Source organism: Vipera ursinii, assembly GCF_947247035.1.
Source record: "Vipera ursinii genome assembly, chromosome: 2".
NCBI lineage: Eukaryota > Metazoa > Chordata > Lepidosauria > Squamata > Viperidae > Vipera > Vipera ursinii.
Genome location: NC_139513.1, coordinates 55,236,477 through 55,358,624, shown reverse-complemented (window position 1 = coordinate 55,358,624; position 122,148 = coordinate 55,236,477). Strand labels below are relative to the sequence as shown.

The 122,148-nt window shown below is 40.7% G+C and overlaps 5 protein-coding genes and 1 long non-coding RNA gene across 10 annotated transcripts; 3 read left to right on the top strand and 3 right to left on the bottom strand.

Annotated features, from left to right (window-relative positions):
• The first annotated feature begins 632 nt into the window (after window positions 1-632).
• Window positions 633-13,364, top strand: HMCES (5-hydroxymethylcytosine binding, ES cell specific). Of its 4 annotated transcripts, none has more exons than XM_083351350.1 (7): window positions 633-842; window positions 2,293-2,503; window positions 6,585-6,728; window positions 8,436-8,555; window positions 10,080-10,246; window positions 10,721-10,913; window positions 11,818-13,364. In XM_083351350.1, the coding sequence occupies exons 2-7, from the start codon at window positions 2,321-2,323 to the stop codon at window positions 12,025-12,027; spliced, it is 1,017 nt and encodes a 338-aa protein (XP_083207476.1). In that variant the 5' UTR covers window positions 633-842; window positions 2,293-2,320; the 3' UTR covers window positions 12,028-13,364. The 4 variants fall into 4 exon arrangements, with proteins under 4 accessions (XP_083207476.1, XP_083207474.1, XP_083207475.1 ...); XM_083351348.1 differs by having other exon boundaries at window positions 653-853; XM_083351349.1 differs by having other exon boundaries at window positions 659-892.
• A 2,340-nt stretch (window positions 13,365-15,704) lies between these two features.
• Window positions 15,705-19,438, top strand: LOC310633727 (histone H2A type 2-B-like). Its single transcript, XM_083351593.1, has 2 exons — window positions 15,705-15,733; window positions 15,937-19,438. Exon 2 carries the CDS (start codon window positions 16,025-16,027, stop codon window positions 16,403-16,405), a length of 381 nt encoding a protein of 126 aa, XP_083207719.1. The 5' UTR covers window positions 15,705-15,733; window positions 15,937-16,024; the 3' UTR covers window positions 16,406-19,438.
• A 3,180-nt stretch (window positions 19,439-22,618) lies between these two features.
• H1-10 (H1.10 linker histone) lies at window positions 22,619-24,369 on the bottom strand. The gene has a single exon (XM_083355697.1). The coding sequence runs from the start codon at window positions 24,198-24,200 to the stop codon at window positions 23,523-23,525; it is 678 nt and encodes a 225-aa protein (XP_083211823.1). The 5' UTR covers window positions 24,201-24,369; the 3' UTR covers window positions 22,619-23,522.
• Window positions 24,370-29,085: 4,716 nt separating this feature from the next.
• LOC310633490 lies at window positions 29,086-31,309 on the bottom strand. Its single transcript, XR_014491017.1, has 2 exons — window positions 30,247-31,309; window positions 29,086-29,531 (listed from the first exon to the last, which is right to left on the bottom strand). It is a non-coding gene; the product is annotated as an uncharacterized lncRNA (long non-coding RNA).
• A 3,651-nt stretch (window positions 31,310-34,960) lies between these two features.
• Window positions 34,961-62,561, bottom strand: RAB7A (RAB7A, member RAS oncogene family). Of its 2 annotated transcripts, XM_083352224.1 has the most exons (7): window positions 62,422-62,561; window positions 46,612-46,700; window positions 43,858-43,984; window positions 40,641-40,859; window positions 40,173-40,301; window positions 38,916-39,012; window positions 34,961-35,611 (listed from the first exon to the last, which is right to left on the bottom strand). In XM_083352224.1, the coding sequence occupies exons 2-6, from the start codon at window positions 46,662-46,664 to the stop codon at window positions 38,917-38,919; spliced, it is 624 nt and encodes a 207-aa protein (XP_083208350.1). In that variant the 5' UTR covers window positions 46,665-46,700; window positions 62,422-62,561; the 3' UTR covers window positions 34,961-35,611; window position 38,916. The 2 variants fall into 2 exon arrangements, with proteins under 2 accessions (XP_083208350.1, XP_083208349.1); XM_083352223.1 differs by lacking the exon at window positions 34,961-35,611 and having other exon boundaries at window positions 38,071-39,012.
• Window positions 62,562-77,005: 14,444 nt separating this feature from the next.
• RPN1 (ribophorin I) lies at window positions 77,006-90,389 on the top strand. The gene is made up of 10 exons (XM_083354324.1): window positions 77,006-77,323; window positions 80,165-80,229; window positions 80,707-81,013; window positions 82,598-82,807; window positions 85,094-85,286; window positions 86,130-86,229; window positions 86,468-86,606; window positions 86,833-86,952; window positions 88,148-88,393; window positions 89,569-90,389. Exons 1-10 carry the CDS (start codon window positions 77,090-77,092, stop codon window positions 89,749-89,751), a joined length of 1,797 nt encoding a protein of 598 aa, XP_083210450.1. The 5' UTR covers window positions 77,006-77,089; the 3' UTR covers window positions 89,752-90,389.
• The last annotated feature ends 31,759 nt before the right edge of the window (window positions 90,390-122,148 follow it).

Genomic DNA, 122,148 nt, shown 5'->3' with positions numbered 1-122,148 from the left:
CCAACCGGAGTTTTGCAGTCTAGGTTTTATAGTTCCGACACAAAAGTTGCACAGGGAGTTGGGATACTTCTGTAACGCGTCTACGAAGTAGAGAGCAATGACTTTATTAGTAGATTTATGTTTATATGTGATGGTAGAGGACCCAGATTGTTGGGGGCAATAAGCTGACTTTGTAATAATGCCGCTTGGGGGGGCCCAAAAGCCCTAATAAGCAGGCATATACATAGAATGAAGGCTATTGCTAAGCACATTGGTTTGTGCTTAAATTGCAAGCCGCCCTGAGTCTTCGGAGAAGGGCGGGATATAAATGGGATTAAAATAAAAATAAAATAAAAAATAGAAGAATTCTCCTGTCTTGATTTTTGAAGTTACTTCCACCATCGCCACGCACGATCTCCGCCTTATAGATTCAAATTCTGATTTCTAGAATTCAACTGGGGAACTAAATTTTGCTTTTGGAGCCGGAGCGGGGGAGGCAGGCCAGGAGAAAACTCGCCGAGCCCTTCTACCTCGCTTGACATTAAAAAAAAATAAAAGTTTCCGGGATGAAGACCTGGAAGCCGTGCGCACCGCCGTCCGGGAGAACGCGCGGCTTCGCGAGGGGGCGGAGGCCTCGCTGCGCTTCAGAGGCGCGGGGAGGTGGGGTGGAGAAAGGGGGAGAGAAATGGGTTGCCGGCCGCCGAGCGAGTAACTTCCGAGGCGGCGTTTATGAAAAACAAGCTGAGCCACGAACAGGAACCCCCACCCCAGGCCTGAGCGACCGGCCAGAAGCCGAGAGGAGCGGAGCGCTGGAAGGCGGGAAAACCCGAGGGGAGGAGGCGCCTGTGTCCTCATCAAAGGAGGTTCCCCCCTGGTCGGGATTGAATCCGGGAGGCTGAAAGGGGCGAGGGCGGTGGGGATGCGGAAATGATTTCTGACGTGCTAGGGAAGGCTTTTGTTTAGCTAGTCCTGGTGAGCCCCAAATCCCTTCCTCTCAAACCTGGGAATCTCCGGTAGGAAAACGGCCTCGTCCCTTTATTTCTTCAGGGGTCTTCAAACTTGGCCCTTTTATGACTTGTGGACTTCAACTCCCAGAATTCCTCAGCCAGCTTTGCTGGCTGAGGAATTCTGGGAGTTGAAGTCCACAAGTCATAAAAGGGCCAAGTTTGAAGACCCCTGCTTTATTTGCTAGCTTTCTTACAAGGGGCTGCTTAGGCTCCTTTTGGCGCCCGAACCAGGAAGGGAGAAGGAAGGAAAAGCTTGAAGGAGCATCTCTTCCGAAGTTTCTGATGTCTGCCGATGTATTGCCTGCGTAAAGTTCCTCTTTTTTTTCTTTTTTGAAAGAGAGGTGGTTTAACGGGGACAGAGGAGAACCGCGGAGAAGCTGAATTAATGACTTAATTGGGCTTGCCTGTAGAAGTTAAGAGAAAAGGGATCTTTACCAAAATTGGCCCTTTCAGACAAGTCGATTTTTTTTCCCAGGGTGCAGATTAGCAAGAAAGAAAAAAAATTAAGGCCTGTCTGACACTTACGGAGGGTGTTATTTCATCTATTTGTATTGGGGGGAAAAATGCCATGCTGCTTTTACTTGAAAGCTCATTATTCAATTATTAATCACTGGAATTTAGCAAAATCAGGGAAAGTCTAACGAAGCAGCAAGACTAAAGAATTGCAGCATGAAAAGTAGTTTTCTTCCGCAGGGCTTCAGCAAGGGAGAGTGAGATCTTTCACTTTATCAGTCTTGGCCATCTTATAGCTTCATTTTTTTTCCTGCTTTATTAATTTCATTGTAGTTTCTTTCATTGCTGCCAGCTGCCTAGAGTTATTGAAAGTTGGGTGGTATACAAGTTTAGTTAATAATAGTAATAATTAGAAATTTATTTATTTATTTTTTATTTTAATTCCATTTATATCCCGCCCTTCTCCGACGACTCAGGGTGGCTTTACAAACTTAGCAGTAGCCTTCATTCTATGTATATGCCTGCTTATTAGGGCTTTCACACACACCCCAAGCGGCATTATTACAAAGTCAGCTTAATTGCCCCCAACAATCTGGGTCCTAGTGAATTGGTTTCCAGATCAATATGATCAATTTGTGACCTTCCCTGCCGGCTTCCACATTGACTTTCTCCCTATAAGCATCCACCAAGCAAAGTTAATAAGGAGGCCAGCAAGAAGTCAGAAGTTGCTCCCTCTCTCACTGCTCTTTTGCTCAACCATGGCGATTTGGTTGATTGGTCTAGTTAAGTAAATATCTCTGAAATGATGACACAACAGGGTACAGTAGTATATTCCTAAAACACTGTTTTGTAGGCCACTGTTTTGGGTGCACTCTGGAAGAATGTGTGGACGGACAGCTGTTAGTCTGGGAGCAGATCGTATCCGCCGCGCCTGTGCTTATCACAATAATCAAGGAGAAAGAAAGTATCCTGAATGGCAAAATGCTGACAAATACAGCCCTTCGTTCAATAAGAGCCCCCAGTCTAACAGTCCTGTGCTTCTCTCCCAGCAACACTTCGAAAAGGTGAATTTCTTCAATTAACGTACGTAACATAACTTTTTAGGAGCAGGTAATCCTTGATTTACAACCCTTTTGTTTAGTGAGCACTTGAACTTACAATGCCACTGAAAAAAATGACTTACAACCAGTCCTTGTACTTATGACCACTGCAGCATCTCTCTGGTTGTATGATCAAAATTCAGGCACTTGGCAACAGGCATCTTGTTTATGTCAGTTGCAGCATTGAGGGGATCTTAGCATTCTGTTATAGAAGCTAGTTATAAATAATACTACATCTGTGCTCTTCTCACAAAAGCATTGCTTTTTTAAAATATCAAAATTAGATAAACATTTTAACCATGCAGTGGCGTAGCATGGGTTGTCAGCACCCGGGGCAAGGGAAGTAATTTGCGCCCCCTAACACAGTGGGCGGCAACCTGGCGGCTCGGATCGGATTCGCACAGCCAGCACTGCAGTGAGAGAGAGTGAGCCAGGAAGGGGCAGAGAGCTGCGAGTGCGAGCGTGCCCCCCCAGATGTTGCGCCCAGTGCGGCCGGCCCCCCCTGCACCCCCCACGCTACGCCACTGTAACCATGCTTTATTTAGGATATTACTGCCTATCTTACCTTTTCTGAAGTTCTGAGAATAAGGCATGACAGGAATAACTTTCAAAATACCGTTTATTTATTTATTTTTATTTATTTTAATTCCATTTATATCCCGCCCTTCTCCGAAGACTTAGGGCGGCTTACAAGCTTAGCAGTAGCCTTCATTCTATGTATATGCCTGCTTATTAGGGTTTTCACACACATCCCAGTGGCATTATTACAAAGTCAGCTTATTGCCCCCAACAATCTGGGTCCTCATTTTACCTACCTCGAAAGGTTTATTTGCCTCCTATATCACTAAAATACAGAATGTTTATCTTTCAAAATATTGCTGAATCCCGAATACTAATCAGTCCAGTCAATATCACCAATTATCAAGGATGATGGAAGTTGGAATCCATCTATTTGGAGAACCATAGATTATCTTTCTTTATGATAAAATAAGGTCTTATTGTTGCAGTGGAATATAATGTGGGATTATGCTAATTCCAACTGTGCATTCTTTTTGATATAGTGTGTGAATCTAAAAAAAATAGATTTAGTGACATAAAGTGACTTTTGGTTGAATGTTAGGTGGAATAATAATAATAAAAACATAAGGCCAGTTAAACGACCTAGTGAATGCTGAGCTCTCCATTACTGAAGGCATTTGAAAGATCTGGGCCTAAAAATGGTCCAGAAAAGTTTCTACTTCAGGCCTACTTGGCAGTTTTAAATTGTAAAAAAATTCTTTCCAGGTTGTTTAAGAAAATCAGAAGAAAAGATTTCATGTATCTCCCTCATATCGATGAGTTCCAATATATGTGTTGCTTGTGACTATGCCACAATTGGAATTATGCTCATTTACCCTCATTCCTGGATGGGTTCAAGCAGAGATTAGACAGCCAAGTGTTAGTAAAACTTGCAGAAGGTGTTTTTGATTAGGTATATAAGGTTTTCTGGTTTATTGAACAATGCATTCTTCTTGTTAAATAAATCAGTTTTAAAAATTGTGATAATTGTGAAAGTTGACTAAAATATACATTTCAAAAAATTGTTAACTGCACTGTTGTTGTGTAGAAATAATCAACCAGCATCTGCATATTGTACAGATACAAACAGCATCTCAGGTAGTTATTCTACAATGGCATATTAGCCTTATATATCTCTTGACTGGTAGACCTTGAATACGTAAAATTATGTTTGCACCAAAGAAATGTGTGTAGCTTTTTACTGAATTGTTATTTTTAGAGAGTTAGATAAGTGTCCCTTAAAAATAAAGAACTGTCCCTTTAGAAACCACTACTAGTAATCTATAGAGGTGGGTTTTTTTTGTATACATGATCTTTCTAGTATCACGTTTGACTTAATGCCACAGGTTTATTTAAATGAATTCATCATAATATTTTAGGATTTTCCATGGTTTTCAAATATGCATGGTATTGTATTATCTGTTAGATAAACATGTACACATAGATATGAGGGGAGATAATAATATCTAATTTATAATAGTGCTAACTGCTCAAGATTAAAGGTAATACTTAAATAAGACATGTTTTTAACTTTTAATTCAAAACAAAGATGTTTGGTATTTTAAAATACTGAAGTATCAGATCACTGCGCATACACAAATTTGAAACCTCATACGAGCATAACGCTTTTTCAGACTATTTCCTCTTTCATTTTCCTGTGTAAATGTTCAGGATAGCATTCTATAGAAATTTTAGCAGTTCATAAAATCAGAAAGAGAAAAATAAATGAAGTTAGTAAAGATTGCTACAGAGCCATATATTTTTCTCTTCCACTAGGAAAAAAAGCTAATTACTTCTGCTACTTCACTGGCAACTTATGTGTTATGCTGTGCTTCACAAGCTACAACATATAATAAAGAATATTTTATCCTTGGAGAAAACAGATACATACACAGGATTAGCATGCAGAGGGCAAGACAAAAGGGGAATGGGCACGCTTGAGGGGAAATGGATAACTAAATATTGTATGGGTGATTTTAAACATCTGTAATGCTCAGTGGGTTAGGACGCTGCGCTTGTTGATCTGAAGGTCAGCAGTTTGGCGGGTCGAATCCCGAGTGCCGCGTAACAGAGTGAGCGCCTGTTACTCGTCCCAGCTTCTGCCAACCTAGCAGTTCGAAAGCACGTAAAAATGCAAGTAGAAAAATAGGGACCACTACGGTGGGAAGGTAACAGCGTTCTGTGTGCCTTTGGCGTCTAGTCATGCCAGCCACATGACCACGGAGATGTCCTCGGACAAGCGCTGGCTCTTCGGCTTTGAAACGGAGATGAGCACCGGCCCCTAGAGTTGGAAACGATTAGCACACACGTGCGGGGGAACCTTTACCTTTAATGCTGTGATGGTAAAAGCACCAAACTGATCAACAAGACATAATGAATATGGAATTAGAAACAAAGTTGTCAACATTTTCTAATATTTAAACTTATATGTGTATTGTAAGATTTCAGACAGACAAAAATGTTGGGCTTTTAAAAAAAGCTGAATTTAGAACTATTTAGAAGTGATGCACAGGACAGCACTGAAAGTGAATTTGATTAAACAGACAAAAAGAAGAAATGAAACCCGTTGGTCTGTTTCAATTGTTTTAACTGATAAAAGTGCGAGAAATGACTCATATAGGTAGTGGAAGGTATATATAAATGCATTGTTTACTTGCATGATTCTTCTGGCTTGCATTGGCCTTGTCTGGGCTCAAACCAAGCAGATCTAGCCTAATTAGTATTTGGATCACAGAGCCTGGAAATTCCATGTGTGTTTGTTAAACTTGAAAATTGAAACTGCCCCAAAAGCAGTATCAACCCACTTCTATATTGCTGCCAAGAAAACTACACAGAAATGTCTGTGAAATCTCCAGGAATGCAGTTCATCTTGAAGAAGATTTATCTTTTTTTGGTGGGGGGTAGGGTGTTTTGAAATATATGACTCAGTGTGCACTCCAATATACCCCTAAAACTCCTATATAAAATAATTGAGCTTTTCTAATAATACCAACAACGTGGCTTCCTCCTTTCACATTTTTACAAAATTTACATTTTGCCACTCAGTAACTGAGCTGATTAGCTGATTGTTTTTCCCCCCATAAAACTTAGGGCTACTATATCTGGTCTACAAAAATCCAGAAGATCACTGGTTGATAGCAAAGAGTCTTTGATCAACTTATGTGAAGTTCTGAGGCCATCAGACTCCTAACAAAGACAAAATTCAACCCAATTCTCCTCAGCCTGGGCCCGAGAGCTCAAAGAGCCAGGTCTTCAGGCCCCGGCGGAATGATCGGAGGTCGGGGGCAAGAAATATCTTGTTTAAAATCTGATTTTCCCTTTTAAGCAGTTGATTAATTAAGGTTTTTGCTATTTAAAACATATCAGCCTTCACAGTACCAGGAGTGATATGCACACAGGGTTTTGGAACAGAGTGTTTGATTGTAATTTTAATTCTATGTATCTGTGCATGCTTCTTTACAATATTTCCTTTTCTCGTTTATGAAAGAACGCCAGTCCTTCTGAGCGTATCCTTGTAGCCATGCGTTGGGGCCTAGTTCCAGCTTGGTTCAAGGAAGCTGACCCATCTAAAATGCAGTATAACACTTCCAATTGTCGGAGTGATACCATAATGGAGAAATTCTGCTATAAGGTTAGTTGCATAGTCTGTTTGGGGGGGATGTCTTTGTTTCCTTTTAGCCATGACCTCCATGAATTTTGACTTACACATGAAAATTGGAGCTTTGTTTAAAATATGCTACCTATATCAAGATGCCACAAACTCTGCATCTTGTTTTTTTTCTGAAACAGAAAAGCCCAGTTAGTGATAGCATTTCAAAGGCTTGACAGAACAAAATATTGACTTATTTAAGACAGACCTTTGGAACTATAGTAGTATAAATAAGCCCATTAAAAATAACATAAAGGTTGAATATAATTAATTTTTTCTACAATGTTCTTTCCTTTTTTGAAGGATCAGATTATTGCATAACAATTACCGTAAACAGAATCAGGCAATGATATACGTATGATTGAGGAAATAGGTATCCTCCTGGAAAGCTCCTTGTTCTTCTGTATAGCAACAAATAACCTTAATTTTGATCTATAATGACTTGGTAGCTTAACCAGGATTGTGGGAAACTGCTTTTACTTATTTTCTCCAGTTGCATTTTTCTTCCTTTCCCCCCCCCCCCCCAGAACTCAAAGAATTGGAGTAGGGGAATATAAAAACAAGAACTGCTACAATTTAATATAAACAAGCTATAAGTCAAGAGCCCCAATATAAACATTTCCAGTTGGGAACCTCCTGTTCTTCCTTTTAAGAGAAGTCTTACTCTGAAAAGGAAGCTGGTGTTCTGAAGAATTCTGGCTTTGCATTCTGACTGGAATGTGGCCTTCAAGATTTATTAACCACAAATTTGTCTGATGAATAAGGAAAACACCAGTGCTCATGCTGCAGAAAATTCAGAAGCTAGCAAAGATTAGCTAGTTTGAGGGGGGGGGAACCATTCATCATTTCAGCAATCACTCCTATATTTTAAGTGTTTATTTTCACACAACAGTGAAATTACTATATGGAGGTTAAAAAAGTGTAACAATTAAAATTAGAACTTTGCACCAATCTGGATCTGAAGGAGAGATGGCAAGGTGGAGCACAGGTGTGAACTCCTTTAGCCCCTGGTAACACCACTTTAAATCATATATATAGTATTCCTTGGATTGAATACAGCGGTTAAGAAAACACAGGAACTCTGCAGCAATTTTTGACAGATGCTACATAAGTGTTCCTGTGCACTTTGAACCTTCTTTCTCCATTTGAATCCTGATTGCTGCACAGTCCTAATTAAAACAGAGTGAACTCTTGCTCTGAATATGGTTTTATAACCTGCTGTATGAGATAGTGTTATAGTCTGCCAGCAAAAGCCATAAAATGTATGCTTCTAATGCAGACATGTCAAACACAAGGCCCGGGGGCCGGATCCGGCCCGCGAAGTGGTTTCATGTGGCCCGCGAAGCCATCCTGGAAACAGTGAGGGAATGGCCCCCACTGCCTTGGCCCTGGCCCAGAGACCCTCCTCCTGCCAGAGACCCTCAGATCTGTCCCACTCCTGCCCAGGCCCCCATAGGCACCCTTGATGCGAACGATGTAGATCTGGCCACGCCCACCCAGTAGGCCATACTCACTCTAGCCATGCCCACCCAGTAGGCCACACCCACCCTGGCCATACCCACCTGGCCCCCTGAGGGCAACCACAATGCTGATGTGGCCCTCAATGAAATTGAGTTTGACACCCCTGTATGCATTTGAAGTTAGCATTGAATAGATTGCTATTAATCCTGCTCTTCTCTTTTCCCAAAGGTACCTCTCTCAAAAGGCAAACGCTGTGTGGTGTTGGCTGATGGCTACTATGAATGGCGACAACATAATGGACAAAAGCAGCCATATTTCATTTATTTTGCCCAAACTGAGCAGGAAATGGTATAACAGTACTGCAATCTTTATATTTAATGCTGATGTTTCATTGATACTTTTTCAAAAGCTGTCCCCATAAAAGATTATTGCTGCTACTCCTCCTCTCTCTCTATATATATATCTATATATCTATATATCTATATATCTATATATCTATATCTATATCTATCTATCTATCTATCTATCTATCTATCTATCTATATATATATATATATACATACATACATACATCTCAAAAAAAGGGGAACAGAAAATAAGATATCCTACTATTAAATACAGTACATTGTGTTGTTTAAGTGCTCCCTTTATTTTTTTGAGCAATATATATATATATATATCAGAAATGGATACAACTGTGCCTTTATATTTTCTCCTTTTTGTCGTAGCTGCTGCAACTCAGCTTGAGGATGATCATATATTATCCTGCTTGCTTAAAGACTGTTGCATTTAGGAAATGTAGTAGTCCTAAGCATACATTCTACTTTTTGAAATACTTATTTGAGTCCCTGGGCATTTAACAATTCTAAATGTATCATTGGTAAACTGCAATAACCAGCACTTATACATGGATCAGTTTGATATTTCCAGGACAGTTTAAAATAATGAATAAAATGTATTGCTAAAAACATCATGGCATGAATAAAAGTACATGATGTGAGAAACATCTGAAGAACAAATAGGGTTTTTTGCCTAGCATCTAAAAGAAAGTAACACAGACCCAAAGCAAAATGCCCCAGGGAATGGTGGTAATGCAACTGAAATGGAGCCATAGTGGGGCAGTCAAGTGCAATATTGCAGGCTAACTCTGCCTGCTGCTAGGAGCTCAAACCTGACCAGCTCAAGGTTGATTCAGACTCAGATTATTGAGGGCAATATGCTGACTCTAAACTGCTTAGGGAGGGCTGTGAAGCAATATGAAGTGGTATATAAATCTAAGTGTTATTGTTAAAATTACTAACTTTGCTTCAAGACAAGGTGAACTTGGAAACCAGGCTAAACTGTAAACAGCTTATCAAATAAAGTTATTTGAATTGTATTCTGAAATCAGTAATGAAGATAAGTTGCCAACACATGATTTTAGCTTCTAAAATTTGGTAAATTATTTGTGAAGACCTTTTCTTTAAAGATATTCACTTTTTGAGCACTCCTCAAAGACAACCTCACATATGATATTATGTAATAATCTTAAGAAATTATCAGAGCCTGGACTGGCAAACAGATTTTAATTTAGGTAGTTCACAAGCTTAATTTATAAAATGCATTCAGTGCCAGAGGAACCATTTTGTTCTCTAGTGTCAAATTATGAATTATGAGTTAAATTTCAGTTATTGTGATGTAATTATGCAGTAGTAATAGAATCAATAGTAATTGGATGTTCCATGCAATAATAATAGTGCTAGTTAAGATTAGTAAACTGAACTTCATTTACAAGATGAGGATGAGAGATCTAAAGATGTGATGTTTGTCTGTTTAAAAGGCACTCCTGTGCTGTTAAGGTTTTTTTTTAATGTACTGTCTTTTCATTTGCAGTTCACCAAACCAGATATTAAAGATGAGGTCAAAGATTCAAAAGGCAGGAAACTGCTTACCATGGCTGGGATTTTTGACTGCTGGGAGCCCCAGAATGGAGAACCATTGTACAGTTACAGTATCATCACAGTAAATGCATCTGAATGTGTAAGATCCATCCATCACAGGCAAGAGACATGACTAAGGACAGCTTCTCGTAGAACGTACTTTAACATGCAGTAACTTAAAGATAATGCTTCATCAATTGCCACTTATCTATTTTTTTCTGTATTTACCAGATAGTAAATACTTATTTTTAAACATCAAAGTCAGAATATGAAAGCTTATCTGATCTTATAAGATGGAGGAATCTTATATGACTGTATGAAATAGGTATCTATGGTAACATAGCAGTAATATTTAAACTTTGTTCCAAACCTTCTGCATTGTTTAATTCTTGGTCAGTTTAGTCCTTGGAGAAACTTGAGTGAGCTTTTAATGAGAGTGCTGCAATGTCAGACTTTTTTTGGAGTGTGCTGAATTTTATTTTTAGAATCTTGTTCATACTGATACTTGTCTTTTATGTGTTTTATTATTACAGGTTGTGGACTAGTTTGGATGTTCTTTCCATCACTAAAATCTCTGCCTTTCTACTTGTCTAGAATGCCAGCTATTCTGGATGGGGATGAAGCAGTTAGAAAATGGCTGGACTTTACAGAAGTACCCACAGAAGAAGCACTTCACCTTATCCAGCCCACAGAAAACATCGCCTTCCATCCTGTATCAACACTAGTGAACAATTCCAGAAATAATTCATTAGAATGCATTTTACCCATTGAATTGGATCCCAAGAAGGTATGTTTGCATTTCCTTTTCTAGGGTATAGTTTCAACTTCCCAATCTATCTTACAGCCCTGTAATTTTATGGCAGTCTCCCATCCAGATACTAAGCGTGGCTGACCCTGCTTAGCTTCTGAGATTGACTAAGGTGCTGCCACCTGTTTAGGCTAAGCATCTCTTCACAAAAATAAATGTCGCATTGATGTTACTGATTGACTTGGAGAGCATGAAATTCAAAGACGGAGTGCACGTACATCTTCTGCATCTGTATTCTGCTTAGCAGTTCATAAGTTTAAAAAAATTATTTTAAGGTCTTCATCAAAGTTTTCTGGATAACTTGGTGTGTGTGATCTTGATAAGCTGAATTTGCCGTCCTCAGATATAAATTTGTTTTCTTGGGAATCTTTTTTCTTTTCAGTATTGGTAGCCCTCAACTTATAACCATTCATATAGTGCCTGTTCAAAGTGGCATTGAAAAAAGTGACTTATGATTGTTTTTCACATTTATAACCACTATGGCATGTCCCATGGTCATGTGATCAAAATTCGTTTGCTTGGCAACTGGCTCATATTTATGACGGTTGCAGTGTCCCAGGGTCATGTGATCACCTTTTGTGACCTTCTGACAAGCAAAGTCAATGGGGAAGCCAGATTCACTGTACAATTGTGTTACTAACACTGCAGCGATTCATTTAACAATTGTGGCAAGAAAGGTCATAAAATGGGGCAAACCCCAATTAACAGCTGTCTCACTTAGCAATGGAAACTTTGGGCTCAATTGTGGTCATATTTTTCATTTCATCAAGTTGGAATGCTCCACGAAACTGCTAGATTGTAATATCAAGATTCCTTAAATTAGTCTACGGTTTTGTATGAAGTAGTCATCAAAATCTTATTTTTCCTAATTTGTATCTTTCAGAATACCAAGGTTAATGCAAGCAGCACAGTAATGCTGAACTGGTTAAAAAATAAAGGCCACAAGAAAGATGACAAGGATGAAGACAATTTACCAAAGTGGTCCAGCCAGTTCATCCAGACACCACCGTGTAAAAAAACTAGCACGGACTTAATGCATCAGTGGCTCAGAAAAGATGGAGAACCTTCTGCAAAGCAACTGAAAAAGCAGTGATAATTTGGTTATATTACTTATTACCAAGCCTGTTCTTAGCCAAATAAGGTCTTATGTATTGAGTTATTGCAATATTTAAATCTCCCGATTTAATTATATAATACAGGTATAATCTATAGTTTATAAGGCTTCAGATATGCTTCCTTCCTGATCCTGAGTAGATGAGCTTTGCCATTTAACACTTAAGTTTCTTTTGTCTGAAACAAATAGGGTATAGATGTTAAGTGCAGCATTGACTTGACCTTGCCAATTTTGAAAAGGCAATAGCATTCCAAAATATGTAAGAAGTGAAAGATTTAATGTTATTTATTTTTCTCCTCCAAGGACACAAGCAGAGATTTGGTTTGTCATGGTTACCATCACAGTATTTGTTCACTTCACTTCGTGGATTGCTTCATCTTTTGTGGGGAAAAATAGGTCACTGTTAATGCTGGAGATTTGTTGTTGCTGCATAATGAGAAGGATCATTTACTTTATACTGAAACCAGTTCAAATGTTTGCCCTTTTTTAATCTGTTTTGAAAGAAGTGGAATGTCATCTGCAAGCAATATACAAATACAAATTGCTATTGGTTGGGAAGCTATTCCAAAAGGATCTTGTTTCACTATTTTGGATTTACTGCACATTCCAAACCTTTGATAGGATTGTTTAATAAATCCATCAAAGTTATAATGATGATCAGCCCATCACTGTAGCCGGTATTTTGAGTAGGTGGTAAGAGAATAGCAAGGAAAAGAGAAACAACTTTAATCTTGTTTTTGGGAGAGTGAAGATAAGTAGCAGCAGTGTTAGTTGGCTGTATTAATTATAACTGGATATTTAGTTAAAAAAATGCAAGATTGTAAACTAAAGCTTTATAAGGACAAGAGACAAAGATAAAATGTTAGCTGCTTACTATGAGTCATGCTGGACTCAAGGCAAAGTGTTGCGGTTCAGCCTAAGAGATATCAGGACCACTATGATCAAAAGGGACAGCTGGGTGGTTAAAACGGTATTTCAGAAGATAAATCCACCTTTATGCATAAGATCAACTTATTTCACTCACAGAAAGCTGTACAAAACCTGAGTAGGCCTGAAATTCATGCAGATGTATATTCTTCACAAAATCCTGGGATAGAGAGAAGGAAGAGTATTTAGTCCTTTTTTTAAAAAAAGATACTTGTTTACATGATCATTCATTTTATTAGATATGCAGAAAAATAGTTGGGCTCCAATTATTAAAAGTTCCTCTGAAATGCATGAAATATTGTTCACTAGAAATAAGGCAAATTTGGGATATTTTTAAAGGTTTTAATACATAGACAATGTTGGCAGTATAAATAAAGATTTTGTTCAGAGTTAAAGTTCTTTTGATATCGCTAATTTCTTACCTTCTGACCACCGCTTTAGAAATAAAAAAAGCATTTAGCTATCCCATTGTTTGCACGCATTCCTACTAAATACAGTAAAATACAATTTACAGTGAGAGTTACTGTAAAATGTCTCCCTTATTTTGGTATTTATAAAAATGTACATTAATATATATAATCAGAATTCTGGGAATCTATTCAGTGCAGAAAGTATTCCCAATTCTGAAGAGTTTGTACTTCTGCACCAATTCAGGCTGTAACCATTTTGAACATTCTGTAGTTTGTGATATCCCTTGTGCGATATCCCTCCTTGTGCTATATCATTGGGGATGATGCCGGATTAGCTTTCCAATTATTTAAGAATGACTACAATTGGAACTGAAGAAAACAGGAGTATTGCCTGTAATCAGCTTGCTAAGATCTCCTTACTGGATAATGAAAGAAGTTTAGGTCACTGAGGGATGGAATTTTTCCATGGCTTTTGGACGATAGTTATTAGTTCCAAAAACATCCAGAGCTCAAGCTAAAAATGGGCATGATTGTTTCCATGAATGGACATCTCTGGTGGACACCTCCTTTGAAGACTGAGGTGAACCTCTTTGGCCATTGCAAAAGTTTTATGTAATTTATGTGTGTGCAAATTTATAGTTATGGGAGTAGGAAGTAGAGTCTCTTCAATATTAGTTGTATATTATAATTTTACAGTGACTACAGCTGTTGCTGAAATAGCTGCACGGGAAAAAATCTGTACATTACTGAGCAGCTGATTAGATTTCTCCCTGCTTTTTAATAGCCCAGTTTATTGACTTATTCAAAAATTTCTCTTCACTTAAATATGTATAAGCTGCTCCGTATAAAGAAGCATCCAGTAACAATTTTGAATAGCAGTTTGCTATTTTAATTAGTTCCAAAAATTCAAGAGATGAAGGTGATGTACTTAGAGCTCCCTATTTTTCTTAATAGCAATCTTGCTGGGAAGGTTGGGCTGAGAGATACTTGAATATGCTTCACAATTTGTAATAGTAGGACATGGTAGACAAACATGTTAATAAATCACACATTGTCCCTAATGCCCAATCCGGCATGTGAGCAAATATTTTATTACTATTATGATTGGATTCACAGTCAGCCAGGTGGCTAAATCTGTCTATGATGTGAAATTAAAGAATTTTAATCATTAATTTAATAGCATACAGATTTAATCATAGTTTCAATTGTGACCATCCTAGATTAACCCAAATCCAAAAACACCAGGGAATTTCTGGAAGCTTGGCACTCTGACAAATAAGCCATCACTAGACACATGGACATTAACAACATCTACAGACTATGCAAAAGACACACCCAGCCCCAAAAGAAACAAAAAGACCCAACACCTCTCCACCAGCAATCAGCACCCAGATCAGCATAGATTAACTCCAAGGTTAACATCAGACCAACAATCAAGTGAACAATACCTTAATCAAGAAACTGCCAAAGAAGCCAACAGCCCAATCAAAGAATCTCCGAGACCACTCCCACCAACCCTGACAGGCATGTCACTAGACCAGAATATAAACTGACAACAAACCACACTCCTTCCTAAGTACTGATGAGGTTACCTAGTTTGGGCAATGAAACGTCTGCAAATAATAATAATAATAATAATAATTATTATTATTATTATTAATAATAATAATAATAATAATAATAATAATAATAATAATAATAATAATAATAATAATAATAATAATAATAATAATAATAATAAGCAAGCAAGCTCAGAGAGCACCAAGGAACCTTCAGGTCAACTCTGACCTACAAATATTCTCCTTTACTAATACTTAATCCCAGGGCTTTTTTTTTTCTCATAGAACGCTCTGAACGGAGTTCCGGCACCTTTTTTGAATGGAACCTTGTAGGGTAGGGCAAGGTGGGCTGTATGACACGTGTGAGTTCCGGCACCTTTTTCTTTTACAAAAAAAAAGCACTGCTTAATCCAGGGGTCTTCAAACTTGGCCCTTTTATGACTTGTGGACTTCAACTCCCAGAATTCCTCAGCCAGCTGGCTGAGGAATTCTGGGAGTTGAAGTCCACAAGTCATAAAAGGGCCAAGTTTGAAGACCCCTGGCTTAATCCTTTTGCACGAATCCAGGTCTTCAGCTCTGCCGCTGCCCTAGTTCTCAGCCGAGACCGAATATGGAGGACGCGATGCAAATCAGGGATCGGAGAGGCCGCCAATAAGAGCGCAGCTCCGCTCTCTTAGCCGCCAATGAGAAGCCAGGGAGAGGATGTGCTTGGATTTATATCCTTCAGCGTCTGGCGCTTGTTGTCATTGCAGCTGCGGGTATTCGGCGGCCTTGTGGAAGGGACCAGCGGTAAGGGGAGGGGAGGGGAGGGAGGGGGGGTGTCCTAAGGAGAGCTAATTGGAGCTCGTGGGCCGGGTTGTCATTAGATCGGGTTGAGGCCACGGGCGGGAGGAGGGTGGAATGCGCGGCGTCAGCATCCTGCCGCTCTAGTCGCCCCCTCCCCTCCGCCGCTTGGCTTGCTTACGCGGGTGTTATTTCTTCCCGTTATCCAGACGAGGCCGCGTCTGCCTGCCTGCCTGCCTTGCTTTGCATCCTGGTCTCGGCGCCTGGCTCTCTCCGAGCGCCCAGCCTCGCCTCGTTATGTCCGGCCGAGGTAAATCCGGAGGTAAAGCCAGAGCCAAAGCCAAGTCTCGCTCCTCTCGAGCCGGCCTCCAGTTCCCAGTCGGGCGAGTGCATCGGCTGCTGCGGAAAGGCAACTACGCGGAGCGGGTGGGCGCCGGAGCACCTGTTTATTTAGCTGCCGTGCTGGAGTATCTCTCGGCCGAGATCCTGGAACTGGCCGGCAACGCTGCGCGGGACAACAAAAAGACCAGGATCATCCCCCGACACCTGCAGCTGGCCATCCGCAACGACGAGGAGCTCAACAAGCTGCTGGGTGGGGTGACTATCGCCCAGGGTGGGGTTCTGCCCAATATCCAGGCCGTGCTGCTGCCCAAGAAGACCCAGAGCGCCAAGAAATGAGGCCGGTTGCCTGGCTAAAGGAAAGCGCTCGACCGTTTATTTCCTTGTGCCCCACCCACAGGATCTGGTGCAGCGGCCACCTGACATTCCATCCCTCCTTCCTTCCTTCCTTCCTTCCTTCCTTCCTTCCTTCCTTCCTTCCTTCCTTCCTTCCTTCCTTCCTTCCTTCCTTCCTTCCTTCCGTCACTTGGTGCAGCCAGTGCCAGGCAGATTTCTTTACCGCATCGTCTGCCCTAGTGCAGCCAGCATTGACCTGTCCCCACTCGCCCTTTTCTTGCTAATCTGATGCTGGCCCTCTTTCCTCCTTCTCCCCGCTTCACATATCGGTGCTGCTGGTGCTACAACCGCTGGGTTCCTCGTGCGCTTCCTCGCCTGGCCCAGCACTGAGTCCCTGCTCGTTTTCAATTCTGCAGACTGATGTGGGAAGAGCAGTCCTCATTTTTCGTGTCACAGAAAGGGCACGCGCGCTTCGGGCCTGGCTGCCATTTAGCGCCCTGAAAATAGATTTTTTTTCCCCTCTGCCCCTTTTCCCTGGGATGATTGAGCCTAACATATTTATTTCGCTCCCTTAAATCGCTTTGATTTCCTGGAGAAGAGGAGAGGGGGGGGGGAAGGATTAGGCTTCCTTTTTTTTTTTACACTAGAATGGTCGTTGCATTTTTATCCCTGGAGAACTGAAAATATGGGAGTCATGAAGATGGGAAAGTCATGAAGCAGCACAGGCTAACATTGGGAAGGCAAGAAACTGCTTAGGCAATAGGCCTCACTGTGTGACAATGCTGATTTTCTCTCTCTCTGTACCTAAAAGGTGAGAGTATACAGAAGAAGGAGGGTTGGCCATTGCATTGCACCAACACTCAACCTAATCTCTTAAAACTGTTCTGCCCTGGAGATGGTGTTGGATTGATCTCTCTGATGCTGTTGCACATCCCCATTAAATGTGATCGTGAATTTATGGATTAAAAATGTGGGAGGGAAGGAAGTGGCCAGGAAATTATAAATGTGAAAATAACTTTTTGCTGAGAAAGGAATAGCTTCATATGTTCATGTTTCCCATGTGTTTGCTTTATGATGAATTATTGTGTAGTTGTACTGGCACTCCATTCCTGTTTCTTTGTTGTTTTGTTTTTTGTGTTGCAACAAAATCTTAATGAGTAAATCTTGACTGAGAGGCAAAGACTTTCTGAGAATTCCTAGGGTGTGTACACATCTTTGCTTTATAGTCTTCCCATCAACCAGCTCTTGTAACACTATGTTCCAGAGGCAAAAGTGGAATAGGAGTTCCAGCCCATAAGGAAGATTTTCAAACAACGGGGTGGAGGAAAGAATGGGGAAGGGAGATGCTGTTTATCTCTACTTTTGGTATGATATATTCAGATCTGAATGTGCTTAACAGTTCCAGCTTCCAGTTTATCTGGAAACTCCTCCTAAGCAAGAGTCTTTTGACTTAGGTCTATTTTTGCCCTTTTGATGTCACTGGAACGAAAATCAAAGTATTTTAGTATGACTGCTTTTGTGGTTTTCAGCCTCAATGATACACAGTTATTGTTTTCTTGAAACAGTAAGCAGTTTTGTTGTGTTTCCTTTCATTATCAGTTCTCTTGTAATGTCACCTGTAATGATTGAAGTCTAGCATTTGTACTCCAGTTTGCACTTTACACACAAGTGTTTTTTGTTTGGAATTTTGCTTCTAGTGCTTAAAATAGAGTGCAAGTATGGCATCCGTCTAATTGTAATCCTCGGTAGCTTAATGTTTGGAGGTTGGGTTTTTAGGAAAAAAATAATTTATACAAGAGTAAAATATCTAGTTAGTGTTGGTGGTTTACTAAATAGGTGTTTGGATAACGTATGAGCATGGAGGTTGGCCTAGCCTGTCCTGTAATGCCTAGTAGCTGTGGTACAGAGCCAAAAACTTGCTTGCTTAGGTGAAAGGTTTATAGAGCCATGTGCATGCAGCAGTCTCTAGGGCTATTGAGCAAATAGAATCTGTAATCATGTATCTGGTCAGCTGTGTATGTGCAGTTAAGTAGCATGTGTTCGGATCATCTTGTGGGATGTAAATCTGTGGGTGAACTATTGTCTTACTCCGGATTCAGCTAAGGAGATCTAAACCAGTGGAGGCTAAGATACTTTAATAACAGAATAAGGAATATGGTTTGTTCAGTCAGTTGCTGGTGAGTGTACAGTCCCAGTAATGATACTTAAGAAACAAACTTTACCTATCTATGTCTGTCTTGCCTGTCTCCCATTACAGACCTAGGGAAAAAAAGACCTCTTGGATTTAAATAGCTATCTCATTTTTCTGGCACTGGATCAGGCAGGCTCTTGCTGTCTGTGAGAATGAACACTGATTGCATCAAAGGAGGGAAGGAATCCTTGAAATGCAAATAATGGCTGAAAAGTGGAAAACAAGAGTTCCTTTATTTGTGTTTTCTGTCTTTTAAAAATTACTTTCAGAATCAGTATTTTGTGTTATGTCAATTATTGTTTTGTATTAGAAAATGCAAAAGTTGTGAAACTGGAAAGTGCAAAACAAATATTAAACTGATTCAGTCTTGAGTACACATCAACATTGTCTCTCAACACGTTGATTTATCTGCTTGGAATTCTTTGGTTTGTGGAAAGAGAAATGGCTAGGAATACTGTTGGGAGAAAGGAAAGATCAACAGCAGAAATGTGTTGATCATCTTGTCAGAGAGTGCGAGTCCCTTAACTTCATTTTCCAAGCTCTTTTTCATTTGTGGTCCTGTGGAAGGAATGACAAAATATGCATAGTCATAAATACTGTCCCTTACATATTTGTGTGTGACATGATACAAATGTGAAAGTTTAGAGTTTGTGTTAAGATGCTATAACACCTTTTTTGCAGTTAGGAACAGACTACTGTATTAGCTGGAAAAATTGTTATTTGAAAAATTGAAGCTGAATTGTGTGTTGGCATGTAAAATTTTTGTATCACTTTATTAAGTGCTTTAGTTTGCAAGCAGATAAAGTAGGGTGGTTTTCTTTTACCTAGATGCTATTTACACTTAGCTTTATAGAAATTTATTCTTACTTCCCTCTCTTGTGGCTTCTAGTTGCTTTAAGAAAGCCCTTGATTACTTGATTGACTTCTGAACCCTTGATTTACTTAGACAGGGTGTGATGTTGAGTCTCTTACTATCTTATTTCCATAGATGTAAAACTACTTCCATGATCTGTCTTCATCTGTGCAATAATTGTCAATATTATACCCTCAAAACAAGCTATACTAATTTTTATTGTAAATCAACGTTTCTCATGACCTTTATAGTCAGTTATAATAATGCCCTTCTATAGTTTAGATATAAAAGTTCGCTCTTATTTTTACAACTTACCATTATCAAAATAAGATTGTAGCAGCTTCCATGCCTACATGAGCCATGTCTACTGATGGGTCACTGTTGAACTTTTTTCTACTACTGTATGTCCCTCCAGTTGTAGTGGTTGAAACTAGTTTGTTGTTAGGATGAGTACTTTTTAGACTCCAAAATGGTTCTTCCTTCTGGTAAAATAATGGAGCAGCATTGAGTGCAGATGATGGGAGCAGAATGGTGGTTAATCATATGTGATATTGTGTACCCATCTAAGGTACACAATTGCTATTGCTCTTAAGTAGGGTGGAAAATGCTTTCCCCTGCAAGTTGAATGAGAGTAAGACTTAAATTCTATGGTAAACAGAATAGATGATGGCAAGATGAGTGCTGTCATCTTGATAAGGATAAACCCTAGGGAGCTATAGGCAACTTTCTTAGGTAACTACTTTGACTCTGCTGCCATTACTCCCGACCCCACCCCTTCACCCCCGCAAATTATAACACGTACCATGGTATTGCGCTTTCAATCTTTCTGCCCAGACCTCAGAAATAACAGGTCTTAATAACCTTTGTGCCAATCCTGAACTCTAAGTGTTAGCTATGTAATGATGCAATTTCGCAGACAGGGAAGATTTTAATGTATAATATGAATGTAGCCATAAATGAAATAAGTAGCTTATTGTGAAACAGAAATAGTACAATTCCACACCAACCCTTCCCCCAAAGATCAAACTAGTTACTCCTTTCTTAAATCAGGTCTTGAGTTTCAGTACAGGTCATTGCAGCAAGGATAGTTGAAAAGACCTATGAAGTTGTTTTATAGGCTCCTTATTTTCTTGATCCTTTATTGTTTCTTACTGAGTATTATCCTGGGTTTTGTCCAGCACATCCAAAATTATCTAAGGCCTAGCCCACTTTTCTAATATCCTTGGAATTATAAAAATGCTGTCTATTTTTTACCAATTACATATTTTGAATTTTATTTATCCAGATTCCCCTGAGTCGATTCATCAAATGCTTTAGGTTTAGGAGATACTGAGTTACAAGGAATATAATACATGTCCTTTACCAGTATTTGGTAGATGTGAAAGACCCCTAGCATCTTAGATTTTGCATCCAGCCTAGTTTCTGTGGTTTATACTGAATTAAAAAGGGGCGTTAGATGTGGGAGAGGTGGGGAAGACGTTTTGTGTCAATTTAAGAATTAATTTTGCTACAAACAAGTATTAAGTTCCTTTCCTACACATGCACAAGAAATGCCGCTAAAAGGTGAGGGATTGGAGGGGCGAGTAGTTATGACCAGAAATGGCTGCACTGTACTGGTTCTGAAAAACGTTCCTCTTAAAAGGGTTTTCTGAGTTGTACCTCCCTTGAGTACGAAGAACCTTTCAGTTACATTGTCACAATAAACCCGCCTTTCTCAGTTTCTTTGTATTGTTTTCATTCTTCGTTTCTGTTCATTTTGACGTTTGGATCTTTTAAGGCAGGGGTCTTCAAACTCGGCCCTTTTATGACTCATGGACTTCAACTCCCAGAATTCCTCAGCCAGCATGCCTGGCTGAGGAATTCTGGGAGTTGAAGTCCATGAGTCATAAAAGGGCCGAGTTTGAAGACCCCTGTTTTAAGGGAACTGCGTATATTAAGATTACACTAAAGATAAGGCAACCCTCTGCCCTGAAGCCTTCCCCCAAATACGAACGCCTGCAGTAAACGAACACAAAGGCATCTTCAGCAACGAGGGACCGAAGGGAGCGGCGAGAAAAACGGGAGAGCAAATTGCCATAGCCAGAAGCCTCGACTCTTCCCCCTCCCGCCCAGGAGCTACGAATCCGAAGCCTTCCGTCCGACGACGCTACTTCCGCTCGGTAATCGCTCTTCTCCACGGCCCAGTCGGCATCCCCGCGTGCACATGCGCAAGAGCGCCAGATGAGTATCTTCGAAGGCTAGGAATAGAAAACTCGCCAATGGGGGGAGAGCGGGGCTTTATAAAATGCCCGGGTGTGTCCGCTTCGGGGCGGGCGTGAAAGAGGTTATTAATCTTCCTGGAGTTTCCCAGAGGGTTGCTTGTACCTTTATTTTTAATATCGGTCCTAGGCGGCTCTGCTTGCGCCCCATGCCAGGCTATCCCCAGGATGTAAGATCTGTAGAGGAGAAAACCCCCTAGGGCAGGGGTAGGCAACCTTTATGACTCGTGGACTTCAACTCCCAGAATTCCTGGAGCCGGCTCAGGAATTCTGGGAGTTGAAGTCCACGAGTCATAAAAGAGCCGAGGTTGCCTACCCCTGCCCTGGGGGGGAAAGAGACCGGAAAAGGGACCGCATCTTCACCAAATGCCTAGATCAGGGGTAGGCAACCTCGGCTCTTTTATGACTCGTGGACTTCAACTCCCAGAATTCCTGAGCCAGCCAACCTGGCTCAGGAATTCTGGGAGTTGAAGCCCATGAGTCATAAAAGAGCCGAGGTTGCCTACCCCTGGCCTAGATCAGGGGTCTTCAAACTCGGCCCTTTTATGACTCATGGACTTCAACTCTCAGATTTCCTCAGCCAGGCATCAATTCTGGGAGTTGAAGTCCATGAGTCATAAAAGGGCCGAGTTTGAAGACCCCTGGCCTAGATGAGGCAGAAGGGGAGCAAACAGCCACGCCCACCCGGTCAGTTGCATCGATGGGGAAGGCGCCAAAAATCTGCCCCGAGCCCCTCGAATCGTAGCCACCTCGAGACCCCCCCCCCAGTCGCTCCTCGATTTCGGCAATCTGACGCGCGATTCCGACGCCCCATCTCCCATCTTCCCCCCCCCACCCACCCACCCCCCAAAAAAAAAAAAAACAAAAGCGACTGGTCTCGTTTCCATCTTGAATACGAAAACCCCCGAGGAAACCAGAACGTGAGAAAAATGTTTTAAACGGGTTTATTGAACAACAACAAAAAAAAAACAACACGAGGAAATTTTTTTTCCAAAAGGCATTTGAAAGACGAGACGATACAAAACCTTGTAGGCGAAAAGTGAACTGCATTCCCCCTCCTCCTCCCCGCCCCGATTCGACTAGAGACGTATTTCGAACCGGCAGTGATTGCGCAAGTCTCCGAGGTAAAAAAAAATCAGCTACTCTGCTGGTCACTTGGTCCCATGCGAACACACACACACCCACACACACACCCGCCCCGCATGCAGCGCCGCCAGCACTCCTGGCCAGGAACTGTGCGGACGCCCGTGCATCCAACAGGCTGTTGCCATGACACCCCAGCCTTTAAAGAGGGGGCGACCGAGACTGCTGCTAGTTCAGTTTAGGAATCCACCAAGAATCATCCCTTCCCTTGCAGTCACCGAAGGCCGACGACGAGGGGGCCGAACCTCGCCCAGGTGTGGGTGGGTGGGTGGGGGAGTACTTATAACGACATCACGCTACTTTTTGCAGAAGACGAAAGCAGGAAATCAAGCTTCGATGGCAACGCTATTCCAGTCAAAAGGAAAGGGTGGGAGGCGAAGGCATATACACCTTTCCACGATCCACACATAACGCCCCAATGATCTCGATGCGGAGGAGGGGAGGGGGTCGGTGGAGAAAAGCGAAGCGCTATTTTTTACGCGCACCCGCTTTCCGAGGGAAGAAACGATGCAGAAATTGGGCCAAAAAGACCAAAAAAAAACATCAAAGCTGGAAACACGGCTCTGTGCTTTGAGCTAAAGTCAGCGTCGTTTTGGGGTTCAAAAAGTCTTAGGTCGAAAAGACAACAAGAAGCGGCTTCTTCTTCCCTCCCAAGTTTGATGAGGGCAGTCTTATTTATTTCCTGCTCTTGAGCGCCTTGGGCTTCGCCGATTTTTTCACCTTCTTGGCGCTGGGGGAAGCCACGCTTTTCTTGGGGGCTTTCTTCGCCTTCACCTTGTCTTTCTTGGCGGTCCCGCCGCCCGCGCCTTTCTTGTGCGACTTCTTCTCCAGCTTTTTGCTCTTGGCCACGGGCTTCTTCTCCACCTTCCGCGAAGTGGATGCCGATGCCGCCGCCGCCACCGCCTTCTTGTGGGATTTGGCGTGGGAGCCGCCGCCGCCTCCGGCGCCTCCTTCGCTTCCCCCCTCCAGCTTTTTCCGGTTGAGCTTGAAGGAGCCGTTGGCGCCGGTGCCTTTCACTTGGAGCAAAGTGTCGTTTTGCACCAGAGCCTTGATGGAGTATTTGAGATAGGTCCGCCCGTTTTGCTGGTCGAACCAAGCCACTTTCTTGGCTTCGTTGTAGATTTTCGCCAGCGAGGAGCCATTACGCTCGCCCAGTTTGCGGATGGATTCCACCACTAGCTGGCTGTATTTGCCGGGCTGGTTCTTTTTCTTGTTGTTTTTCTTCTTCTTGGATGGCGAGAGCGCCGACACGCCGCCTTTGGCTTTCTTGGCCGCCCCTTTCTTTTCCGGAGCCAGAGGCGCCTCTTCTGCCTCGGTCAGCGGCAAGTCGGCTTCTTCCAGTTCGACAGACATCCTGGAAAACTGCGCCCGGCTTTCGGCCCAAAAGTCTCTCAGAGGCGAGGGCTCGACTAATCCTCGGAGCTCGTTTTGTACAGGGACGATCTCGGTCGCGGGGCGCCGAATCGGCGGAGACGAGAAACCACCCCAGCAACCGAGCACGGTTACCTTCAGCGTCGCCTGAGAAAATCAATCTGCCTGGGCGGGCTTCGCCGCGGCGCTTTATATGCGCCAGGAGCGGACCACGTTGAGAACAACAACAGGGAGCGCAAAGGCAAGCTCCGAATTGTGCTTTTTGTGGCCCCTTCGCCGAGCTCTCTCGCAGGCCTCCGGTGCCCTAGAGACCGGGTGCGGTTGGCATCTGCTACTCCCGACGGTGCCCGATCCGGCTGCCTGGGTGTCAGAGTTTTCCGGACAGGGGAAAGGCTCTTCAGAGGCGATTTTAAAGGCGCACCCTATACTCGGGAAAGACAGAGGATAGGGGCGCCCTGTGTCGAGGGCTCTGCACCTCCTAGAGAGAGCCCCAGCTCTCGGGGAGCCCCTGGATCATATAGGAAAGCGGGGGCCTCGTGTCTCTGTCCAGTCGGGGGGCGCTGACGAAGCTCGGGGGGAGCACTAGCCCCGGGTTAATTTGTTGTAACTAACACACTGGACGCCCTCACGTGGTCGGCTGCAGCAGCACGGAGCCGGTGAGCAGTTTTCAGGGGGTCCCCGCCCGAACTGGAGGGGCCGTGACTCAAGGTGCTGCGGGGTACAGAAAGGGCAGGATGTCGCCCGCCGAGCCACCCCCCCCCCCCAAACGGTAGCGGTCCTCGTCCCGTAACCCGAATGCGGACCTGAGTAGAATCCCTACCCGCATCCAGTTCTAATGGAGGGGTTTCTGGTCTCGAATTCAAACAAACCCAAAAACACAAGATAGGGCAGAGAAAGGGAAGCTGTTAGTAAAAGTTTGAGCTCAAGGCAGTTACACGCAGTTGGTGAAAAGAGCGACGAGCCGGCGGGACTCAGGCAGAAGGTAGCCGCTTTTCGAATAGAATTAGGAGGAAGAGCAAAAGGTCAGCGGGGCCGCAATTATTATTATTATTATTATTATTATTATTATTATTATTATTATTATTATTATTATTATTATTTTGCGCTGACTTTGGGATCGGGACGTATTGATGCCAAGTGTTGTACGTATCGGGATCGGTGGCAGGATGGGCGGCTCCTTTCATACTGGCGGGCTTTAATAATGCTCGAGCTTGGAGCCGGCCAAAAAAAACCAAAACAAAACACACCTTTGGTGGTGGGCATTGTGTGTTCAAACGCAATTTACCCGCTCGTTTTTTTCAAATCGCGGAAACTTTGGGGAAGCAGCGCCGCGCGAGGGAGCATAACTGGGGGTGGGGTGGGGGTTCCTCTCTTCCTCTCCCCACCCTCCTTTCGGCTGAGGGGCGAGGAGAGAAGAAGAATCCTTTAGTCCAGGGGTCTTCAAACTTGGCCCTTTTATGACTTGTGGACTTCAACTCCCAGAATTCCTCAGCCAGCAAAGCTGGCTGAGGAATTCTGGGAGTTGAAGTCCACAAGTCATAAAAGGGCCAAGTTTGAAGACCCCTGCTTTAGTCACTGACGGCATGAAGAGGTGGGCGGGAAAAAAAAAACCTCCGTCGCTTAATGGCGGAGATGCCCGCACACTGGAGCCTGATTTCCAAAGCAGGCACACCTTCCTTTCCCCCGATTTCAGACAAAACAGACTTTCGGACGAGGAAGGGCGTCTCATCTCTTGAGTGCCTCGGGCTACGAGGGCGCCTCGTCCTCCCCCGGGACGACGCCCTCTTTCTTTTGCCTTAGCGACCGGCTTCCGAGCCACGGATTTTGGAGCGCTTTGCGGAAGGCGGGCGCGTGGAATATTTGCTTGGTGTTGTTGTTTTGTGTGTGTGTGTGGTTGTTTGAAATCGGGCCAGGGAACAATCTTCCAACGATTCCCTACGGGAGGCGGTGGGCGGGTTGGTCCTCTCCCTTTAAAGCCGCTGCGGCGAGAGAGAACAGAGTTAAGAACAGGGAGGATGGAGGGGAAACGTTGCTCCGGCGAGAGAAGCAGGATTAAAGTGAAACGCCGCCGCTAAGCCGGAGAAGATTCGTCGCTCCGAGGATTCTTGAGCCTGGTGTTTGTTTGTTTGTTTGTTTGTTTGTTTATTTATTTATTTATTTATTTATTTATTTATTTATTTATTTATTTATTTATTTATATAAACCGCCCTTCTCCCGAGGGACTCGGGGCGGTGTACAGAGTAAGGTAGGCAAACATAATGAACAGTACTGAAAAACAATAAACAAAACAAAACAAACTGGGACCCAATTAGAGCTATCAGGCCAGGCCGGACTGCTGGAATAGGTAAGTCTTCAAGTCGCGCCGGAAGGTGCGGAGGTCGGGGGCCATCCGGATTTCAGTTGGTAAGCAGTTCCAGAGGGCTGGCGCACCCACTGAGAATGCCCTCCCCCTGGGGGCCACCAGCCGACATTCCTTGAGCGGTGGCACCCTGAGGAGGCCCTCTCTGTGGGAGCGCACAGGGCGGTGGGGTGTTGACATTGGCAGAAGGTGCTCCCGTAGGTAGTCCGGACCCATGCCATGTAGGGCCTTGTATGTCATTGTTAGCACCTTGAACTTCACCCGGAAGGCAACCGGAAGCCAGTGCAGCGCAGTGCACTGGTGTTGCTGCAGCTGCTGCCGACGCCTGCATCCCAATGGCCTGGGCCACCCAAAAAGTTGCCACCCCGCGCTTCCTCATCCCTCAGCGTCCCTTAACGATGCTAACGACAACACGGGGCTCGCCGATGAGCGGGGAACAGTCTGCCGCCAACTGCGCCACCGCTCCCGCGTCTTCAACCTTTCGCACCCTCGCAGAGCCTGGATTTAAGAGTGGAGTTTGCGCAGAAAGGAAAAAAAAACTCGTGGTCAGCGGGCATCGCTGCAGCTGTTGGTTTGGTGGATGAAACCGGCAGGTCGTTCACGACTTCGGCGAGCAAGAATTGAGGGCCTGAGTGAGAAGGGAGATTTTTGCCGTTTGCTAGAACGTGCCTTCCGCGCTTGACGTCGCTGGAGATTCGGGTTTTAAACACCGAAGGGGACTCCCCAACGGTGGAGTCAGAATCGCTTGTTTCTAGGAAGGTCAGGGCCTTCAGTGTCAAGATCCTGGGCTTTTCCTACCCGTGGTCTTTGGCTGCCACAAACACTTAGAGCGCGGTGGTGGTTTCTCTCAAACGTTTGCAAAGAAATCAACCTCTCTTCCTCAGCTTGCATCTGACTTAGCCACTAGATCAGCTTTCCAGACTTGGACGTTTGCAGATTCACAGAATTCTGTCGATATGTTTAAACACTCATTTTGAATCTTAATGCTGTAGTTAAAACTTCCTGTTAAAAGGAAGTTGAAACCTTGTTGGATTTGATGACCCAGTGTTAAGCAATTTTGTAAGAGCCATTTTGTACCTGCACCTTTTAGTTATATTAAGAGATTCTTTAGCAATTTTAATATTTTATGGAAGCTTGCTTGGTAACAACCACAATACTTGCAAATCATTCACCCATCTGAATTGAGAGATTAGATTCATGACATCTACATCAGAATACATGAATTCTACTTTGAGGGACTGCAAATGTTTAGTTTATTGCTTCCTGATGCCTACAAATGCTTCCCACAAACCTGATTGTTGTGCCATTGAGAAGCATTGCCAATAGTTTGTTTTACTTAGGAAGAAACAAAACTTATTTTTAATATCTCAATCCCTGGTTTGCTTATTAATCAGGTTGAGCATCCAGGCACCAACCCACCCTTTCCTGGGACAACAGTTTTATGGAAAAGAAGAATCCCAACAGATACTACCTAAAACTGTTTGTAAAGATATTGATGGCCATCATTTGGACCTTAAAGTATCTTTAGAGTGGATTTTAACTCCAGTTGCGCTGATTTTAATATGGTCTATTTTTTAATAAGTTAGGGACTGAATCTATTTCTCCAAACTAGAACAACTGGATGTCATTCAGAATAGTGTACTTGCTCCCATTGGCAGAAACAATTCTTCACAGGTTTGTTTTTGACATCTCAAATACTGAGTATCCATTTGAAAACAGACTTTGGCTTGGAAATTTCCAAACAAATGTTGACAACTCAGCTAAATGGACAACTGGTCTGATCTAGTAAAAAATAACTTCTTAAGCTATACGGCAGTATTGCTTTCAAGAGTTAGGATGAAACAGATGTTAAACTTGTGGGCACTGATTGCACAACATATGTAACCCTCTCAGACCTATTTTACTACTGGCTATGAAATAAAACAGTTATGGTAACTTAACTGGAAAGGAACAATCCTTTGGGTGGTGCTTGACGCACTTTCTCCAGTCTTACTTGTGTGAAATGCATGCTGGAAGAGTATCAGCAAAGTTCCAGTACATGAATTGCCATTTCCCATTGCCAGACAGCAAGCAGTAAGCATGACTTGGGGATGGCAGCCAATCAAAGTTTTGGAAATGTCTTCTGCATGTTCTGTGATGGGCGCTGTTGCCTTTTCAACTGGTCTGAATTTCTTTTTGAGACTGAAAACCAGGAAGGCATGTAGACAACTCAGGTTGACAACAGATGTGATATCACATAAATGCTGTGATTTATGTCCTTGTGTCAAATGTTAGGAGGCTGACATTCGATTACTTCACCATGTGTGCATCCTCATTTTGCCAACATTGTGGTTTACTTTAGATACGTCTGTGGAAACTACTCCACTTGGACAGGTTTTGGGTATTTGCATAACATAAATTCTCTGTTCTGAGTTAATAATTCTTTTCTCCCTTATTCTTGACTGAGCTTTGGTGTACTTTTATTACGTTATTATCTCATTGCAAAAGAGAGACAGAAACCAATAGAAATCTAGAGCAATATATAAAATTAAGAAATATAATAAGTAGGAAAAATATAATTCCATAAAAACGCATTTTAAAATGAATAAATAATAGGATAACAGAGGGACCTTGGAGGTCTTCTAGTTCAACCCCCTACTCAAGCAACAGGACCTATACCATTCAGGACAAATGGATGTTCAGTCTCTTCTTGAAAACCTCCAGTGATGGAGCACCCACAACTTCTCAAGGCAAACTGATTCACTGATTAGGGAATTTCTCTTAAATCTAGGTTGGATCTCTCTTGTCTTGTCCTCAGGTGCTTTAGAGACCCTCCTCTTTTCTAATAGCCCCTCAGATGGTTATCATGTCACCCTTGGTTCTTCTGTTAGACTAGATATACCACTTACTACAACCGTTCATTGTATGGTTTAGCCTCTAGTTCCATGCTCAAAAAATCCAAAGTCCTTCATAAACTGGTGCACCAGTTGCGGCCCTATCTGGACCGGGATGCCCTGTGCACGGTCACTCATGCGCTCGTGACCTCTCGCCTTGACTACTGTAATGCTCTCTACATGGGGCTTCCCTTGAAGACCACTCGGAGGCTCCAGCTGGTACAGAATGCGGCCGCGAGAGTTGTCTTGGGAGTTTCCCGGTACTCCCATGTTACACCTTTGCTCCGCGAGCTGCATTGGCTACCAGTTGTCTTCCGGGTGAGGTTCAAGGTCTTGGTTATGATCTTCAAGTCCTTACATGGCATGGGTCCGGGTTACCTCAGGGACCACCTGCTGCCGGCGTCAACTCCCCTCCGCCCTGTGCGTTCCCACAGAGAGGGCCTCCTCAGGGTGCCTCCGGTCAGAGAATGCCGACTGGTGGCCCCCAGGGGGAGGGCCTTCTCTGTGGGCGCTCCGGCACTTTGGAATCAACTGCCGGTGGAGCTCCGGATGACATCAGACCTCCGAACCTTCCGTTGCGGCCTGAAGTCCCATTTATTCGAATTAGCTGGTCTGGCCTGATGGGGGAATATGGGTTTTTAAAATAGTTGTTTTTATTATTGTATTATTGTTTTTATTTGGGCATTGGTTTAATCCTATTTTAACTTTTGTATCGTAATTATATATGCCCTGTGAACCGCCCTGAGTCCCCAGGGAGAAGGGCGGTATATAAATTAAATAAAACCTAAACCTAAACCTAATATATTCTAAGTTCTTAGTACACACGCTTTAGCACCACAGTATTTATCTTCCTAAAATCATCTTATAATACAACTATTACATCAAAACAGGACAACTATAGCAGGGCTTTTCAACCATTGGCACCTGGCAGGTGGTACACAACCATCCTAGAAAAGTGGTAGGCACAAGCCTGAGCGAGAGATGACTGGAGCTGCAGGGCTGTCAGGGCTCAGTGGAAGAGCCAGGATCAGCGCCAGGCTCCAGCTGGAGCTCAGCGCTGATCATCCCCAGGGTCTTGCGATTTACATTCAGATGCTTGGCAACTGATTCATATTTATGATGGTCACAGTGTCCCAGGGTCATGTGAAGTGACCAAAACCTGCTGCAACCACCCAGCAGACAGGAATAAAAACCAAACACCCCCCACCCCACCCCTGCCGCCAATCCTCAACGCATGCTCACAACAATGAAAACCTCGGACAGGAGGAAGAGCGCCACCAGGCAGGCAGGCAGGCAGGTGTCTTGCTCAGCTGTGGCTTGGGGGGCACTTTTTTCAGTGCCATTGTAACTTTGAACAGTCACTAAGGCAACTGTTGTAAGTCGAGGACTATCTGTACTTCATCACTTTTTTCCTCTTTTTTTTTGGTCATCAAGTTTTTGACACCTTGCTAGGTGACTGGTGGTACTCGGATGTTGCCACATATCCTAAAAGTGGTACAATGGGTGAAAAGGTTGAAAAGCCCTGAACCAAAGGAAAAGTTTACATTATCTCAAATTAAATTGTCAGCAATGAGAAATTGACATCCAGCTCTTTCTAAATATCTGGTCAGATATTCAACAAACATGGAAAATAATCTTTTGGTATTCACATAAGAGACATATTAATCCTGCATGACTCAATTATACATATAATGCAAATTCAGATAGAATATTACTAATTCTTGTCTTGATAAGATAGACGTTCAGCAGCATGGACAGTCCTGTTTCCCACAGATATTAGGTATGTATAGGCAGTCCTCAAATTACGACGGATTGTTTAACAAGTCATAATAGCTTGGGAAAGGGTGCTCTATGACCTGTAAAGCACTTCCAGATGCCATAAAGTGTCATGCCACTGACCCATCCGATCTGGTCACATGATTCACAATCTGGTATTCAGCAACCTGTTTGTATTTACAACCATTTACCAAACACCCTGCAATTGTGATTAAAAAAGAGCTGTGGTGGTGCAGTGGTTAGAATGCAGTATTGCAGGCTAATTCTGCCGACAGCCAGGAGTTTGATCCTGACAGGCTCAAGGTTGACTCAGCCTTCTATCCTTCTGAGGTCAGTAAAATAAGGGCCCAGATTGTTGGGGGCAATATGCTGACTCTGTAAACTGCTTAAGAGAGGGCTGTAGAGCACTGTGAAGCGGTGTATGAATCTAAGTGCTAGTGCTATCACCATTTGCAATTTTCTCTGCTGGCTTCCCCAGAAAGTCAGTAGGGAAGCTGGCAGGGAAGGTTGCAAGCTGCTGCTGTCTGTTGAGAAGAATTCCTCTTGTTTGGGGGTGGGGAGCGAAAAGAGCTGCCTGTGTTCTGGGGGCAGAATATCTCAGCTCCATATGGACTTGAGATTCCTTCCTGTTATCTACATATCAAGTAAAAGCAAAGTGAAAATCTACATTTTTCTCTATACCCTCTCCCCTGGATGCCACAAAAGTGTATATTGTAGAATCTGGGACAATCTATAGATTAGCACAAAGTAGATTAAAAACTCTACCATGGCATATACTGTACTACAACAAAGTTTAATAATAAATAAGCCTGCATAGGCTTGATCTGGAACACCAAAAGATTTTTTTTCAAATTACCATGCTTCCTTGTAAGTATGAAGAATTCTCGTATGAAGTCCCCAAATTTCAAGATAACATACAAAATTTCTTTGCATCATTCTGAACCTACAGACATGGTTTTGCATACAAAGTAAATGCAATAAACATTTTATAACCAGGTTTTAATAACCCAAGTGCCAAGTTGATCTGGCAAGGTTGGTACACTCTGGATTCCTTTAATTAAGCACTGCAGTCCATCAGAACCTCAAACTGCCTGTCTTCTGGAATGAGCCTCCCGCTGAGATCTGAGCACCGCCCCCCCACTAGTGTTTTGAAAGGAGCCTCTTTACTAGGCCTTAGTAAGGATGAGTGAAGCCTCCCTTTAAACTTAGGTTGGTTGGTTTCCACCCAATTTGTTATTCTTTAGCCCTTTTTTGTGTCTTGCTTTTATTGTTTTCATGTTTTAAATCTTTTGAAAACTCACCAGACTCTGGAAATTTGGTGGAATATAAATTTGATAAATAATAATAAAACAGCAGAACCCTACAGTCTGCATATTTTGGTTAGTCAATAAAAACAGGAAGCTGTGACTCATGCAGATTAGGTTGTGATTTTTTTTTTACTTTTGAAACATTTTTTTAATCGAAGCAAAATATTCAGGGTATAGAGTATTCAAGAACCTTTGTTCTTTTGCTGGGCTCTGACTGAATGATAGACTCAGAGTTCTGAATACAAGATGCGCAATTTGAAAGCAGTGAAAAAATGCTATTTTTCCAAATATCCATCTTGTAGTCCTGTAACATTTTCATACTGGGTCCATTAGAAAAGAAAACTACATAAGTAAACAGATTTAACAGTTACTAATCACTTGAGACTTCAAAGAGTAAGAGAACAATTTATCTTCTTGTATTGATTGGTAACGTATTAGGGCAGTAATGTATTGGATCCAAACAACTGTGCTATATTGAGGGCAAGTGGCCTGAAGGCTTTTTGCATAAACTTTAACCCCTATGAATCCAGAGGGAACAGGGCTTATGCAATCACCGAATTTCCTACAGCATAATTTATAGTATTTCCTGCATTCATTTACTGAATAATGGCATGCTGCTAACATTTATGCCATGGATTTTACATACACTGAATCAATAACGCTTATGGGGCAAAACCCTCTTATTGGCTCAGCCACTATTATAGGCTTCTTAAAGCAATGTTAGATGCTGAATGCTGTCTTCTTCCTTCCTGTGCAGCTTAAATTGTTCCAACTTTTAAATCGTTTTTCTCCCAGTTGTGTAGACTCAGCACATTCTATCATAGATGTGAAAAGTATCACCTAGTCCAGGGGTAGGCAACCGTGGCTCTTTTATGACTCGTGGACTTCAAGTCCCAGAATTCCTGAGCCAGCACGTGCTGGCTCAGGAATTCTGGGACTTGAAGTCCACGAGTCATAAAAGAGCCACGGTTGCCTACCCCTGACCTAGTCCAACCCACTATCCAGTATAGGAGCCTATTACTACAGCATCCTTGACAGATGGCTACCCAGCTTCTGCTTATATATTTCCAGCAAAGGAGATACCACTTCTCGAAGGAACTCCATTGTTTTAATAGCTGGTATGATCAGGAAATTTGCCCCAAGGCCCAGCTGAAATCTATTTCCTTATAATTTAAACTCACTGCTTTTTCTCCTGGCTTCTGGAACAACACTGAACATTTCTCTCCACCTGTTAAGTGACAGCTCTTGAGATATTTGAAGACAGCTATCATGTCTCCATGAACCCTTCTGTTGGTTGACCATACATGGCTCCTCCCAACCATTCCTCTTAAGTTTGACCCAGACCCTTTATAATCTCAGCCGCTGTGCTCTGGCCATTCTGAAGGGGATAAACATCCTTCCTAAAATACAGTGCTCAAAACTGCATGCAACGTTTGAAAGCAATCTGATCAAAACAGAATGAGTTCTGTTGATCATGACACTATCTCCTTGTTGAAACAACATAGGAGAGTATTTGCGTTTTTCACATCTTCATAAATTGCTGATTCATGTTCCCCTTGAGACCAAGAGTCTGAAATCCTTTTGTATGTACTGTGGCCCTCTTCCAGTCTATATTCATGCCTTTGACTTTTTTTCCAATCAAATGTAAGACTTTTGCATGTTTCTCAGTTGAAATTCATATGGATTTCTGAAAAAGTTGTGAAGATCTTGTTGAATCCTGGTTTATTTCTCTAAAGCAGGCATGTCAAAGTGCTGGCCCGCGGGCTGGATGCATCACGCCGAATTTGCACCCACCCCATTGCCGGCAATGGGGGAAAAGTCGTGATACATCGTGCGATGTCATGTGACGTTGCAAGTTTGACATTCCTGCTCTAAAGCAGACATGTCAAACTCGCAACGTCACGTGACGTATCGGGACTATTTTGCCATTGCCGGCAATGGGGTGGGTGAGGCTTCCGGATGATGCATCCGGCCTGCGTGCCAGCAGTTTGACACCCCTGCTCTAAAGCATCTGCTCATTCACTCTCCCCCCCTCATCATTTGTATTGTTTGCAAATTCAACTTTTCACATATTTTAAACTCTTCATTTATTAAATTCCCTATAAAAGACACAAATGCTCTGTGCTGAAGAAGGTATGAGAGTTGCTACTGGTGCTATAGTACCAGTGTTTCCTCCTGCCCTAATGTGAAATTTATATACATACACTCATACCCATACATGAAGAATAATTTTACACTGATACTATATTCTACTCTGGAATTTCAGTGGCCTCCTAGAATGACAGATTGTAAGAAGGTGAACAAAACAACTGCCTATGAAAAGAAAAAGCCAAACAAGTTTATGTTTAAGATATATTTGTCACGGCTGCCTATAATTTAAATACAGCTCTAAAAAGATATTAATCAATAGTTTTGAATCATCATATCTCTCTTTAGGGGTTGTCTAGTTTAAAGATAAGTGTTAGATTTTGTAACCCATGCCGAACTCTTCTCTGACAATGCTTCTGATGTGCAACTATGTTTTTTCACATCAATTGAAATCAGGGAATATTCCAAAGTGTAGTAGACTATATTAAAAAAAACCTTAATAGTTTTTGAAAAAGGAAAAACTAAGTTTCCCTTCCCATAAACCTGAAAAATCCTCATTATATTGCAGCCTTTGGAGCCAACAAAATCCTTTGGCTTGCAGTGAAAATAAGGTGGCCTAGTCCTGTCCTACATGAAAACTATGCTAAGGAATAAAAATAACTCGACAATACTTCTCTAATGTGGGTCGTCATCCAGTTCTGTACCTCTAAAAAGCTTGGCATAGAAAATTACAGTTCTGCAAGTTTTCTTTCCAAACATGTATCTTGTCCTGACATTTATAAACTGTGGATAAAAAGCTTTTTTATAAGACAAAACTCTATGTACCAAATGCTCTTCCTCATGAACCGGTTTCCGATCAAAACGTGTTTAGAAGCAAATGATGCATGTGGAAATCACATGAGTATTTGTCAACAGGAAACCAGGGCCCAGACATTGAGACACTGACCCAGTCTTCACAATGAAGTATAACAATGATGGTTGATCACGTACCTAGGAAAACATGCTCCCGTCAGAAACTATGAGCAACAGCAGCAGATTAAGTGTAACATTTCATAAAATACTATCTGAGCTGAGCTAAACTATAGCTATATTCCTATGATTCAGCATAGGAAGAATCATACGTTAAGACAAATGGAATTTATTATTTTGGAAAGAACAACACAAACTAAAGCACTTTCCCCTCTAGATTCCACACTTCAGTTTAGCTCAGCTTAACATGCAGAAAACATGCCAAGGCCATTTGTATTATGTGTCAAATTCTTAATTAGCTACCCATATCATCACAGGTTGGCGTACATAATGTCAAGAACTTTTAGACATTTTAGCCTAAACCTCTAGTTAATTGGGAAAAGGAAAGTAGGGTTTCCAACATCCCATAACAACGTTTTTGGAACAGAATTACATAAATATGAATTGCAAAAATAAAACAACTACAAACCCGTAATACAACTTTTACTTTCAATCAAGTGGCAAGACTAAAGCTTTTTAATATTATGCCATTAAAGTGAAACCCAGGAAAGTGTTTTTGCTCTTCTCAGTCTAGAAGAAGAGATAGTAGAACAAGGAGAAGCAAAGGCACTTGAAGGGCCAACGCCTGCTTCATGATCACCATTATTAGGTACTAGGAGGGGAGTTTGGCAAAGTGGGAGTAAGCAATATTCCAGGAAGTGACTCCTGCACAAACCGACTGCCATCTATCCGAGTCTAAGCCATTCTCAGGACAACACAATCATGGCCTAATGAGATGCTGCCAGGACTGCTGTACTACATTAAGCAATATTCATGATTTATTCAGTTTTGGTTTATCACAATTGCTTAATAACTGCAGCTTATTTGACAAGATAAAGATTCTTCATGGAAGATACGAATTGGATCACTTTACAATTTAACTGGCACAAAAAGGTTGATTATGTTTAAGCAAGGAACATCTATCTAGTGCTCAAGCTGGCTTTGTTCATTTAATGCAATGAATTATTCTGAGTTTCAGAGTAAGCATCAATACTGCGTATCCACCAAATTTAAGAGGCTGATAAAGCAAATAATCTGCCATTCCCATTTCATAAGAGGAAATGTAGTGTCCAATAACATTTATTCAGTACTTTGCTAGAGCACCAAGCTTTTCACTGCCACAAAGCAGAAGCTACTACTATCTAAAGACAAAACAGAGTTAGGATTCCAGACAAAGATCTGAGAAACTAGTACTTTTTATTTTGGTCACTTTGTTAATTTGAAATTATACTTTATAAGCAACATTTCTTTAACCTAATTCCTTTAAGAATTGTTTTTATGTTAGCCACCTCACCATTTTTAGAATTACAATTAGGATCTTCGGATGTTATCTTATGGGTCATCTGAAATATTCCCTATCAATCAAGTCAGCTCTGTCTTGTAAAGTGAAGTCAAATCATATCCATATTAAAAACGTATGGTACAATCTACTGGTATTATACTATTGGAACTGCTTCTTCAGAGGCCATTTTTCTTTAGCTCATGTACGCTCTTATGGAGACCTGCTCTAGAGAATTGTGGCTTCCTCAGTAGGAGATTTTTAAGGAAACTGGAAATCCCAAAAATGGTTGGAAATAGTTTCAAAATCCGAAGATCGGGGTAAATGGCACTTATGATGTCCAATTCTGCTTGAGTGACATACAACAAACTGTACGATTAGAAATGTGGCTTCCATTCTCTCTAGATATCCCTGAAACTGTTAAAAAAAATCCTTGTTACATACACCCGATGTTAGGAACAGATTTTCACTACTACTTTATGAATTGGCCTTTCCCCCCCATCCTTTGCATATTTGCTCTCCAGAACCTATCAACATCTGGAGTAAACCTGGGAGCATGTATGGGGCAAGTCTGAGTCAATGACGTTCTCCGACAGGTTGACTGATATAATTTAATATGACTCAATAGTGAATATAGTCTCTATACATTTCTGTCATATAGTTTTTTTCCCTTTATCACATAAGTTCTTTCTCAAACTCCTCAGTGGAAACCTTATACTTAGCCACTTTTTTTATGGCAGGCCACTAATCATATAATGTGAACACAGGATAAAAACATAAAATTGGCTCTGAAGCGCTAGCTTCCACAAGGAGAAACATGGAAACAGGGAGCAAGAATTTTTGTTCTTGTTAAGTTTATTGGTGTGTTCTTTACAGAAGAGTTCTGGCTACATACTAGAGTGGAGACCTCAAGTTGGGAGGGGCAACACAGAAATGCTCCATTCAAGAAAACTACAAATGCAAGGATAAGTAGAGGGCAGAACAAAATGGCCAGGGTGTCATTAGAGGAAATCCAGACAAGTGACGGGAAGAGGAGGAAGAGGAGAGGACACTTGGCCATTAAGAGTGACTGTCGCTACTACCCAGATGGAGCTGTATCTACAAGAGTCGGATGTTTACTTTTGTAGAGTAACTGTGAAAGGGTTAAAAGGAAACAAAGCAATCATTCTGAAAACTGTATTTAATTTTTGAAGTCCAATAGTCCGGCACGCAAAATCATGCATTTGAAAATTTTTCACTACAAATAAGCCAGATAGTATTTTTCAAGGAGATGAAGCTTTTTGGCTCTTAAATCAATAAAAATGTTTACATAATTCTTGCTTCTACTGTACAGAATACTGTCTCTATTTGGACTTGTGCTGCTAGCACGCTGCATTTCACAAGTGTCCTGTTCATTTCCTAAACAGCTTGTGTTTCAGTACTTAAACATGTAATTCAAGAATTTTACACTAATTTATACATTTAATTGGTTGCATATATTAACATGTACTATAAGATTCTTTTTCCTAAAGAAGCCATTACATAATATGTGGATACTGTAAAAAGATCTGATTAGTTAAAAGTAACAAGCATTAACAGATACATACAAAACTCAACCTAGTGGGACTGAGTGCTGAGCTTGCAATGAACTATGAGTAATCCGCCTTTCCAGTTGCCGCCTTCACAGGGGAAACACAAAACAATTAAAGGGAAATTGTTACAGAGTATCTGTACAGTTTCTTTCCAAGGGACATCTGGATGTAGCTTAAGTTCCAAATGTATAAGAGGTTCCTTTTTAACTAGAGGAGAAAGGTCTGCTACCATAAAAATGTAATGGGATGCAAGGGTACTGATGAACGTGTGGAGGAATGAATGGGTTTACAAGTTGTTCACGGTCAGGGGGCAATTTTGGCCACTGAAAATGGTATCTTTATTTCCCCCAGGACAGGAGAAGGGCCATTTATGGTCGAAGGCCTAAGTGTGATATCTCGGTTTGTGAAGGACTGTGCTTAATCCCTCCAGCCCCACCTCAGCAGCTACAGCTCTCCGCAGAAGCCTTTGCCCGGTCGTTCTTGTCTAGCTTGATAGGTTCCGGAAATTCATTGTAAAGCTCCACTTCAGTTTCCTACCAGGAAAGAGGACAGAGGTCACCAACTACAGTTCAAAATTACTCTGCTCAAGTTGATCAGCTCTTGCTTTGGGAATAGGAGGCATGCAAGCTTAGTTTCATTCCCAAGGCACACTTATGGACATTGACCTCCGAACTGTCCCTAAAAAAGAAACCCCAAGAACAGCACTAAATGAGTACTGGAGGTAGCTCACAGGGCTATTTAAAAAAAATATCCTAAGGACACCAAAGATCCCCCAGAACAGTGATGGCGAACCTTTTAGAGACCGAGTGCCCAAACTGCAACCCAAAACCCACTTATGTATCATCGGGTGCCGGGTGGGCATGGCCTTTTGGGTGGGCGCGGCTGCAGTGGTAGCTGCAGACTGGGTGGGACTAAAAAGTTCAATCAATCAATTCCAACTTTGCGAGAACTTTTTTTTCCCCCAAGAGAAGCTGAAATTGATTAATTGAACTTTTCTATGGGGTACATGGTGGTGGAGGCCTAAAGTGAAAAGGTTTTATAAAACCCAGCTGAAGGCCTAAGACTGGGGCGACGGCATGCACGCCCACAGAGAGGGCTCTGCGTGCCACCTGTGGCACCCGTGCCATAGGTTCGCCACCACGGACCCAGAAGGTTTTTCAAATGGGATGTTAAAATATTGCAAACAATCTTCTTATTTGGAAAAGTAAACTGGAGGACTGCTAATATATAAGAGACACAACAATGGCTGTTATTGTCTATAGCCAGTCATCACTAATCTGATCTTATAAGGCAGACATGTGAAACACAAGGCCTGGGGGCCGAATGCGGCCCGCGAAGTGGTTTCATGCCATCCTGGAAACCATCCTGGAAACAGTGAGGGAACGGCCCCCACTGCCTTGGCCCTGGCTCAGAGACCCTCCTTCCGCCAGAGACCCTCAGATCTGTCCCACTCCTGCCCAGGCCCCCATAGGCACCCTTGATGCGAACGATGTAGAGCTGGCCACGCCCACCCAGCAGGCCATACACACTCCAGCCACGCCCACCCAGCAGGCCACACCCACCCGGGCCACACCCACCCGGCCCCGAGGGCAACCGCAATGCTAATGCGGCCCTCAATGAAATTGAGTTTGACACCCCTGTTATAAGGGGAATATGAATTGACTGCCAATAGAGGGCACTAAGTAGGGCTCACCTGTTTAAGTGCATTTCGTGCAATTGTTTGGAAAGCTTGTTCCACATTAATGGCCTCCTTCGCACTGGTTTCAAAGTAAGGAATGTTGTTTTTGCTGTAGCACCAGGCCTGTGCTCTTTTTGTGGTAACCTGGTAATACAGGAAGGTTATTTTAATTCAGTTAAGTTCATACATTCCTATTAACCAGCAACCCTTTGCTTATTACCAATAACAAAGAACTTCAAATTATTTCCTAAGCTGTAGAGCTCATGAGTGCCGGGAATTTTTTGTACACCCAAAGCTTCTTTCCAAAGGGATGTTATTCTACAGTATTTGCATTCTCAAAAGTAGATATCTTATTCACGCACTTTGGTACAACATTTTGCAAAGATCCAGTCTGAAAATCTTGTTTTAATTCCGCAATCCATCCTTGGGCAGGGGCAGGGGGACTTCTGCTCTGATTCTACTTCAATATGGCATCTCACTTACTTGTCTATTTTCTAAATCAATCTTGTTTCCCAGCACAACGAAAGGAAAGTTCTCTGGATCTCGTGGACTGGCTTGAATGAGAAATTCATCTCGCCAACTATCGAGAGTTTTAAATGTGTTGGGGGCTGTTACATCAAAAACCAGCACACAGCAGTCTGCTCCCCTGTAGAAGGCAACTCCCAAGGACTGAAACCGCTCTTGCCCTGCTGTATCCCATATCTGCGGAGAAGAGAAGAACACAGTAGCTTAGTAGCAGAGCGTCTGTTCAAATCAAAGAGAATCTGATGTTTTAAAATGTGGGAATAGCTTTGCCTCTCGTCTTTGAAACATTTCTTGCCTACCTGGGGAATAAATCTGATTCACAGTCACCCAAAGAGGCCCTATATCAAAGAGGCCGTCAGCTTCTCTCTACAAATGCAGGGGTGGCAAAGGAAGTTGGCTTCAGATCTCCTCCTCTTTCTTATTTATAGAACCAGCGTGAGTGGTTTTAATCCTCTCAGCCCAATTTCTCCATTGCCACAAATAAGGAATGCCAAAGTCAGCCCAGACCTTCTTTTGAGTACTTTGGTTCTGACATAACTTATCTCCTCCCTTGGGATGAACAGCACTTGGAAAATTGGGGTTTCCTTGCTGCTGCTGCTGCTCCCACCATGCCCCTTCCCCACCAGCCCTTGGGGGAACCAGGGGAAAACCAAAGAGGAAACCTCAACCCACCACAGGTCTGGCTAAACTACAGAAAGAGAAAGCAAATAAAAACTTCTGAGAGTCAGAAGCTCAGCTTGGCTCCCCTACCAGGTTCAATTCAAGGTATTGGTTTATCACCTATAAAGCCCTACGTGGCCTGTAAAGCCTGGTTACCTGACTGGGTCACTGTCAATTAAGCAGCGATATGTTATAGGACCCAGGAAACGTGTCTTCCCAGAGGAATTATAGTCCCCTGGAGATCTGGACTACTCCCTCCCCACTTCTGACTTTCTGCAATGTCTGGAGTTCGGTAGTCCTAACAAATTTAAGTAAGTAAGTAAATGCCTACGAGCCAGCTATTCTTCCGGTCCCCGAGCTATGATGGGGGTCGCCCCTTTGGTTGATTGTTGGCTGCTGTCTTTTTCTTCCCCCTTTGACATATTTCAATTTTTATCTGTAAGCTACCCAGACTTGCAATGAAGTCAGACAGACTTGAAATTGAAATAATCAACTAGATTCATTTGCGTCAGCGCTGTAAATAATGAATTCATCAATGAATAAACAATAAACCACAAGAGCAAGGGTAATTTTATTTGCTTTAACTGAGTAGCGGTGAGCAAGTCCATTTTGGGCAACAGAGATCAAGACTTGAAGGAAAAAGGCAAGGCTGGAGAGTCAGACTCATGAACCCGACTCCTTTTCGAGAAAAACCTCACATCAAACTTAAATATTTAAAACAGGCTTCAGTTTCCACCAAAGAAAGCAAACTCAAATTCTCCAGACAGGCCTTATTGAGTCAAGACAGCACAAGATGTTTAAGCTGCATTTCCCCATTGTAAAAGCACAGTGAAAGACAGACAACCCTGATTAATAACTTTTACATATCCGCGTAGGACAGTGGAGATCGTGATGCCAGCCAAATTATAGGGAGTCCCCAACTTACAATCATTCGTTCAGCAAGCATTCAAAATTATAGCAGGGCTGAACGAAGAGACGTACAATTAGCCCCCAAAGTTACAGCCACTGCAGCACCCCTGCAGTCACACGATCAAAATTCAGGTGCTTGGTAGCCTGTCTGCGTTTACAACATTTACAGGGTTCTCCAACTCCCTCCGTCTGTGCCCCTTTTGGCCTTCGGCACTCTGTAACCCCTAGTGCCCTAAGCCAGCCTTCACTTTCTTGCTGCTCCTGCTGTGGGCCGAGCATGGCTCTTTGTGAGGCAGCTGGCCCCGCCATATGAGACTTTCTTCTCAACACACTCCCCCCCCCCCGTGGTTTCCTCACAAAATCTGGGGAAGATGGACCATAGAGCCAATAGTTGCCTCACAAAAGGTCAGGGTGGGAGGCAGGCCTCGTTAGCAGCTGGAGCAAGGTCAGCTGGAGCAGCCAAGCACAGGGCGGTGAGGGAAACTGGGACAGAGCGCTGGCGTGGCTGTGGTTTCCTGGGATGCTGCGTTTTTGGGCTGCGCTGCTGGGTCGGGTTCAGGCAGCTAAAGCTTCACACTGTACTGCACGTCGGGGTGTGTATGCGTGTATGTTCTTGCAGCCCCAGAGCTGTGGCATGCCAAGAAGCCCCAGAGCCTCAGCGTGGCAAAAGCAACCATGCAGTTCTGGGGCTAACTGCCATCCTTGAAGGTAGGCTGCAGGACTATATACAGTATATATATTTGATATATAGCAGGGGTGTCATACTACCGCCCCACAGGCTGGATGTGTCATGCCAAAACCGTGCCGACCCCACTGCCGGCAATGGGAAAAAATATTTATGTATGTATGTATGTATATGTATATGTATATGTGTGTGTGTGTGTGTGTGTGTGTACACACAAACACAGAACCTCAAAAAAATAAAGGGAACACTTAAACAACACAATGTACTGTATTTAATAGGATGTCTTATCTTGTGTTCTTTATTTTTTGAGCAGTATATATATACACACACACATACACACACACACACACACACACACACACAGTATCAACCTTTTAAGAAGGATTTTTAGGAAGAAGTTACTTTTTTATTCATTAAAAACAAAGCCATTGAGTTAAAATTACCGCCATCATTAGAAAGACTTTGCTACCTGAATGTCCTAACCAGGATTGTCTGTACCATTGTTTTTCAAAAGACACAAGGATACATCCGACCTCAGGGGTAGGCTGTAATAGTAGGAGGTCACCATTGAGATGGTCATTCCTGGGTGCTGACCCCTCTGATTTCTCTCAGATGTGTATACTGGGAAAATCTTGTCTCTCAGATCATTTGGGTGGGGAGGGGATGTCCCACAGTAATAAGCAAAGGCATATTTTTGTTCTAGTTTCAAATTTATGAAGTTTGAGTTTCTGAAGACCCCACTATCTTGTTAGATTTTAAAATCACAGCTGAGCTTGCACACCCCTGCAAAATCTGAAAAAAAATGTAAGAAATGTCCTATATAACATTTTAGGCTAATGTAAGTAGAGTTGGCATACATTAATTAATGCAAAACACAAATGGGGTCTTCTATTAAAAAAAATGCTAAAAGCACACTCTTACCTGCATTGTGACTAATCTGTCATCCACCATCACCTCCTTGGTCAGGAAGTCTGCTCCTATTGTAGCTTTGTATTGGTTACTGAATTTCTTGTTAACATACTGATTCATAAGAGACGTCTTTCCCACCCTATGCAAACAGAAGAGAATTCAAGCCAAGGAAACAATAACACAAGCTCAATAATATGCTCAATCCAAGTTTAAATTTGGGGCAGATAAAATGCTAGTTTGCATGCATCTTCTCTTGTTTTTTGATATATAGCAGGGGTGTCAAACTACCGCCCCACGGGCTGGATGTGTCATGCCAAAACTGTGCCGACCCCATTGCCGGCAATGGGGGGGAAAAAGTCGCAATACGTCACAACATGTTACGTGACATCGCGAGTTTGACACCCATGATATATAGGTAGTCCTTGACTTATGACTGGCTACCTAGCAACCATTCAAAGTTACAACCTACCTGAAAAGGGGGACCTGTGACCCAGATCCAAAGTTCCAACATTTGCCCCCACCCCCTCCCCTGGTCATATGAATGCACTTTGGGCTCTTGGCATCAGGGCTGCACTTGTGGCCACCTGCAGCATCCCACAACCACATTTCATGATGGTCTTGTTGAAAACTGGCACTTATTTTCAGTTTTCTGCAAAACAATGCCACAGTGAACAATGGGCTTGCTTAACTAATGCTGCAAAAATGCCATTAAAATGGCGCACTCCATTACTGTCATAACTCGAGTACTCTACTGTATCTTAAATTTCTACAATTAATACATTCAGTTTACTTATATTTATGTTTTGAGTTCAAGTCAACTGATAGTAAGCCTGCAACTGATTCATTTGGAAATTACATATTGAACTAGGGTCAGGGATACATTATCCTGCAGCTGCAGAAAAACTGCAAAAATCTCTGCTCCAAGTAACCGATAGTCTACATCAACATTTTAAAATATACAGATTGGAAGGATGCTTTTAAGTGTTCATTATAACAACATGTTGCTATTTACCATTTCTAGAATACAGTATAAGTAACTGGTCATAACATGTTAAATATTAACTTTAATCAATCAAATCGATTTAAAATTGATTTATGAATCAAGGTTAGTCTATGATCTTTCAGATGTGTTGTATTAATACTGTCACCCACATTGGTCAAAGGGAATTATAAACTCAGCCTATTCAAAGGAACAGAATTATGAATTCTATTACTTAAATTCTGCAGCTACATCTGTTGCTTGCAGGATTTAACATTAAGAGAAGGAATCAAAGGATTAAAAAGCTTTGCCTTCAGTTGCAGCTTTCCTGTAACTGAAACACAGCACTTTGCCAGACACAGATAGTCCCTAACTTACAACCGACCATTTAACGACCTTACAAAATTATGATGGACATGGAAAGAGTGTTTAATAGTCTGTAAAGCACTTATGGCTGTCATAAAGGGTCATGCTAAGTCATCCCCTTGTGATTGCCATCCCATTGTGAATATGCGACCACATTTTGGGTGCTTGGCAATTAGCTCACATTTATGGCAGGTTGCCAAGTGTACCACAATCATGTGGTTGTCATTTGCAATCTTTTCTGCTGGCTTCCTCAGAAGTCAAAATTATCCCACTGTGTTGTCTTTCTGCTAGAGCAGGGGTAGGCAACCTCAGCTCTTTTATGACTCATGGACTTCAACTCCCAGAATTCCTGAGCCAGCTGGCTCAGGAATTCTGGGAGTTGAAGTCCACGAGTCATAAAAGAGCTGAGATTGCCTACCCCTGTGCTAGAGCCAATCTTCACCACATCTCTCTTGGGCTAAGACTGGGGATTCCTAGCCGGAGGAAGAGAGGCATGGCAAAGGTTGATTGACTTAGTCTCTAGGGCAGAAAGGCAAGATCAACCTGTCTGTGGATTCTCCACTCACGCTGGAAAAACCGGCAGGGAAGACTGCAAGCGGAGGAGATGAGAGGATTTGAGGTCTGTTCCTGTCGCTTCCATGCAGAGAGGGGAAATTCCTTGGCGGGCTTCAGCAACGGACCTTATTTAGCAACCATTCAATGTTACAATGGCACTGAAAAAAAGTGACAATTGGTCCTCACACTTATGACTGCCTTAGCATCCCTACAGTCATGTGATCAAAATTTGAGTGCTTGGCAATTGGCGTGTATTTAGGATTGTTGCAGCATTCGGGGGGGTGGGGGGCATGCGATCTCCATTTATGACTTCCCCACCTGGCTTCTAACAAACAACAGTCAGTGGGGAAAGCTGGATTCATTTAATGACCATATGATCACTTAATAACTGGGGTGATTTACTTAACCACCATGGCAAAAAAAAAAGATTGTAAAATCAGGCCTGACTCACTTAGCCACCACACTGAGCAACAGACTTTCTGGTCTCAATTGTGGCTGTAAGTCAAAGACCACATATGTTGTCATTTGATTAAAACTATTGTGCCTTATTATTACGGTGGCTGCTTTAACAATTTATTCAGTACTGCAACCCCTGTTTGGTATTGGTTTGTTACCTTATCATACTACTTTGTATGATAAGGAGTCATAGCATAGTATACATTTTTAAGCTAGATATTTACATGATCCTTGGGCTACGTTCAGTTGTTTTGCTCTTCTTTTTTTGACAACCTTGGTAAGCTGAGAGGTTTTCCATTATTCATTTCATTTCAATTGCAGCAAAATTTGAGTATTTTGTATGCCTTAGTGGAATGTAATTCTCTTTGCTGACTGTTTTTAAGGCAAAATAATATTATACTAGTACTTACCCTGAATCTCCAAGAATGATGACTTTGAGTAATACTTTCTTTCTAGAAGTCATTATTACAGAATTCAGATGAATATTCAAGTGCACTTACTAGACAAAAAGAAATTACAATATAAAAGTCTTACTCTGCAATTCATTTGCTTTTACAGACAAGTCAAAATACAGATAACATATTAATATTTCATATCCTTGCAAATTAGGTACTAGATATTGCTTTCTCAAAACAGATGTAAGGATGGAATCACTTCATTGCAAAAAAAAGCCTCTGCTTGGCTACTGATCAAATATAGAGAGAGAATGCTTAGCTATTCAACTTAAGTGCCCCAGAAAGTATAAAAGCGGGAAAAAAAGATTCCCCAGAAACTTCAGTAATGCTGAATGCTATCAGTCTTAAAAGCATTCCATTTTTTTTTCTTTTTTGGCTTAAACCAGAAAAAATAACCTAAGTTATCTTCTTAAAGTTGTTTATGAAAAATTATTTAAATTTCAGGTTAAGTGTCAGAAATTCCTCTTTGAAAAAATGTTAGTCCTACCAGAGATTCAACTTGGGAGAAAAGTCCACAATTCTTATTTTTTGTTAAGAAATGGTTTCACTCACACAAACTTAATTCCAATATTGGAGAAAGAGTGGAAAACAGAATGCACAGCAAAACTGTACATTAGGCATAGCCCCTGAGGTTACATGAAACATCTGCTCTGCAACTGTCTTAAGTATAATTATGCAATCTACTGCAAACTGAAATTCCAACAAAGTATACAATAGTAGTTTCATTTAAAATGTCCAGCAAGACTATAATTATTTATTAGGCTTGTAAGTTGTGAACACCTATTAGTACCTATATTGTGCTGTTTAAGATTCACAAATGTTGAATGCTAAAGAAAATGCTATTATGGAATGCAAGCTTCTTAACATAGATGTAATGCTACAGGAATTATTGCGTACCAAAAAAAGGGAAGTGCCCAAATTCAAAGGTTGCAGCTAGTTTTAAAAAACGATATCAAGACACAGTTGAATCATGTATTTTTCAGTAAGAAACTACAACAAATAACTTCCAAAATCATACAGTGAAATTTTAATGGAGGGTGCAGAGTTCCATGATTTCCCAAATTCTAGTAAATCAAAAAGCATTTGATCATAGGAAACCAAATTACATTATTTGCATGATGAACATCATCATGCAAATGACACAACTTATCATTTGCATCACAACATTGTTACACAAATGATTAATTTAATTTTAATTTAATAACATTTATATACCGCCCTTCTCCCTGAGGACTCAGGGCGGTTCACAGGGCAGAATAAAATAGCAAATACAAACATTAAAAAGAGATTAAACAATTGCCCTAGATAAAAACAATAGAAGTACAATTCTAAAAACCCCAAGATAAAATTAAAAGACCAAAGATAAAACAACCCCACCGATCCCCATCAGGCTAGGCCAGCTTGTACAAACAAAAATGTCTTGAGATCGCGACGAAAGGAGCGAAGATCGGGCGCCATCCGGAGCTCTACCGGTAGCTGATTCCACAGCTCCGGAGCGCCCACAGAGAAGGATCTCCCCCTGGGGGCCACCAATCGACATTCTCTGATCGGTGGCACCCTGAGGAGGCCCTCTCTGTGGGAACGCACAGGGCGCAGGGAGCTTGATGCCGGCAGCAGATGTTCCCTGAGGTACTCCGGCCCCATGCCATGGAGGGCTTTAAACACCGTTACCAGTACCTTGAATCTCACCCGGAAGACAACTGGCAACCAATGCAGCTCACGGAGCAGAGGTGTAACGTGGGAGTATCGGGAGACTCCCAACACCACTCTCGCGGCTGCATTCTGTACCAGTTGGAGCCTCCGGGTGGTCCTCAAGGGCAGCCCCATGTAGAGAGCGTTGCAGTAGTCCAGACGAGAGGACACGAGCGCATGAGTGACCGTGCACAAATCATCCCGGCTAAGATAGGGCCGCAACTGGCGCACCAGGCGAACCTGGGCGAAGGCCCCCCTAGTCACAGCTCCTATATGGTCTTCCAAGGTGAGCCGTGAATCTAGGAGGACTCCCAAGTTGCGAGCCCTATCTACGGGGGGTAATAGTTCACCCCCCATAGCCAGAGGTGGAATGTCCGAATAAACCCGGGATGAAGGTATGCAAAGCCACTCAGTCTTGTCGGGGTTGAGTTGAAGTCTGTTCCTCCCCATCCAGACCCGAACCGCCTCCAGGCAACGGGACATCACGTTGAGGGCATCACTGGGGTGGTTTGGGGTCGAAAAGAAAAGTTGGGTATCATCAGCGTACTGATGATACCCAACTCCAAAACCACGAATGATCTCACCCAGCGGCTTCATGTAGATGTTGAACAGGAGAGGCGAGAGGACAGACCCCTGAGGAACTCCACAAATGAGAGACCTCGCGGTCGACCTCTGCCCCCCTGCCAACACCGACTGCGAACGTCCCAAGAGATAGGAGGAGAACCACTGTAAAACTGTGCCTCCCACTCCCAGTCCCCTGAGACGCCGCAGCAAGATACCATGGTCGATGGTATCGAAAGCCGCCGAGAGGTCTAATAGGACTAGAACAGAGGAATGCCCCCTGTCCCGAGCCCTCCAGAGATCATTCACCAGCGCGACCAATGCCGTCTCCGTGCTGTGCCCGGGCCTGAAACCCGATTGGTACGGGTCTAGATAATCCGCTTCATCCAGGACCAGAGGGAGCTGATGCGCCACCACACTCTCAACAACCTTCGCAAGAAAGCGAAGGTTGGAGACAGGGCGAAAGTTGTTCAATACAGCTGGGTCCAGGGCAGGCTTCTTGAGGAGAGGCCTCACCACCGCCTCCTTCAAGACGGCGGGGAAGATACCCTCACTCAAAGAAGCCGATATAACTGCCTGGAACCAGCTGCGTGTCCTCTCCCGGGCTGCATAGACCAGCCAGGAAGGGCACGGGTCCAATAAACATGTGGTGGTGCTCAGCCTCCCCATGATCCTGTCCACTTCCTCCGGAGTCACAGAATCAAACTCCTCCCAGGTGATATCGACAAGACCACCCGTGTCCTGATCGTCAGACTCTGCCCAGTCAGAGTCCAGACCGGTCCGAATCCGAGCGATTTTGTCCGACAGATGTTGGTTAAACTCCTCGGCACGACCCTGCAAGGGATCCTCCCTCACCTCCTGATTTAGGAGGGAGCGAGTCACCCTAAACAGGGCGGCCGGGCGATTATCTGCGGACGCAATAAGGGTGGCGAAGTGGTTAGACCTCGCCTCCCTTATTGCAGCGAGATAAGACCTAAATGCGAGATAAGACCTAAATGCAGTACTCAAATACTCCTTCTGTGAGGGACATGGGAGGTCTAGAAACATGAAATATAAATAATAAATGAAATAAAATTGCACTGACATATAGTCCTTTCTAAGAAAATCTGTTGCGCTGAGTAAATCATGGTTTTACTGTACTGCTTATAATTCTAATTTTTTCTTTGGAATTTGGAGCAAACCTTAACCCAATGAAGCAGTTATTAAAAAACAACAACAATCTTAGCTATGCTTGATAAACTAGCCATTATTTTTAAAGACCACGTAGCATGGGATTCATTTCCTCCATATTATCTCCAGTGCTGGGGATTCAATGTGTTAACATTTGCTAGATTGAAATAATTTTCATTTGAATTATGAATAAATCGTTGAAAGCCACAACTCTCATGCACACTTCTTGTTCATGACAGCATTGCTTTCCAAATGCCAACGGAGCTACTCAGTACTAGCAGAGCACAGCTGCAAATATTAACACTTACATGGCTAAGTGATACTATAAACAAAGCAAAATTAATAACACAGCACACCTACAAGGCTTAAGCTTGGTGTGGAAAGCATTTATACATACGCACAGTAAAAAATCTTCGCAATTTTAACACAAATTCATCCAAGAAATTTCAACAGCAAGCAGATATCAATCAGTAAAATAGAAGCATCCATTTAAAACTCTGCAGTTATGCCACCCTTAGCACCTTCAAGGGAAAACTTCCAGGATACAATAGTATAAGGACTGCAAAGACAATTATAAAATGATCTTCAGACAACATCAATAACTTTATGACATCATCTTCCATTAATTAAAAGGCCTTCTGGAAGAACTTTTTCCACATTGCTTCCCAAAGACAAAAAGGGTCTCGAGGGCAGATCTCCCGTGGCAAACTATTTGGCAACAAAGGGACTTGGTTGTTTTCTTCCAGATGTTTCATGACCCAAACTAGGTAACATCATCAGTGCGAGTCATTATGATTTTCAAGGCATCATCATCACTAGCACTGATGGTGTTACCTAGTTTGGGTCATGAAACGTCTGCAAGAAAAGAACCAAGCTCAGAGAGCACCAAGGACTTCTCCTTTCAATCTGAACTACAAATATTCCTGTTTACTGGTAAACAAGAGGACCATTTGTCAGAAAATTATCTCCTAAATCTCTTTCTTCTAATCTGTCAAAGAGTTGGGAACTACTAACATTTTTCACTCCTAAACATTTCATTAGTTTTATAAAACATTATGTAATGCTATCAAGTATGCACTTTCCTATAAATTTTAACACACTTACTTAACTGATAAAAACACCATGAAAAAGTAGATTTTTAAAGATAAAATGAGGACTATCAACCGCACATTTGATACAAAATATGAAATTCGACACATCTATAAAAATTAGCACTCTATGCCAGGAGCCAGTGCATAGTTATTACAAATATAGAGAAATGTCCCAGCATTAATCATTGGTATTTCGTGTCCATATCCTTTTGGAGTTACGGTTTATTTCTGACACAAAAAATGGTATTTCATAGGAGGCTAATTACTCAAAACCAACACCATTGTACTATTTTGAGAAAAAAGGGTACTGTAAAATCAGTGTTTTCCAACTGGTGGCTTTCAGCATGCAGATTTCAATCCTCAAAATACTCAGTCAGAGAACCACAAGTTAAAGTGTTACATATTCCAAATTTGCTCAGGTTGCAAAAGATTGCTGTGGCTATTTTAAGGTATAACTTCATTGTTGACTTATTTCTTCTAAGGCATACCAGTCTATATGTAAGTTCATTTTCCCAACTAAATAACTTTGCCAATGCCTTAGCGTGCAACAGTAAAGTTTTGGAAGACTTTAGATTCCAGTCAGATGATAATGTAGGGGCTGTAATGAACTGTTTGCTATTTTGATAAACACAACTGAGGTAAAGGATTGAATTTTAGTATTTGCCCATGTAAGGCAAGCTTTTCCTGATAATTCTATTTTTTATTGCTGTATTTCTCTTTATTCCCTCAGGTAACCATAGAAACAGTACTTAGCACAAGTCTGCACAATCAGATTACAACAACATGTGTGGGCTCAGAATGCTTAATCACATTCCTTCCTTCATGGAGAAAGCACTTCATAATTTCTTTTCTCCATAAGACCTCACTTTTAATGGTGTGATTTTAAACTCAAAGTTTGCTAGCTCCTCTGGAAGAGATATGACACCAAGCAGCTTTTTTTATTCTGTGGGTTCTGAATGAAGATAGAACAAAGTGGTTTCTTGGATGAGAGTTATGATACCAACTGTACCTTTCTCAAACCGAGCAGTAAGGACATTAACAAGCTTCCTACAGTAATTTAAAATAAGATTTACCTGGGAATATGTTTGGCACGAATGATCAAGATGGTTATTTCCAATTATTCCCAGACTATAAAGAACTTTTAGGAATCATTCTATATAGTTTTCCACAGAAAGCTTAAGCTATCCTTAGTGTAACAATGAACAGTGAATGAGCCTTCCAGTCCAGAAACTTCCATATAATGAAGACCGATCCACTCTCTTAAATGCAGCCACCTTTACTTCTTCAACAAACATTGAGTTTTCTCAAACTATATCCTATCTGTTACTTTTCTTCCAGCATTTGCACACCTTGAAATTGCTCCATTCCCCATTTCTACTTTTGGCTATTTACCACATAACTTGCAATCATGCACTCCATTTTTCCATCAAGCAAAACTCAAGTCTTAATTTTGAGTTCCACACTTGTTACGCCGTGTAATCTAACTTTCCGAGCATGTCATTTGAGTTCTCAGCCAAAAATGGAGCATGACTGACAAAGAACTTTCACATCTCCAAATATTTTATATATTCATAAATATGCTAAATAATCAATGGAATATATTCTTTTATTGTTTATTGGGTAATACAACTATTAAAGCATTATATTTAGTCTGACACATTTACTCCTCTGTCATATACCAAAACTTGGAGACTGCCTAAACAGTCTTGGCAAGGTTTTTCAGAAGTGGTTTGCCATTGCCTCCTTCCTAGGGCTGTGACTATCCCAAGCCCAGCCAGCTAGTGCAGAGGTCCCCAAACTTTTGGGCACCAGGGACCGTCTCCGTGGAGAGAGGTTTTTCAATGGACCAGAGGGGGAGTGGTTGTGTGTGCTGCCTGCATCCCACGGATGGGGCTTTGCTTGTTTGTGCGGACTGGTTGCTGGCATGCCACGGCCTGGTACTGGTCCACGGACTGGGGACCCCATGAGCTAGTGCCTGAAACAGGAGCAGAAGGTGTCTAGCCTTTAACCACTACACCAAACTGGCTCTCATATTATTGCCATACAAATCTCCAAAATACTACTCTCTCATTTTTTTAACTTCGGTTTCATCCCAAGCCATTATTTTTTTTTCAGTCAATTTACTCATGGCACTCCTTAGTTTGCTTCACCCATTTTCAAAACAATTTCTATATACATCAAAATCAATATCTATTTTCTCTGCTTCTTTTAACTGTCCTTGCTTTCTCTAATTAAACCGTTTAATAGCGTAACAGAGTTGGAAGGGATCTTAGAGGTCTTCTAGTCCAACCCTTGCTCAAACAGGAGACCTTATGCCATTTCAGACAAATGGCTGCCCAATCTCTTCTTAAAAACCACCAGTGATGGAGCACCTATTTCTGTTTGCAACTATCATTTTCTCTATACAGATCTATTCCTTTCACCCTTTATATCAATACTTCTTATCCACAGTTTCTTCTGCTTTATCATTCTACCAAACATCCTTGTTCATACTTCTCAGCATAACTCCATGCTTCTCTGTCATATAGTTCTTTTCCCTCTGGTCCAATTAGCTTTCACATATCCTTCCCTCACATCCACTTTTGATTTAATTTAGTTGGATGATTAATCTATCTTTTAATACTTTTCCCATACTAGACTCATACTTGATTTTCTTTTAATTCTTAAGTGTTTAAAACTAAGGAAAAATTCAATAGTAGTGTGAGGAGGAATTAGAGAGACTGGGATCCATTTGTGTCCAGGACATAGCATTCTAATAATGATCCTCTAGCTAGCTTTCAATATCAACTATGGTACCTTTCTATGGGATTAGCTCTTAGAGGAACTGTTTTGTAATGGTTCTGATTTTTGTCCTATTTATACTCACCAAGCCCATGGTACTGGGGAAATGTTTGAATCTACATTGATTTTTAATGTCCTTGGGTTTCTCCCTCACACTGTGCAAAACCTATATGAAATTACTGGAAATATTGATGTACAGTAAATAGATGATACCTAGTTCTACTACTTTTATCTGAATTTGGTCTGAATGAGGAAAAGCAAACTGAAATTAAGTCAAAGAAGATGGAGATGCTGTTGATAAGGAGAAACCAGAATCAGGGATTGAGGCGATCATTCTGAATTGCACACCTGTGGGAAAAAGCAGAGTGCTCCTTATCTCCAATGTAACTGGATTTACTATTAATTCTTATAATTTGTATTTTTATGGCTTTGTTTCCATAATTCAGTGAATCCAGAGACCCAACAACTCTACTTTACCCTAGTCTAATATGTTAAATGAACCCAACATTAAGTTAGGTAAAAGTGTGTCACTTGCTTAATAGGCAGGATTATGTAATTTCTACTTAGTTCTACATTACAGAAATACGGTTCTGAATTAGTCATACTTGTGGAGTCATTGTTCCTGCTATAAATTATATTCTCCCATAAATTTTACAATATTTAGTAATTTTACAGCTTTTCCTTCAAGACTTTTTTTCCAGAAGACTTCAGAGGATTTAACAGAATAATCTTGCCAGGATTTAATTACTTGTCTTCTAACAATTAATAAATAATGAGCAAGCACACTAATAGATTTAAAAAGACATGTTACATTAGACAGTATCCACTAACGGCAATGCTAAGAAAACCAGCTGTATCCTTAGCTATATACAGGGCTTTTTTTCTCATAGAACGCTCAGAACGGAGTTCCGGCACCTTTTTTGGATGGAACCTTGTAGGGTAGGCAAGGCAGGTTGTATGACATGTGTGAGTTCTGGCACCTTTTTCTTTTACAAAAAAAGCACTGGCTATATATTATTGATGTTGACAAAATACGCTTACACAAATGCAGCAACAGTGACATCACCATTGTCAGACAGCTTTAAACACTGCTGCTGCATCAACTTTTCATCTTTATTAAAAAAAAAACAACAACCAGATAAGCAAATAGGTTGTAGCAAGATATACCAGGCTAGATAACTACTGAGAACTATTAAGTTTATGAAATACCTACATGAAAAGCTATACTATTTCAATACAGGTAATCCTCAACTTACAACCATTTGTTAGTGACCATTTGAAATTACAAGGGCACTGATAAAAGTAACTTACAATTGGTCCTCATGCTTACAATTGTAGCAGTGTCCCCATGGTCACCTGATCAAAATCTGGGCGCTTGGCAACCATCATATATTTATGGTGGCTGCAGTGTCGTGGGGTGACCTTCCCAGGTGACTTCCAACAGCAAAATCAATGGGGGAAGCCATATTCACTTAACAACTATGTGATTCACTTAACAACAATGGCATCAAAGGTAAAATTGGATATGACTCACTTAACAACAAACTTGCTTAGCAACAGAAATTCTGATCCCAATTGTGATTGTAAGTTGAGACCTACCTGTACACTATTTGGTTATAAAGCCTACCTTAAGCTTCCAGTACACAAATGTGAGTTATCTAGTATGGCTCCCTGAACCAGCTCTCTCTTTGCTGAGTTTAAACATTTGAAAAACTCATCAGCAATGCTAAACTGAAAAGTAGGGAAATGTCAGCTAAGGGAAAACCTTTTCTGACTGGCGCATTTCAAAAGCGTTGGATTACAACTTTCACAACAGCTAAAAATTACTTCTATAGTTTAGATATCTTAACTGCTGAGCATCAGTCTGCACAATGCGTAAGTCCTCAAATAGTAAATATTCCAGTTCTAAGTAACACTAGCAAGAATTTATGCTCTCTATACATTGCCTATGCTTTTGTTTAAAGCAGGCATGTCAAACCCGCGACGTCATGTGACATCGTGCGATATATCGCAACTTTGTCCCCATCGCCAGCAATGGGGTGGGCGCGGTTTCAGTATGATGCATCAGGCCCATGGGCCGGCAGTTTGACATGCCTGGTTTAAAGGGATGCTTACACTCATTAAATATTAATACTTGGAGAATGGACAAAATGCAATTTGTCTGCATGAAGCAATTTCACCATGCATCTCAAATATCTATGCTGGCAGCAGCTTCATTTTCCACTCCGCTTTTATAACTGAACCAAAAGCTGTGATCAAGAGCAGCTAAGAAAATTGAAGCATAACTGGCATGAATGCCGGCATTATTGCCTCTGTCTAAAATCCACTTCTGTATATCTCACTGCCTACCACAGCTATTTATGGTGTCAACATAAATAGAATCGTATTCCAGAGTGAAGTAAAAAGAATATGTTAATTGGCAGTTTATGCATTCAATTATCTCCCAAACAATTACCACCAGCTTCTTAAGCTTGAATCTTCCATATATTATAAACTGCAATTTCCATTTAGCTAGTATGATCAAATATCACAGATTATAGAAACCTGGAATGACCTAGGTTAGAAAAACGAGAGAAGAACATGAAAAGCAAATGATATAAGCCTAAACTAGGGCTTTCTTTACTGGAATCCTGCAAGATTTCTAAATTAATTCCCTCAAAAGAGAAGGCTAAAATGTCTAAGTATACAAGTGTATCTGAAGTTATAGGATCTGAATGGGGTACAACAGTCTTCAGCTGAACCCTGGCAAGACTGGATGGGTTTGGATTTGGGTCCTTATTTTAATAATGATTTCTAAAAATTTTAGAATAGTTGTTTTGATCTGTTGTTTTATTCAATTGCTGTACACCACCCAGAATAACTTTCTGTGAGATAAGTGGTCATATAAATGTGATTGATAAATAAAGCCAATGTTTTTAGTACTGTTGGCAGAGGCTAAGTTATGAAAGTGCAACACAGATACATAATTTTTATGTATTCAAATTTAGTGAACTATTCACTCTCCACCATATGCATATTAAAATTTGTGAAAGTTGTAACTCCAATATTGCTCCAAATTCGATAGGGGATCTGACAAATCATAGCTTACAGAGCAGCTCTGTAAACACAACACAGTAAACAACAAAACAAATTGCATTACTTGGTGTAATATGTCTCTCTAGCTATTAGCTGGCAGCTGAACAAGATACAGAAATAACTTTTAAAGGAGAGCAATTAAAATGGCAACATGGAAGAATTAAGTGGGTGAGGGATTTGTCTAATGTAAAATAAACTATTACAAATCAATAAAGAGAGTCAGTTTGGTGTAATGGCTATCAGACTAGAAATCATGAGACCGTGAGTTTTAAGTATAAAACCAGTTATGTGACTTTGGACTATTACTCATTCTCAGCCCTAGGAAATCATTTCTGAAAATGTTCTCAAGAAAACTGCAGGGACTTGTCCTGGCAGTCGCCAAGTCTGACTTGAAAGCAGAGGGGGAGGCACATGACCATTTGGGAAAGAAAAACATCTCAATAGACAAGGTCACTATCAACTTTGCATATTGCTGTGGACTAGTCATAATTCGCTTTTTATGAAAGTTCAGCAATAGCATCTTTTAATTAAAGAATATTGATGATTTCCATATTTATGACATTAGTTGTCGCAGATGGGACTTAGGATTCCAATGAAGTGTCACCTGCCTATTCCACTATTAATATATTGCTTCTATATTAATGGTAAAAGGACTAAAATTGATCTCAGCATGGACTGTGCTGTTAGTTGAAATGAAACACACTAGTTAATTCAAAAAAGTAACTATCATTCTGTAAACAAATACTGATTTCTCTACTTCTAAACAAACACAGTTTAATATTTTTTCAGTTACTATAACAGCTGTTTATAACTACTTGTTACTTCATTTACATGGTTACCTCAGGAATACTGTAATCACCTGTCTTCCAAGCCTAGTTATTATGTTGCCAGAGAGAATATACCAGTTTAAGCACTTCAACATTTATGGGTGGATAGCAATGAAATTTAATTCGGTGTTTATCCTCAGATTTAAAAGAAATTACCCCACTTCTGGTTGTGCCATACAAGCCAAGCATGCTTTTAACATTAGTGTTTTCAAGTGCCTTCAAGGCAGTGGGGGCTCCTGGTCAATGCCTGGACTATTCTCTGCAGTTTTCTGAACAAAATTTCAGAAGCGGTTTGACATTGCTTCCTTCCTAAAGCTGAAAGATAGTGGTAAGACCAAAGTTATCCAGCTGGTTTGTTACCTAAAGGAGGACTAGAAATGGATCTCCTGCTTTTTAGCATGGTGCTTTAAAGTTTAACCATTACACAGACCTATCTCTTAGTGAGTAATCCAGGAACACAGAATGTTGCCTTACAACAAATCTGATTCTTGGTTTAAAGGTGTCGATATTGACTGGAAACAATTATCAGTATTTTTTGTATTTAGGATATTTTGATGCAAAAGAGCTGCTCCATCATTGTGCTCCTATGAAAATATATTCATATATAAGCAGTACCTCCATCAGAAAAAGCTTGAGCTAAACTCATCAAGGAATCAGACTGCCTCAAATCACTCACAACGAGTTATGTTTATAAATGAGTTTATAAATATCCAGTGTGAGAAAAATCTGATTTTGGTTCCTGGTAATCACACTCATTTTTTCCCCATTTTTTTCTGAGGTGAACTCAGAGCAGAATAATGTAATATTTAAACCATCCTTCCGAGGTAGGTAAAATGAGGACCCAGATTGTTGGGGGCAATTAAGCTGACTTTGTAATAATGCTGCTTGGGGGTGTGTGTGTGAAAGCCCTAATAAGCAGGCATATACATAGAATGAAGGCTACTGCTAAGCTTGTAAGCCGCCCTGAGTCTTCGGAGAAGGGCAGGATATAAATGGAATTAAAATAAAAAAAAAATAAATCTGATTGATATCAGGTAAACCTAGATATTAATCCATCCTTAGGCATGAAAACTACTGCATGATTTTGAGCCAGCCAATCTCATAGGGCTGTTGTAGGGGGAAAAAAAGAAAAGAGGATATGCTTTCCATGATATCCTGAGCTCTTGAACAAAAATACAGGGTACACATTTGACAAATGAAGGTCATTTTTCAACCAATTACACAATATACATTTTAGAACGATCCAACCGTTGCAGTGCCATAAATTGACTGGTAAGGCTAGAACGCTGCTGTAAGCTACGGGGGAGATGGCCAAAAGCACCATAACATCCAACCACTATTTTTATTTTGTACGAATTTCTAAGAGGGACAGAGACATATTTAACACAAAATTATGCTGTTGAGTTAAACACTTTCAATACGCCTCTTTAACTTTTAAAATGAATTGGGGGGAAATTAAAAGTGAGTTTGAAAGTAAAACCTAGACGACCTTAAGGGAGTTACCAATACATATATTGTACACTATTTTAAATAGAAGGGTGAAAGCGTTAGCTTTTATAGTCCAAATACAAGTGCAAATATGCATAGTATCGTAAGATCCTGTAATTGGTCTAGAAGCTATTATGCTCATGCTGACAACAGTTCTACAGCATTAGATACAAGTCTCCTATCTGCCACTACTCAAAACTTCACCTGTTTGAAGCAAAAACTATGCTTTATATATCAGGATGTAAGGATATGTTTGTATTATTTGCCTACAGTTTTCAGTACAATCAACCAACAGTTCTCAAGCTGTGGATTAGGATCCTGAAAATGGGGGTGGGGTGGTGGCGGCCAAGGGCATAATTTTTTTAAAAAAACTTGCAGAGATAGGGTTGGAATGCTGTCAAAATTTAATTCTGGGATTTGCTAATTTTTCACGGGCAAGCTCTAGAGGGCAGTACTGATACCTTATCGAGTTTAAATTGAACTATTAAAAAGATGTATTTATTTCTTGCCATTGTCTCAAAGGCGCTTCCCCCCCCCCAAAAGGCAACTGGACTGTTTTTCCCTTGAGGGAAGAAGAAAACATTTTGCTTCTCATCCAAGAAGCTTCATCACCTATCCTTCCATTACTTGCCATCACACCTGATGAAGCTTCTTAGATGAGAAGCAAACCGTTTTCTTCTTCCCTCAAGGGAAAAACAGTCCAGTTGCCTTTTGGGGGGAAAAAAGCACCTTTGAGACAGCTATGACTTGGATCACGGAGAATCTCCACAGACGTTCCTTGCTATTATTCATGGAGGGTTACCAAATTTATTTCTCATTTTCAAAGGTTGTGGTAATACAAAGTTTGAGAATTTCTTACCATAAGCAGAAAAACAAAACATTAAGAGCAAATTGAAACATCTACTTTGAATAATTGATCTCTTGCAAGTTATTTCTTTTCAGTTATATTAGACTAAGCATATGACAAACCTGCCTTTACAGAAATTGACTACTACAGAGCCTACTTTTTATACCACAATTTCCAAAGCAATAGGTTGTACCAGTTTCCTCTAGAAACACTTGATGACATTTAATCCCTAGAGAAATTGCACTTAACTACTCATGAACTAAATCATGTGCTTAATCAGCTGCTGCAATCACAAGGGAAGACAACATGTTTGCTCTTCCCAGCTAAGCAGGGAAAACATAGAACAGGGAATATAATTGGATTCCGTTTAATACAGTAATAAAGTAATTTAATAAAAAAGCAAATTACTTTGAGCTCCACACAATCTAAATCAGATAACTAGGCTATATAATCATTTGAGTCCCAAAACATTTTAGAATAGAGAAATGTATTGCTTAGCTTTCATTGTGATATGCAATTATCACAGTAAAATCAATTTAGTGGCCCAATCCATTATTCTTGTCATTTGCCTTAAATTACCAGGCTTTAAATAACTAAATATTCCCAAATATGGCACAAACTGCTTCTTCAGTGTGATGACATATTCATATACAACAGCACCAAAGATAAGGTTAGCTCTGTTCAAGGGTTATCAGTCTTGAAGCCTACTTTTATCCTGAGTCATTTGTTGTCTAGCATTCTGATTAAGTATTTAAGGCAATACAGAAAGACACTGCTTTATTTACCATCCCTAACTTAGTAAACTACATAATGTTTAGATAGTGAGATAACATTGTGAGCCCCAACTGATTTACCATTCATATACTCAAAGGAAACTCTTGCATTAGATTGAGTTAAACTGTCCTTGTACATAATCAATTGATTCCACTCTTGAATTTACTCTCAAAAGTATTGTAGACCAACACTAGATGACCTCCAAGGTCCCTTCCAACTTTATTATTATTATTATTATTATTATTATTATTATTATTATTATTATTATTATTATTATTATGGCTTCTGCAGTACAACCTGAATCTTACGGTATAATCATACGAAATAGCACTAGGTTCAGATAGAATGATCTCCCAAGAGGCATATTAAGATGACTGAATTAACTCCTGGAAAGGTGTGTTTGTGTGTGTGTGGGGGGGGGGGAGGCAGGCACTTCTATTTATTCAGGATATATAGGCATTTTCAGCTGGGAGATGGGGTGGGAAGGGTAGCAAGTAACAGATACCCTCCTAAGTAGCTTTAGGGATATAAAAAAAAATAACACCAAAAGTTCCTGCTTGTTTAAATATCGACGTTCGATATTTACCGAACGACAAGTCGAAGCCGGGCCAAAAGCCATGAATCCGTATTCTATTAAGTCAGGGGTCTTCAAACTTGGCCCTTTTATGACTTGTGGACTTCAACTCCCAGAATTCCTCAGCCAGCAAAGCTGGCTGAGGAATTCTGGGAGTTGAAGTCCACAAGTCATAAAAGGGCCAAGTTTGAAGACCCCTGTATTAAGTCTTCAATTGGACTGTAACAGGAAGCGTTATCGTTTAGCCAGCAAAAAGACGGGCAGAAGAGCGCTGGGCCGGCTTTGGAGCTGTTCAGCGGCTCTCTCTCACCTTTCAGTTTTCCAACGGGCCAGGAACCAGCTATTATGAACCAATGGTCACCGACAACAGGCTTCTCTAGTCCACGTTTCTTTGTTCCGGAAAACGGAGGGGTGGAGAAAGAGAAGGAAGCCCGAAAGCCACCCTCCCCCCCCCTCTCTCTCTCTCTCTCTCCCTTCTTCCCAGGGACACCCTACCGGCAGCGTCCTCGCCTTGCCAAACCCCCGCCCACCGCAGACGATCGTTAGCAAGCGGCTCCCTCCCCCACTAAACTGGCCCTACGGAGAAGGACCTCTCCCCAGCCCCAAAGCCAACAGGGCGGGGCCCAGACGGCCGCTCCCTCCTCCCGTCGCGAACACGGCCGAGTAAAAAAAAAAAAAGGCAGCGACAAAGGAATTTTCCCCCCCCCTCTCTCTCCTCCTCGGACGCCACCGGCAGAGCCGCGCCCTTCTCCAACGCAGCGGGCCAAGCCAGTGGCCCCCACCCCTCCCGCAGTCCGTTAGGCCGCTCTCCCGACCTCGAGCCCCACAACAGACACCCCCAGGTTGGCCGCGCTCCGGGGGCCCCACCCGCGCCCTCAGACTCACCGTGTAAAACCAGAAGACCCGGCTTGCCCCGCTCTTCCCTCCGCGACCTCAGCACCGCCGACCCTCCGCTCCCTTCGGCTCCGCTTTAATGGGGCCAAACACCCTCCCCGCTTTCACTTCCGCCTCTTGCTCACCCCTTCCGGTCACGCGACCTGCCCGGCGTCTTCATGCGCTGACGTGCCAGAGGGCGGGGCCCAGAGGCCGGACGGGCTTCGGGACGGCTTTTGGTTCTGATTGCAGCAGGCTCACGATCTAGCCTCCCCTTTAGCGGCGGCTCTATGGTCCGTGTAATTGAGTCCCCTTGCAAAATTCCGAAACCGTGTTTGAAAATGGGAGGCTGGCCGCCGAGGAGGCTCCGATTCCAGATTCAGTTTATTAAGCAGCAAGTACCTCCTTCCTGCACGAACCTATTTTTTTTTTATTAAAAACGTGAGCTTCCTTCAATGGGCGGGAACTTATTTTTGAGTAAGCGTGTATCAGATTGCTCGACGAGCAGGTTAGGAAATCCATCAGCTTCAAAGGGGCTTTCCTCGAGTCAGTATTGCACAGCTTTGAAGCCTACCTACTTCACTTCCTGAGCTTGTTCTCCCAGCACTGTTGCATTAATCGCTCCGACTCTATTAAAGCAAAATGTCACACCCGGAACATTGAAGTGTAAGGCAAGAGCAGTCGAGACAACGCAAGCATCTACTGAGAGAACAAAGATAGTATCGAGCAAGATTTGTGAGCTCATTCAAAATCACCAGACATGTCCTTGTGCTAATATCCGTAGCGGGTACAACTCGCAGGGAAGAGTAGAACCAATTTAGTTCACCAAATGAGAAAGGAAGTTAAAGGAAAGATTGGAGTGCTATGCTCTATTACACACTGAAATTATACGGATCTACATTTGAGTAAGATCATTTCCAAAATTCACAGCATGATAGTATCTTCATTACACGATCCCAGTTGCATCACAACCAGCATTAACCTTTAAAATCTCACGTCTTCATCAGGAAGAATGTTACAGAAACTGGTGGGGAAAGGAAAGAATGGAAGGAATGGTTACTGAAGATCTTAAGTCTGTGTAGATCCAGCTTTCAAACTGGCAATTTTTAAAATTGTCCTGTAGCTTCCTGAGGCAGCTCCGCAATGCCCAAAAGCGGGAACTACCGTAATTCAGTCAGCCTACTTTAGTGCTGGAGGGAACCCATTGGTTTTCAGAGAGTGAGCTTGGAGAATTTCTTAGCATGAGAAAGTCCTGTTAGCCCTGGACTGGATTTATTTTGCTATTCTAATGGTGGTGGGTTAATTCTATTGTTGGAAGAAAAGTCTTTATCATGGTTCCTCCAAGCGGGGAATAAACATGGCAACTGCTATGGGAAGGTTGTAGTTTATTGCAGAGGAAAGCCAGACAGAAAGATGGATCCAACACAAAAAAGAGGCTGACCGCATGTGGGTAGTGAGTTTTTATACCCCCTGGACTCTATTGTCTGGAGTTATTTCCTGTTTCAAGCTTTGTCACTATTCTGTCCTGAGCCTAGGTGTGCCCCTCTAAGATTCTTGCTGGTTGTAAGTCCCAGCCCACCTCCCTGGGGCTGGGGTATGTAGATTTTCAGATGTCAGAAGTCTTCTTAGCTTCAACCTTCCTGAATGGTTTACATCTGCATTTCTATAGAGTTGGTTTCTGCTTGGGGGAGGGAGACTTGGGGCTATTAAGAAAAACTGGGCATGCTTTTCTGCCTCTTTAACTTCTTTTTAGGAAATGTATTTTCCTGCCCTTTTAATATTTCCTTCTCTGGGGAGCTGACTTCCCACACTATTATGTCCTAAAGGTCATGTCTTCAGATTTCGGGTGGGGGATGTAGATTTTGGGGGTCTTGGTCTTTCTAATCCCATCAGCTCCAAGCTTCCTGCCCCCCCCCCTTCCTGAATGAATCACCAAATCTGCATTTCTAAAAGCTGGTTTCTGCTTGGGGCAGAGACTTGCTCCTAGCATCAACACAGTATAGTCTTATCCTGGATTCCTATGAAACAGCCTCTCTGTGCACCGCTTCTGGAAAGCCCCTTGGTTTCCTGATGAGCTCCAAAAAATGAAGCTGAAGAGAAATCTCTCTGGAGGACTTTGAGCAAGTCTAACTGGTCACATGCATGAGCCTAGACTATACTGCAGAAACCAGCTTTTAGAAATGCAGATTTGATGATTGCTTTAGGACATAATAGGATTAACCCACCACCATTAGAATATCAAAAGGGCACACTGAAACTCAAGTCAAAGTACAAGCCACAGGAATAGGAAGAACCTCAAATACATGGCACAGGATCAGGAAGAACTTCAAAGCCCAAAAAAGGTATAAAAGCCCACTTATTCCAACTCCATTTTGTCAGCTTTCCCAGTACCACATACTGTTGGTTCTGTTGTTTCAATAAACAGAACTTTCTTTCTTAAGCAGTCTCCATTTTGCTTATTCCCAGCTTGGATTGGACCTGAAGATTTTTCTTTCAACATAACATTTTGGAAATAATATTTTAGAGATTTGCAGGAAAATAGTGATATGTTAAAGTATGGAACTACTTAATGTGTTAGTGTCCAAAATTTAGTAAAAAGAAAATGATAAAAACCATGGGAGCATTGAAACATGGCAAGGTTGCTGGTATAGATAATGTAACTGTAGAAAAATTAAAATATGGATGTGGATTGCATAGAGTGCCTGATTTTGTGTGAAAACTGCATCTGTTGGAAGAACACTATTCTTTCTTTAAATAAAAAAGTAGGTTATTGAGACATTTAGAAATGTGAGATAAACGTTTACTTAAATTTGCTGTTTTAAAGAAAGCATATGACAAAGTATATAGGCTTGAATTATGAATGAGATAGGAATAATATACAATGGAAGTACAGCATAAGAATATTAAATGGCTTTTCTTGGAGAAAGAAGTAAGACAAGAACCGTTTCATATATTTATGGATAAATGTATAAAGAATGCTTGTGCTGATAATAGAATTATATTACTTGGGGACAATGAATATGTCAATACTGTTTTTTGGCTGAGAATTCCAATAATTTGCATTGAATTTTATATAGATTGTATGATGCAACAAGGACTATGGATCCGAGAATGTGTCTAAGACCAAGGTAATTGTGTTTTACAAGAAAATTGGACAGAATGACAAGGAATAGATATGTGACAATCAATTAAAGGAAACAGGTTTATGTATCTTGATAGAATTCTTCAGGATGAAGTAATAGAGAAGTTTTAAGATGGATAAAATTTATAGATATTGAATAATATGTGATCTCTTGCAAGGAATTAATACTGAGTATGTATAAGTATATACATTCAGTATAAGTGAATGCACTCACTTATAGAGAAGTGACAATTAGATATGTCAGGAGAAAGATAAAAATTGATGCAGCAGAAGATATTTAAGAAGTGCATGTGGCAATTCAAGAAGAGATTTGCAACAATGCCATGGACATAGTGAAAGCAATAATAATTTATAAGGACAGAAATATATGGAGAAATATAGTAATTGGTGTTAATATAAAGTAGATGTGCTTGAAAGAGTTTGCAGTAAAAAGGAACCAGGCCGTCAAAGAATACGGTGCCTGGACACCCTCAAAGCTGACACCAGCCAGAGCATAGAACAATTCAAAAAAGTAATGCAAGATCGGAAGACATGGAGAGATCTAGTCCATAGAATTGCCAAGTCAGGCACAACTGAATGGATAACATCATCATCATCAAGTAGATTTAGGTAGATTTTTTTTTCTTAATGCATGCCTTTAATTTCTTTTGCTTAGTACTTTTCATTCTTCTGCTATGCTTTGTGTAACACTACTTACAGGTAGTCCTCAAATTATAACACTTTGTTCAGCAGCAGTTTGAAGTTATGAATGTTCTGAGCTAATGGGTATTTACGCCTGATCCCCAAAGCTAGTCTTTGCAGCACTCCCAGTCCTGTGATCAAAATTCAGTTGCTTGGCAGCCTGCTTGCATTCATAACCCCAGGGCAGCTCCCCTCACCTGCCTATCCCCATATATGCCCTTTTGACCTTCTGCCGCCCTGCATTCCGCTGCCCCAGTTGACCTCCACCATCTTCTTGCTCTTGCTGCTGACCAAGCACACGGTCTGGGCTTTACAAGCTCCTGCTAGCTGCACAAGGTTTTCTTTCTGAAGTTGCATGCAGACGTTTCCTTATGAGATCTGAGATCTTGGGAGCAAGAGGATACAAGCAAAGGTCAGCTGGAGGACTGGAGTGCTGGATGGCAGGGGTCTCAGAGTGCAGGGTGTCAAAGATGGCTAGGTCAAAGTGTTCCTAAGGCAGCAGTGGTTTGTACCACCCTTCTAGGCCAGGCTGGGGTTGCTGTGGCTTCCCAGGGCATCTGAAGCTTCACACCATGCTAGAGTGGCTGAGGCTTCCTGGTGGATTTTTGGAGTGCCAGAGCAGCAGTGTGCCAAGAAGACCCTGAGCCACACCACAGCAAGCAGCCTCAGGATCTCATGGTTCTGGGGCTGCTTGTCATCCTATAAGGTAAAGTGTAGGGCAGTCAAAAGGGCAGAGATAAAAGGGGAGATGTACAGTTGGGGAAGTTTAAAGGGAGGCAGTCTCTCACTATGCAAGAGGTACTTTGGAGCTGGAGGTACCAAGCCTGGAATAGTTTGGGTCAGGGTGAGTCCTTGGCTAACAACTGGTGGAATTCAATTAGCAAAGGCAACAGGGAACGCCAGGATTGCCATCGCTAAGTGATGCTGTCTTGTGACATTGAGCTTTACAACTTAGCACCAGACATTCTAGACCTACTGTTGTCATAACTTTAGGACTATGTGTATCCTGAAAGGCAATAGCATCCCAGATATCTATGTGTTATACAGGAAATATATATATAAAGAAAAAACAATTTAAATCAAATTTATGTAAATTTTATATTGTGGAAATCCCACCCCGTAGTTCATGCAAAAATCCAATCCTGCAGCTTCCCTGACAGATGGCAATCCAGCGTCTTTAAAGACATCCAGTGAAGGTGGGTCTGTGCTACCTAGGACAGACTGTTCTGCTGTTTTATTTTTATTCATTTATTTACAGGGCTTATAAAGGTAAAGGTAAAGATTCCCCCGCACATGCGTGCTAGTCATTTCCGACTCTAGGGGCTGGTGCTCATCTCCGTTTCAAAGCCGAAGAGCCAGCGCTTGTCCGAGGACGTCTCTGTGGTCATGTGGCCGGCATGACTAGATGCCAAAGGCACACGGAACGCTGTTACCTTCCCACCTTAGTGGTCCCTATTTTCCTACTTGCATTTTTAGGTGCTTTCAAACTGCTAGGTTTGCAAAAGCTGGGATGAGTAACAGGCACTCACTCTGCTACGCAGCACTTGGGATTCGACCTGCCAAACTGCCAACCATCTGGTCGACAAGCTCAGCCACCTACAGGGCTTATAAGCTGCTCCAAATAACTGGCTCTTTCATTTGGGATCTCTGCCTTGTTTTAGCATTCCAAGATCAGTAGGAGTGAAGCTGGTAACATGGCCTCTTTGGAGAGCAGAAATAGTGCTACATGGAAATGGCCTTTGCATAGTTACTATTAATCAGCAATAGCATTCCTTATGTTGAACTTGCATATGAGCACCTTACTGCAAAATTCCATGCAACAATGGGACTTTCTCAGTGTTATGTTCAGAGGTTAATAACTACATAACTATATCAATTACACGCTTATGTTATTTATATTTCTTACAAGGTAATTCTCAGTGAAATTAATACTGGTAGTTATGAAAGAAACAAAGGGAGGTATTCTGGAATACATTAGACTAAAAGGTGATTGGCTGGCTTGTGAGTCATTGGATGCGTTTGCTTGATACACTTAAGACAAACTAGCTAATTACACTGTAGTATGCTGTGTGATTTCTGTATCAGACAATAAATCTTTAATTATGGTTAGCTTGTTGTATAAACACAGCTATAGTAGAAATTGTGGGAATTTATGCTTGATTTATGTGACTGAGGCCACTGAATTTATCAGATCCGATTTCTCATAATTACTTTATTTTTGCACTTATTTATAATAATAAAAAAAGCAAAATTACATAAGGAAATTGATTAACTAAATACTAACAATAATTATAGCCTTTATATCCTGGTGAAATAAATCCATCATTTAATTATTGCAATGATGAGACATTAATGAAAAGTCAGTACTATTTAGCAGTTCTGTATCTTAAGTCCAAAGCAATAAATTGGGCAAAATCTGCTAAGAGGAATAATGTAATGGGAAAGGCACACTAGGGATATATACATTGTTACAACTGAATTTTATTATAAAAATAAATTTTAAGGAAACCAAGCATGAAAAACACGCATGAAAAACAAAACAAAACCTAAATGCAATGAGTGACATTAATTTGTCTAATTCCTAAAAATGTGTAAACAAATATGTAATTGCAAGAGAATTCTGAGGCCTTGAATCCATAAAATTCCGCAAAAAAAGTATATGATTATTACAAATGTTAAATCATGAAGGAGCGTGATCTTCTAGATGCTGCTGAGGTAAAATTCCAACATTTGTGGTCACTGATCATGCTAGGCGGACTTCATTGGAGAAGGATTGGAAAGCCCCTCACCTACTTTAAAACATGGCAAAGTTATTTTAGAACATAAATATTTCCATTTACAGATTACATGTAGCAAATTTCAAATAGTAGTTTTCCTTATGAACTCTAGAAGTTGAATAACATTATAGGTACTTTGCCCTTAATTCTTAAAACAAAAACCAAATTATTTTTTTCATATATACTTGACATTTATCATAGACTTGCTGTATATTCTTGAAAACACCGCAGGTAGGAAAGATCTTTGTCAAAATGTATTTCAAAATTAATACATAACCCAGATTAATAACCTGTGCAAAATATAATAATGCAAAAATGTAATAGCCAGGAAAAGCTATTAAATGAGAGGCAGAATTGAATGACTTTAAAAGGTTTAAGCAGTGAAAAGTATATGTGTATATATATATATATATATATATATATATATATATATATATATATGTACAATTTAATATAAAAACACAATGGTGAGTAGGTGAAGAGATAACATTCTTCTTACATTTATGAGATGATACTTATTTTTACTGTATTTTTGAATTATAGCACGTATTCTGAAGTTCTTGAGATTTTAAATGAACAGAAAAATGTATGATGAATTACTCAGCAAGTCTATTGTCAAATGGATGTAGAAATAAATAATACTAATGAATAATCCACTAAAGCATATATGATAATAAAACTTTGCTGTGGAAGATTAATATGGGAATTCCTCTGAAGATCAGCAGATCTGGGTACAGGCAGTCTTCGACTTACAATCATTTGTTTAGTGACTATTTGAAATTACAATGGCATTTTTCATACTTATGACTGTTGCAGCGTTCCCACGGTTACACAATCAAAATTTGGACATTTGGAACTGACTTGTATTTATGACGGTTGCATGTGATCGCCTTTTGCAATCTTCTGACAAGCAAAGTCAATGGGGAAGCCAGATTCACATAACAACTATGTTACTAACAACTGCAGTGATAATAATTGTGGCAAGAAAGATCATAAAATGGGGCAAAACTCACTTAACAACTGTCTTGCTTAGCAATGGAAATTTTGGACTCACTTGTGGTCATATAAGTCGAGAGCAAAATGGGTGAGCTATTATTATTATTATTATTACTGCTAAGCTTGTAAGCTGCCCTGAGTTTTCGGAGAAGGGCGGGATATAAATGGAATTAAAATAAAATAAATAAAATAAATGAAATTATAGCAAACTCATTAGGAAAATGAAGTAATAGCTTCAATCAATAAGTGAATATACTTTGTTTAGATCCAATAAGATTAGAAAGTTGATCAAAAGTCTTTTGGACAAATGTGAGTTTGAAGAGGGAAGTAAGGAAGGTGGTTGCATAAAAGCATATCAGCAGAACTTTCAAGATATAACAAAGGAAACTCTGTTGAATTGTATCAGAGAACAAGATAGTCCAGGACTTCTTGGTATGGATGAACAAAAGTCACAGAATGTGATATGCTGGGAAATAAATGCAGAGAGACAAAGTATGGAGTTCTAATCGTAAGGAGAAAAAGATTATTAGGATCTAGAGGAGGAGAGAATGTCCCTGAATAGATTTAAGGAGCCAAGCCATATAATAAGAGCTATGGAAGTAACTGATAATTTTAGACAAACGACTGGATGAATGTGAGTAGATGGATGATGTCTTAACAAAAGAATTCAGGAAAGAAATCCCACTCTTCTAACATGACTTTCCTAACAGTGATGAAAGTTCCCCCCTTTCCAAGGATATGTGACAAATTCTCCACTCTAACCTTCCCTACAAGGACAAATATCACCCACTGCAATGTTGAAACTTACTGATATTATGTCTAACTTAAGGCAACGAGGTTTATTAAGCTTTCTGATAATTTACGATAGGAGTGCTAATCTAGATATAACAGCAGAACTTCGTACACTCCATACATATTTAGAAATATACTAGCTGTCTTGAATGGAACAAGTGTCCTAAAAATTAAATTTAATCCTATGATTTCCCAAACTGAGAAATTAATGGCCATATTTTGCATCAGATTCAGAAACCATGAATTCTAAAAGGTTGTAATACTTCACAATTTGTTACTTATAATGTTTTAATTGAAAGTGAAAGAAGCAATGTGTGGTGTATACAGTATATACAAAATAAATTTAGTTGAGAAAATAATACAGTAGTCAAAGAAAATTACCTAATTTTTCATTAAATTTATTTCCAAGTTAATGCTGTGACTACAATTCCAGCAATACTCATTCAAAGTGTGCAGGCCATTTATTTTCCTAATTTTGAGTCAGAATATATTTGACAAATTAAGAATAAGTTCACTGTAATCATAATAGTGCAGAAAAACATTCTCAATTATTTTTATAAAAGGGATTATGTGGGCTCAATTGGCAAAAGAAAGCCCAGGACCGTATTGGTTGAAAACAAGCAGAAGAGGTCTTCTTCCCACAGTGGATAGACAGTGGCTAAAATGATGATTTAAAGAACCTCAATTATTTATAACATCAGCAAACTGCAATAAAGAATTATTCAGCTGCATTAAAATAATTTTTATTGTGGTTTTAGTTTTTGATGACCTAACTAGTTTTGTGAGCTGCTACATTTGATCAAATGAAATATCTATGGTACCTTACAAGAAAAAGGTCTACTTTCAGATGAGTGGCCATTAGTGTTCTCAGCCAAAGATACTGTATGTATTTATTCCAATGTCAAAGCCTTGTCTGAAATCTAACTATAAGATATCACAAGATTCTTGGTGTCAGTAATCTTTACTACACTACCTAATTTAAGCTAACCATTTTATTGCTTAACTAAGTCTCCCAATCTAATGTCAAATTTATTTATTTTTAAATAATTTATATAATCTCAAATAATTATTTTATAGTGTATTTTTTTATTGAAAAGTTTTACAATACAGTTTTCCTTTAAAGAACCCCCCCTTCCCCCACCCTCCTCCCCCCCTACCTCCCCCCTACCTCCCCCCCTCCCCCCCTCCCTCCTCGCCCCCCTACCTCCCCCCTCCCCCCCTCCCCCCCCCCCGACTTCCCAGAGCTAAATACAAGGTATATATATATAAAAAAGCAATCATAAACAACCATATACTAGCAATTATAAGTTCTAAAATCCATTACTCTCTAGCTTGTATAGGATAAAACAAGCCTTAGCAATATTAAATATATATAAGAAACTAAAATAGAAAAAAGAAAAAAACAAAGCGAAGGAAGACTTATTCGAATGCTACGTAAAACTTCTTAACCCTATACTTGTTCTGGATAAACTCAATCCATTTTCTCCATTCCATAATATAATGTTCTTGCGAATGATCTTTCAAATAGGCCGAAATCTTCGCCATCTCTGCCAGGTCGGAAACCTTTAAAATCCACTCTTGTATAGTCGGCAGTTCCTCTTTCTTCCAATATTGACCTATCAAAAGTCTTGCTGCCGTAACTAAGTTCAACATCAACTTGGAGTCCACAACTGTAGCGTCAACAATTATTCCCAACAAAAAAAATTGTGGGCAAAACTTTATCCTCCGTTTAAAAACCTTCTGCATATTCCACCAGACTTTTATCCAAAAAGCCTTAACCTTTTTACAAGTCCACCATATGTGAAAATATGTTGCATCTTCATCACCGCACCTCCAACATTTAGGCTGATAATTCGGATACATACTTGCAAGCTTTTTAGGATCTAAATGCCATCTATAAAACATTTTGTAGAAATTCTCTCTTAAATTTTGAGCTTGTGTAAATTTTACATTCCTCACCCAAATCTTTTCCCAGGTGTCCATTGTAATAACTTCCTGAATGTTTTGGGCCCATTTTATCATGCAATCCTTAACCAGCTCTGTTTCTGAATCGATCTCTATCAATGCAAGATATATCCGTTTAATATGTGCTGGTCCCTGATTTCTAATTTGCTTTATCAAATTTTCATCAGTCATTACAAATCCATTTTTCTGGTCTTCTTTCCACCTGGCCCGTAACTGAATATATTGAAACCAAGTTTGAACAACCTTCTCTTCTCGCAAGAAATTATATGATTTCAGGCACCAAACATTCCTTTCCAAACTTAAAATTTCCTTGTAAGTAGTCTCATCGTGTTTGAAACCAGCATGTATATTTTCTATTGCGTGTTTTGGAATTGCCCACAATGGTATCTTGCTGCTTAACTTGTATCTGTACTTCTTCCAAACTCTCAGCAGTGCCTGTCTTAAAATATGCATCCTAAACACAGAATCTACCTTCTTATCATACAACAAATATGCATGCCAGCCAAACAACAAATCATGGCCCTCAAGATTTAATAACCTCGGTTGCGTCAAATTAATCCAATCGCTTATTCCTACTAATGCAGCAGCTTCATAATATAATTTAAGATTAGGCAATTTAAGGCCACCTCTCTCACGAGTATCCTGCATAATCTTAAGTTTAACTCGTGGCTTTTTCCCTGCCCACACAAATTTATTGATACCACGCTGCCATTCCTCCAAATTAGAATCTTTCTTAAGAATCGGTATCATTTGAAATAAGAATAAAAATTTGGGCAGGACATTCATTTTCACTGCTGCAATCCGTCCCAACAAAGACAATTGCAATTTTTCCCAACTCTCCAATTCTTTTTGAATTTTCCCCCAGAGTTTTTCATAATTATTTTTATATAGCTTTGTATTAGAGGGCGACAAAGTCACCCCCAAATATTTAACCCTTTTAACAATCTCAAATCCAGTTAATCCTTCTAAGAGAGCCTTCTGTGAAACTGTCATATTTCTAGCCAGAATTTTAGTTTTCTGTATATTTACTTTAAATCCAGAAACCTTCCCATATTGTGTTATTATCTCCATCAGGTCCACAACAGAGTTCTCTGGCTGGGTCACTGTAACAACCAGATCATCTGCAAATGCTCTCAATCTATAGTCCTGATCTCCGACTTGTATCCCCTTAATTTTTTCCGAATTCCGAATCTTAACCAATAATATCTCTAATGTTAACACAAATAACAAGGGCGATAGCGGACACCCTTGCCTTGTGCCCTTCTCAATATTACATGCTGTTGTCAGGCTATTGTTAACTATAATTCGGGCAGTTTGTTTTTGATATAATGCCCTAATCGGTTGTAGAAATTTTATAGTGTATTTTTTATATCAGCCTTTGGCTGGAATTAAAAATGAGGTGGACATTTAATAGAGATGTTGAAAATTATTTAATTCAGTAACAGAATGTTCTGATGTTCTGTTGTTTCCTGGAGCAGTCTGTTTTTTTTCCTGGGAATGTAGGAGTGGCTCATAGTGTGTTTTAAAAATAGTGCAGCCCCGAAATCAATGCATTCGGAAGAAAATAGAACATTTCTAGGAACATTACAATATTTTGTTACTGGGTCCTGGAGATTTGAGTTATTGCTTTTAAAAAATCCCTATAAATTAACTCAGAATGAAATGGTCCATATGTAGACTAATCACAATTTTTGTTTTATCGGAGAAACAAAACTGTACTTAACCAGTGTGTCTCATAAAGCCAGAGCATTTTTAAAATGGTCTGCCCTGCTGATCTTCGCATCTGGAAAAGTTCACATAGTGCTGATATAGGTGATCTTTAAGCCAATCAATCCCTAAGTTAGATTATTAATGGCAAAAACCATCTGAAATCATAAATGGAAAGCATTTGACAAGTAGTGTAGATCTTTTAACATGGCTGTAGTAGTATATGGTAAATGCATAGATTTGCAGTCAAGTCAGATTTGCTTCATTTTGTACTAAATATGTCTCAAGAATAGAACCCATTGCTGTAGTTAAATTGGGATGTAACTAAAACATATTGTCAAGTGCAACTGGCTCAGAAAAAGTTGCAACTAGCACATTGGTCATCACTATTATAAAACAATCCAGAGACAGCTGGTATTCAAGAAACATTCCCAGATTGCAGATTCCTGCCTGCCTGCCTCCCTCCCTACATCCAGAAGAGCTGAACTTGCAATTTAAGAACTGGTATTTGTTTTTAACCAAAAAATCTTCATCATGTCTGATCTTAATTTCAGTCTGTAGTATAACTTTAGTTACATGCAGTTTGAAACAAAAAAACCATTATAACTACAGAGCAATATAATCTGTGATTTTATGATAAAAGGTTACATAGAATAAGAGTTGAAAGGGATCTTGGAGATCTTCTAGTCCAACCCTCTGATCAAGCAGGAGACCCTATATCATTTCAGACAAATGGTTGTCCAGTCTCTTTCTGAAAGCATCCAGTGATGGAGCACCCACAAGTCTGAAGGCAAGCTATTCTATTGGTTGATTGCTCTCACCGTTAGGAAATTTCTCCTTAGTTCTAGAATGCTTCTCTCCTTGCTTAGTTTCCATTGTTTCTTGTTTTGCCTTTTGATGCTTTGGAAAATAGTTTGTCTTGTAGAAGCCCCTCAAATATTGGAACACTGCTATCATGTTTCCCCTAGTTTTTCTTTTCATTAGATTAGACATACCCAGTTCCAGTAACTGTTCTTCATATGTTTTAGCCTCTAGCCCCCTAATCATTCTTGTTGCTCTTCTCTGCATACTTTCCAGAGTCTCAACATCTTTTTTATATTGGGGTGATCAGAACTGGATACAGTATTCCAAATGTGGTCTTATTATGGCTTTGTATAGCGATACTAGAACTTCATGTGATTTTGATTTTATCCCTCTTTTAATGCAGCCTAGGATTGCACTGGATTTTTTGGCTGCTGCCACACACTACTGGCTCATATTTAAGTGGTTGTAACTTACAACTACAAATTGAGTCCAAAATTTCCATTACTAAGGAAGACAGTTAAATGAGTTTTGCCCCATCTTACAACCTTTCTTGTCAGAGTTGTTAAGTGAATCACAGCACTTGTTAAGTTAGTAACACAGTTGTTAAGTGAATCTGCTGCATTTGTTGCAAGTCATTTGGGTTTTCAGCCAACAGCATGGCTTTTTCTGCATATTTTTTTCCATTCAATGGTGTCCAATTTAGAGAGAGTGCCCGGATAAATCCCTGCAGTTTTCTTGGCAATATTTTTCAGAAGTGGTTTTCCATTGCCTCCTTTCTAGAGCTGAGAGAAAGTGACTAATACAAGATCATTCAACTGCCTTTGTGTCTTAAGGGAGGACTAGAACCCACACTTATCTGATTTCTAGCTTGACGCCTTAACCATCACACTGGCTCTACATCTGTTTTTATTTCTCTAACCAACACATTCCCTACCACAACAGTTTCATTATTAATCAAAGGGACAACACATATCCTAGTCATACTTTCACCAGAATACCAATTTGCTAAAAATACCATTTATTATCACAGTTTTATTTTCATATATAATTGCACTGAGCAGCTAATGGCAGCCTTCTAGTGTGTAAAATATTCAATCAAGCTTATTCCCTTATTGTCTGTAAAGCAATAAACCTACAATAAACTGAATTTTTCAGATGCATACATTTTCAAGGACTTGTTCAAGTATCTGCTGCTCAATGTGGCTTTAGTCAACTGAGGCTTTCACTAAATGCATTTTAGCAATATTGTATGGCTAAATGATACATATCTGTGGCACATGCAACATTCCTGCTGACTATAACCAGAGTCCTGGATAATTTGGGCCCATTTTGTACAATATGGCACAAACGTAATCAAAGCTCAGTTTTACATCAAGCATGCTTATACTACTACAGTACTATATGCAAACTGCGATCTTTACTCTAGAGAACAACTTATAATCTAATATAGTGGTTCCTACATCCCCCCCCCCCCCCGCAACTCGGCTACACTCACACCCGGATGAGTTTACAAGATCTCAAAATCCTTACTGAAGGCGCGGACTCGGATCACGTGCAAGCATCTCTGACAGGTCGATCTTTCATTTGCCCCCAGTCCACCATACCTCAACTTCGTGACGCAAATGCGATGCGCAGGTCAGAACGTCGCGTCGCGGGCAGTGCCATTTTTGATAGCGGCGCGTTGCTGGGCGTCGCCATCTTGTATGTAGCTCGGCGTGGGGGGCGCCATCTTGTGCCCTTTGGATGAATGAACAGCGACGCGAAAGAGTGAGTCCATCCGGTTTGCTCGCGGCTTCGTTCTTCAGCGTGGCCGACCATGGGGATCCACCTCGTCCACCTCTTGCTCCTTCTCTGCCTGGGCAGGGCCCTGGCAGCTCCCGAGCTGATCAACGAAGACGTAAAGCGGACCGTGGACCTCGGGACACACCTGGCCAAAGTGACGGCCGAGATTAGCCTGGCCAACTCCGCGGGGAGCTCGGCATCTGCCACGTCTTTCCTCCTGGCTTTGGACCCCGGCTTGGAGAGCCACCTGGCTTACCTGGGGGCGCAGGTGAGCAACCGCTGGGCCGTGAAGCTCTCGGCCTGCTTCTTCTGGCGCTCTTGAACCCGGATGGCGCCCTCCTCCCCCCCTTCCCAAGTCTGTTACTTTTCTGATCGGGCTTTCCGTTTCCACGTTGTCCGTTTTTACGCGAATCTGTGCCTTTGGGCCCTTCTTCCTTGTTTTCTTTTTCTGCTCCTCCGCTTTCTTCCCCAGCGTTACAAGGGTATTACGTTTCCTCTCCAACCCTTCCTGATTCCAATGTTTGGTGGAAAGCAGCGGTCTGGCCGATTAAGTCCTTAAATCGGGGGTTGTTATGGCCATTGGGCTAATGCTTTGGCTGAATAGTTGGAATACGGAGGTAGCGAGCGGCGATCGCGTTATAAACCAGAGGTTCACGTTAGCCAGAGTTGTTGGATAGCATCTTTAATCGTCTTTGTCCAGTTTATGTTGGTTTGGGGAAGTTTTAACACATGGTATCAGAAAGGCAACCAATTGGAGAGAGCAGGCAGAAATATGGACAAAATCCACCCATGTATGCGTTTCACTTTGAGAGCGGCCAACTAAATTTCATTTTTGATGTGTGCTGTTGTGCCCACAGTAAAAAAAAAAAAGACCAGATTATCTTATATAGTGAAACTCCAGAAACTTCTAAGCTATTTGTGTAAACTGTTGTAAACTGAGAACACAAAATAACGAACATATAATTTCATTGAAATCTAATTATATTTCATCCAAAATTGCTCTTGAGGTGCCGTTTGGACTTTTGCTCAGCATGCCAGTTCAAATAATAACGCCTTCCTGTAGCCAGATTCACTTTTCTTTGCTTCCTATTAGTCCTGTGCGTTGATTCTCTTCCAGAGTGCTGCTGTAGTAAAAGCCTGGTGATACTGACACGTAAGCATAGACTTATTTCCAAGAGCCATGAACAGTAATTTAAATCAGAGGGAGGCGTGGCTTTCAAAGCCTGTCCCTGTCTCTTCAGCTTAATATTGAGACATCCTGCCCAACTGTGGTGAAGGAAAAGTTGGTTTGGGAACTCTTGAGATCCTTGAGACAAGTCGCTAAACACTTTGTTGCTGGTAGTATATGTTACTGAAAAGTTTTGACAGAAGCTTCACCTTGAAAAAACTACAAATACTATTTTGCATTGGTTCTACTGTTAGGAAATAAGTGCTCTTAAATTTTTATTTTAATTCCATTTATATCCCGCCCTTCTCCGAAGACTCAGGGCGGTTTACAAGCTTAGCAGTAGCCTTCATTCTATGTATATGCCTGCTTATTAGGGCTTTCACACACACCCCAAGCGGCATTATTACAAAGTCAGCTTAATTGCCCCCAACAATCTGGGTCCTCATTTTACCTACCTCGGAAGGATGGAAGGCTGAGTCAACCTTGAGCCTGGTGGGACGCGAACCTGCACTAATTGCAGGCAGCTGGTGTTACTTAAGGAGGCATTAGCCCACTGCTCCACCAAGGCTCTTGTAAATGATTTTATTGTACAAGTTAGTGTGATTTTAAAAATTAAAATGAGCCAGAAAGTCCAGATTAAACTAATTGAACTAGACGGGAAAGTACTGTAATTGTTTGAACAAGGGCATTTATTAGTGCCAGTATGAGACTGAGTTTGAGGTCTGGGCTGTGGCAACAAGTCTTCATTTTTAGTCCATTAAAAAGATAGGTTTGCGATTTTACAGTACTGTTCCTTGAGTTCAGTGTGAATTTATAATTGTAGGAGTTATGTAGAATATATATCTTCTGCTAATTCCTATCTGATGGATCGTTTTTAAAATTGGCCTGTGTTATTAAATAAGTTGAACAAACTCAGAAAAGTATAGCCCTTCATTATTTGCATAGTTCTTGGATAAACAGTATTTTCTAACTGGCATTTCTGATAACATGGCTCTACTTTTGAGTAGAATATTGTAAAATGATTTTTTTATGAGGAGAATCACTTTTGTGACTCTCCCTCTATATGGCATGTGATGAGGGAATTTGAATATTGCAATTCAAAACCCCAGGGTGGGGATACTAAATTACTTATTCCTCATGGAGAGTTTTTCTTGTACAGTAAACTCTGCCTGGAGAGTAAAATGAAGTTTGCAAAATTCACTTTTTTTTAGTAAATTTGAACAGGCTTTTATTATTATCAATAAAAGGAAAATGTATTTTTGGACTTCAACAAAGTCAGCTCAGCCTATTCTCAGTTATTCAGGGAGCTCTTTCACAAGAATTCCAGTAGGATAGGTTTGAAATGAAAACCTGTGCCATAGGTCGCTACTATTACTGTTTTAAAATTAGGTACCTGACTGCTGTTTTATTTATTGACAGTGAGTGCATAGTAGAAACTTTGGTGAAGTTGAAGAAGGAAAGAATGTATTTTTTGTAAGCAATAGCATTGTTGCTACCTTTTGCAAAATTCTAATTAGAAAGGAAACATCACTTATTTTTCCATAGATAGTTTGCTAGAGAAAGAGAAGGGTTTTTTTAATTTCTAGTTGGATTTTTGAGGGAAATAGTTATGTATGTCTTACTGGTTTTCTACAATTCTTTTATTTATTAACGCTAATGTTTATTCTAAAATAGGAGTACAATACATTTGACACGTATTTGTCAATTTCTGATGGGTCATGTTTCAGGTTTTAAGAGTTATGAGTAGTTTTTTAGTAACAATCTTTATTAGCATATGCCTCAAATTAAAATGTGTTTTTGGTATACTCTTTGATCTTTCTTGGCAAATAACATAGATTTTTTTTAATCTAATGAATTTATTGCCTTGTTTGGGAATTGTCAATGGCAACACTGACCAACATTTTATTTATATATATATATATCTATATCTATTTTGAACAGGTAAAAGCTGAAGAAGAAGAAGAGAATACCTTAGAGGTGAAGGAGACAAAAGTAAAAGGTAAAAGGTAAGTTTTGTCAGGGGAAAATAAGGGCTAGTATTTCTACTTCACCTTTTTAAGAGTACTTTTTAAAATGTAATCTTCAATGAGACTTTAAAAAAATGTCAGGTGTTTTAATTAGACTGTATAAATAGGCTGATACCTCAGATTCAATTTTTAGAATTGGTTCTCTTTTGACTGCTTGTACTATTTTTAGGAAAAAAGATAATGTGCTAAAAAAAAGTTTCTAAAGTTGTACGGCATAGTGATTCACAGAAATGCACTCTGGTTAATATGTTCTTTATTTCACATTATTGTATTAGCAATGAATACACTGCATTAAAAATGTTTATTGCTTTAAAACCATAAGAGCTAACTGCTGAATTTTAACAATGGAAATTGCCTAGTCCCATGATTGATCAAGATTTCTGATAGCAGTAAGCTCATTTAGAAGCAACACAGAAGTGGTCTGACTGATTTTCTACTTTTTCCCCCTCTTTTTAGTGGCAAATTCTTCACTGTGAAATTGCCGGCTCCTTTGCCTCCAGGTGGAAAAATTCGTTTATCTATTGAAACAGTTTTCACACATGTCCTGCAACCCTACCCCACACACATCTCTCAGGCAGAGAAGCAGTTTGTGGTTTTTGAAGGTAATCATTATTTCTACTCTCCATATGTAACCAAGACTCAGACAACTCGTGTGAAACTGGCCTCAAGAAACATTGAAAACTACACCAAGTTAGGCAATCCCAGCCGCTCAGAGGATATGATTGAATATGGACCTTTCAAGGATGTACCCCCATACAGTGAGGTAAACCTTTACTTGTAAGATAAAGATAAAATAAACTTGAATTGGTCATTGATTGCTGTGTGTATGATGTGAAAAAGTGACAATGAATTGAATAAAAATAACTTTAAAAAAGCAATCTTTTATTTAATGACTTAGCTGGTCTCTGTAGTATTGAAGAAGTCTGCGTGGGTAAATAAAACAAAATCTTTGCAGGTGACTTGCTAGATGGTGGCAGGATAGAATGCTCTTCCAATTAGTGCATTTGTAAAAAACAAACCTTTTATGATCAGTCATAAAGCAGATACAGATAGTCCTCTGCTTATTTGTTCAGCCAGAATTCAAAGTTATGATGGTGCTGTAAAAAATGGATGGACGGGCATCCCTGAAGTTCTAGCCATTGTAGCTGTCACGTGATTGTACTCTCTTGCCTGGCTTGTGATTCCAATGTTACAGGGAGCTGCAGTCACATGATCACCATTTGCAACCTTCCCTGCCAGTTCCCTACAAGTCAGTGGGGAAGACAGCAGGGAAGATTGCAAGTCATTCCGGTAAGTCACTTCTGCTCACTGCACATCTGCTGCTTTCATAGATCTTCCCAAGCCCTCCCAGCCTCTCATTGTATGTTTGGGTTTTCCACCTCTTTTTGTCTTGGGGTTACAACAGCAACTAGGACTAATAGAATTGCTGTCACTACACAATTCACTAAGCTATTTGTGCTTTAGGGTTCCTGAGCTATGGATATTTTTTTGGTACATTATGCTGTACGACCGCATTGTTTAGCGATGGCAATTTGGTCCCAACTGCTATTATAAATCAAGGACTATCTGTAGTTGGCATTTACACATTGGTTACAGAGAAATGGAATATCCCTTTTCCACGGCCTACATGGGAATGAACCCAAGTATATAAACAAAATGGCATATACAAAAGCCTGATAACCCATTAGCTCAGCCTTGTAAATAGATACTCAAATCAGTGGTCAAGTTTCTTTTTAAAAAGACAGTTCTTTTGAATGTGAGAGGCAGTACACTCCTGCAGGCAATTCTCAATGTGGGTATCAGAATTGTATTCTCTCTGTGGAGATACAATACCGTACCACATGAACAAGACTGAACCATGTTAAGGTCAGGAGTGGGAGAATTATTTTCATGAGTATATTCCCCTTTCTCTCCCTCCCCCATCCCGAAGACCTGGATTGGTAAGCAGGTCCAGAGCTATTACTTGCTAAAATTAGGCGGAATACAACAAATTCTTATCCCTGAATTCACTGATTCTTGACAGATCAAGCAGACAGGTTTTCAGTTCAGGCTGAGCTGCAAAGAATTGGGGGAAATCATGCATTCATGAACGTCCAAGAATGGTTTTTAATATCTAGCATGCAGAAGGCTGTGATCTATGTCAAAAACTAAAATCCGGTTTATGCTGCCTTTGAGATTTTATGGAAAGCTGGTGTTTCCATGAAATAGCTGTAATGCTAATAAACCTTAAACGCAGGATGTAGTTTAAAAAATATCATTGTGACTTTACTAGCTGGTCACGTAAGTGAAACGGCTACTGCTGCAAAGAAATACTCAATTTCTTTGTTATATTTGTCTTTTTTCTCAGGACAGCCTTAAGATACATTATGAAAACAACAGTCCTTTCCTGACTATCACCAGCATGACACGTGTCATTGAAGTTTCTCACTGGGGTAATATTGCAGTTGAAGAAACTGTTGACTTAAGACATACAGGAGCTGTGCTGAAAGGACCTTTCTCCAGATATGACTATCAAAGACAGCCAGACAGTGGAATATCTTCTGTGAAATCATTTAAGGTTTTTCATTATTTCTGTTATTTCTTGTTTTATTGCTTTGTTTTAAGCAACAGCATCATATTGTGAAAATGAGTCACAATGAAGTAGCCGTGAATGAGCCAACTACTGAAAGAAGAAAGAGGAGAACATTTGGAACAAGTAGTACTTCTCTGCTTGGAGAACATGAAGTGTTACCAAGAATGTTTTCTTCTTTTCAGCTCCTTTTTAAGTCCTGATTCTGTCTCTTCCATGATGCAATATGCTAAAACAGAAACTTTTAATAAGTAGCATATTACCTATTAACTAGTAGTTAATATTACTTTAAACTATTAAAACTTGTAGTTAATAAGTAATATGCTACTTACTAATTACTAGTTTTACTATTTTTCTGCAGCTCAGTTGTGGCATCCATCTTAATCTTATTCTCTAATTTATTTATTTGAAACATGATTTTGTAAGTTCATTTATTTATTTTAGGTAAATCTCATTTAAAAGTGCTTAGAATATAATGTTTGACTGTTTAGGGGATTTTTTAAAAAAAATTTAAGACTAGATCAGGGAAATGAAACAGCTTTGTTAGCACAAAAGTGCAGAGGAGAGTAGGAGTAGCAGATCAACATGTATGGAGGAAGATATATTTACTTCAATGATTTGCAGAGGGATGCTTCATATATATATTCTTAGGAATTCTGAAGGACCCCTTTCAAAAGATTTGCAAAACTTTCCTATATTATTTTTATTGCTTGTGGCTGATTAATACCAGCTGTATATCTGGATGGAGATAGCTTGGCTATATTTTATCTGTACTGTGCAAGTTTCCCTTGTAAACAATTGTTAATATGTGATACATAGAACTTCATTTTAAAAATGGAAACTGAAAGTTTTAAAAAATTAAGCCATAAGATTTCATTGAATTGACATTTTGATCATGCCGTGCTTTACTGGTGACACTATTTCACGATTGGTATATGTGTCCAGTTTATGATTTATAATGGATATATTGGATGTGCAGCTAATAAGTTGGCTAGTTTGCTCAACAGTGAGACACTGGTAAAACAGGCATAGTAGCTCCTGCATTTTCTGTATCGCATGAGAAAAGTACATTTTCCCCTGTCCTTACCACTTTCTACAGAGGGACAATCAAGAGCATCCTGGCATTACAGTCTGGTTTGGAAGCATCACTGCTTCAGACAGGAAGGTGGTGCAGAGAGTGGTGAGGATGGCAGAACAGATTATTGGTAGTTCACTTCCTTCTGTCCAGGACACACCATATAACCGATGCTTGAGCAGGGTCCGTAGGATTGTCTGGGACGCTACACATCCTCTTCACGTTTTCCTTATTACTTTCTGGGAGGAGGCTTCGTGGTATCCCCTCAATGAAAAGTGTTCCGGGGCTGTTTGATATGTGGTGGGCACGGCCAGTTCCTCAAATGGGAAAACATACAAGGCCAGTCTTTCTTGCTCTTAACCTATTACAGCTCTCTCTGTGATGGTGCCCCAATTGTGGAAGAATCTCCCTGGGTAGACTCACTGGATGGCTTCTTGGCATCATCTGATAAAGATTTTTTTTCCTTTTAGGCATTTAAAGTTCTCTTTAAACTTCACAATATTTTATTTTAATTTAATCTGAATTGCTGGTCTCATGTGTCAGGAGAAAAATACATGCTGCACTTGAGTTGTTTCTGATTATGCCTTTAATAATGATAATGATAACAAGAACAACAACTAGAATAATAATAATAGTAGTAGTAGTAGTAGTAGTAGTAGTAGTAAAAGTTGGAAGGTACCTTGGAGGTCATCTAGTCCAACCCCCTGCTCAGGCAGGAAACCCTATACCAGGGGTAGGCAACCTCGGCTCTTTTATGACTCATGGACTTCAACTTCAATTCCTGCTGGCTCAGGAATTCTGGGAGTTGAAGTCCATGAGTCATAAAGGCGCCAAGGTTGCCTACCCCTGCCCTATACCATTTCAGACAAATGGCTGTCCAGTCTTTTCTTAAAAACCTCCAGTGTTGGAGCATTCACAGCTTCTGGAGGCCACTGATTAATTGTGCTAACTGTCAGGAAATTTCTCCTTAGTTTTAGATTGCTTCTCTATTTGGTTAGTTTCCATCTCTTGCTTCTTGTCCTGCCTCCAGGCGCTTTGGAGAATAGCTTCCTTGTAGCAACTCCTTTGATAGTTCATACTGAGTTTAATCTGCAAGTTACTAATCAACATTTGATAGACAGTTATATAAATATAATAGATTACATTTATTTTACAGTCTCTTGTCTTTATGGGGTCTTACTAAAACTGTCTTTTTGCAGACTATCCTTCCTGCTGCTGCTCAAGATGTGTACTACAGAGATGAAATTGGCAACATATCTACTAGTCATCTTCTTGTCCTGGATGACTCAGTGGAAATGGAGATTCGGCCTCGTTTCCCTTTGTTTGGTGGTTGGAAGACTCACTATATAATTGGCTACAACTTGCCCAGCTATGAGTATCTCTTTAATCTTGGTAAGCAACCATATCAGATTATTAGCCACCGGAAAATTGTTTATATACAATGTAACAGCCCAAGTATTTCTGTATTTATGATCAGATAGGCACATTTGAGATTTTCAAGAATTTGGGTGGTTTTCTTGATTTTTGTTTTGCATATACCGTATATTTAAAAGGTTTGCCTTGAGTTTATTTTAATCATGGAAACAATGTCTGAAAACTGAAAATATTGCTTACAGTCCTTTCAAAGCTTAATGTTCCATCTACTAAAGTTTTCATTTCTCCAACTTCTTATTTATTTGTTAAGAAAATTGGTATGGCTACCCAATTCATTCAGGCTTAGAGAAGTAAAGCACCGAATATAAAACCCATTAGCCCTTACCTCTTTGGTGACAATAATGAAATCCCTTGAAGGGCTCCACCCTGTGGAATCCAATCCCACTGGCAAGATCATATCTTTGGGGCTTTTTAAGAAAGTATCAAGCTGGAGGCACATCTTATTTCTGTGGGAATGATGTTCCACAGGGAGGGAGCCACCACAGTATATGGACGTCCTTAGTAGAGGGAAACAGTTATCACCCATTTTTTTCCCTCTTGCACAATATACCCAGATTCTTTACATTTTAGGAAGGGGAAGATTTTATATGTCCTCGATAGCTTATGTTGAATGCAGAATTGGCATATTTTATTGTGTGAATATCTTAGAATTTGCCATAGAATCAATCTTCCCATAATCGGTTCTAGTGGTGCTTAGTGTCTTAATGTTAAATTGTTATGTTGATGTTTTATACAACTAGATCTTTTCTGCTGCCATTGTAAGAAAAGGAAACGTTTACAGTGCATGTTAATGTTTTTAAGGTGATCAGTATGCCCTGAAGATGAGGTTTATTGACCATGTTTTCGATGAGCAAGTTACAGATTCATTAACTGTAAAGATTATTCTTCCAGAGGGTGCCAAGTAAGTACAACATGTCTGATGATGTGTTGATCCGTGATACTCTGTGATGTTGGTTTGTCACTCATAAAATATAATTCCTGTGGTATGCATGTGCAGCATTTTTTTTAGCAATTAGTCTACTTTCAGCACATTACATGCAAGCTATGACTTACGTTAACTATCTAGCCCTAACTGTTACATACCTTTAGATTTTTTTTCCTAGAGTATCTCTGACATTTTTGCATCCTGTTGTCTGCAGAAATATTCATGTGGAGAGTCCGTATGAAATCAGCCGGGCTCCTGATGAACTTCATTATACCTATCTTGATACATTTGGCCGTCCAGTCATTGTGGCACATAAGAGTAACCTGGTTGAACAACATATCCAAGATATTGTGGTAAAAACAAATTCTTTGCTTGGTTCATGTAAAGCATTAAAATAGTTTCTCATCCTTTAAGCCCAAATTGCTCTGAATTTAGTATTAAATTAAAATTGTCATGTCAACAACAGAAAAATTTTAGTGGACGATTAATTAAAAAAAAACCTGTGATAGTATGGTTGTAAACCAGGTAGGGAAATGTGTAATAAATTTTCCTTCTGTTTTACTACTTGTCTTTTTGCAGGTACACTATAGCTTTAATAAAATCCTGATGTTGCAAGAACCTTTGCTAGTAGTTGGAGCATTCTATATCCTATTCTTTACGGTGATTCTGTATGTGAGGTTGGACTTCTCCATCACTAAGGTATCACAATATAGTTTTGAGAGAAGACGGAGGTCACTAATAATCTTTTATTTGGGTATTAGAGTTTTTGCATTAATTTTGTTGTACTGGACCTGCTTTTTTATTTGCAAATTAGAAGTTAGCATACAGGCTGTTAGATGTAAAGCTAATATTTATTTGCTTCTTAATATAGACAATTACTTGTCTAAACAAACCAAATTAATTAACAAACATCTATACTGCTGTAAAGGTGGATCTTTCATTTTTCAAAAGATACAAAACAGCTGTCTACCTTGAAGCTGCAGTGAAATCAGAAATGCTTTCAACTCTAGTTTTGTTAACTATGACACAGTTTTAACAAAACATTGAGCTCCTGCCCTATCAAGCATCTTCCCCCTAGAGCAGACATGTTAAACTCGTTACGTCGCGAGGCGTATCAGAACTATTTTGCCATTGCTGGCAATGGGATGGGTGGGGCTTCCAGATGATACATCCGGTCTGCAGGCTGGCCGTTTGACAACCCTGCCCTAGAGATTCAACAGTCCCCCCCCCCCCTTTTTAGTCTTCCAGAGAGCATGCAAAACCTGGCTTTTCCCCAAGTGCTGGAATAGGGGGAAGTCATAATGGGAGGAGAATGTGATAGATTGCATTAATGACATGGAGTTGCAGCACCATATTTTTCTATTTTCTCTCTCTTTTTTTGATTATATATATCCAAGATGGTGAAGCTATGGCACATCGCCCCAGTCCTAGGCCTTCAGCTGGCTTTTATAACCTTTTCGCTTTAGGCCTCCGCCACCATGTGCAAAAAATAAAAAGGTTCAATCAATTTCAACTTCTTGTAGGAAAAAAAGAGATCTTGCAAAGTTGGAATTGATTGATTGATTGAACTTTTTAGTCCCATCAAGTCTGCTGTTACCATCGCAGCCATGCCCCACTCAATGGACCACGTCCACACAATGGGCCACGTCCACCCAATGGGCTATGCCCACCCGGCACCTGATGATACATAACTGGGTTTTAGGTTGCAGTTTGGGCACTCGGTCTCTAAAAGGTTTGCCATCACTGGTATATATTGTTTTATTGTTGGGTCAGAGTTTGGTTTTAAGATACATGGTTATACAGATATTTTAAATGAATAAATAAAACATGAAATGCAATGTATGATGCTTCACCTTAAAGTTTTTTTTCCATGTAAAGCGTTGTTGTCTTGCAGGATCCAGCAGCAGAAGCTAGGATGAAAGTTGCTTGCATTACTGAGCAAGTTCTAACTGGAGTGAACAAGAGGCTATGTCTCTACCGCCTTTTTGATGAAGCTGTGAATAAGTACAAGCAGTCACGCGATATTTCTGCCCTGAATAGTGGCAAAAAATCTCTGGAAGTTGAACATAAAGCCTTAACGAATGAAATAGCCTCACTGCAGTCCAAGTTGAAGATGGAAGGTTCCGATCTGTGTGACAAAGTAAGAGTCTGTTAATACCAAAATCCCATCGTGCACCTTTTAGATTTGGAAATCCAGAGAAAAAGCTGAAATATCTCATTTTGACATAGCTTCATGCGTTGCCTTACTCAACATAAATGCAGGTAGTCCTCAACTTACAAACACAACTGGAACCAGAACTTCCATCTCTAAGCAAGGCTGTTGATAATTTAGTCAAGCCTGATTTTATGACCTGTTTTGCAGCAGTTGTTCAGTAGATCGTGTAGTCATTAAGTGCCGCTGTCTTCCCTCTTTGACAGTGCTTGTTAGAAGCTGGCTGGGAGGGTTTGCAAATGGCCATCACATGACCCTGGGATATTGCAACCATTGTGCATATATGCCGATTGCCAAGTATCCAGATTTTGGCAACATGACCACAGGGACACTGTTGTAAGTGTGAGAAACAGTTGAGTCACTTTTTCAGAACAGTATAACAATCACTAAATACATGGTCCTAAATCTACAGTAGGACTATCTTTAGTTGACTAAGACACTTTGACTTGACTACCTCACTTCATTCTAGCAAGTCCTATTAACTAAGTACTGCAGTACTGCAATGCCACCTGAACAGTCTCCAAGTCACTTCTCCTGCCGCATCATCCCTTTTGGTTATAATTTCTTCAGCACTGTCAGTGTTAGAAATAAAAGATTTTCTATAAGCTACGCCCATAGTTAATAGGGAATGAAAATAGTTAACGTGAAACGAAACGCAACAGCTTCAGTAGCCCTAGTGTCTGTTAAAAAAAAAGTATGATTCCTTCCATCAGCTATCCATGTAAAATACATGTTAAGATTTCATGCATTTAATGAAAAGGTATGTAATGACAGCTTGTTGCCATAATGCACTTTTGGGTCAAAGTGGGAAGGAACAAAGTCAGTCCTGCAGGCACTTCAGCAGCAGGAAAGGGCAAAGTGTTGGCTCACTGTGGTCAGCAGTGGGAAGGTGAGCTTTGGGAGAATTTAGGGCTGCATGTTTTCTATCATTCAGATTTGCTACTCACCAGAAAAGGAAACCTTAAGTAGCATTGCACATAACAATTGAAAAAACATAGTTTTATAAAATGTATTTCCCCCCCCCCCATTTTTTTAAAAGTAGCATTGCTTTTAAAATTGCGACACTGTGGCATTCCTAACATTCTGTCCCAAACTCCTTCAAGGTCAGCGAAATACAGAAACTGGATAGTCAAGTCAAGGAGCTGGTTCTGAAATCATCTTTGGAGGCTGAGCGTCTGGTTGTTGGCAAACTTAAGAAGGATACGTACATTGAGAACGAAAAGATCCATTCCAGCAAGCGTCAGGAGTTGATCAGCAAAATTGACAACATTCTCGATGCACTATAAGCTAGGATTTAAAAATTGGGGCGATGTGAGGGAAGAATGCAAGGCAATTGTATGGGTATACTGAGCCATACTAATTTAGAAAGTAAGAGAGCAGTAAATAAGTACGCCTGGTGTTTAACATGGGGGTGGGGAGGCTTTTTTTCCCTTGTAAAACCTGAATTTGAGGTTTGTTATTTTGGGGCATGTTTGCATTGCTATGTGGAAGAGTTCTGATACTATGTTGGCTTAATAACAACTTTTGCCCTCCCATAAAGTTCAAAGTGTTAATTATTATGACTTCCGAGTCTCTTGTAAAGTCCCCTAATTACCGGTAGAGAAAGATGCACACAGGGCACTGAATATCTCAGAAGACAATAAATACAATTATTTTTTCCAAAGGTTTGATGTCAAATCTTTTTCTCTTCCATTTTTAATTTGGGGATGTAACTACAGATAAATAATTCAAAAGGGGTTTTGTAATATTTGTTGCACAGATTGAGATTTTTTACACCTGAATTTTCTGAGCCTCTCGAATTTATAGCATCAGGGCAAGCGAAGAGTATAGATAAGATCAATTTGCTTATAAGCCTGTGCTTTTTTCTCAGACAGTTGGTTTCTTTGAGAAAACAAAATTTAAATAAAGACATATGGATGTTTTACTTCTGGTTTTAAATTTCTTATTTGGGTATCTGAAAGTTTTTAGATACTGGCACTGAACTGTAAATGCTATTTTCTTCTACTTTCCCTTATGTAAGAATTCCCAATTCTTGAGTTCCCAATTCTGTGTGGATATTATACTAAATAATCCATGCCAAAAATATGTAAATAAGTTTCAGTTGTAGTGCAGATAATTTTTGGCTCGTTCAAAATTATCTAAATTTTATTATATGGCAGAATTTAAATGAAATACATATGGAATGGAAAGTATTTTGAAGTTTCTTTATAATTTCATACAACATAGAAAATATGAAGATTAACCCCAAAACCAGCCTATTTCAGTTCCATGTTATAAAAATCTTTATGCCAATCAACAAAAGCCTGCAAACAGGCACAAACACAATGCAGTAGCCGCCTTCCTCACAAGGCATTGAGAAGGATGTAACTTCTATTAGGGAATACATAATCATTTCTTCATTTAAAATATTTACATACTACTTCCTATTAAAAGAAATCTTGAAGTAATTTGACAAGTAGAAATTCACTGTTCATTGTAGTAAAAGTGAAATTGTTCCTGAGAAGCACTTCAAAGGAAAATGTTATATATTCAGAATTTTCACCTCTTGAGAATATTCTTTTGACAGATTAACTTGTCAAATGATTGGAGTCCCATCGTGTACAGCATGGTTACCTCTGCAAGAAGACAATATTTCATTTAAAAGTCAGCCTCTATTTGATGCACATCTTTAATCAATTTCTTAACAAACTCTGATCCAGAAAAAGTTTTATTGTAAAAAAGAGTGCATACTTTGTATCTTATTTCTTATTATACATCTGAAGTGCAACACATAGCCTGATATGCATATATCAAATCAAATCAAAACTTTATTATGGTCAAAGACCAGCATAGCTATCTGATCTCTAAGAAGAATTGTGTAAAGCTGTCCTTCAACATGCTAAGGAATGCAAGGGTGGCTAATGCATTTGAAGTGTTAAACGTGTAATGAATTTCACAGTCCATGCCGCCTTAATAGCATTGTAATCCTGATACAGAGTGTCCTTTATTCATTTTTTAAAGCTTTCTCATTTCTAAATGAGATATACCTCTCGGTTATATACTCATTTTTTAAAAAAATGAATCTTGGTGATACAGGGATTGAAAGCAAAATAAAAAGGAATAATCTTTTTGCCTCTTAACAATAAATGCATAATCAGGAGCCAAGGCACAACCACAAGGACCTATCAACAGAGCCATCTTATAGATTCTGCCACATGTTCATATCTCCATGCCTGATGACATAGCCTAAACCAGGGGTCTTCAAACTTGGCCCTTTTATGACTTACAGACTTCAACTCCCATAATTCCTCAGCCAGACATGCTGTTGGAAGACCCCTGCCCTAAACTTAGCCCTTTCAAATGGCCAACAGGGTTGAAGCTAACCTAAACTGTGGGGGAAGGATGTTCCAAACAGCAGTTGTCATGACTGAAAAATCTCTTCCTGGTCCTATAAGATGATGCTCTTAATTGTGGGTATTTTAGCCTTGGTGGAGCAGTGGGCTAATGCCTCCTTAAGTAACACCAGCTGCCTGCAATTAGTGCAGGTTCGCATCCCACCATGCTCAAGGTTGACTCAGCCTTCCATCCTTCCAAGGTAGGTAAAATGAGGACCCAGATTGTTGGGGGCAATAAGCTGACTTTGTAATAATGCCGCCTGGGGTGTGTGTGAAAGCCCTAACAAGCAGGCATATACATAGAATGAAGGCTACTGCTAAGCTTGTAAGCCGCCCTGAGTCTTCGGAGAAGGGTGGGATATAAATGTAATAAAAAAAAATATTTGCAGTGTTCTTCAACAGAGATAGCATTAATCACCCTGCTATAGGAGAGCCTAGCAAAAGTATTTGCCATTGAGTTTGACTCCTAGGCACGAATCAACACAAACAAGGACCTTAGAATACACTAATATTCTGTTGGATAGTTCTTGCTCATTTGTGATTAGAGTATGGCTGCAACCTAAAGTGTTAACCTATGATATTTTGATATTCATGGGCTCTCAGATGCTCGTCCTTTTGAATTAATCAGCATGCTGGCTGAAACAGGTCCAATTCTGCAGCGCTTCACAGAGGACACACACTGGTTCAAGAAGATGAAGTTTGAAGATGTTTTTTTGCCAGTCAAATTTCAAATGGCAAACCCTATTATTGTGGTTGAACTGCTTCTATGATTGAAATCCAAAATGCAATTCTGAAAGGCTTGGATTCTAGTCCATCCACCACTTTCTGTCACCATGTTTCACTGGGCTCAATAATACACAAGACAACTCATTGAAAATAAAGCTTTTTTACCTTTCTAATCAACAACGCTGCTATGATGGTATCTGCATAATTTTGCAAAGGAAATGTTCATTTTGAAGATGTCTTTTTTGGGATGCCACATTAATGATGATCATGATGGTGAGCCACTACATCAGAACCCTTAGTGATAACATAGGTAGATTTTATCCATGCTGATCTGTCCCTATCCTATCCTACCCTACCCTACCCTACCCTACCCTACCCTACCCTACCCTACCCTATCCTATCCTATCCTATCCTATCCTATCCTATCCTCTTTTTCAGCATTTCTGACTGCACCCATTTGAATCCACTACAACTGACTCCATCCACCTTGCTGCTGATCATCCTCTTGTTCCTTCTACTTGTCCTGTCATTACAGACTTCTCCAGAGAACTGGGTCTTCCCACAATGTATCTAAAGAAGGATATTTCATGCCTGACCATTTGTGTCTTGAGTGAGAGTTCCCTGCCGATATGTTTCATAGGTCATTTATTTGTTTTCTTCTCAGGATTCTTCAACATTAGAGTTCAAAAGTATTAGAATTCTTTCTATCCTATCTATGCTTCTCCCAACTTTTGCTTCCATAAAATACCACAAGGTATTGCCTGCGTGATCCTGATCTTTTCAGGTATAGATAACATCATGTTATCTGAATATCTTTTAGGCCTTCATTTCTATTAGGCCTTCATTTCTATTCTATCAAGTGCTGGTCCTTTGTGTATTTCTTGAATGTTGAATATTTACTGCTGAGAAATCAGTCCAACCAACAAATCAGTCTTGACTTTTAGTGACCACAAAGACAGATTTTTTTCCTAAGAATATTGTTGATAGTCAGCTCTAAAAAATATAAAAAGTATCCCTCACTGTCAGTTTTAAATCCTGTTTCCAGAAACTCTGTGGAAATTTGCAAGTTCTACAGGGCATTTTACCTGGGGCTGCCTTTCAAGGCTTCACAATTAATATAGATAAGTTTATTTTATAACTAGACCTTATAATAGAGGAAAGCAAAGAGAAGGTAGAAATGGAGATGAATTAATGTATAGTAAAACTTCTCATAACAAGTGATTGGTGGGAGGAAAGGAAAATTAGACTATTTTATAACTATTAGCTGAGATTAAGTAACATTAGAATAAAGGAGAGTTCAAGTAGTTTCTTGTATATTTCCCATTCCATGTCTATTGAAAATTTCAAATCATTTGTAAGCAATATTATTATTTCTTTAGTGATATTTTCCTGCATATACCATATAGATTCCCTGTAAACTATTAAGTCCAGACCTGCTAAGCTACCACAAAATTGCTGACATAATATGCCTGTTGGTCACATCCCAACACTTGGTGAATTCATTCTCTTAGAGATGAATCTAGAACTTGAGATACATCACTGGGCATACGGACAGCTTCAATATAAAATCAAGGTCTAAAGTCTTTGGGACAGACTATGTGCAAGATAGCTTGCAGCAGCAAGATCTTCCAGCAATATGGCTTCCTCATGACTCAAGTCATGTTTCTCACTTCTGCAAATGGATGTTTTCATCAAGTTGTCATTCTCCAGTGCTTCAGGATTTGCTTGAGCTCTGTCTGTTGCTTCCTGGCTATTTAGGCACTAGGTTTTGCAGGATCTCAACGTATCTTAAAATTCTTTGTGTGAAGAATGAAGCTTGGGCACCATAGATCCAAGGCACACAAGCTAGTATTTCCTTTGGCAGCTTTTAGGATTGTGTGAATCCAAGCTTCCTCTTGCAGCAGGAGGCCCAGACAAAAATGTATATTGAAGGAAAAGAGAGTTTCCCTGTTGCCATCTCCACAGAGCACATAAGCAGGTAAGGTGATGAATTACAACAGGTTGGGTTTTTTTTAGCGAACAAATGTTAATAAGACATGCATTTATTCATAGGCTGGATAAGAACAGGCTGCTCAAAGAGTTGGAAGGGAAAGAAAGTGGAAAAAGAGCTTACAGATAAAGGAATGCTTGAGACTTTCATAGCCAGTAGGAATTTGATTTGAAAGGCCTGTGGCAGGCTGCAAGTTGACATTCAGAGTTGCCCCACTTACGTGACAGACACAGACCTAGTATCCCCATCTTCACATGGATCAGATGCCTTGTATAGTCATATGATACCCGTGTCACTTTCTCTGATGACAACAGAAAATGTGTGTCTTTTTTGTAAGCAAGCAGAAGTGGAGGAGAGAACTGAAGGGAGAAGCTGTGAATTGGGGCTCTAAGGGGAAAAAAATGGAGCTCGTTTTCCAGAGCTTCAAATTAAAATTGGAATCATCAGGGAAAGGAAAATCAAGGTAAAATGAAGCAGGTGGGTTTTTGGTTCAAGAAAAATGCCTGCTTTTGTAGAAATACATAAATTTGGTCTTACAAGGGTTAGATTGGAATTTTTCCCCTATGTGGCATTAAGTTAAATCTAAAATTCTTATTTCTCCGTAACTAAGAGAATAATTGACCAGACCATTTTATCCTTTCACTCCCTCCTTCTGGCTAGATAGGAAGATATTAATGTTATTTACAACCTTCTGAAAGTCTGTATCCTCTCTTGCTTCATGTGTTTGTGCATTGATGACCAGCATCATCTTTAAGCCTACTTGGAACATTACGTTTTCTTTTGTAATACATTTTCATTTTGTTTCTGAAAGGGCAGAAGGGCTAAAACCTCTACTCATACTTCTCTATGTTATATATGGTCAGGGATATATTTTCATTGTTTACTTTTTGACCTTTTAATTACCAAAAAAAAGTCATCACAGTTTGTGAGAGCTCTTATCTCTCTCACACCACTGAAGTGACGGAGTGGAGACCATCTGAAGTGCTCTCTTGAAGATAGCTTGTGGTAATTGGAATTTCGTAGCCACTATCCCAAAATGAGGGATTGGGTCAGCATGCAAAGATCTGGAAGGCTTTTGGGATGGGGTGTATGTGAGATCCCCAAGCTTTCTCTCCTACATTCCACTACAGCCTAGAATTTTTGTTAGTATTTAATGCACAAGAAAATCATTCAAATATTAGCATGGACACTGCATCAAAGGAGCTGTGTAACCTGTCCCAATGATCCTGATATTTGGCAGGATGTGGTCTTCCACACAATGCATTAAGTAAGCCACAAGATCAAAGCTCTGTTACTCCTTATAACTCCTTCAGTACTAAGACAATTGGATTCCTTCACAAACAGTTTTCCCAGTGCACTTCTTGGCGTTCTCTCTTCTGACTCTGGAAGATCCCAAGGCCTTACAAATTGTTTCTGTTTTCAAGTCATGGTCTTGAGAGAGTCTTCCACTAAGACTGCTCTCTGGCTTCCTTTTGCTGTCCTTTGATAATTGGTGGTCTACTCTTCCTTTCCATCTATGATGTTTGAAGTTATTGCATCAAAAGGAGCAATAAAAATCCTCAAAAAATTTGCACCAAAACTGCCATTTTTAGAAAAAAGGTAGCATTAAATTTCTATCTTGGGCAGTATTTACCCATTCTTTCTTCAAGGAACTGAACAGAGTTACTATTCTTCCTGTTACCTTCACAATTACATTGCGTTAACTTAGGCAGGGTGAAAGAGTAATAAGGCTAAAATTACTTGAACTCTAATTTATAGGCCCCTCTTAGAACTTGATTTTACATGGGAGATTCAGAAAGGAAATACTGCAACAAAATGGTCCATAAAACTGAAATTGGTCCTCAAATAACATAATTATATATAATTACAAAGAGACTTTAATCCTGGTGATATAAGTGGGAGAAAGCTGTGATGGACAGTGGTTTGGGGATTTCCTATAGGGACCTAAAACAGTTTTTCCTCTCAGCATTTTCTTTCAGAATGTGAATGTTATAATAAATATGTAAACAAAATTTACATGATGTCACATGCATCATTACATACTTGTATGCAATATTTATATGTTCATGGCATACTTGCATGCAACATTAAGACCCAAAGGTTTAACATTTGCATTACCATGTTGCAACTTAAGTGCCAAAATCTGCCTCACATTGCCCTTCTCGTGGACATCCACAATAGTCCATGCAACTTCAAACAAATACACATTTCAGCAATGTTAACATCTTAAAATAACAGAGTACTAAACATTTTGAAACAACCACATAATATTTTCAGCTGCAGAAAAGCATTGAAGCCCAATAAAAACATTAAGACACTGATTGATTCCAAGGGAGATTGGATAGCTTTCTTTGAATTAAATTCACCCCCTGTTAATTGCATCAATGTGTCTCTGTAGTTTCTTGGCAGCAGCAAAGAAATTACTTGCCATTATCTTCTTCCAGGTTACTTCTTTGACTTCCTAGTTTAGCTTAATAGCCTTGGCACTTGCTGTTGGCCTTCAGTTTCATTCATGTACTAAATAGGTCCAACCTCCAGGTTCAGCCAAGGGCTGCTAGATGTTGTCTCCTGGCTGGGCAAAAATGTATATAAAGTCCTTCTGAAAGCTATCTAGGACTAAGCAATACGATTGGAAGTATGTTCTCAAGTGGAAAGCCATTCAACTGTAGGGCATGATACCTTGTCTATATTCCTCTAATCATTCTTAGAAACTTCTGCTGCTGATCAGTTTGGAGCAAAGCTTTTCCAACTTGGCAACTTTGAGATGTGTGAATTCAAATCCCAGAATAAGTCCACACATCTTAAAGTTGCCAAGTTTGAAAAACACTGGTTTAGAATTTACAATATTGCTCTAGAGAGAGAAACGATCTAACTCAGTATTGTAATACAGCTCATTCTGTACAGCTGATGATTCACTAAGCCAAAAAATTTGAAGCATCTAACAATCAGAACATAAAAGAAATCCATCACAGATTTCAGCTGGAGTGAAATGATGTGATTCACCAGGGAGCATTATTTGCAGTAATAATTATTTGCAGTCCACAATTACAGGCCTCAATGATTACTGTCCAGTTGCACTGACATCCACCATTATGAAATGCTTTGAGAAGCTGATAAAGGACTTCATTGTATCTAGCCTCCCGCCAGCATTTGACCCACTTCAGTTTGCCTACCGACCAAATCGCTCTATGGAGGATGCTATCTCTTCTGTTCTCCATCTGAGCTTGAAGCATTTAGAGGAAAAAAAATACTCATGTGTGTTTGTTGTTTGTCGACCTTAGTTTGGCGTTTAACACAATCATTCCCCACCATGTAATAGACGAACGGACTTTTAGGCTTAAACACCCCTTTGTGCAACTGCATTCTTGATTTTCTTATCAACAGGCCCCAATATGTGCGAGCTGGAACAAATACCTCTAATAACATTTTTTTGAGCACAGGTTCTCCTCAGGGCTGCGTCCTAAGTCTGCTGCTGTTCACCCTGTTGACTCATGACTGTTGTGCTAGGTTTGCCACCAACTATATTGTAAAGTTCGCAGATGATACAACAGTAGTGGACCTTACTCGTGATGACAATGTGGAAGCTTACCGCAAGGAGGTTGAGGGGTTGGTGAACTGGTGTAAGGAAAACAGCCTAGTTTTAAATATTGGAAAAACCAAAGAGATCATTGTCGATTTCAGAAAAGGCAGGCACAGCCACACTTCTCTGTGCATTAATGATTTACCTGTGGAGATGGTTACCAGCATCAAATTCCTGGGTGTGCAGTTAACGAGTAGGCTGGCTTGGTCGCTCAACAATGAGAAACTGGTAAAGCGTGCACAGCAGTGCCTGCACTTTCTGCGTCGCATGAGAAAAGCTCATCTACCTTCCCCTGTTCTGACCACTTTCTACAGGGGGACGATTGAGAGCATCCTGTCATCCTGTCACAGTCTGGTTTGGAAGCCTCACTGCTTCAGACAGGAAGGCGGTGCAGAGAGTGATGAGGATGGCCGTAAAGATCATTTGCAGTTCCCTCCCTCCCATCCAGGACATAGCACAGAAGCGTTGTTTGAACAGGGTCCGTAAGATTATCTGGGACACTACTCATCCTCTTCACAACCTGTTTTCCTTGTTACCTTCTGGGAGGAGGCTTCGTGGTATCCGTAGCAGAAAATCCACTTTCAACCATAGTTTCATTCCATACAGCATTAACCTTATGAATTCTCAGACTTCCTCCTTCCATTATATATTCAAGCGTGTAAGATAAAAGGGAAAAATGAAAAGGATTGGCTTCCAATTCTTGTTAACACAGTAGAATAAGGTAAAAACTTACAACTTCAACTTTTTACTTTTACATAATAATATACTGTATACTAGCTATTTCTCTAACAACAAACCTATCTAATCAGCAAAAGCCAAAACCAAAGTTTCATATTTTTTTTTCACTTCAAGCACAAAGTCCGGAAGCATTTTCAAACAGAAACAAAATTAATTGTACTCTTTTCTTTAATCAAAGCAGTAATTTAGCCATCTGTTAACTCCATCAACTTTTGCAGCCATTCGTACACTGTGGTAATCGGTGTTCTTCCATTTTAGTACATAGAGTATTCCTGCTACTGTCAGCATACATAACATCAAAGTTTCAAATTGCTTTTCAAGTTCTCTGTCCATCAAACCAAAAAAGAAAAATCTCTGGTTTTATGTTTATATTCACTTTAACGATCTTCTGTATTAAGGTGTGAATCTTGCTTCAATATTTCTTTGCTTTGTCACAAGTCTTTGTCACAAGATGTTACTTTTATTAATTTATTAAGCCTGTACTCGCTGTCTCATGGTAGGATCTAAAATATAAATTTCACAGTCATAATACATGAACTAATTTTTACTCTTCTTGATTTTGTCTTTTTCTTGTTCTCTCTCTTTTTTGCATCATGTGCCTAATGAAGAATTCTCAAAAACTCAAAAGTCTGCAGCCTTTTAATGATTATTTGGCTAGCATTAAGGGTAAGTATTGCTCCGTGCAGTTTTCCAGAAGATGTTTCTGTGCACACATGTGATTTGCTTGTCCAACCAAGTTGCCAGTCATCTGCTGTGTGGGATTATTTACTGTTTTGTGATTTGTAGGATTTTACTTGCTGAAACAAGAAGAAGGGAAGAGTTCATCATTGTCCAAGGGGCTTCTTCACTTTTGGAAAAGAGTCAAGAAAAGTACAATTTGTTTCACACATCTTTGATAGCGAGAGAACATTTGTGATAGTTTATCCACACCAACATAGGCAAAAACACATGCCTCATTTTCATTTTGAAATATCCAGCCTAACTTTCCTTTCCCTTTTTGTGGCCACTGGAACTGCTCTGAATTTTAACTCAGCAATTTTTCTGTGTGTTTTTGCAAAAAAGAAAAATGCATTTGGATTAAGGGTCCACTTGGCTTAATACACACCCTTCACTTGCTCTGAAATAGGAAGAGATAGGGTGGTTTTTTTTCATCACTCCGGTGATGTTATGATATCACTGCCCCAAATCCTACAGCCTGAACCAAAGAAGAAGTTTAGCTACCAAATAATAATAATAATAATAAAATCTACCTCTGTTATACATGGATGTGACCAGACATGTCATCGAAAAAAGGATCCAAAACATTCTTGTTCTTTTTTCTTGCTTTCCATTTGTGAGCGTAAATCTCCAAGAAACGTAAATCACTGAACTAAAAGACCAGATCCTTGCATGACAAGGAAAGAGCTGAATAATGGGATGAGCTGAGATAGTGTATCTAAGCTGCCTTTGTAACTTAATGGTAGTGCATTGCAAGAAGCAACTAAAAACAGAAATCTTCCTCAGAGTAAATCTGTATGGCAGTGAAATAACAGGACCAACTGGTGATGGTCCATCATTCACTTAAGAACAGACCCTGAAGTTTAAGGAAGCAGTCTGAACCATGGTACTGAATTTCTTATGTAGTAGAAATAATGGATTTTATTGTTGTTGTCCTTATGCAAGAAAACCAACATGCAGACATGATGAATTTCATGCTGTTGTAGAAGTTGATTGAAAAGATCCCAGAAGGAGCAAAGTGTTTTCTAGTATGTCAGTTCTTTAATGTAATCTCCTTTAGTTATTTTATTGGAGGCTCAATATATGCAGAAGCATGCATACATATACACTTTTTTTATTGGTTTGCCACGCTAATTTTTTGTTGTTGTTTCGTGCCAGTTTCCCAGAGGTGATCCATAAGGTGCAGTGGTTTATACTCTACCACTAGGGGGACACATCAATGCTCCATTGTAATTTTGCCATGTTGGAAAACTTTCTAGCTTTTTTATAACCAGGTTGATCAGAAATCTCCCAAATTTCAACCCTTACCATAACGCCACTTGGGGGACTCATTGCTTCTTCTTCTGCACACCCAAGAGAAAAACAACAGTGAATAATAGGCAATGACAAGGCAGGGCATCTTTCCTCCCTCTCTGTTTTCACCACTGCCACCCCACATCCAATTTGTCTTCCAGGTTGACATCGGAGAAAACCCCAAATTGCTGCTCATGCCCTGCACAGTTTTACCACAGTATCCTGAAAAGCATCTGGTGTGGAGCTGATAGCACAGGGGGTTCAGTCTGGAGCCCCAGCCGGAAGCCTAAGAGTTAGCAGCGGTTGGGGACCCACTGCTTCTGTCAGGACGTCAGACAGGAAACCTTATCATGGCTCTGATGTGAAGGCTCCCTGGATCCCTGCCTCTGTCTGTGCAGAGAGAGGCAAACGCACTGGCCTGCCTACCGGGGACAGCAGAAGAAGACAATCACCAAGGAAACGCTGAGGACATCTTGTAGCTTTCTTTGAATAAACCATGGGAGTCATAGACAAGCCCTTTGGGCAGCTAGAACAAGAAGAACCACTTCCCTATCCAGGGCCTTTCCCCTTAATCTGAGATTTCTAGCAATAGAACTGTGGGAGGAGGCTGCCAACATTGTGCAAATTCTCCTCCATGTACCCAGAATCAGTTTCTGCACATGTTATACACAGATGGTCCTGCAGGAGGCTTTCACTCAGGCCCTGATATTTATGCAAGGGAAGCTTTGGGGGGGAAAAAAGTTAATCATAAAAATGATATAACCAGGAATTTATCTATCCATGCTTGTTTCTCCCTTTCATCCACTGGAGGAGAATGTTAAGGAGATTAACATTAAGCTGGCATTTGAATCTTGCGTGAGAGTGTTCATTTGTACTCTGTAATGTGTTCCTCTATTGCTTGCGTATTTACAGTAATGAATGGAACATGTAAACAAGAAAAAGGGGGGGAAAGGTCTAAGAATGGCTTCCCTTTTTGAGGACATCCTAGAAAATTCCAAAATCATCATGGCAGCTGGCATCTTAAGCATGACTTGGAGCAATTACTATAGCTATTTGGCCATTAGGAAAAAGAACAGAGTGATACATGTTGTAACTGATTTAGTGCAGGCACAGTGGCTAAAAGTTTATTCTCTATGGAGCTTGAATGCAGGCATTGTGTGTGTGTGTGTGTGTGTGTGTGTGTGTGTGTTTTGCATCAGGGTTGACTTTTGCCAACTCCCTGGACAAGTCTCTTCAGTTTTCTTGACAACATTTCGGAAGTGGTTTGCCATTGCCTAGGGCTGAGAGAGAATGACTAACCCAAGATCACATGATTGGCTTTCTAGAATTCACAGTCTCCTGGTTTCTAAACTGGTGCCTTGTATTAATGTAACTAGAATAGCTTAAGATATATCTTAATATCAGTTACTTCAAAAAAGTCAGTTTCCACAAAACATCAGATACGATTTTTAGATTGTAAACTGCTATAGAGACAACAAATAAACATACCATAGCCTATTGAATGATCTATCCCAGGAATTTGTGAGGAGCTTAGCTTACAAGTGAGGAGCTTAGCTATGGAGGAAACACAATTTTTCGAAAGATTAGGCTACGAAAGCTCTTTATTCAATTCTAAGATAAAGATATTCCTAATATAATAATGATATATACAAGTTTAATATCATGTATGCTACATTAATTTTATTTTAGGGTAATATATTTTGGTTTATATATTAATTACGGTAGTCATCACAATGACCCTTGAATACTTCCACTTTGTCTCTTATTGTCTACAGTTTGGGAGTAAGAGCACTTATGTCCTGTTTGTGGACTTCTGATTGAAATTGCCCCCACTCACTTAACTACATCTTTTATCTGATCCACCAGAATTCATCACATCTCTCTTTGGCTTCTCAGATTGAGGCAAAGGCAAGGTGAATCCTTCAACAGATTTGGTTGCTATGCCAACTGCCTCCCAATTTAAATCTGTAGTAGTAACTTCCTAGGTTGGTTATTGTAACATATTCTACATGAGGTTAATTATTGTAGCATATTCTACATGGGAGTGCCCTCATGTTTAATACCAAAACTTTCTTTGAAATCTGAGATTATTTGAAGAAACTTGCCTATAGCTGCTGCAGGCTAATCTCATTATTGCTTAGATTTGAGCCTTCTTTGGGGTCATCCGGATTCTTTGGGAAGCAAAGCTTGCTGAATGAGTCAAGAAGTCTAATCTCTATCTCAATTTGCAATAGTGGGGAATATCTGTAGTTTGGGTGTAGGATGAGGGCAAAGGTTCATTCTCCGAGCTTGTGGGTTGATTTCCAAACGTTTTGTTACCAGGATAGGTAACATCTTCAACGAAGTTTAGGGGATGTCAGTGTTCTTCTGTTTATAAGGGCTTCAGGTGTGGATGTGTCAAGTAAGCGTCTTGTGATGAGTCTTGTGATGGGCCAAATCAACTACACAGCCAACCAGAGACAGCACCAACCCTCAACCAACCCATGCAAGCTCCCACTCCCACCAGCAGTTCACCTCCCAATGAACCTGACCTGATGTAACCTCCCCATCACAAGACCCACCACAAGACTCACTGATGACTCACATCTGACCCATCACAAGACCCTTACTTAACACATCCACACCTGAAACCCTCATAAACATAAGAACACTGACACCCCCTAAATCCCACTGAAGATGTTACCTAGCCTGGTAACGAAATATTTGGAAACCATCCCACAAGCTTGGAGAATGAACCTTCATCCTCACTATCTCAGTTGTTTAAAAGACCTCTGCAAACTGTTAAAAAACAGAGCCTTGGTGGAGCAGTGGGCTAATGCCTCCTTAAGTAACACCAGCTGCCTGCAATTAGTGCAGGTTTGAGTCCCACCAGGCTCAAGGTTGACTCAGCCTTCCATCCTTCCGAGGTAGGTAAAATGAGGACCCAGATTGTTGGGGGCAATTAAGCTGACTTTGTAATAATGCTGCTTGGTGTGTGTGAAAGCCCTAATAAGCAGGCATATACATAGAATGAAGGCTACTGCTAAGCTTGTAAGCCACCCTGAGTCTTCGGAGAAGGGCGGGATATAAATGGAGTTAAAATAAAAAAAATTGTTTACATTATTTTAAGTATCTTTGATTTTGGTGTTGGTTTTCTGTGTATTATAAATAGGAAAGAAACCTCAGAATTGGGTACTGTAGAGCAGGGCTTTTCAACCTTTTCACCCTTTGTACCACTTTTAGGATATGGCAACATCTGAGTACCACCAGTCGCCTAGCAAGGTGTCAAAAACATGATGACCAAAAAAAAAGGAAAAATGATGAAGTACAGATAGTCCTCAATTTACAACAGTTCGCTTAGTGACTGTTCAAAGTTACAATGGCACTAAAAAAAAGTGTCCCCCCAAGCCACAGCTGAGCAAGACACCTGGCTGCTTGCCTGGCGGCGCTCTTCCTCCTGTCTGAAGTTTTCAGTCTTCTCAGGGTGCCGCTGGTAAAAGATTGCCGGCGGATAACACCCAGGGGGAGGGCCTTCTCTGTGGGTGCGCCTGCCCTCTGGAACCAGCTGCCCGGGGAGCTTAGGACTGCCCCCGACCTTCGTCCATTTCACCAGGACCTGAAGACCTGGCTCTTTGAGCTTTCCGGCCCAGGCTGAGAGTTTTAATCGGGGTTTTTATATTTTTTCAGGGATTTAATTTAATCTTTTTTAATTGTTTTTAATTTTTGTATCGATGTTTTAAGTACCCTGTAAACCGCCCTGAGTCCTTCGGGAAAGGGCGGTATATAAATTCAATAAAATTCAAATTCAATTCAAATTCATTGTTGGGGTGGGGGTTGGTTTTTATTCCCCTCCCTCTGCTAGGTGGTTGCAGCAGGTTTTGGTCACTTCACATGATCTTGGGATACTGTAACCGTCATAAATATGAATCAGTTGCCAAGCATCTGAATGTAAATCATAAGACCCTGGGGATGCTGCAACATTCCAGCTGATTGGCGCTTTTTCTGGGCTCAGCAGACGTGCTGGGATCAGTGCCGAGCTCCAGCTGGAGCCTGGCGCTGATCCTGGTGCTTCCACTGAGCCCTGACAGCCCCGAAGAAACGCCAGTCAGCTGGAAAGCGGTGCTGATCCTGGCGCTTCTGCTAAGCCTTGACAGCCCTGCAGCTCCAGCTATCTCTCGTTCAGGCGTGTGTGGTGCTGCCACCAGTTCAGCTCATTCCCCTCCCCTGCTACCACTTTTCTAGGATGGTCGCATACCACCTGCCAGGTGCCAATGTACCACAGGTGGAACCTTTACCACTGGTTGAAAAGCCCTGATGTAGAGTTTCATAAATGAAATATTTTTCCTCCTTGGATCTTTTTAACTAGCTAACTTTCTCTACTGGTAGTCCTCAATGTACAACCATTCTGTCAAGACTACGTCTGCAGGTAGAAGCACACTCCAGCAGGAATGTGTGACAAATCAAAGGTCGCTTTATTCAGCTCCAGTGGAAACAAAGTCAGTGTTGGTAGCACATGGCTCCCAACACTTACATAGCCATCAGGTACGAAGGCCCCGCCCTCACATTACAGACTAACATCCGCCAACATGTCTATATAAACCCTCCTCCCACCTACAATTCCTTTTACTACTACCCCAGATGCCATACCTCCGTGCATGTGTCAACCCACCTCCCCCCCATCCGGCATACCACCCTCAACCAGGTACGTACACCAGGCGACTCCCACCCTTATCCCTAGGTGCCTAATCCCACCGTACCTGGCCACACCAGGGGATCTGCGCCCCAAACCACCCTCTGCAGTCTCCAGGATGTCCGGCCCTGCGCTTTGAACTAGCCGTCCGGTGGCAGACCTGGCTGGAGGGTCCGGTTGCCCAGCCACATCTGCTTGGGTCTTGGAGAGCAGCTGACAGGGGGCCGAGAACCCGTCTGCTATCCAGTGGCCGGCAGGCTCGGCAGGAGGCTCCATCTGTTCGGTCACGCCTGTCAGTAGTCCTGAAGACAGCTGGCAGGCGGCCAAGGATGCACGAAGCAGCTGGCACTTGGCAGGCTTGGCCAGATGCTTCGTTTGTGCAGGTGCAGCTGCTGAAAGCCCCGGACGTGTCTGGAGGCCTGCCGATGGAGAAGGACAACCGGGAAGGCTGGGAACAGCAGGGGGAACAGGTGAATGACCCGGCTGCCCGGCAGTAGGACCCAGACAGAGACGGTAGGAGGAAGGCGCAGGGTTGGTAAGCGACGCCATTTCCCCCATGGAGTGTTGGGCCCACAGGGCTCTACACATTCAGTCAATGAATGTTCCAGTTTATTATGGTGGTGCTGAACGAAGGGTGATTACAGCTCGTCCTTGGAGTTCTGGCCATCTCAGCACTGCCATGGTCACCAAATCATTATATAGAGGATTGGCAATTCATTTGCACTTACGACTGATTGCCAAGTACCCTGTGATCATGTGATTGCATTTGCACCTTCCCTTCCAGCTTCCCCAGAAAGTCAATGGGGAAGCCTGCAGGAAGGCTTGCAAGTTGCTAGGGTAACTTTCCCTCTACTTGCTCACCCTTCCCATTCCCCTCTGTGCTCACAATGCAGTGGCCATTTGTGAACCCCCATGCATCCTCCTTGACCCATGCCCTGCCTTCTTGCACCCCCATGTACTCATTTGCTCTCTCGCCCACTGGGCAGAGCAATTTATTTGCCTTCAGGCATGATACTTGCAACTTCCTGCTGACTTCCCCACTGACTTTGGTTATGGGAAGCTGGCAAGAAGTTGTCTTACCTAATAACCATGGGAGTCAGTTAATGATGGCAACTGGGACTGCAGGGATTGCCCTCACTAAGCAATGCAGTCACATTTTATGACTACATTGCTTAGCAAAGGAAATTCTGGTCCACATTACCACTGTAAGTCAAGGTTTACCTGAATTGACTTGTGATCTCACATATACACAGACAATAAGAAGCAAATAAGAACTGATGAGAATATTGTCTTCACTTGATGTTTGATGCTGCAAAGTTCTAACCTATGTGGAGAATTGTATAACGTTTTGTAAATAAATACAGACTCTGATATTTTCAAGCCCACCAAATTGCTCACAGGACTAGTTATCAGTTGATATCTGTAATTCTGCCAAATCATTTGTAAGAAACTCACCACTTAGGTACTCTTCAGATTGTTTATAAGACTATACAATGAAAGTGACTATACAATGAAAGTGAAGAGGAACTAAAGAGCCTCTTGTTGCGAGTGAAGAAGGAGAGTGCAAAACTTGGGTTGAAACTAAACATTAAGAAAACCAAGATCATGGCATCTGGCCCTCTCAATTCCTGGCAAATAGAAGAAATGGAGGTAGTGACAGATTTTATTTTCCTGGGCTCCAAGATCACTGCAGATGGGGACTGTAGCCAAGAAATTAAAAGACGCTTGCTCCTGGGGAGAAAAGCCATGGCAAATCTAGACAGCACACTAAAAAGCAGAGACATCACCCTGTCAACAAAAGTGCGTATAGTCAAGGCTATGGTCTTCCCAGTTGCAATGTATGGCAGTGAAAGCTGGACCATAAGAAAGGCTGAGCGCCAAAGAATTGAAGCCTTTGAACTATGGTGCTGGAGAAGACTCCTGCGAGTCCCTTGGACTGCAAGGCGATCAAACCGGTCAGTCCTAGAGGAGATCAACCCTGACTGCTCTTTAGAAGGCCAGATCCTGAAGCTAAAACTCAAATATTTTGGCCACCTAATGAGAAGGAAAGACTCACTGGAGAAGAGCCTAATGCTGGGAAAGATTGAGGGCAATAGAAGAAGGGGATGACAGAGAATGAGGTGGCTGGATGGAGTCACTGAAGCAGTAGGCGTGAGCTTAAATGGACTCCAGAAGATGGTAGAGGACAGGAAGGCCTGGAGGAACATTGTCCATAGGGTCACGATGGGTCGGACACGACTTCGCAACTAACAACAACAACAATGAAATATGAACAGTGAAGGACAAAAGTTATTTGAGAATAGACCATTCTTTTTTAAAAAAAAAATATGAACTCCATCATCTTCCCTGCAATGACTTTGTGTCTTTGCTCAGTCATTTATGTTGAGGTATAACTAGACAAAATGTGCTCATCTAATTTTGTCTCAGCAAATAATATGGTAGTGCCTGGAGCTTCTTCAATGGAGTTTGAAACAGAAATAGACACAAATTAGTCCACAACTACAGATGAATTTTCTTCAGAAAATGCCTTCCAAGAGGCAATTTTGTCAGAAATATTTGCTACTTCATCTGCTAAACATGAGAATCTCAGGAGACCACTAGTCTTTGAAACAATATCCACATTTAAAATGTGAGCACATGATTTTAATACTTCAGTGTCCATTTTATAGACTTAGCACAACCCAGTTACCATTTTTTTTAAAGAAAAGAGCTCAAGCTCCAACATGAAGTCTAAATGCTTTTATCATGTCACCTTAGATATGCTGTTCTTATCATGAAGAATGTAGTCATCTTTGTTAATAGTGAAGAAAGGCTGAAATGACAGAAACTTGCAACAACTTTAATCATACCAACTCTTCAGATAGGGATCTCAGCTGCATCCTGAGAACAAGGGTATAAAGGCAATTTACCCAATTTTACAAAAATGAGAAATCATGTACTGTATTTAGTGTGGCCACATACAACAACTGAAAATATTCAAGCAACATTGGGAATTATCTACAAAATTTTAACAGGGAAATTAATCAGAATATATTATATTAATCTATGAAGATAAGACACAGCATACTAAAAAGGAAGGGAGTTGCTTTGGCAGCTAAATTCAAAGCTAGGATGTTGGTGAATCAGTACTGATGGCCCAGGGCTGGCATGAATTGAACATTAGTTATTTTCTTGGGCATGCTGAAGATTAGAATTAGAGATTGGAGTTCAGCAGAGTTGGGTACCAAAGCTATTGGCAGAAGGAAAGAAGAAAAACAAATGGAGAAATGATGTTAGAAGAGAGCCAGTTTGGTCTAGCGGTTAAGGCACCAGGCTAGAAACCAGGAGATGGTGAGTTCTAGTCCTGCTTTAGGTACGAAAAGCCAGCTGAGTTACTTTGGGCTAGTCACTTTCAGCCTCACTCACCCCATAGGATTGTTGTTATAGAAGGAGTATTAGGCATATTTTCCACCTTGAGTTATTTATAAAAATAATAAAGCAGGATAAACTTTTTTTGAAACAAACAATAAATCCTCTAACAAATTGCTTCCTGGCATGTGCTGTACTAATCATATTTATATTGCTTTACTATCAGCTGAAATAGACACCCATTTTTTCTGCGTGCTTTGTAACAATAAATTGGATCATCTCATATCCCATATCCCATGTTCCATCTCCCATATCTGATATCCTATATCCCATCCCATATCTCACATCCATCTACTTTCTGAATTGTTGCACTGAGATCAATTGTACCGTTGTAACTAGAACAGTAGGATTTGCAGTGAGAGCTAGCAGCCACTAGGTGCTCCTCTAAGACAGAAAGTCAAACTGCAGAGCTATCTGTTTTTATTGAACTTTATTAGTATAAGTTCAGAGCCAAATCTCTTTATGCACCTTATTTATATTCATCGGGGGCGTTTAATGCAGAATAAACGCTGGCTGAAAGCCAACTAGGGAAAGTGCTTCCCTATACACCATACTGTTAAGTGTAGAACCTGCTGTCCACAAGACGTGGCGTTGTAAGCCAGTAAAAATAAGAGGGCATGGCAAACACTCTGGAAAGTACCAAGAAAAAAGAGTATTTGTAGCTCAGGGTTGAGCTGATTGGAAAGTGCCAATCAGACAGCAAATGGTAGGAACTTCTGCAGAAGGCAACATTGTTTGGCTTCTTCCACAGCCCAGGCCAAGATGGCCAGGGAGACTAAACCAGTGGTGGGATTCAAATATGTGAACAACCGTTTCTCTGTGTGTATGTCACTTCCGGAAGTCCATTCTGGGCTTGGGCATCAAAAAATTAGCTACCGGTTCTGCCAAAGTGGTGCGAATCCCACCTCTGGACTAAACCTCTTGTTGCTCAGTAGGTATGAGGTCAGACCATCACATGAAATTTCCATATTAAGGAGCCCTACAGTATATGAATGCTGAAAACATCTAACAAGAGATGATGTTGCTTTTGTGTGCTATCAGTAAGCATCTCAAGAGCATCAGGCTATCCATGACTAGAGTCAGAGAGCTTCAGCTGCCTTAGCCTCATTTTACTATCAGCGGCTCTCACAGTAACAAAGAGACAAAATGAGATCCACAGCGATTCTCACAGCAAGAATATTTTAGATTTGGAGAATTACAGGTTGTGAAACTTTTTCCAGCGGCCTCCTAAAGGAGGTTTAAAAAGAGGAGGCATTTGCAGAAAATAGAAAATCTACTGTAAGGCACTATTATTTTCTGTTTCTGGTAGTGCTCCTATTACGTACAAGACTTTACTTCCACAACAGTCCTTAAGACACTGAAATCTGAGAAAGAAAAATTTTCAAATAGTGTCTTCGCCCACAAGGCTCCTCAAGGTTTGTCTTTCATTTCTTTTCTTTTTTACAGAGGCATAACAACTAGCAAAATCTATTGGGTCAGAAAAGGTAGCAGAAAACAAACAAGTGTGGGTACCACAGGGCAACAATGGCTGTGTCATACTATCTTGAGCTTTGAAAAAAATATTTTTCCATATGAATGCTGAGATAGGAAATAAGAAGTCAAACATTTTTCCCAGTGGAGACTATTGAATGTCTTAGACTGGGCTGGCATGAGGACTCCTATCTGTTGTCTGCTTTGAGTTTGAAAAAGCAGGCAAGAATCTGTCAGAAAAAAAGGTGAAGGAATGAAAAGGAATTCGTGCATGTTTTCTTTTTTTTTAAAAAAATAATCATTTGCTAAAAATTGCCAGTTGAGGCTGAATAGTATGTATAAGCTAGTCCTTATTTAGCAACTGCATTGTTTAGCGACCGTTTTGCAGTTATAACAGTGATGAACAAGTATCCTTGCCACTAATCCTTGCACTTTGCAGAAAGCTGAAGTGAGATTGCAACTTAGCTTCGCTTAACGACTGAGTTGCCTGTCCCAGTTTTGGTTGCTAAATGAGGACTACCTACATGGACATTGGATGCTCCTCTGGAACATCAAAAGGAACAAATAGTTAATGCAAATACGCCGTTCATTCAAAGATTGAAGCAACTGAGATAAGTGACTAAAGTTCATTGGCAAATGAATGACTCTACTGACTCGGTGAGATCTGGATATTGAGACTTTTAAAATGAGTTTTGTATTGTCTGGGAGTTGAGATTAGACTCCTTCATTTGTCATTTAGTTTTGGAAGTGTTCAAAATCCTGCCCCCCCCCTTTTTCTTTGTAGTCTATGTAAAGTAAAGGTAAAGGTTCCCCCGCACGTGCGTGCTAGTCGTTTCCGACTCTAGGGGCCGGTGCTCATCTCCGTTTCAAAGCCAAAGAGCCAGCGCTTGTCCGAGGACGTCTCCGTGGTCATGTGGCCGGCATGACTAGACGCCAAAGGCGCACGGAACACTGTTACCTTCCCAACGTAGTGGTCCCTATTTTTCTACTTGCATTTTTACGTGCTTTCGAACTGCTAGGTTGGCAGAAGCTGGGACGAGTAACAGGCGCTTACTCTGTTACGCGGCACTCGGGATTCAACCCGCCAAACTGCCGACCTTCTGATCAACAAGCTCAGCGTCCTAACCCACTGAGCCACCGCGTCCCTCAGTCTATGTAGGTATAGGGCAAAATCAGAGAGTTACGTTAAAATACTACCCTCTAGTTCTTGAGATTGCAGAAAAACATACTAGTATGTCCTGATAGCTGATCAGCAACCTGCCATAGGACCAGAACTGGAGATTTATGCCATCCTTGCTGACGTTAAAAAAAGGGATTGGTGATTTCCTTGGTTTTGTTTTCTCTTTCCTCCATCATAAATATAAAAATTTAATAAATATAATATAAATATATCATTGCTGCCTATCGGCAGAAGAATAACCACTGATCGCTTTTCCTGAGAGTGGAGAAAAGCAGGGCTAGAAAGAGGTTTTCGGTGCTTTGGGATGGCACAAGTAGCCACTGTTCAAATTACCCAGCCAGTTGTTGCAAGGGTGGAGGGGCTTTGCGCCTGGGACCCCTCAGTTGGGTTGTTTCCAAACGAAGGTCTAGTGTCCTGCAAGAGGGCCCATCCTGTATTCAAAACTAGCTTGGCGGACAAGTATAGGTAATCCTCGACTTATGGCCACAACTGAGCCCCAATTTTCTGTTGCTGAGTGAGACATTCGCTAAGTGAGTTTTGGCTCATTTTACGATAGTTGTTAAGTGAGTCGTTGCAGTTGTTCAGTTAGTAACATGCTTGTAAAGTGAAACTGACTTCCCCTTTGACTTTGCTTGTCAGAAGGTTGCAACACTGCAACTGTCATAAATACATCCCCAGTTGCCAACTATCTGAATTTTTAATAATGCGATCATGGGAATGCTGCAACAATCGTTAAGTGTGAACTCATTTTTTCCAGTGCCGTTGTAAGTTTGAATGATCACTAAATGAACTATTGTAAGTCGGGGACTAGCTGTAAAGGGCATGGAAGGGACGGTGCAGGAAGATGCAGGAGGGAATATTTGATAACAAGATAGTTCCTTGACCAGATGTAGCTGGGCCAACCGTGACTGACTAAGGAGTCCAGGAGTGACCTCACAGCTGGCAACACTTGCAAGTATCTAATAAATGGCCCTGGGGGAACAAGAACATGTCATTCTCAGGCCTAATGACAATAGAAATTGCCATCTACCTCCTGCCCCCTTAGTCAGAACGGAGTAGGGAAAATTGTGTGCTTTCCCAGTAATAAAAGCAATTAAAAGGATGGCCGTGTGTGAATTCCCTTGTGGCAACAAAAAGAGAAAACTTGCAAAGATGGAACCAACAACATAGATGGCAGGTCTCTTTCCTGGATTCTGCTGAACCCAAGAAAGAACACATTAAACCAGGGTTTAAAAAGCAGAACTAGCGCTCCTTTAAAAGACTGCTAAACTCAAGATTATAAATCTTGGCAAGTACTTTGGGACATGTCAGAGAGGCATTTCACAGGCAGGTGTCTCTGTAGGGGCCCAGACGCTCTTGTTCCCTGAGCCAAAATGGCTATGTTGGCAGTTCCCAGGAACTAAAAGGATGTCTGTAGCAGTGTAAAAAACCCAGTGGATTTCAGCTACAGCTGAGATCCCAGCTCCAATAGGAAGAAGAGGAAAAACAGTACTTTAAATCTATAACAGCTAAGAATAACATAAGCTGCCTTGGCTATGGACTGGAGAAGAGTTGGAAACATTGTGAAGACATGGCGGAAAAAAAGGTGTTACAAGGGCATGTTTGTGCTGCTTTTAGAGAGATGTGAAGATGAGCCCATAGTTTCTCTGCTAGGTGAGGCTACCTAGCTGATGTTCTTTGGGCTGGAAGCTAAGCAAAGTCAGACGTGGTTGGTATTTGGGTGGGAGGCCTACAAGAATGTCAGCTGTAGGTTAGTCAGAGAAGTCAATCAACTATATACAGTATATCAGAACCTGACAGTGGCAAAATGATTCCGTGCTTTTGTCATAAAAAGAATATGGGCACGTCCTTAAAGATATCCCAACTGAGATCAACTCATGAAACTGCTTAATCTGGCAAGGCTCAGTGTATCAAAATCTAGCAAACTCTAGAGGCACTTGAAAAAGTTGAACCTGTTTTATGCTGCACAATATTTTTTTTCCTTGACCACTGCTGCTTCTATTGAGTTGTGTTTTCCTTTTTATGGGTCCTCAGTTAAGCTGTTGTTCATTAATGGTCATATGCCAAAACACCAGAAAAAAGCAGAAGGAGTTTCATCCAGAGGAACGATCGGCATAAAACACTGCTTGAGATCTAGGATTGGAAATAGTCTATGTTATTTTCAGGAAAGTTTGAGAAACTTCCAATTTTGGGCTTTTAGGTTTCAGTTTCAGACTATGGGATGCTACTCTATGGATTTATCTCATGAGGAGAGCTAAGTTAATCTGCTGTTCTATGTAGCAACTTATGGCAGATACAGATCAAATATATTCAAACATTTATTTTTTTAAAGGTTGACAAACTATGGTATTCATTTTAACAGAATTATTTGTGTTTGTCCAAAGCTAATGGCTTATAATGCACAAATATACCTTCTTGTGGTGCTCACCATCCTAATTTCCAGATATTTGGACTGATTTGCCGCAATATAAATCAGCTTGGCTTCACCCTTAAATTAGTAAACCAGCAATTCTAAAGAGACTAGTAATCACTAGCTTTGCCAGTGATTGTTCCATATAATAAAAGTAACACCATCCTTAATCAAATCTTGCTTCCCGAGCTACTGCTTTACCAAGTAGTTTGTAAATTGGAAGTTCTCAAACTGTGGGTCCTAATCAACTAGGATGGGAAAAACAACCCATCAGACTGATCAAATGTGCAATAGCAAAGTAGGAGCACTATCAATTTTTCCCCCTGCTTTGCATGTGTAATCCCAGTGCAATTGGTTGCAATACCGAAATATATGAGAACTCTCTGATACACAGGGTAAAATTTAATTATGAAAACTCTGCTTTATTTAATTATTTCCCAATTCCGTACCTAATCAAATCAATCACTTTGTTTATGAAAGGAATCACATTAGGGGCACCTGCAGTAATGGTCACTTGCTTCATGATGGCATGCACAACCAGACAATTGAACAAACTCCTCTTTTCGAGTGCATGCAACACATGAGACCCATATTGGAAAGGGGCGGAGCTTTGCGTCTGCCATTTTGAAGCTAGGTGCCATTGCTATGGATGCTCCAGGTTGCCCAAATTCATTTATCATTTTAGCAGGTTATAAAATTTAGAACACCTGCTATAGATTATTTTGGAAAACAACTTCTCCAGGAATGAACGCAAGACATAACTGGAATGAAGCTTAGGATCTACCATTGATGATGGGATTACAGATTAAATGTGATGTGGCACGTGAACTTCATAAAAACAGGCATGAATGAAACTAGGAAGGGGAAGAAGAGCAAAATTTTGCTGAGACAACTTCATATATCTTTTCATCTGTTTTCTTTCAGAACTCAAGAAAAGAAAGCTTGTGAAGCCCGTTGAAGGGTCAGCAGCAGTAACTTCTAAATATGTTTTGGATTCCCATCACTTCCTTGTTTCCATCACTTGATGACATTTTCCCTTCCTCTCTCTTCTTGTCAATTTGGACATTAATCTCATGGGTTCAAGTCACGTTCCCTTTTATGACAATTCCGTTAGGGTCAGGTTGAGCTTTCCGGTGCTTTGGGGCCCCTCAGCACAGTCTCTGGGCAGGTTGCTTAGTGGAGGCCTTGCAGCCTCTGCTGCCACTCACAACCTTGGTTATTCCCCTACCCCACCCTCTCCCATATGGGCCTGAGCTTCTTACCACATCAGGATACAGAACAGAGCATGAATTCCGGCCTCAGACTCTGGTCAACCGCAAGCTCAGTGTATTTCACAAACTGTGCCTCCTAGTAGTGGGGGGAGGGCTGGGCCCTGAGCACCGGCATATAACGAATTCTCAAAGGCATTCACTGGCTGCCAAGTGGATTTCAGAAATGAAAACACCATACACACAGATCACCCTCATCAAACCACCTGTTTACAGTCTATGGATATTTTTCTTCTTCTTTCACCCCTTCCTAGTCCCTGGGACTTCTGGGACAAAAAGTTAATTGAAAGGACATCCTGCCCAGGCTTTTAAAAGATGTGATTTTCCCCCTTAGCTCCAATTACAGATGTGCTGTGTAAGTGTGGATAAAGGACATCATCACTGTCTCTAACCACAGATCTCTCTTCCTGGGGACTTCCTGTTTTCCCACCCGCCCAAGTTCTAGCTCAGCATGTGAGCATACAGGTACCAATTTCAGGCATGTTAAGTAGCAGACATCAACCACTCTCACAATGGAGTGGAATCAACTAACAATGCAGCAAAGGAGGCCTTCCGTGGTGACATGAACTGCTGCACATTTACCTTGGCTGAGATCTAATTGAGATAGGTCCACTGGCCATTGAAAATGCTCATGGACTTTATTCACCTATGTGAATCAAGTAAACACAACTGCACTTTCCCTTCCAGACTGATGTGTGGATTGAAACACAAGAAGCTTTCTTGAAAGCATGTGTCTCTGAATTATGTGATCTGCTGTCCCCTGCTCAGAAAATCTACCCAAAGATATATAAAATGTGTGTTTTAAGGTAAAACATAGTTTGAAAGGCATACTTTAACAGAAAATATGTTCTGAAATACTGAATATATTTAGAAATCCGCTGAAAGTCATGCATTTTAATGTAATGTTCGTTCTGCTTTTTAAAAAATGTGCAAATGTAGAGAGATGGAACAGTTTCTGATATGTGCTTCAGCCATCCTTATTGACTAACATATTATTCTTGTTTCATTTTGTTGTTTGGATTTCAATCATTATTGCACACTTACTTTACATATATTACTTCTGTGCCAAGGAATTCTCTATCCAATATATTTCAGCTTAACTAGAAGACAATTAGGAATGCCTTAAATCTTACATACTTAATACATTTTAAAATGGTCTCTACAGCCCTCTTTTTTCCAGAAGGAACTGCAGTGTTTGTCGTGGTCACTGAACTAGACCTTGTGATACTAGTAGTCATTATCACATATTGGTTATAACAACCAAATGAAAACTACTATGTTAAGACACGTGGGATCTTTTTTGGAAGTGTATACTTAAGATTGAATCTACAACAAGGTCTGCTATACATCCAATATAGTAGAGCTGTCTTAAATGCATGGGGAATTCAACTTGTATTTGTTCAGACCACCTATTCTTCATTAGTGAAGATGGAGAGCAAGGTAAAATTGACAGGGGCAGCATGTCTTTCTAAACCTTTTTCGTCCAAACATACGTTAAAGGAAAGGGGATGTTGGATCTGCAGCCATTTTCTGCCTCCTCCTCAATTATTTCAACATATGGCTTATTGCGCTGACTGCCCTTTCTGATTGCATGGATTGACAGTGAAACAGGATTCTTTTTTAATGTTTACCCTACTGTTCTCTGAGACACTTCCATCTGAGATTTGGAACAATTTGGTGGTTCCATTTTTATTCCTTTCCTAAGTGGATACTTGCTCAATCATTTCAGACATGATAGTACAAGGTAGGCTGTGGTTTGCCAGAAGGCAGGTGAAAGGCTCCTTGACATGCTTACTTTATTTTTTCAACAAAACTTTATACAGTTCAAATTGTTGTATGAGAACCATTTTGTGACTTAAAATAAGTATTCTCAAGGAATAATCATGGGGAGGGGAGTGTTCCTAAAAAACATGCTGTTGTTTTGGGGGACCCTCTAACCTGAATGCAAAGGAACCACTGGTTTAATAAGACATACCATAAATGAGTTTACATATTTGTATTACCTGATTGGCTAAATTGTACATAGAGTTTGAAACCTAGATTGTGATGCCAAAAATACTCAGCAGGGAATAATTGTCCTTGATCATCATAGAACTCATAAATAAACATGTATGGAATTACACTATTCCTAAGGATCCCAGGGGCAAGCAGGAACTAAAGTCAGATTTTTTGGGCCCCAATTCCCTGCATAACCGCAGGACTATATTCTTCCTCTTCTTTAATGAAATGCAGATCTAGTAGGTTGAGTAAGAAGTAACCCTGTTTGCATAATTGCTCTCCTTTTAATAGCAGGCAGGCCCCTTGGTAGCTAGCATGCTCATAACTGATGATGGGCCAGCACCCTGTTCATAGATGGAGGATGCATTGAGGATAGTTGGAGTAAAGTTCTACATGAGGACATTATCTTAAGGATGTGGCTGGGGAAAATGTAGGTGGCCAAGTGGCCTTTTGTCCTGGGACACCTCTGACTTGTCTATCATCATTGCAGCTCCTCTTCTTTGAGGTTTGCCTTCATCAGATAAACCTGAACAGGAAACCAAGAGGGGGGGGGAGTTACTTAATCCTACCAAATATTCCTCTTTCCAGGATCTGGAAAATTACCATAAAAGGTAGTAGCCAACTAATCCTCAGAGCTTGAGAGGAAAGACCTTTGCTTTCATGTCTTCCTGAGCTCATCAGAGCATCTGTGGGGATGAGATGAAAGGCTTTGTCTTCTCCTTATCATGTTCTCAAGTCTCCTGGGAACCTCTGTCTTCACTCTGGAGAATTTACCTGGGGTGAATGGGCAGATTGAAGTCCATTACAGTAATGTATTTGGTTGGTCAAATGCCATATTTCCTCTTTTTTGATATTTGTGTGGGTGTTTTCCAGAAAAATCCTACACTGGGTGTGTCTTATATATTTGTATGAAAGTAAAGATGACCATGAAGGTGTATTTTCAACCGTAACAGAAAAATGAGTCTATGATGATTCTAGTGAAGGAATAAGCTAATTTGTGTCATCCAGATGTTTTGGATTACAGTTCCCATGAGTCTCTGCCAGCATGATGCATAGTCAATGTAGCCGTAGCTCAAACATCTGAAAGGTACCATACTGCTTTTACATGTCTTTACCTGTTTTAAACTGCCCAGAATCACTTTGAGACTGAGATGGGCAGTGCCTAAATTTGATAAATGCATAAATTAGCTGAACTTATTTGGGTGGCCAACTGGAGATAAATTACTTGGTTAGATTTTAAAAAGTGCACAAAAACAGTTCAACTTTATCAAGATGTTCTCTTCACCCAACTCCCCTGTTACCCTCAAGCTATTTGGCTCACACAGCCTAGTTCCAATTCCAAGTTTATTTCTGGTCTCAGAATTTGGCTGGAGAAAAAGAAAATAAAAGGCTATGTGGGGAGAACCAGCTAGTGCCCATTTCTGCTCACAAGTGTTCTTTGCCTCTGCATTGGTTGAAAAGGGAAATATTTAGGCTGTTGAAAGCATTTAAACATTACATTATGCTGAAAATATTAATAATGTTCGCTGCCTCTAAACCTGCCTAGAACTGGGTGGTTGCATACCAGGAGAGGAGCATAGCCTTCCAACCAAAAGTGGGCTTGGGAGCAGTGTCACATTTGAGCTGTAATATTTGATCCAGATGTTTGGTCCTTTAAGAATGATTCTTCAGATTTCTGTAAGCTAGGATTGTTCCAGATGTTGCCTTTAGCATTCAGTGTGGGGGGCATCCCCATTCAAAAAAGAGATTTTTCCTCCTAACAATAACAGCATCTCCCAAATGTTGGAAGTGTTCTGAAGAGATAGGCACATACTTCCACACGTGGTGGTCTTGCAGTAAAACACAAAAATTTTGGAGAATGATTTGGATTTGGCTGAAAGAAATATTGAAACAAGATCTGGAGTTTAGTCCAGAACTTTTCTTGTTGGGAATCACGAAAGAGAAATATCCTAAAGATGTGCTATACTTAACGATCCATATTATCACAGCAGCTAGAATATCATTTGCGCAAAAATGGAAAAAGAATGAGATCCCAGGACAAAAAGAGGTTATTAGGAAAATTTGGGATTGCGCTGAAATGGACAAATTAACTTTGGAATTAAAGAATAAAGATCAATCAGACTATTATAGAATTTGGAACAAATTGTATCTTTGGATGGATAAAAAGAAAGGTCTCTATTAGGTTTTACAGACTAGCTCACTGTTTTAAATATTGTGGTATTTCACCGATTTGTAATCTAAGTGTATTTAAGTGTATTTTTGATGTACATATATACATGTATATATATATATTTAAACATTGTAGACAAAAAGGTTTGTCAGCTCGCTGGTACTGTGTCCAATGTTTTTAAATAATAAATTTAATAAAAAAAATTAAAAAAAAAAAGAATGATTCTTCAGATTTCTGTAAGCTAGGATTGTTCCAGATGTTGCCTTTAGCATTCAGTGTGGGGGGCATCCCCATTCAAAAAAGAGATTTTTCCTCCTAACTTTGTCTTTCTTTTTTTTTGCTCAGGTCTGGTAAGGAACGTGACTCCATGGTGGATCACAATCTCGACGCAAAGGAGATCTTGGCTCAGTCCCCACCATCTCCAAATTGGAGAAAACTTCTGTCTAAACTTCTAACAAGTTCTTGCCAACCAATCACTTGAATGGAATCATATTTTTCCAGATCCCAGAAGACTAGACTCTCTGCTACGGCACCAGGCCCTATGGGCCTGGCCTTCCTGACCTTGTGCAAGGCATTAGGGGAGCCCATTCCATAGGTGTGCCTTATGGAATTATTCTGGGATGCCTTGGTTATTTATTTGTTTTTCTTCTGTTAGTTTTTTATACCCTGTCCAAAGTTAGATACTTATTGTATTTATTCTGAACTCTATTACTATAATGGTCCAAGAGGGATTGACCGGTTTTTATCAATTAGAAAACAGAATGCAGGGACTTCGCTTTCTTCATCCTAAATAGATAATCTTTCTCTTCCTATTCATACTTCTCCTACTCTGTTTTGGAAGAAGTTGATTTGGGAAGGAGAGTTTAAAATGAGAGATGATGCTGGGGCACCATCCCTTCCTTATTTATAAAGCAGGGTAGCTGAGGTATAAAAGTTTCCTTTGGAAGCATCCTGATTTAGGCAGCTTCCGAGATTCCCAAGTCGGCAGAGTTCAAAGTAATGAAACAGAAAGATTGTTTATATTTGCACTAAACAATGCATAAGTAAGAGAGAGGGGAGGAGAGAATAGAACAGAATAAAGCTGGAAGGGACCTTGGAGGTCTTCTAGTCCAGCCCCCAGCTCAATCAGGAGGGCCTGTCCTATACCATCTTAGACAAGTGACTGTCTAGCTCTTCTTAAAAAATCTCCAGTGATGGAGCGCCCATGATTTCTGGAGGCAAGCTGTTCCACTGGTTAATTGTCCTCACTATCAGGAAGTTTCTCCTTAATTCCAAGTTGCTTCTCTCTTTGATCAGTTTCCAACTATTGTTTCTTGTCCTGTCCTCTCGTGCTTTGGTGAATAACGTGACCCCCTCTTCTTGGTAGCAGCTGCTCAAATACTGGAATACTGCTATCATCTCACCCCTCTTTCTTCTTTTCTTTAGACTAGCCAAATCCAAGTCAGCTCCTTCAGAAGTCTGGGATGTAATCTGTCGGGTGCCGTTATTTATATTCGCATGTCACCACTTTATGATTTTGCTGAACTGCCTCCATGTTAATTCTTTAAGGACTGGCCTAACTAAGGCTTCATTGTTACTATTGTCCTTGGAGAGAACAGTGAGGACACCACTGATTTGGAATGTGCTTTGGCAGCATAGGGCTGTTCAGTGCAGGTGCTGCATCTGGGGACATGGATCTCTGTGGCTGGATCTCTGCCAAGCTGGGAAGAGAGATGCAGGTGGACCTTGGTGCTTTGCTTCCAGAAGAGAAAGGAAAATGAAGTGAGAAGTATTCAATTCCCAGCTTGTTCGTTTAACCCTCACACTGTGGTAACCTAATATACTGAATCACAGACTATCCAACCACATTGTAACATAGCAGGTTCAATGCAGCCCATATTGTTAATTTATTGTTCACTGTGTTTGGGGACCCCAGAAAAATCAGATTAATTGACTAAGCCACTATTCAGCTGGCCTGCAGTACGTACGTCATGCAACTCAGCCATAGAAGGCAAGTCACTGAGGAAGGAAGATCTGCAGGGAATAATAGTAAGGCCCTGAATCCTTTAAGGCACTTAAAAATGCTCCTGGTACAGTATATTCTTTTCATTCTTTTCAGCTTGGCCCCTAATGGGTTCCTTCTCCAATGGTGCTAAAGAAAATGCCCAAGTAGGCAGGAAAAACAGCAGACCCAGATTTAGTTATTTTTATTTGTCGTGTACTTTTAACAATGCATAACATGTACTTTAACGAGACCTGTGAGGTAGGTTGGGCTACGAGAGAAGAACTGATCTAAAGTGACCCAGAGAGCTTCATAGATGAAGATAGAATCTAAGTCTCTCTGCCCCTTGTCCAACACCTTAACCACGATATATAGAGCCTTGGTGGAGCAGTGGGCTGATGCCTCCTTAAGTAACACCAGCTGCCTGCAATTAGTGCAGGTTCGCATCCCACCAGGCTCAAGGTTGACTCAGCCTTCCATCCTTCCCAGGTAGGTAAAATGAGGACCCAGATTGTTGGGGGCAATAAGCTGACTTTGTAAAAATGCTGCTGGGGGGGGCGCGAAAGCCCTAACAAGCAGGCATATACATAGAATGAAGGCTACTGCTAAGCTTGTAAGCCGCCCTGAGTCTTCGGAGAAGGGCGGGATATAAATGTAATAAAAAAAATAAAAAAATATAGGTTACTGTTTTGAAAAGAGGGGGGTGTTGGC

What these genes read in the sequence shown, in the direction of transcription:
- LOC310633727 (XM_083351593.1), top strand. Translation starts at nt 16,025, where the DNA reads ATGTCCGGCCGAGGTAAATCCGGAGGTAAAGCCAGAGCCAAAGCCAAG.
- H1-10 (XM_083355697.1), bottom strand. Translation starts at nt 24,200, where the DNA reads ATGTCTGTCGAACTGGAAGAAGCCGACTTGCCGCTGACCGAGGCAGAA.
- HMCES (XM_083351350.1), top strand. Translation starts at nt 2,321, where the DNA reads ATGTGTGGACGGACAGCTGTTAGTCTGGGAGCAGATCGTATCCGCCGC. An exon ending in CCCAGCAACACTTCGAAAAG is followed by an intron (nt 2,504 to 6,584) that starts GTGAATTTCTTC and finishes CGTTTATGAAAG; the next exon opens with AACGCCAGTCCTTCTGAGCG. An exon ending in GTAAGATCCATCCATCACAG is followed by an intron (nt 10,247 to 10,720) that starts GCAAGAGACATG and finishes CTACTTGTCTAG; the next exon opens with AATGCCAGCTATTCTGGATG.
- RPN1 (XM_083354324.1), top strand. Translation starts at nt 77,090, where the DNA reads ATGGGGATCCACCTCGTCCACCTCTTGCTCCTTCTCTGCCTGGGCAGG. An exon ending in TGAGTATCTCTTTAATCTTG is followed by an intron (nt 85,287 to 86,129) that starts GTAAGCAACCAT and finishes AATGTTTTTAAG; the next exon opens with GTGATCAGTATGCCCTGAAG. An exon ending in GTTCCGATCTGTGTGACAAA is followed by an intron (nt 88,394 to 89,568) that starts GTAAGAGTCTGT and finishes AACTCCTTCAAG; the next exon opens with GTCAGCGAAATACAGAAACT.
- RAB7A (XM_083352224.1), bottom strand. Translation starts at nt 46,664, where the DNA reads ATGACTTCTAGAAAGAAAGTATTACTCAAAGTCATCATTCTTGGAGAT. An exon ending in ACAGATTAGTCACAATGCAG is followed by an intron (nt 40,860 to 43,857) that starts GTAAGAGTGTGC and finishes TCTTCTCCGCAG; the next exon opens with ATATGGGATACAGCAGGGCA. An exon ending in CACGAAATGCACTTAAACAG is followed by an intron (nt 39,013 to 40,172) that starts GTGAGCCCTACT and finishes CTTTCCTGGTAG; the next exon opens with GAAACTGAAGTGGAGCTTTA.